Below are 144,179 nucleotides of genomic sequence, written 5' to 3' on the forward strand. Positions count from 1 at the left end.
ACATTCTGCCAAGGTCTGGCAGAATGTGAGCCACCCTGCTCTGCTGAACAAGCACCGAGACCTCTCCTGGATGGTGGCCCATGAGATCCTCCCTGTCAGAGCCGTCATGCACTCCCGGAGACTGGCGACAACATCCAGGTGCCCACGGCCGACTTGTGGCAGAGAAGAGACCTTGAGGCACCTGCTCTGGGAGTGCAGTGCCGCCCGGGACCTGTGGATCCTAGCGGGGGCCCCTGTTGAACCCGTGCCTGCCAGCAGGGGAGGTCCTTAATGCACAGCTGGTGCTCTACGGGGTGAGCCAGAGAACCATGAGATCTGGACAATTCCGCCAACTCTAGCTCACCCTGACATGCTTCAAAGAAGCCCTCTGGACCTCCAGAAACCTGCTGGCGGGGAAGCGTGTGGAGCTGTCCACCCTGGCAGCGGCGGAACTGGCTGCAGGAACCCTCGGGTGATACATCCCACGTGCCATACGGAAGGGGCACCCACGTGAAGTGGTCCGGGCGGCAGCGGCCTGGCTGCCTTGGTCGAGGATCTCCGCTGGGCTCCGTAGGAGGGGTGGCTCGGGGCTTGTTCAGCGGGGCAGGTAGAGGCAAACCAGACAGACTCACCCCGGTCCTGCACAACAGTAGAACAGAACTTTTAAAGGGGCGATTGATTGCAAAACCGATTTTACCTTGTCATAGTTGAAAAATGAGTTTGGTGTGTAAAATAGACATACAGTGAACCTCAAAGTCCATTGACGACTCTTTCCTATATAAATCTCACAATTTAATTAACTGATGCTGTGAAACGATATCTTTCAAAAACATTCCCCGCTGTGACGTCCCAACGGGGCTCCACCTTTTTTGGCTCTGTCACGCCCCAACATTTACCTTCAGACCAGCCCACCGGTGTTCTGGCCCAGGAACATTACTGGAGCTCACGTAGATCTCAGACAATAGTTTATCGGCGCGCTGCTCTGTAGCCTACTTCCACGGGAATTGAAAAAATAAACTTTTTCTAAGGATATTGAAAATGGACCACGGTCGTAAATGCAGTGTTCCAGGCTGTACAGGGAATGCTGACAGTCATAGTCTTCCCACGGAACCGGGCATGGCTGATGTTTGTCTACGAGAAGATCCCTGTGAAGTTCGACCCTCGGTTCTTCATTTGCTCGAACCATTTCACTAACGACAGTTTTGAAAACCTAGGACAATTTAGAGCAGGATTTGCAAAGAAGCTGTTGCTGAAAAGAGGTGCTGTTCCGACCGTATGCTCATCGCAACCGCAAGCTGTAAGTATGATGTTTTCGCGAACAGTTATTAGCAATGCTAACGTCTCCTGTATCTACTACTATAGGTAGAAACTGGTTTTGTTCAGTGAAGGTGTGACATGAGCAATGGCCTGGAGACATCAGGCCTAATTGCCGGCCATCAAAATGCAAATGCATTCAGTTTTAGGCTGCTCTAACTGAAAGGCACTGGTTAGAGTGCAGTTTACAGTTTTAGCAACAGCTTTTGCTATGAGTTTACAGGAATAATTTGCTTGGTGTGTGCATACAAAACTGACTCACAATTATTTTACAAAATTTCTGTTGTTGTTCTGTTTAGGTTGTACCTTGCAGCCATGCACTTCAATGAGAATGCCGAGCGCCCACAACGGAAGACAGCCAAGGGGAAACTAATGTACAGACTTGTGTTCCCAAAGGCCAAAAGGGGAGGTTACACAGTCAAACAATTGAAGACAGAGCCAACTGTGTACGTTTTAAAAATATATATTTTTATTATAAACAACCAATCAAAATGTGCAACGGCATAGGCGCTAAAAAATTACTTGTATTCACATCTATTCACACAAAACAGGCTATGTCTTCAACCTGATGCAACTGGTGTTGGAAGAGATCATCCATGACCCCCGTCCTTGTGGCTGCCATCCAGCTGATTCCTGTGCCCCAGTCCCTGTGTCTTCAGCTCGACAGGCTTTCCATGGAGGATGCTGTTGCTCAACATTTGTCACGGTTCAGTCAAGGGGGGGTCTGAACCCAACGTACTGCCCTGAAGCATCCAGAAACTCCCTCCGTATGCGAAGCACCACACAAGAGGGGATGACAACACGGACACTTCTTCCAAGGGAACTCCAGCACCAGCTCACAAAAGTCCTGTAGGACAAGTGTCTGCATTGCCTGCAAACAGAACAGGGTGGAAGAGCACACTTTTTTTTACTATTTGTTTTATCATTAGTATTTATTTTACATTTCAGAGTATAACACTGGATGATTGTGTTGACACAAAATAAAGTTTGTCATTCTGTTGTCTTGATCAAACTGTGTTTTTTGTAATATGCTCAACTAATAATGAATGCTTATCGGTTATAAACACTTTATTTATATACTGTATCAGATTGGCCTCACCTTTCCATCCCTCTTATTCTTAACCGGCCATGGTCAATCCTGTAAATATTCATTGCATTTAGCAAAGAATACATATTGAAGCACACCGGATCGAGGCCAGGATGGTCAGTCATACAGGTTATTGCTTCAGAAACCTGGTCCATTCTTCTCATGACCTGTAAAAAAAAAAATATGATGACCATGCTGTTATTTCACAATTTTGAATGAGCAGAAAGCAGCATGTAGCTTGTAAATGTATCTCCAGTTTTAGTTACCTGAGGTATTTCCCGACAACATATATTTTCTATATCCTGGGGCATGTGTGCACAGTTCCCACAAGTACACCTGGTAAGGACAGATGATTGTAAGATCACATATAACTACATGGAAAGAAAGTACTCTCATAATCAGGTGGCCTAATCAGCAGGGGAGAGTATGGTAACAATATTACTATACTGACGTATACTTTCGTTGCAATCAGTGCTATGAATTGCCCAATACAGACTGGCTGCGAACTTTTTAGCTAACAGGACGTCTTGACAAAAAAATACCAAGAGGGTACAAGTTATAAAACAGTGCAAATTAATACGATTTTGCTTACAATGCTAAAACAAACCTAATACAAAGTTGTGCTTAGGCTAGGACATTGAAGTGCGAGTATTAGCCTACACTAGGAGCTAGGCTCCTAGTGTAGGCAACATATAAGGTTGAACACCTAATGTCTGCATGGTATCTCCACCTTGGATGTTTTAGTGCAGTGGTTCTCAGCCCTGGTCCTCAAGTACCCCCTGTCCTGCATGTTTTAGATATTTCCCTGTTCCAACACACTTGATTCAAATGAATGGTCGTTAACAGGCTTCTGCATAACTAGATAAGACCCATTCATTTGAATCAGATGTGTTGGAGCAGGGAAACATCTAAAACATGCAGGACAGGGGGTACTTGAGGACCAAGGTTGAGAACCACTGTTTTAGTGAGTGCATGTCACGTCTTTGCTCGCAGCTTCGCTTGTTGTAAACCAACCAATCAGCGCGCAGCTCATCTAAATATTAATGAGCATACCATAAAAGGAGAAAACCTAGCGTTTGGCCATAAGTCCTGGCCATGGTTCGGGCCCAGAGGGCAGTGGCACCCCTGGCTTCCTACGAGGTGTTGGATCTGGACCGGCAACATTTTAGAGTGGTGACCGTCCATTTGTTTAATGGAAATGTGCCAGACTAGGCGGTGGCCGCGTTCCTGGGCAGCTATGGGGAAATTCAGTCAGGGGCCCGGTATGTCCGGGACTCGTTGGGGTACTGAACGGGGCAGCGCCAGTACCAAATGCTGCTGGGCGAGGACGAGGCGGGGATGGATGGGCTGCAGCAACCCCCGGCCTATTTCAACATCGGGGGTTACAGGGGCTACTTATTCTACACTCGCCAGCCCCATTGCTGCAGGAGGTGTCGCCGAGTGGGGCACACAGAGGCGACATGTGGAGGGCCCCGCTGAGGGGTTTGTGGTGTGGAGGGGCACGTGGCAAAAAAACTGCCTCGTGCCAAAGAGCTGCCACTACTGTGGTGTGGTGGGGCACCTCCTGAAGTGCCCAGAGCGGGGGAGGAGCTATGCCGGAGCAGCAGCAAGGGAGGCGGTGCCCCTGTCACCCTAGGTGTCGCCCCTGACGTGGTCCCAGACGCCCCGGACGAGGCCCCTGACGCCCTGGAGGGGGCCCCGGTCATTCCGGCCACGGCGGTGGAAAGGGAGGAGGCGGCGGAGGTGGGAGGCTCTCCTGCCGAAGAGTTGGATATGGACGGGTTGCGGCACCTGAAGCTGGAGGAGTTGACGGCGCAGGCGGAGGAGGCCCTGGGTTCTGGGAGGCCAGGGCTCGGAGGCACGGTGGGCACGTTAGAGAGGACTGGAGGTGGCGGGGCAGCTGGCGGTGGGGAGGGGTCGAGGAACCCCCGCCGGAAGGCCATCACACAGCCGGGGTGTATCTGGAGGGGATGGGAATAAGAGGGGTAGGGGGGAAGAAGGGTAGAAGAGGGGAGGGGATAGGGGGGACTCTGCCCGCTTCACTGCCTAGTACCCCGGTGGAGTTTGGGGGGGGGGGGGGGGGTTATGGAGGTCCGGGAGGGGGAGCCAAACCCGTGTCCGGCCTCCTGGGCAGAGAAGATGGAGACGGAGGGTAGTGGGGCTGGTGAGGATTTGTATGGGTGAAATGTGTGGTTGTTGTTTATTTTTCATATTTGTCATGTCTTTCACAGTATGTACATTTAATTTGCGGGGATTGAGGGACAGGGTGAAGAGGGCGGCTGTTTTTTCTTACTTGGGAGGGTTGAATTTCACGGTGTGTTTTGTTCAGGAGGTGCATTTGAGGGATGGTGGGGATGTGGTGGGTTTTACAAGGGAGTGGGGTAGGGGAGGGTCTGTGTGGAGTGCACTCATCCGGAGTGGGGATACTGTTCGGGGTGGGGGGGGTTCTTTTGTGGTTTGTCAGGGCAGGGCCATGGGGGCTGATATTTGTGTGGGGGATTTGAAATTGAAGTTGATTTGTGTGTATGGGCCACAGGGGAGGGTGGCGAGAGGAGAATTGGTGGAGAGTGTGGCCCCTCACTGCGCCACTAACAGGGTCTTGGTGATAGGCGGTGATTTAAATGTAGGTTTAGGGGGCACGGGTGAAGTTAGCGTAGAAGCGTGGAGGGTTTTGTTTAGCGGACATAGTTTGGTGGATGGGAGGGAGGAGCACTTCCAGAAGCGTTTAGACTACGTCTTTTTGCCTCAGTCTTTGGGACCGGTGTCAGGCCAGGTGCTACCTGTGTTCTTCTCGGACCATGATGGGGTCCTCCTGACAGTGAGGGCCCAGGTGCCGGTTCTACAGATAGAACTACAGTTAGTGGTGGACTGGATAAGGAGTAACACATTGATTCTCAATGTATCTAAAACTACTTGTTTAGTGGTTGGAACTCCTTTTTCTTTATGTTCCAAACCAAAACTTGACCTCAGCATAGAGAAAAATTCTGTAAAGCAAAGAGAAGAGGATAAACTTTTGGGAGTGACGATTGATCATAGATTGTGTTGGGATAGACGTTCAAAAACTGGTAACTAAAATGGGCAATACTTTGTCTGTTATTAAAAAGTGTGCAAAACACTTTACACCACAGACCGTCAAACAAGTAATTCATGCTTACTTTTTTTCACACCTTGATTATTGCTCTGTTGTTTGGTCCAGCACCTCAAAAATGTATATAAGAAAACTACAATTGATGCAGAATAAAGCGGCACGTGTAGCTCTCATGTGGGTTTAGATCAAATGTGGATAAAATGCATGAAAGCCTCTCATGGTTTACAGTTAACAACAGATTTTGGTATTCACTAATGTTTTTTTTACACAATGTTATAACAAACAAAACACCTTTATTGTATATTCAAAACTATCATTTAGTAATGATATACATCATTATCCAACCAGGCATGCAGTAGGAGGTAGTTTTATTTGACCTAAAGTGAGAACCAAATCAATTCAACATTCAGTCAGGTATAGAGCAATGTGTGAATGAAACTCTCTTCCAAATACCATCAAACAACAAAACACTCAGTATGGTTTTAAAAAATCACTTAAGAACTATTACCTTCAAAGACATTTCAATATTTAATGTAGCAGCCCTTGGCTTTCTTAATGACGGCAGAGTCTCAACGGGTGCAATAGCTCTTTATTCTCGAACCAGCATGAGCACCGTGAAAACTAAAAGTTAACACACAAAATAGCTGATTGATTAATCTTACAAGTAAAATACCTAAAACAAAGATGCGCTCACTTAAACATACACACAGTTAACAAGTTGCAGTAATAGTCAAATAGACAATCTATGAACTTAATTTTAGCTAACATTTATACACACCTCGCTCCGCTAGCCAAAGGGTGCAAGGTTTGGACTTGCTGCTTCTAATTGGCGTGAGGGTCTCTTTACTAAACAGTACACAAATGTGGATGTAAACAAATCGACTAAACAAAACATAAAGCAAACAGCATTACATTGAACTAATATGCTAAAACAAAGGATTCCATCATCTCGGTTACCTCACACGTGTCCTTCTATGGAAATCATCAATCAGTGTATACCCGTCGAATATACAGGTTCCTGGGCTCACAGCCTCAACACCTGGCACATGAATAACCTGACACTTGGACGCAGTACCTCTAACGGCCTCTAGTGGCCACTTACACTCCCACCAATCATGTTATGATAAATGAACTCAGCATGAAAAACAAAACAGTTACTCATACATGATTGCTATACTATAATAACTGACCAAGCATAGAACATATAGGTGTGCAGGTCACAATAACATAGGTGGACACCTTAATTAAACTATTAAACTAGCATGTCTGATGTGAGCGTACTTAAGACTGACTGATCATTATTCACTTTCAAGGAGAAGCACCAGTTTTTGGATTGGTCGTTCGATAACTGAAGACTTGCATCGATGGTTCTGTTTCTGCGCTAGTTTCCGCTCCCCAACTTGTACCTTCACCCGTCGAACTAAACCATCTGACACTTCTGTAGTTTCCCCACTCGTCCTAGTTGCCACTGATTCCTAGGGAGTGTATCTTCCTTTATGATGACTATGTCGTCCACCTTCAAATTGCGCCGTCTCACATGCCACCGTTGCCTCATGATGATATTCAGGAGATATTCTTTCTTCCACCGGCTCCAGAACTGTTTGGTTAAATATTGTACTCTGCGCCATCGTTTTGCGGCGTACAAATCTTCCTTTACAAACTTTCCTGGAGGTGGTAAGGCAACTTTAGCTTTCATCAGGATAAGGTGATTTGGAGTCAGGGGCTCCGGTGCCATAGGATCATTGATTCCATCTACATTTAATGGGCGACTGTTGACGATTGCCATGGCTTCGTAGAACAGCGTTCTAAGAGATGCATCATCTAGTCTACCGGAACTCTGAGCGATTGTAACATTCAGCACGTTGCGGATGGTCCGAATTTGTCGCTCCCACACACCGCCTGTGTGACTTGCTGAAGGAGCATTGAGAATGAACTTGCACTGTTTATCCGCCAGAAAGGCTTCCAGTGCCCCTGTATCACATTGCTTGAGAGCTTCCTTAAACTCATTCTTCGCACCCACAAAGTTCGTACCCTGATCACAGCGGAGTTGGCAAACAGCTCCTCTAAGGCTAATAAAACACCTTAGAGCGTTAATGAAGGAGTCTGTGGACATGTCTTCAAGCATTTCAAGATGAACTGCTCGGGAAGACAGGCAAGTGAAAATTAGACCATATCTTTTATTCTCTTTGCGACCTCGCTTAGTAACAAATGGGCCGAAGCAATCCATACCGCAAAACATGAAAGGAGCTGAGACTTCCCAGCGTTCTCTGGGGAGTTCAGACATTTGTTGCTCCTCAACTGGTCGTCGGAGCTTCCGGCATTGTCAAGTTATCAGGGGATTCTTAGTTTCTGCCCAAACTTGAAAAGGGCCTTGGTCATCAACAGGGTTAAAAATGGAACAACTCAGGCGGTTTCTTCATTCTTCTTCTATTTATTTAAATGAGCCATTGGTGTAAGCACTTATTTTCAGTGCGCCACACCTTTTCAGGTTGAAAACCTTTACAAGAAACAAACACAACAGATACAGCACTCATAAGCCTCACGAGATGGTTTCACCAAACAACACACTTCAAACAAACACTACTCCCACTCTACAATAAACATGCCATTACATGAACTAACGAGCACACAGCAGTCAGATATCAATTACTAACTTAACCCACCTAAGCACACTTTCACAATAGATCACCATTAAAAAGATCAACAGATAACATTATCAACCCATTGTCCTACCAGTAGCATCCCTGGAAATGCCCAGCAAGCCAAGTCCCCAATTCACCAACCATTAGCAGTCACCGTGTGCTTTACCAACCTCACACACACACTACCTGTGTTTAAGTAACCCTGCACTTCCTATTTCCTGGCATGAGGACCACTTCCTGTTTCAGAATAAAAGTTGTAGAACAAAAGTCCCTTCCCAGTTACGATCTGACAGCACACCTCCCACTTGAGCTCCTGGTGCCAGAACCCAAGGAGGTCACGTCACTCTTCTCTGGAGCGCGCCGATCTTCTCTTCATTGCTCCTCCACTGGAATCAACACAACAAGATGCCTGACGTCTCCGTGTAGGATTGCAAGCAAGCATCTAAGGTAAAGAACAGCTCCGTTGAAACTTTACTTGTCCCAGCTGCGCATACTCTTCAAACAGCTTGATGGCCTCCTCTCTGAGGCCATCGGACAGTGGTTTGTCCCAGGTATTTTGGGCCGGATTTCCGCTCGCAGTCTCCTGGAATGCTTCCTAATGAGTATGGCACCTTTCTGCTTCAGTGGTGTGACGAGTCCAATAGGGTCATAGAGCCCAGCAACCTGACTTGGCAGTAATCTTCTGGTGAGAGGATCAGGTGTTTTTGATCTCACCTCCTCCATCAATAGGTCTTGGCCTGTTCTCATCTTTCCTCTCCGTCTGGAGAAATTGATCGAAGCCATCAGGTAGAGCTTGTCCTCCTCTACTACATATCCAATACCTAACGCCTTATTGTCCTCATCTTTCAACTGATTCGGCAGGACAAATGTTTTGTGCGTTTCAGAGGACGTCCTCGTTGTGGGATCTGCTACTCCCCTTTCCTGCCTCCCACTTTCCATAGACTGGACCCATGGCTTCAGAGAAAATCCACCTGCTTGCAGAATTTCCTCAACCTCCTTGGTCACTTCGCTCAGTCTGTTTGCATTATTGTGGGATGCTAGGACATCATCCATGTAGCTGCCTTCCTCCAGTACCCTTCGTGCCTCCTCCAGGTGAGAAAACTTGGTGAGCCTTGCAGTTTCTCGCATAGCCAGCTGTGCTATGCATCCAGCAGGCATCCAGCAGGCCTGTCACCTCCCTCCACCCTGACAGCAGACGACTTCTCCTCCTTCTTTGAGAAAAAAGTCGCCGACATTAGCAGTCGGTTCCCTAAACCCACCTTTCCTACCCTCTCACCCTCCATGACTGACCCAACTAAATGTCTAAACTCTTTTTCTCCCCTGTCTGAGGCAGAGATCTCTGACCTCATTCTCTCTCATCGCCCCACCTCCTGTCCCCTTGATCCTATACCCTCCCCTCTCTTTCAAACCATCTCCCCCTCCATCATAACTTTTCTTCTCCATGTCCTAAACTCCTCTCTCACCTCTGGAACCTTCCCCTCTGCCTTCAAACAGGCTAGAGTTACCCCTCTACTCAAAAAACCCTCCCTTAACCCTGCCGTTCTCCAGAACTACAGACCGGTATCACTGTTACCCTTCCTTTCAAAAACAATTGAACGTGCTGTATCTAACCAACTGTCTAACTTTCTCTCTCAGAACAACCTGCTTGACCCCAACCAATCGGGCTTCAAGACTGGCCACTCCACAGAGACTGCCCTCCTTTCAGTCACCACTGCCCTCCAGTCTGCCAGAGCGGCTTCCAGGTCATCCGTTATCATTCTGCTGGGCCTTTCTGCAGCGTTTGATACGGTTAACCACCAGATCCTGCTCGCCAGACTTTCTGAGATGGGCATCACTGGCACTGCACTCCAGTGGATCTCATCCTACCTGTCGGGAAGATCCTACCAGGTTTCCTGGGGAGGCAAACTGTCAGGCCCTCGCCAGCTCTCCACTGGTGTCCCACAGGGCTCCGTCCTTGGACCCCTCCTCTTCTCTCTGTACACCACCTCACTTGGACCAATCATCACCTCCCATGGCTTCTCCTACCACTGCTACGCTGACGACACGCAGCTGTACCTGTCGTTCCCCCCGGCCGATCCGGGGATCTCAGCTAGGATTGAGGCCTGCCTCACAGACATCTCCGCCTGGATGACCGAGCACCACCTCCAGCTGAACCTCGCCAAAACAGAACTTCTCATCATCCCCGCTAAACCCTCCATCTCCCACGATCTCTCAATCACCCTGGGATCTGCGACGGTGACCCCTTCATCCTCTGCCAGGAACCTTGGGGTTACCATGGACGACGAGCTCTCCCTCACGGCCCACATTGCTGCGGTCTCCCGGTCGTGTAGATTCACCCTCTACAACATCCGGAAGATCAGGAGATACCTGTCTGAGCACTCCACCCAGCTGCTAGTCCAAGCACTTGTCCTCTCCAAGTTGGACTATTGCAACTCGCTGCTCGCTGGTCTCCCAGCATGTGCAACCCGCCCTCTTCAGAGGATTCAGAACGCGGCGGCCCGCCTGGTCTACAATCTACCCAGACGCTCCCATGTTACCCCGCTCCTCATCTCTCTCCACTGGCTACCTATCATGGCCCGTATCAGATTCAAGACCCTGGTATTGACCTTCCGAGCAGTGAACGGGACTGCACCCGTCTACATCAAGTCTCTCCTGCAGCCTTACACCCCCACCCGTCACCTACGGTCTTCTTCAGACAACCGCCTGGTGGTCCCACCGCTCAAGACCGCCCGGTCCCAACACAAGCTCTTCTCCTGTCTGGCCCCCCAGTGGTGGAATCAACTCCCCACCTCCATCAGAGACACTGACTGTCTCTCCACCTTCAAGAAAAGGCTCAAGACGCACTTGTTCCGGGAGTACAACGGTACTTAGGAACGGTTCGCTTGACCCGATGTTAGTTTCCTCAAGGATCACAATGACTCTTGCTTAGAGACTTGTTGCTCTTGTGGTTAGTGGTAACTGATTTACATTTTTGTTCTCGCTGTGATATATTGTTTTATTACTGTTGCTTGCTTTTTTCCACAGGTACACTTGCACTTATAGCTGTTCATGTTGTTTAATTGTAACTTGTTTAACTACATGCTCTTATGGTTCTTCCCTTTGGCACTTACTTTGGTTGTTCACAATGTGTGCTTCATGTTTTGGCTACTCGCGATGTTTTTTGGCTATCTTGTTGTTATGATCAGTGACCTATGCACTTTGTAAAGCTCTCTCTTGGAAGTCGCTTTGGATAAAAGCGTCTGCTAAATGAATAAATGTAAATGTAAACTTTTCCAGACTTGTGTCTAACAATCTCAAATATACACCAGATTATTCTAATAATGTCTGACCTACTTCCACACCCTTTACTTTTTCAATTATGTTTTTAAAAGAATGATAGAATATCCCTAATCTCTGAAAATAGCATGAAATCCTCGCTAATCACAATATCTTTTTCAAACTTGTGTCTAAAAATCTCAAATATACACCAGATTATTCTAATAATGTCTGGCCTACTTCCACACCCTTTACTTTTTCAATAAAACTTTAAAAAAAATGATAGAAAATCGCTAATCTCTGAAAATAGTATGAAATCCTTGCTAATCTCTCTTTTTAAAATTTGTGTCAAAAAATCTCAAATATACACCAGATTATTCTAATAATGCCTGGCCTACTTTCACACCCTTTACTTTTTCAATAATAAAATTCCAATTAATCGCTAATCTATGAAAATAGCATGAAATCCTCGCTAATTAGCTCTCTCTTGGAAGTCGCTTTGGATAAAAGCGTCTGCTAAATGAATAAATGTAAATGAATACATTTAATTATATAGAAGACGAGTAATCATTTCATACAAGAAGACAGGATCACATCCACCACAACGGTTCCATTGACAGTCTCAGCTGTCAAGTCTTAGGTAAAACACTTTATATTTAAGGAATATTTTGAATCCAGTCAATACTGAGAGAGAGAGGTGTATGTGTAAGATTACTCTGATGTAACCCCTCGACACACCCCATCACATGGAGTGTCGGCCTGTCAGAAAAATTGAAGATGTAACTTTTTTATTCTGTTTAAAATGATACTGTGTTCAGCATTCCTTGTGTGCAAAGAGAGGCCTACCCCCAAATCTGAACTCTGGGTACACACACAAGACCCTTATCTTGGGGCTGAGGACTAAGGGGGGTGACCATTTGCTTGACACCTGAACCAGAGATTCAACTAGGGTTGATGACGCAAACACACACGCGTGCACCAGGTCTATGCAAGGGAGCCAATGAAAGAAGAGTGTGGAAGAAATTGTCAAGGGAGTCAAGTGGCTGAGCAGTTAGGGAATCGGGCTAGTAATCAGAATGTTGCTGGTTCGATTCCCGGCTGTGCCAAATGACGTTGTGTCCTTGGGCAAGGCACTTCACCCTACTTGCCTCGGGGGAATGGCCCTGTACTCACTGTAAGTCGCTCTGGATAAGAGCGTCTGCTAAATGACTAAATGTATGTCTCCACTGGAACTGCATGACTATCAGTTTAGTCTAGAAATGTGTAACTACAAAGCAACCAGATGATTGGAGAGTCTCTACATACTTTAAAAACAATAAAGACCAGGCTAAACAGTGAGAATGGCAACATATCTCCCTCTGGCATGAAGGTCAGACTACAGTATTACAAATTGCATAGTCCCTTGCATAGCTTGTAATGAGAAAGTATAACTAGTCTTTTGAAATTGGATGATGTTAATCCCATAGTAATGAACAGTTTTGCTATGTCTTAAACACAGTTTTTATTCAGTGAATAGTGTTTGGAATAATCCTTTGACGTCTGAATGAACAACAATTGCTACTCTCATTAATACTCTTCTACTTGACATTATATAGAATGCATGCTCTGAATGCATGAGGTGGTCATGCAGAGTGCTTGGACTTGACCCACAGAGAGTTCAACGCCGCAAGAAAAGAAACAGACTGGAAATGCCTTGCCTGCAACAGACGGAGAGTCTGAAAATGTCCTGTTTTAATAAATGACTAATACCACAGTAATAAAGACTTGAGTTATGATGTTTAGCGTGGATTTCATGCTATTTTCAGAGATTAGCGATTTTCTATCATTCTTTTAAAAACATAATTGAAAAAGTAAAGGGTGTGGAAGTAGGCCAGACATTATTAGAATAATATGGTGTATATTTGAGATTTTTAGACACAAGTTTGAAAAAGATATTGTGATTAGCGAGGATTTCATGCTATTTTCAGAGATTAGGGATATTCTATCATTCTTTTAAAAACATAATTGAAAAAGTAAAGGGTGTGGAAGTAGGTCAGACATTATTAGAATAATCTGGTGTATATTTGAGATTGTTAGACACAAGTCTGGAAAAGTTTACATTTACATTTATTCATTTAGCAGACGCTTTTATCCAAAGCGACTTCCAAGAGAGAGCTTTACAAAGTGCATAGGTCACTGATCATAACAACAAGATAGCCAAAAAACATCGCGAGTAGCCAAAACATGAAGCACACATGCATGCTCTGAATGCATGAGGTGGTCATGCAGAGTGCTTGGACTTGACCCACAGAGAGTTCAACGCCGCAAGAAAAGAAACAGACTGGAAATGCCTTGCCTGCAACAGACGGAGAGTCTGAAAATGTCCTGTTTTAATAAATGACTAATACCACAGTAATAAAGACTTGAGTTATGATGTTTAGCGTGGATTTCATGCTATTTTCAGAGATTAGCGATTTTCTATCATTCTTTTAAAAACATAATTGAAAAAGTAAAGGGTGTGGAAGTAGGCCAGACATTATTAGAATAATATGGTGTATATTTGAGATTTATTGACACAAATTTGAAAAAGATATTGAGTTTAGCAAGGATTTCATGCTATTTTCAGAGATTAGCGATTGTCTATCATTTAAAAAAAAGTTTTATTGAAAAGGTAAAGGGTGTGGAAGTAGGCCAGACATTATTAGAATAATCTGGTGTATATTTGAGATTTATTGACACAAATTTGAAAAAGATATTGAGATTAGTGAAGATTTCATGCTATTTTCAGAGATTAGCGATTTTCTATCATTATTTAAAAAACATTATTGAAAAATTAAAGGCTGTGGAAGTATACCAGACATTGTTGGAATACTCTGCTATTTGTTTGAGGTTTTATAGTCATAAAATCATTATAAAAGTCATCATTTTTCAAAATTGTATGGGTAATTTTCACCCGGTCCCTAACTCGACGCTGCAAAGTAGCGTCTTCTGAATGTGAGACGAATGTCGATCTAGACTGTAGGCATGTAAACTAGTTTAGCTTGATAACGCAAGAGCATAGGTAGAATGTGTGATGATTTAGTTTATTGGCAATGGGGCTAACGCGTTATTTAATGTTCCTGACTGTGTTTCATTCGAATAAATAACCCGTGTGACATGTAAATCTACAATTCACGATGCATGTTTATCCAAATCTTTGTCAGGTTATTTTTCAGCTAGATATCTAGAGCTAGCTAACTGAAGCTGAGTTGCATCAAGATATAGTTTGGTTGCTAAGCTGTAACGTTCTACCCACTTACGTCGATCCAGTTTGCTTCAACAACAGAAGTGGAAACAACTAAAGTAATCATTTCAAATGATATCTCGTCAATCTGTTGAAAACTGTGTTGTGTAGACACAATAGATTTATTTGTACGTTTTTATTTCAAGTCTCCACCTTCCTTGTTTCGGTGAGTGTTGGCCGTGTTGCGTCTTTGCTCCACAGTTTCACTCGTTGTAAACCAACCAATCAGCGCGCAGCTCATCTATATATTCATGAGCATACCATAAAAGGAGAAAACCTAGCGTTTTTTTCCAGGAAAATTTCAGAGGATGTATCAGGGGGCATAGAACTGCACCCGGGCCATTTTCAGCCCAACCAATGTTACATACCCTATTCGGAGACCTTAAGGAACAGTGTGAAATACCCCCCAAAAAAGCCAGGGAATCTATTATTGACAGCAAATATAATTTGCCATTAGTAACAAATGGGCAGGCCGTCAGCCCTTGTCATTACCCTTACCTTCCAACAATGTTGAAACCAATACATCTGCTTGACAATTTCCTATCTGAAAGACTGATTAATCTTGAGGATGATCTTTACTGCAGCTATTCTGTCCATAGACTTATACAGCTTTTGCTTGTGATCAGAACAGAACTTGGTCAATAACTTCCAGTCATCCGTCCGTCAAACTCCTGAAGTTTGCGGACGACACCACCCTTATTGGGCTCATCTCTGGTGGAGACGAGTCTCATTATAGGTGGGAAGCGGCCAACCTGGTGACCTGGTGCAGCCAGAACAACTTAGAGCTCAATGCTCTTAAGACAGTGGAGATGGTTGTGGACTTCAGGAGGAACACAGCCCCACTCACCCCCATCACCCTGTGTGACTCCCCAGTCAACACTGTGGAGTCCTTCCGCTTCCTGGGCACTATCCTCTCCCAGGACCTCAAGTGGGAACTGAACATCAGCTCCCTCATCAAGAAAGCACAACAGAGGATGTACTTCCTTCGGCAGCTGAAGAAGTTCAACCTGCCAAAGACAATGATGGTGCACTTCTACTCAGCCATCATTGAGTCCATCCTCACCTCCTCCATCACCGTCTGGTACGCTGCTGCCACTGCCAAGGACAAGAGCAGACTGCAGCGTATCATCCGTACTGCTGAGAAGGTGATTGGCTGCAATCTGCCTACCCTCGAGGACCTGCACACCTCGAGGACCCTGAGGCGAGCGAGGAAGATTGTGGCCGACTCCTCCCACCCTGGACACTCCCTGTTTCAGTCACTCCCCTCCGGCAGAAGGCTGCGGTCCATCAGGACCAATACCTCACGCCACAAAAACAGTTTCTTCCCTTCCGCTGTTGGCCTCTTCAACAAGGCCAAGGGACCACACTGACTCAAATGACTTATTGCTTAAAACACACTGCTTTTGCACTGCACCACAACATGGTATCTTGTACATTTGTATTTTTTGTAATATTTGTATTTTTATATTGTAATTTACGGCAACTTATATTTATCCCACTTAGTACTGCTAGTTTATGTACCCTTAGTATACTTAGTCCACATATTTAAATTTTAGGTATATGTTTATTGTATGCACCTTCCTGCCAAAGCAAATTCCTTGTCTGTGCAAACTTTCATGGCGAATAAATCCCTTTCTGATTCTTTCTGATTCTGATTCTGATAACATTAATGCATTTCTTACCCCATTTATGATACTTGTAAGACTTCAGATGATCCTGCAAACAAGCACAAACTGGAATAAGGTTGTATTTTAATTTAATTAGCCATACTTAGATTCCTTCAACTTTGAGTAGTTTTTTTATTAAATTTAGCTTACATTATATGTATCAATTGCATTGATACCATTGTGCTTGTCATCAGTCCAAAGAAAGATATATTTTTCTGAAAACAAGGTGGCCTGACCCACTGCATCCCATCGATGGGGACCAAACCATATAGTTTGACATATCAATCCTTATATTAATAGTAACCAGATAACTAAAGTGAAACATAGGCTACCTCTTTTAATTTAAATATTATTTTGCATGTGAATGTATTAAAATCACATTTAGCATACTTCTTGAGACTGCCCTCACATGACACAAATGGAGCATATTCAGTATCATCAATTTTATTCAGTAAAGCATTTGCCTATGATTCAACAGCACAGAAACAGAGCGATTGTCAATCATCATACAAACAAAAGTGGCTAACATTTCCAATCATGCAACAAGACAGAATTGCAATTGCATCATACTTCTTCTGCAACATACAAGGACCAGGGTTCTTTCTAAACCCTTGACTTTTCGAGTGAGAGAACTATCCACCATTACAATTACCGACCCACAAAGGAGAGGGAGATCAATATGATCTGAACAACAGACGAGGCCTGTCTGTTTTCTGTCAATTTTCCCTTAATGGCATAGACATGTCATCTGACCTATCCATGCTTGTGTAATGCTTTCGAAACAAATGAAATCCCACTCACAGAAAAGTAGTGAGGTGGAAAAACTACATTGATCAAGTTTAAATAGCTAGTAGTAAAAATTTAGTTTTTGTTTTTAAGAAAAATTATTACTTACACTAATGAAGATTCAGTCACCTTGCCCATAAATTTTTATTTATTTCAATTGTTCACATTGGGTATGACTTGTTCTTGTCTGCACAAGTACTGCCTAATTAGCAGCCTGCTCAACATGTCAGCAAAACATCAGAGACACTCTTCATGTATTACATAAATTTTCAATGGAACATTTTGTGTGTGATATCACAGCAGTTCAACATTGAATGCCAAGTTATGAGGTGTGGAAAAGGTATGGAATGAAAATGTTGATGGGACAAAAAAGGGAACATGCATGCAATAGTGAAACCTTTTACAGTATATTTCAACATACGGCCATTGTATTTTAAATGTTATCATTTACAGACATTAACTGGAGCAGAAACCCTCATCAGCACATTTCAACAGCACAGCTACGGAATGTAGAGGGAGGGTAATGTTACACTGGTTAGTGCTAAAGGCACACAAGTAGTTGGGTGTGAGATTGTTCAGTATGGAGTTAAAAGGGAGAGGGTCCTATTTGAATGCTTTCTTTCTGCACCATTCCACTTTACAGCCTTGCTGAGGTGATAACCTAACAAAGGGGTGACAACCCTAGTCTATATTTTCCTCTACTACCAGATCAGTGACTTCTCCAAGGATGGGAGGATGTATTTAAAGACCCATTTACTTGGAGGTGGGATTACCACAATTGATTATGTGGTCTTAAAGAGCAAGGTCAGAATAATATGTTTAAACTTTGTTTATGTTTAATATGTATGTGTGCTGTAGAAACATCCTGGCAAATATTAATAATAGTCATGTAGACAAATACGAAAATGTATTCTATTGAAACAAATGGCCATGAAATAAATTACAATCTATATATTGACACTTCACATACAGAAGTTATATTGTTGGTGATCCAAAATGACCAGTAAGGGGTGAAACGTACACTGTAATAATGAGACGAATTACCTGGTTTCTGAAAAGCTTAACAAAGACATGACAAAACAGTATTAAGGCAAGATGCAAAAAATTACAAGTTATTTGTGTAAAAAACTAAACACACAACAAAAACAAGTGACGCCAAAGGACAGTGGAATGGAAATGATATTGCATTGTAATGTTCATTTCTCTGATGACTATATAGTTTCCCTTAATTGGCGTATTACAGTGCAACTTAAAAATGCACCTCGTATTCTACCTTGTTCTGTGAAAAGCTACAGTAAGTGAATGGAAAATTTGATATGGATGTACAGAAAAAGGTGCCAACACTAACAAAGATCAGAAATAGATTAGTCAGTGCTTTGTGCTTAAAGGCAAATCAAAATGATATACTATACTACAGTCCACGCAGCAATGTCGTGGGGTTAACAACCAAAAACATGAAGTCTGGATATCATTGACAGAACAAATGTCAATTTGTATTTCGCCAATACATTGACAAAATAAATCAACATAAAACACGTAAATCAACAGCTTACTTGTTACCTGTGGAGCACTTTTTGTTGTACACAGGTAATCATTACAGAATAGGCTATCCTCAATTGCACCACCGACACCCCCGCACAACAAAACATGACACAGGATCTTATCCATCAGAAGAGATTACATTAAAACATGAAAATGTACAACTGGAATTGTGCTCAACAAAAATAGATGTAGAGTTCCTCAAAGGCCTATCAACAGCATACACGCAACTATCAATTGGATATTTCTTCATACTTCATGACCTCATAGAATTCAACCCTAAAACAAACCCTTACAAAGACGAAAAAAGAATAATGTTGCAAGCTGAGAAAAGCATATCAATTACCGTAACTGATTATTTTCCCCCCTTTGGTGCAACCAATTCTAAATGACCTTACCCAGCAACCACACGGAAGTCAGTATGTAACCTTCAGGTGCAATAAAGAGCTGTGTTTGGACACTTTTGGCCTCTAGGGTGCAGTGAGTCTTATTTTTATCTAAGAGACCTAAAGCCTGCTTCATGGTCTTCAGCAAACATGTTAAACCACTTAGGAACACAAAAGATGAATCTCAAGAAAAAGGCCAATCATTCTTATTCGTTTTCAGTGTAACGACAAAGGGGAAACCCAAGGCTCATTTTCCCCCTTCACACTCCAAATGGCATACGTGAGGGTCTATTATGGGTTAAAAACCATGACATCAAGGTGACTATGAGGAAGGGCAGTTCCTTTATGTCAGGTAAATCTTGCTAAACTGATATTGCTTAACCAAAAACAAAACTGCTGAATGTACTGACTTCAAAAGTTCCTACAAATATTTACACAGTAGATACAGGCACTTATGTCTTTTGTTGGAGTGACCCAACATTGCAAGAGAAGTTTTGCACCACATATTTTCTTTCATGGTTCAGTAGGCAACTGTTAAGTGTTTATGTCTTCTGCTCTCTTTTCCAGCTATAGTTCTGTACTGATGTGGATCCTTTGGTACTTCTTATGCCTCTGACAAGACCACCTGGGGTGAAAAGAGAAACAGGAAAGAAAAATGAAAAGAAACATATACAGCTGCAGCATTGCAAACAAACTGATGCTTCATTAGTTACCAGCAGTGTTGGGGGTAACACGTTACATAATGTTATTACTTAAGTGAGTAATATGGAGTCAGGTGGCTGAGCGGTTAGGGAAGCGGGCTAGTAATCTGAAGGTTGCCAGTTCGATTCCCCGGCTGTGCAAAATGACGTTGTGTCCTTGGGCAAGGCACTTCACCCTACTTGCCTCGGGGAGAATGTCCCTGTACTTAATGTAAGTCGCTCTGGATAAGAGCGTCTGCTAAATGACTAAATGTAATATAACGCGTTATTTCTTGACATTGAGTAATATTATTACAGTTACTTAAGTAACTTGCGTTAATTGTCCAAGTTACTGCATGAATTCAACAAAGGACTAAAATAGCCTTATAAATACAGATTGTTGCTTAAACGACACTTCCTGGGCGCAGTAGCCTGGTTTGCCTTTGATTCACGCTGCAGGCAAACACAACAGCAATCATGGCCGCAGAACGTGTTACGTTTTCGGGTGGAAATATTCACACTATTTTGCTTTCATTGAAGAAGGAAAAAACATTGAAGTGAACTGCAAACTGCGCCCCAACAAAATACTATCTACTCCTCGAAAGTGTCCACAGAGAAATTAAGCTGGATGCTAGCGAAAAATCCACTTTAAACCTTGAGAGATGGCGACACGGTTCCACAAGTGGCTGCTAACAGGATAATTTATTCACACAAATATTTTATTATTTTGGAATTTATAAGCCTTTTTGATGTTTAGGATTATTTTAAATAAACGTTCTTCTTTAAAGAAACACTATTTAGCATCTGTAGCCTATGTTCTTGCAAATTTTTTACAAAGTCAAACTCGCTACTATTAAAGGTAATAGTATAAGTAATATAATATGGAATAATCTTACTTTGTACAGAAAGTAATAATGTAACTTAATCACACTACTCTTACTGAAAAATAATAAGTAATAACTAATATATTACTTTTTTGAGTAACTTCCCCCAACACTGGTTACCAGTGAGAACAGACAAATACCATGGCCCTGTGATTTCTACAATGCAGAAAACATGGGCAGACTGCATGATCTAGACATTTTAAAACAGAAATCTGGTATAAACACAAAACACTGAATTTAGATAATTTGAATACAATGATCCAAAATGAACGTGAATATTAGCCATTACTAAAAAACATGTATTAACCAGATGGATGTCAAGCAATACACTCATACATATGGTTGGGGGTGGAGTTAACCAGCTATTGTTCCCACCCATTACCTGCTTGTAGAAAGTATGAAAAAGTTTGATATATCTTTCAAGGAGATTTTCTTCGAAAGCTGATTTAAGAGGTACAAATATTCACATATTCACATTTCTCTTTAAATAGTAGGGAGTCAGGTGGCTGAGCGGTTAGAGAATTGGGCTAGTAATCAGAAGGTCGCTGGTTCGATTCCTGGACGTGTCAAATGACGTTGTGTCCTTGGGCAAGACACTTCACCCTACTTGCCTTGGGGGAAATGTCCCTGTACTTACTGTAAGTCGCTCTGGATAAGAGCATCTGCTAAAATGACTAAATGTAAATATTTTCAAATTTCAATGTATGATACATAATTTGAAAGTTTACAATCTGCAGTTGATCTGTAAAATAATTACTATGAGGACTAAAATACCAACGTCCGTCACAGATATGTTGTCTGAGAAAGCATGACTGAAAAAGCATGAGTTTAAGATTTTATTATTTTATCTTATCCGATTTCATGGTAAAAAATGAAAATAGTGACAACTCTAAAACAGGAGGGACTGCATTAAATAAAGCTCAGGCATTTCAGAATTGCACGGCATGGCGCTGCCGTCACTCGACACCTGGATTTTCTTGTTTTCATACAAAGACAAAGACAAAAACAGGCTAGATGAAGTCTGCGAGACCCAGCTAGAATATATTTTCTATCTGAGGAATTGTTTCTATCTGTTATGACAATAAAGGCCACTGGGTGTCTGTGCATCATGTTGTACCTTTTCAGGGCAGAAGTCGGGGTTGCTCAGTCGTACTTTGCCTGGCCGTCCCTTGATGACTGCATAGCAGAACATTGTGATGACCATCACGAACAGGAAGTAGCTTGTGTGCATCAGATGCAGATTGATAAGAGAGCGGTCGTCCTGAAAGCAAGTCAGTGACTTGATTTTAGACTCTATTTCAAGATGAAACCAATCCTTTCCCATGCTGAAATACTCTCATCACCTACTGAGATACAGAATATGGTTTAGGGGAAAAGCCTTTTTCTCATGTGTCCGATCACTCGCAGAGACAAACCCGATTCATGTTCAATTAATTAAAATAAGAGCAATAAAGCTTTAAGCATTGAGTCACTTGGTTTGGATGTACAATTGGGGGAATAAGTTTAATTGGAAATGTTCAGCAGAATTGATGTTGAAAGATACCAACTACAATGTAACACCCTGCCTGCCCAGAGCACTAGGCTCATGTTTGTTGTGCTCCTGTGTCTTGTTAATTGTTTCAGTTTGGTCTTTGTTGTAATTAGTTGGCCGTTGTCACCTGTATCTTGTTTGGTTTAGTATTAAAGGTCTGTTTTGTGTCCAGTCTTTGTTGGTTGCTGTATCAGTATACAGTGCATCTGTAAAGTATTCACAGAGCTTCAATTTTTCCACGTTGTTATATTACAGCCGTATTCTAAAATAGATTTTAACTTTTTGAGAAATCTATTAAAAACAAAAATATCACATGTACATAAGTCTTCATTTGCCATGACACTCAAAATTGAGCTCAGATGCATCCTGTTTCCACTGATTATCCTTGAGGTGTTTCAACAACCTGATCGAGAGAGTCGATTTGTGGTAAATTCAATTGTTTGGACATGATTTGACTGTCTCTGGGGGAAAGGATACCTCTCTGAATTGCTCCTCAAGGTTTCTTCAATTTTTTCTCTGAGTTTTTTGGAGAGTTTTTCCTTGTCTTCCTTGAGGGTTTAGGTTGGTTGAGGGGCAGTTCTATGGTGTATGTGAAGCCCTCTGTGACATTGCTTGTAAAAAGGGTTATACAAATACATTTGACTTGGAAAGGCACACACCTGTCTATATTAAGGTCCCACAGTTAACAGCATGTCAGAGCACAAACCAAGCCATGAAGTCCAAGGAATTGTCTGTAGACCTCCGAGACAGGATTGTATCGATCTGGGTAAGGGTACAGAAAAATGTCTGCAGCATTGAAAGTCCCAATGAGCACAGTGGCTTTCCATCATCCCTAAACGGAATAAGTTCGTAACCAACAAAACTCTTCCTAGAGTTGGCCGCCCAGCCAAACTGAGCTATCGGGGGAGAAGGGCCTTAGTCAGGAAGGTGACCAAACACCTGATGGTCACACTGACACAGCTCCAGCGTTGCTCTGTGAAGAGAGGAGAACCTTCCAGAAGGACAACCATCTCTGCAGCCCTCCACCAATCAGGCCTGTATGGTAGAGTGGCCAAACAGAAACCACTCCTCAGTAAAAGGCACATGACAGCCCGCCTAAAGTTTGCAAAAGGCACCTGAAGGACTCTCAAACCATGAGAAAAACTTTTATCTGATCTGATGAAACAAAGATTGAACTCTTTGGCCTGAATGCCAAGCATCATGTCTGGAGGAAACCAGGCACCGCTCATCACCTGGCCAATACCATCCCTACAGTGAAGCATGGTGGTGGCAGCATTATGCTGTGGGGGTGTTTTTTAGCGGAAAGGAACTGGGAGAATAGTCAGGATCGATGGGCAGTGGCGGTCCTAGCACATTTGGCGCCCTGGGCAAGGTTTACCATGTTGCCTATAGCAAGGACCGGCACTGTTTGGGCGAAGGTTCATCTTCCAACAGGACAATGACCCTAAGCACACAGCCAAGATAACAAAGGAGTGGCTTTGGGACAACTCTGTGAATGTCCTTAAGTGGCCCAGCCAGAGCCATGACTTGAACCTGACTGAACATCTCTGGAGAGATCTGAAAATGGCTGTGCACAGACACTCCCCATCCAACCTTGAAAATAGGAGAAACTGCTCATAAATAGGTGTGCCAAGCTCAAAAAGACTTGAGGCTGTAACTGCTGCCAAAGGTGCTTCAACAAAGTATTGAGCAAAGGCTGTGAATACTTATGTACGTATGATCATTTATTTAGCTAAAAATAAAAATATTGAATACATTTTGGAATAAGGTTGTAACATAACAAAATTTGGAAAAAGTGAAACACTAAATACTTTCCAGATGCAATGTATATGTTTGTGAGTACCCCTGCCGTGATCTTGTTTTGCCAAGTCCTTGCTATCACAATCCTGCTTTGTCTCCTCTGCTTTTGGATCCACCCTCCTACACTGACCGTTACATACAAGATAAAATAACTAATTTGTGAAGTGCAGGAATACTTCATAATAATTTTACTTGATGGGGATGACTAAAAGTTAAGATAAAATTACATAACATACAACCAAGACAATGTAGACAATACATTTTCGACAATATGCTAGTGTATGCACACACACAAAGGAGAACTTACATCGGGGACGATAACAGTGAGCTTGGGGTTGAGGGTGTGGTACACCTTCCCTATGGCACCTTTGTAACACCAGAAGGGGTTGTAGTCCTGGCTGTATCTGGTGTCGGAGTCCCTTGCCGTGGTGAAGAGCTTGTACCAGGATGTGGCATTTGTATACGTTTCTGGGACACAGTGTGGTGGTTGCCTGCACACATGGGTAAACACACATTGAGGTACACGGTTAATAAATGTGGGTCGCCTATAATTAACACTTGTCATTGTTAGATGTCAGTAGTTGCAAATGTACTGATTTTACTCATAGAGCTAGCACAGAAGTATAAAACTAAATTTTCTCCACTCACACTGTGACGGGAAAGACATTGCTGGCAGCTGTGATAGTCATACAGGTGCAGAACACCACCTGTTCACAGTGACCATGCAGCACACAGTCATCAGAATTCCACGACACTGGCAAGGTGAACGTGATGTTCATTTCCTCATGGGCCTCCCTACCTAGGACACACACACACCTCAGCGCTCAAACAGAATGTTTAGGACAGCCAAAAGTTGGGTTGCTTCTCTTTTACACAAGTACATATGACCTTGAAACACATTCTATCAGCTTACTCTCATGTCTGCCTCCATCACACACACACAAATACAAATATTAAGCTATTATTACGTTGCATCCAGAAAGTATTCATAGCGCTTCACTTTTTCCACATTTTATTATGTTACAGACTTTTTCCAAAATGTATTCAATTCATTTTTCCCCAAAAACTTCTACACACAATACCCCTTTATGACAAAGTGAAAAAAGTTTGTTTCATATTTTTAATAGATTTGCAAAAATTAAGAACGAAAATATAAACTGTACATAAGCATTATAGGCCTTTGCTCAATACTTTGTTGAAGCACATTTGGCAGATATTACGGCCAAGACTTTTTGAGTATGATGCTACAAGCTTGGCACACCTATTTTTGGGCAGTTTCTCCCATTCTTCTTTGCAGGACCTCTCAAGCTCCTTCTGGTTGAATGGGGAGCATCGGTTCACAGCCATTTACAGATCTCTCCAGAGATGTTCAAGTTTGGGCTCTGGCTGGCCTACTCAAGAACATTCACAGAGTTGTCCTGAAGCCACTCCTTTGTTATCTTGGCTTGTGCTTAGGGTCGTTGTCCTGTTGGAAGATGAACCTTCACCCAAGTCTGAGGTCCAGAGAGATCTGGACCAGGTTTTCATCAAGGATGTCTCTGTACATTGCTGCATTCATCTTTCCCTCGATCCTGACTAGTCTCCCAGTTCCTGCCGCTGAAAAACATCCCCACAGCATGATACTGCCACCACAATGCTTCACTGTAGGGATGGTATTGGCCAGGGCTGCATTTCCCGAAAGTATTGTAAGCCTAAATTGATCGTAGAATCCATCGTACGATTGATCTTAGTTTTACGGGACGTTTCCCAAAGCCATCGTAGCTAAAGGGGCTCTTGAAAATGCTCATAGATTAACGAGAGCTCCAGATCAGTCGTAGATCGCTGAGTGCATCTTAACCCTTGTGCTGCCTTCGGGTCACATGACCCAAAGGTTCATAACAAACCACCGTTGTGTTTACCCAATTTTACCAAATACAAAAACAAATAAAAATAATTTTCTTTTAACCATTGCAATGTGGGGGGTCTGAGACAGCCCGACAGCCCGCTCTGGATAAGAGCGTCTGCTAAATGACTAAATGTTAAAAGAAAATGCTTCACTTTGTTTTTGTAGGAGGTAAATTTGTCGCAATACGACGGTGGGTCACAATGACTGATGGGTCAGAATGACCCGAAGATAACACAAGGGTTAAGCAAAGAGACTCAGTGGAGACACCAGTAGGCTGACCCTAAAAACAAGGCTACATGGATGCGAAATTAAAAAAAGATAACTCTTTATATACAGGGCTCGACAATAACGATGGCCCGGGGCCAGTAAAAAGTAACGTCGGGACAGTTAAACTAGCAACTCCCTGGCCCGATCGGGCAACTGCAAATTATTGATTGAAAAAAAAATTTGCATTGTAAAAGTTAACACCCTTCATATGTTTTGCTATCTGCTAAATGCATAAATAACTTTGCAGCTCGTGGGGTGCACAGTTGGCAAATCAAGAGTTGAGTAGTGAGTGACGAGTGGTTGTCAAATTGTAATTCTCTAATCTCGATACATTTTTTAACAACTGTCGTATGTTCCCGTCTAAAGCAGACAAAAGTGGATCTTTTTACACAGGCACCGACCAATTTTCGAAAACAATCCCTGACCAGCCATGCTCGCAGACAGCACCTGGTTTGCGTGACAGCTTGCGTTAAGCGGATGGTTGACAATCCATCTTCCAGGCCGTTGACCATGCTGGTCAGGAATTTAAATGTAGATGCCCATCGTGTTATTGCACGACTTATAACAACGGCATATCACGTAAATAAGACGGGCCGGCCGTTCGCCTCGTTCCCCCAGGCTATTGAACTGCAGCAGAAAAATGGTGTCGACTTGGGTACTTAGTATCATACTGATGAAATGCTATGGAAGCTTTTATATATTAGCATTGAGGGACCAGAGGTTTCAGTTTCAGCCGGACAGAGTTGTGCTGAGATGGCTGTCAGCAGGGAAGAGAGCACGTCATGTTTGAGGTTAAAAGTCAATTGTTTTGCTGACTATTACCTTTTAATTTTTTATCACTAGAAATGTGATTTCATTTTTGTTCTTTTTATATCCAGGATGTGTTTAATAAATGGTTAAACATGTTAACAGAATAACACAACTTATAAGTCTTTGGTTTTGTTGTAACAATGATAAATTACAACTTTTGGAGGGCGGGCCAGTAAAAATTGTCTTGGGGCCCGCAAAAAATGTTAATTTTGAGCCCTGATATATATTTATATTATTTTCTATTATTTTTACAGAAGTTAAACTGAAACTGGGATATTTTTCAATGAACTAAACTACACATGCCTTTAATCAAATGGTTGCGAATTACGTAAGCATTAAAAAAATGCATCCTGCTGATTGTATATTCATGACACCTGCTAGGCAAATGTGCAAATCATGGCTATTTTTAACCACCTACGATATAAATTAAAGACGATCATAATTATTTAGTATATGTACAACGTTTTCTGTAACGACAGTAAATAACAATTATTGCTTACTGTGATTACTCAATTCTTTATTGAACAAGTCTTGAAGTTGAGACGGAACAATCACATTTCCGCATCCGGGAACCGTCTTAAATAGTTCTTAAGAGACACGTACGAGGGACCGTCCGCAAAGTCTTGTCTGGCTCTGTAACATGGCGAATTCTAACTGAAAAGTGCCGAAACTCACCCAACATTACAAAATAAAGTAGTTACTGTCATACATCTATGACGTTGACTATTCAAAAACATAAAAATAAAAGTTTGATCATTAATGTGGATTATCACATCAAAATGCCAAAACGGGAAATGCTATACTGTTTAATCCACCACCACTTCTGTTAAACTTGAGGGTGTCAAACGAACAACAAAATCACTCAGGAAATGCATGTCACGCTAACCCTACAGCTGCCATGCTGTTACGATGCGCCACCACTCGTTTCTTAATTTCAAGTTTTACATTTGACCATTTCTTCTTAATTTCTGGCCATGGTCCGGTTCTCCGAACCCACAGCATTTACGGCCCTATAATAAAAATAAATATAGCTGCAAGCAGCGATGCGGGTTCCTCCGCAAAATGGCTAAATATTATAAACATGTACACTGTAGAAGATCGAGAGTTTGACAACAAGAGAGCAAAACTACTTCATGTTTGGCCAACAATAGGCTGAATGGAGATTTGAACTCATGAGCATAAGGTTACAAGTCAGTCTCTCTATCCTGTCTGCTACACACCAACTGTTGAGACTGTATGAATAGAAAGGGCAGAGTATTAGCTTTGGTCAGCTTTGGGACAAAGGTTAAGAAACGGTTGACATTTCAAGGTGAAATTGCATGAAATTGTGCATGGTATTTCAGAATGATGTCATCCTGTTTAACTAAACAGATAATCAAAATTATGACAGGCCAACAGATAATGGTAGATTCCAACCTACTACCTTATACTTTACAGGTCACCATCCCAGCCCATTGAGCTATTCTCAGTGTTGAATAGTGTCATGTTCAGCAACTGTATAAAAAAAGTAAGCTGTTTCTCCTGTTGTAAGCGTTGTTGAACAGCTGTTATTCAGTCATATTTGACATATCAAGGTGAAACTTTGCATGGTACTTCAGGGGCATGTCACCTTAAAGCCTATTAGGTTTGAACCATCCTTCAAAAATACATTTGATTTAGTGACACAAACATATTGAGGCAATGTGGACATTTACATAAATACACCCCTTTCAGCCATTTTGTATTTGATTCAATTGTCTTAAGTAACGTTTTCCAATACGTCAATGATACATATCTGTACAACATTTCAAGTCAATTAGAGCTTTGGTTCAAGAGAAGAGGAATTTTTAAGGTTTTCCAAAATTATCACTGTACAGGAAAATCCATCATGGACCTTATGGGTCCTTGATGCTTTTTTGTTCCTCATGAAAAATGAGGCATGCACACCCAGTTTCAGAAGAATTGGAGCTATGGGGTGGAAATGCCATCACTTTGAAAATTTGACTTTTGGGCGTGGCCTGTGGCGCCCCCTATGGTCCGATGTGGCCCGTATTTGGTGTGGGGGTACCCACTTGCATGTAGTATCAATGTGCCAAATTAGAAAATGTATGACCAGGGACTTTTTGAGATATTGGGGCACAAGTAGAAGAAAAAAATGATAATAATAATAATAAGAATACTAACAAAAACAATAGGTTCCTTCCTTCCGGAGGAACCCTAAATATAGCTGCAAGCAGCGATGCGGGTTCCTCCGCAAAATGGCAAAATATTATAAACATGTACACTGTAGAAGATCGAGACTTGGACAACATGAGAGCAAAACAACTTCATGTTTGGCCAACAACAATAGGCTGAATGGGGATTTGAACTCATGAGCATAAGGTTACAAGTCAGTCTCTCTACCCTCTTTGCTACACACCAACTGTTGAGATTTTATGAATAGAAAGGGTAGAGTATTAGCTTTTTAGAGGATATTGAAACTCTTCTTGAGTTAAAGATCCTGTAAAGTGGACCTGGAAACGAGTTTTAAGTTCGCCACACCACAGAATAATGTGTTATTAACTACCCATCCAAATTCGAATGAAAAAATAAGTATGTTAAATTAGGCTTTGAAATCGTGAAAAAATCAGTAGTCTTCTCTGCTTGAGACTGGGGGGGCGTGTTGCCTGAAGGAGCTGAAGCTCCGCCCCTCGCTGCCTAGTGCCTACCTCCGACCCAGATAATGGACGCTATGTCAAGACGAACAAAACCGTATAGAATTAGAATTTATTTGTTCAATGAGTGAAACATACAGATGCATATAAATGAAATGTTCCCCTGAGCTGTAACAGTAAAAATGGACACCAGAGACAGCAGACAGTGAGCTCTCCAACTAGGCTACTTCTAACACATTAGCTACCATTTCACCAAAATACCATCATTCTACACCGAGTAGCCTAATATCAATTTAGCGGTTTGCACTAACTCATAGCAGAGATACCTCTGGAAAAGTTATCTAGTATAATTATAACAAGCACACAGAACTGAATGATGAACTGCTGGCGGCGGTGGATGGTCGAGGTGCGACCGGAGGATGAACGACCGGAGGGGCGATGCTCGGTACGGCTCCGCGCTGCAAGAGAAGCCGTGTGTTGGTGAACCCCGTCTGTCTCCGGTCCATGTTAAAACTGTCCGCCGTGAAATGGTCAGTGCAGAGGCGGCTGTTGGAGTTTATCCGAAGCTTTCCATGAGCGTGGCTCTTCACAAAATCTATCCACCTATTTTTCCTTTCATTATCAATAGGGAACTTAAATGGCGTTGCAGCGCAGCTGGAGTTCTTGCATCCAGGGAATATCCAGTTGCGGGTGGTGGGAGACATCCTGAAGCTAGCTAGCTAGCTGATGTAGGCTACAATAACAGTACAGCAGGAGGAGCCATTCAGTGATCTGACCTAGATAGGGCGAAATGACGTAGATGGGGCATTTTTTGGCTCCGCCCATTAAAACCTGATTTGAAAACGGAAGAGTAACTGTTCTTTGGTTTAACTCCACATTTAAGTGTGACAAAGTTTTAGCGCTTTGCACATGCTTTCAGGAACTCATTTCACACGTATATAATGTACTTAGAAGCAAAACATGGAATTTACTTTACAGGATCTTTAATCTCTTTCCAGAATCTCAGTCAATGCACAATTGCTAACTCCTTTATAAACTACACACCAGCTAGAACACTGCGATCATCAAATGCAGGCCTATTAGAGGTCACCAGAAGCAGTCATAAGAAGATTGGTGATTCGGCCTTTGTCAATTACGCCCCAAAACTATGGAACAAATTATCCATAAATATTAGGGAAGCTAACACTCTAGACATTTTTAAAAGACAGCTTAAAACCTACCTTTTTACCGAAGCATTTAAGTAATTTTATCTCAAAAGGGTTTTCCTACTTTTTAAAGTTGTTTTCTCTCTTGAACAGAGATCTTATTGGGATTTTTATTATTGTTTGAATTATTTATCACTTGTATTATTGTTTTTATTGATTTTATGTAAAGCACCTTGAGCTACAATTCCTGTATGAAATGTGCTATATAAATAAAGTCTTACTTACTTACAATTAACAATAGTGATGTGGGCAACGGGGCTAGGCAAAGCTCATGTTCAGCTGCTTGCGAGAATAGCTTGTGATAGTACAGCAGCCGACTCTCTGGTCCCATTAAACTACACAACATGCACAATCAGGGTGACCAACAAGATTATATTAACTAACAAACAATAACATTACAAACATCTAACTGAACGACACAACAACTGAAATCCCTCGCACGGCTGTTGTAACCAAACAATTTTCCACAAGTCTTTGCGTTTTTTGACATGCCGCACTGCATGCTGGGTACACAAGGGTGCTGACGCTGATTATCTATCTGTGCTCCGACTGCGTGATATGAGTATTAGCTTTGGTCAGCTTTGGGACAAAGGTTAAGAAACGGTTGACATTTCAAGGTGAAATTGCATGAAATTGCAATTACACGCCGCCCTCAAATAAACACCGCCCTAGAATAAACGGCACACCAAAAATGAACATTGTGTAATAAACTCTGCCCTCTGATTACAGTTTTTTAATTGGCTAAATTAAAACACAGTATTTATTACACAAGTAAATCACAAGTTTACTATAATACCCTCAAAGCACTGTCAGACACAAGTGGCTTTCTTGCAACAGGTTTATTTGAAGCTTCTCCAAATCGACCGTGAAAACTAAACCCACAGTATAACGAGAAAATAAAGACATTAACTTAATATGAACATACAATGACATGTGCAGCATGTAAATAACGTTCACCAAAGTTAAATACAGACACAAAACAACATACCTCATTGGCTGCATGCTTCACACAAGGGAATAGAGGATTCCTTAGATCGCTAACATTCGCTATAACAACCATAAACTTTTATCGGAGTGTAGCCGGTGTGTATCGGTTAAACTCACTCCTCAGGTATGTAACAGGCCACCCGCGTCAACGAATTGCTAGCTTTTTGTTGGGGTAGTTGGTAGTTGTGGCCCTTGGGAAGTCAGGGGTGGTAAGTTCGATCCCAGTGCGGGGTGAACATTTGCCCGATACCTCTGACGGAGCTTGCAAGATCACGTCTGTTACACTGGTGCCGTGACCCGGATCATTAGGTCAGCTACAGCTGACCTGCCGAGTGAATTTGAGGGGTGAATGTAGCCGGTGTGTATCGGTGAAACTCACTCCTCAGGTATGTAACAGGTCACCCACGTCAACAAATTGCTAGCTTTTTGATGGCGTAGTTGGTAGTGGTGGCGCTTGGGAAGTCAGGGGTGGTAAGTTCGAACCCAGTGCGGGGTCAACATTAAATTGTCCGTGCTTCGCTTGCTGTTAGCTTGTCGCCTCTCACTCACTAGCGTCCTAAAAGGCCTTCAAAATAAAGGCACTTTACTCTTACCAAATCAAGTCACTTAATAATACTGAATCCAATTATATAATTTTAAATTATGACATTGGTTGAAAACATATTATACATCATTATAATGTAATTGTGACAATTACATGTACAATAAAGAGAGGTAGCTGACTTCACCACTCGCAAATTCGCCTTTGATCAACCCCAAGTTTGCGTGCTACAGATCTGTTGCTGCAAGTGAGTGCTTTCTGCACAACTTTCTGTTTGAAAGCTTAAGTGTAAGAACGTTTTGGCATGCTGCTTCAGATGTCTACACAATGTAGACACATGAACGGCTTCAATTTTACACTAGGCTTTGTGTTTGACCTTGTCTATTCTTTGTTTGTCTATGGCCGCACTGCAGCTACAATTCACTAAATCTCTCTTACTAATTTAACGCCGCCCTCGAATAAACGCCGCACCAAAAAATTATCATTGTGCAATAATAAAGAATATATTGTGCTTATTAAAGTTATGCATTGTGCTTATTAAAGTTATGAACTTAGAAGTGTGCTCAGGCTTAAACATTGGGTCTCACACTGAGTGTGGGAAGCAGGCGGTTATTTGTGTCTCTATCTCTTCATTTTCAGAAACAACCTTGAATCTGGGTGGAGATGGCACCCGAGCCGGTGGGACGCGTAGGCAAGAACAACTCCCTGACGCACGAGAGAACAAGCTCAACCCTTTTTTGATACTTGTGTTTTCAATTGCATTGTATATGATATGCTGGGGAAGGGAAAGATAGCCAGTTGGACTTCGTGAACCAGCCCAAACTCTGTTGCGGGTAGGGATCCAAGATGGCGCCGATGATGGCTGCCTCGGTCGTTAGGTGCGCTCTTTTTTGTCTTGTTTTGTCTGTTAATTCAGTGTTCTGCCAAGATTTCCGGGGTTCTCTAACTAGAGAAGTACTTCTAAACATCAGGACTACAACTCCTGTGGATTTATTTCCCACTTTTCTGCTTCCAGCGGCGGAATTAGTGGGAATTATAGTCAAAGCCACCCTCGGCTTTGTCCTAGCAGCGAAGCGCCGTAGGAGAGGCAAACGAGCCGGTGCTCTGGTGCGACTCCGTCGGCGTGGGGCACGCACAGCGTTACCGGGGATATTTCTCTCCAACGTGCGTTCACTGAGCAACAAACTGGATGAACTTCAGCTACTGGTGTGGAAAAACAGAGACTTTCATTCATCTTCCGTTTTGTGCTTTACGGAGACATGGCTGAGTGAACTGATCCCAGACTCTGCGCTACAGCTAGCAGGTTTCAAACTGCTGAGAGCGGATCGTAACCCTGTGCTCTCTGGCAAAACGAAAGGCGGTGGTATTTGTTTTTACATTAACAGTGGCTGGTGTGAAGATGTGACAGTGATTCTGCAGCACTGTTCTCCTGATCTGGAATCATTTTTTATTAACTGTAGATCTTTTTACTCGCCACGAGAGTTTGCATCATTCATTCTGGTTGGCGTCTACATGCCTCCGCAGGCTAGCGTTAACGAGGCTCAACGTGTGCTCGCCAGCCAGATACTGAGTGTGGAGCATGAAAATCCGGATTCCTTGGTTATTGTGCTAGGCGACTTTAACAAAGGCAATCTCACTCAAGAACTCCCAAAATATAGACAATTCATCAAATGCCCTACCAGAGAAGGAAACACCCTGGATCACTGCTACTCTACAATCAGCAAAGCATACCATGCGGTCCCCCGAGCAGCACTGGGTCACTCTGACCACGCCATGGTCCACCTGATTCCTGCATACAGGCAGAAGCTAAAGCGCTGTAAGCCTGCTGTGAGGACATCAAAACAGTGGACCAGTGAAGCTATGGAGGATCTGCGGGCGTGCTTGGACTGCACTGACTGGGACATGTTCACGACTGCTACCAATAGTCTGGATGAGCTCACAGAGGCTGTGACATCATACATCAGCTTCTGTGAGGACTGCTGTATACCAACACGCACCAGGGTAAGCTACAACAACGACAAACCCTGGTTTACAGCTAAACTCAGAAGGTTGAGGTCAGAGAAAGAGGCCGCGTTTAGGAGTGGGGACAAAGACAGTTTCAAGGAGTCAAAGAACAGGTTTAGCAAGGCGGTGAGGGAGGCTAAACGACTGTACTCAGAGAGGCTAAAACACCAATTCTCTGCAAACGACTCTGCTTCTGTCTGGAGAGGGCTCAGGCAAATTACCAACTACAAGCCCAGAGCCCCCCACTCCACTAACGACTCCCGCCTGGCCAACGACCTGAATGAGTTCTACTGCAGATTTGAAAGACAATTGGACAGTCTTGAACTACCCCTTCCCACCCAGGAGGCCTCCCACCTCCCCCCCTCTACAGTGACAACTCTCTCCATTCAGGAGGGTGAAGTTAACAGACTTTTCAAGAGGCAGAACCCCCGCAAAGCAGCTGGGCCGGACTCTGTCTCTCCAGCCACCCTCAAGCACTGCGCTGACCAGCTGTCTCCGGTGTTTACCCACATCTTTAACACCTCCCTTGAGACATGCCATGTGCCAGCCTGTCTCAAGTCCTCCACCATCATCCCTGTGCCCAAAAAGCCAAGGCCAACAGGACATAATGACTACAGACCCGTCGCCCTGACCTCTGTGGTAATGAAGTCTTTCGAGCGCCTGGTGCTGGCACACCTTAAATCCATCACTGACCCTCTACTGGACCCCCTGCAGTTTGCCTACAGAGCCAACAGGTCTGTGGACGATGCAGTTAACATGGCCCTCCACTTCACCCTACAGCACCTGGACTCCCCAGCATCCTATGCCAGGATCCTGTTTGTGGACTTCAGCTCTGCCTTCAACACCATCATCCCCGCCCTGCTTCAGGACAAGCTCTCCCAGCTGAACGTGCCTGATTCCACCTGCAGGTGGATCACAGACTTCCTGTCTGACAGGAAGCAGTGCGTTAAGCTGGGAACACAAGTCTCTGACTCCCGGTCCATCAGCACCGGATCACCTCAGGGCTGCGTCCTTTCTCCTCTGCTCTTCTCCCTGTACACCAACAGTTGCACCTCCAGTCATCCGTCCGTCAAACTCCTGAAGTTTGCGGACGACACCACCCTTATTGGGCTCATCTCTGGTGGAGACGAGTCTGATTATAGGTGGGAAGCGGCCAACCTGGTGACCTGGTGCAGCCAGAACAACTTAGAGCTCAATGCTCTTAAGACAGTGGAGATGGTTGTGGACTTCAGGAGGAACACAGCCCCACTCACCCCCATCACCCTGTGTGACTCCCCAGTCAACACTGTGGAGTCCTTCCGCTTCCTGGGCACTATCCTCTCCCAGGACCTCAAGTGGGAACTGAACATCAGCTCCCTCATCAAGAAAGCACAACAGAGGATGTACTTCCTTCGGCAGCTGAAGAAGTTCAACCTGCCAAAGACAATGATGGTGCACTTCTACTCAGCCATCATTGAGTCCATCCTCACCTCCTCCATCACCGTCTGGTACGCTGCTGCCACTGCCAAGGACAAGAGCAGACTGCAGCGTATCATCCGTACTGCTGAGAAGGTGATTGGCTGCAATCTGCCTACCCTCGAGGACCTGCACACCTCGAGGACCCTGAGGCGAGCGAGGAAGATTGTGGCCGACTCCTCCCACCCTGGACACTCCCTGTTTCAGTCACTCCCCTCCGGCAGAAGGCTGCGGTCCATCAGGACCAATACCTCACGCCACAAAAACAGTTTCTTCCCTTCCGCTGTTGGCCTCTTCAACAAGGCCAAGGGACCACACTGACTCAAATGACTTATTGCTTAAAACACACTGCTTTTGCACTGCACCACAACATGGTATCTTGTACATTTGTATTTTTTGTAATATTTGTATTTTTGTATTTTTATATTGTAATTTACGGCAACTTATATTTATCCCACTTAGTACTGCTAGTTTATGTACCCTTAGTATAGTTAGTCCACATATTTAAATTTTAGGTATATGTTTATTGTATGCACCTTCCTGCCAAAGCAAATTCCTTGTCTGTGCAAACTTTCATGGCGAATAAATCCCTTTCTGATTTCTGATTTCTGATTTCGAAACGTAGACAGCCCCAGAGCTCTGTACTTGTTGATTTCCAACTGCTGCATTAAAGCTGATATTATCGGACCTCTGCGACTCCAGACCACTCTTTCTAGAACACAGATTTGTGTCATTGAATACCATCATTACATATTGGAATAGACACAAAGATTTTGAATCCTTCAACTGGTGACCCCGACGCTGAAAAGAGGGAGTCCAGAGGGTTCCGGCCCGACCGACAGATCGGGGGAGAGACCCATACACCGGTGCGAGGAGACAGACGTAATCGTCAGAGGCCTCAACATAAAAAAAGGTAAGCAGACACCTGTTAATTGAAAGTACTGCTATTCGGAACTGAGAACCAAATTTAGACGATTACTATGTTTCATCGTACCTAATCAGACCAACAGTGGTGGGAAATCAACCGTGTTTACTCGTTGACTTTGTCCAAGGGGAGGTTAGAGTCCTCTCCAGGGTTTAGAGTCCCTAAACTCGTTGTCTTTGTCCAAGGGGAGGTTAGAGTCCTCTCCAGGGGTTAGAGTCCCTAAACTCGTTGTCCTTGTCCAAGGGGAGATTAGAGTCCTCTCCAGGGGTTAGAGTCCCTAAACTCGTTGTCTTTGTCCAAGGGGAGGTTAGAGTCCTCTCCAGGGGTTAGAGTCCCTAAACTCGTTGTCTTTGTCCAAGGGGAGGTTAGAGTCCTCTCCAGGGGTTAGAGTCCCTAAACTCGTTGTCCTTGTCCAAGGGGAGGTTAGAGTCCTCTCCAGGGGTTAGAGTCCCTAAACTCGTAGTCTTTGTCCAAGGGGAGGTTAGAGTCCTCTCCAAGGGTTAGAGTCCCTGAACTCGTTGTCTTTGTCCAGAGGGAGGTTAGAGTCCTGTCCAAGGGTTAGAATCCCTGAACATTGTCTATTTGTGTGGAGTCAGATTGAGTTTAATAAAAATAGAGAGGAGTGTGTTTTTTCCTTTGACCAAGAAGTTAAAGAAATCCTGAGGAGAGTTGGAGAAAGGTGGGGGCTAAAAGAGTCAGTTACATTGAGATCTTACAAAGGTTATCCCAGAGGGTATACCCCTGGTTTATAAATTGGTTCTAATACAATTGGAAGAGTTATACTAGAGCAAAATTAAGTGAATAGACGGTAAACGCTAAACAGCTGTGTTGGTCAAAGAATGGTTTGAGGAAATGTATGTGAAAAAGTATGAGGAAGCAATTGGAAAGTTACATAAAGGATTGGTTTAGAGAGGATCATGGAAGGTTATGAAATAAAACAAGAACGTTTTGTGGATGTGAAGAGATGATTGGTTTAAACACTGATGTTTTGAAGAGGAAACTATGAATATACTTTGAAGGTATATGGGATAACATTTTAAGTCAAAATAGTAAAATCTAGGGTTTTTAAGAGTTTTGATAAAGGTATTAGATGTAATTTGGTTAAAAATGAGAAAGAGAAAATAACTAAATGTACTTTTATTTGGAGTTTAATTATAATTTGGTTTTAAGTTTTATTTGAGAGTTTTATCAGAGCCTGGCATACTGTTTGGGATAAACAGTTAGGCTGTGATAATGTTGTATTATGAAGAGGGTTATTATATATATATTATAAGAAATTAGACTAACAGTTGATTTTCTAAAGAAGGGAACAAAGAAACAGATTGTCATTTCTAGGCATGACTAATAGGAGTTGACTATCAAATGATGATGTATGGTCTTATTAGATGCTGTTACATGTGTTTGCTCAACAATAAGAAAACTAAAGGGTCAATACTGCCTGGTAATTATAGATACAGTATGTTTACTATGTGAATTGAAGTCTTTCCCAGTCCTATACCAGATGCATAACACCATTTGAATTGATTTATTGGAGATCATATGTAATACCACAACTTAAACCTTTCACATAGCATGATGAAGAGGCGAATCAAATGGTTAACCAATTTTATAAAAAATGCTAACTAGAAAAGAGATGTCTTCTGCTAAATTCTGTTCCAGTTGAAGCAGTAAACCAAAGAGTGGAGGAGTCAAACGAGGAGATTGGGTATTGATTAAAGTTATCAATGAAAGGAGGGATCTTATGAAAACTTTAAAATATCCTGTCTAATTTCTGTTTTTTCTATTTGTTTCGAATTTAGTTTATTTTATTACAATTCTAAAAGCTTGGCTGAAGTTGTATGTATGTGGTGAAGGGGGCCTGTGAGTATGTCCAGGTCTGCCGTGGATACATGGATGTCGAATGTCCACTCTGAAGTGACGGTGGGTTTTCCCCTATAACATCATTAGGGTTTCCAACTGCTGCATTAAAGCTGATATTATCGGACCTCTGCGACTCCAGACCACTCTTTCTAGAACACAGATTTGTGTCATTGAATACCATCATTACATATTGGAATAGACACAAAGATTTTGAATCCTTCAATAAGCACTGAGGCGTTTAATCAAAGAAATACTGTACTTACTATTTATAAAGATTGCATGAATTTAAAAGCATACAAAACTAGAGAGGGTACAATTTCTGGCGAAATTGTAGGGTGTGCCTGCTTGCGTCGGTTGCAGATGGGTCCGTTTATTAACTAATTTTTACAACAGATTTTTCTGTGTATTTTATGTAAAAATGTCTACTTATTATTTATGAAGATTGCATAGATTTTAAAGCATACAATTGTTGCTGCTCATTTACAATTCAAAATACAAAAAGTGAATTGTAGAATAAAACGGTTGTCTTCTCATTTCCCCTGCAAGAGGGAATAGTGAGTGATAAGCTATATACTAGCAGCCTCAGTTAAAAAACTATCAAATGAAGATATTGGGCTATCCAGTGTAAAAATGGTCTTAACCTCTATGACTTACACGTCACCTTAAGTTTTCCCGTCCTAGTAATATTTTCAAGCATTTAGCCCACTCATGTTGCATTCATTCATTCTGAACCCCCTTGAAACAAGTTATTCTAAGTAACAACGTTGTCACCGGCAGTATTATTAGATGGAATCGCGATTGAAACAGTACCATCTGCTAACTGAAAATATGCCCCAAAAATACTTTAAAAAGCTTGACATTTATTTAGGGGGAAATGGCTAATTCAAAAGAAGTTTGCTGGAAGTGATCATTGTCAGTAACAATGCCAAATACAACCATTTGATCTCAGTCTAGAGCCTCTGTAAATTGTGCTACAGCAAGCTAGCCTAGCTGCTGTTGCTAGCCAAACTTCACTTAGGGGACTGTTTGAATGCGCCAGCAATGAAAAATGTTTATTTTGACATCAAGTTTAGGATGTGGCATTGAAGACAGCGACACACCACACAAGCTTGAGTTTAAATACATTATTTAATGTGACATTACTTACTGTACATGCAAGTCTTGAATTGCTTAAATGTATGATGCTGCCAGTACTGTGCGCAACAGTCTTACTAGTACATCTATCGGGAGTCAGGTGGCTGAGCGGTGAGGGAAGCGGGATAGTAATCCGAAGGTTGCCAGTTCGATTCCCGGTCATGCCAACTGACGTTGTGTCCTTGGGCAAGGCACTTCACGCTACTTGCCTCGGGGGAATGTCCCTGTACTTTTACTGTAAGTCGCTATGGATAAGAGCGTCTGCTAAATGACTAAATGTAAATCTATGCACGTCGTATTTATGCGTCGTTGCTAATGTCACAGGCCAGGAATAATCGTAGATAATTGTTGATTAGATACACCTGTGGCGAATTAGATAGGGAGCGTTGGATTGGCTGTGTTATATATAATACTGCAGTGGTTGTTTGTGAGGGAGGTGTGGTTCGCCAGGCATGCTGACTGACGTGTGTTTATTCTTTCCCTGGGGATCGGCGTGAGAATCGTGCCTTTTTAGCGCTGCTTGAAAATAGACACAATGGAGTTGGACATTCTACCACGCTCCCCGTAAAACGTCTGAGACTGTGAAAGACGGACAACACGCCCGACGTTCTCGACTGCAAGCTGTCAGCGCCTGTTGGCGTAGCTTTGGGCAGCGTCGCTGCTCGGGACTGAGTGCCATTCCGTGGACCGGACTCTTTGGGAAAATGCCAGGCTGGTATCGTTGCTAATTAAGGAAAGACTCTACTTTGTGTTGGGCGGTTGTTATTTGGGGAATAATTGGGTGTGCTTTGCCTTCGGCAAAGGCACAACCTTTGTTATCTCACATACAGTATATATTTATTATTATTATTTATTTTTGCCCCCCTAAGTCTCAGTCAATATTTGGACTACATAGACAACCTAGGTGTCAAAAGTTTCGTCTTGGTAGCGATTGAGTTGCTTGTATTTGTATTTACCCTCTGTTGCATGGTTTAGGCTCAAGTTAAGTTTTTGTGGCGAAAAGTGAAGCTAATGGTGGCTAATTTGCTAGCCACAGTCACTGACGTTACTAACGTCACTACGTCACGAAAACACGCGTGACTAACTGTAGCAGAACATTCGTTTTGCATCTGTTAACTTGGGGGATAGCTAGGCTAACTATAGCTTTACTGCAAGGCAGCTGCAGAAACGCCACAAGCAAAGAGGCCAGGGTGATAACTATTTACTCATTTTACTTTGTGATGTGAAACACAATTGTGAAATGTAATGTACAATATTAGCTGATATTATTAAGGAAGTAGGCCCACATCTACTCTCGGAAACGGTACTCTACTATTTCACTACTATTTAAGCAAAGACGCCAGGGTGATAACTATTTACTCATTTTACTTTGTGATATGAAACAGAATTGTGAAGTGTAATGTACAATATAAGCTGATATCATTATGGAAGTACATCTACTTTCGGAAACAGTAGTCTAGTCTATTTCACTGAAGCATTAGCAACATGACATTAGCCTCTGTTGCCCGGGCAACACATACTACAGCGGTCTATGATGCATCTGTTTTCAATCGTTAAAATAAACATTCCTCACAAATACATTTTCGTTGTAGTATTTATTATAACATTAGATTACAAGTAAACGATTTGTTGGTGAAATTATCATTACCTGTGGTTTCAAACCAGTGTAGCTCACCGCAACGCTGTAACCTACGCAAGACACACTAGTAACTAACAAAAACATCTCTACAGCTGTTTAGGAAGTCAAACGGTGACAGAACATGTTCGGCACTCCCCTTACTCTTTCAATGGTGAAACTGACTACTAACCTGAACTTCATTGCCACAGCCTAAACTTTGTCAATCTGTTCATGAAAATAATTAATTTCAGCCTAAACCGTACAACGGAACGTTCTAATTCAACCAACGCAATCGCTACCAAGACGAACACAGCAGTAGTCTAGTACTGTACTAGTACCGGGGCAACTTCTCCACACAGGGCTATATCGCGTTTTGCGTTGTTACTGACAATGATTGCTACCAGTGAGCTTTTTATGAATTTCCCCCCCCCAAAAAAGACAAGCTTACTTACGTTTTTGAGGCATATTTTCAGTTAGCAGATGGTACTGTTTAAAATCGCGATTCCATCTGAGCTACTGCCGGTAACGTCGTTGTTAGAATAATCTTCGAAGGGGGTTCTTTATTATTGAATTAATGCAATATGAGTAGGCTAAATGCCTGAAAATATCACGAGAAGGGAAAAACTTAAAAGGACGTTTAAGTCATAGAGATTAGGCCAATTTTTACACCGGTCTGACAAATGTATTCGTTTTGATGAAACTATGAGGCTGCTATATAGCCGATAAACATTCCCTCTTGCAGGGGAAATGAGAAGACAACTATTTAATTCTACACTTCACTCTTAGTAATTTGAGTTGTAAATGAGCAGCACAGAAATTATGCTTTTAAATCTATGTAATCTTTATAAATAATAAGTATGCATTTTTATATAAAATATACAGAAATATCAGTTGTAAAAATGTCATTAAAAAACGGACCCCTCTGCAACCAACGCAAGCAAGCACACCCTACAATTTCCCCAGAAATTGTACCCTCTAGTTTAAAATGTTGTTCAAAATATTGTGATACGTATTGTATCTTGATACGTATTGTATCGTGAGCTGAGTGTATCGTTACACCCTTATTAGATTATGATTGTAAAACGCATAAAAATATAAATAAATGTATGTACCCTTTTTTTTGTAACTATGGTATAAGCGGGATAATGCTCTTTGAGGTGTCCATTTTTAGAAAATAACAGGACTTGAAATAAACTTTTTTATTTAGTAGCACTGGTGCTCCCAACTAAATGATTTTGCACCAGCAAAAACTTAGTAGCACGCACTGAAAATTGTCATGTTTTTTCAGCTCAGCGTTTCCCTGTTTACCAATGTTTTAGAGGGGCAGCCCCCAAAACAACCTCTCGCCCCCAATGACAAAATAAAAATAATTAGACTATATTATTATATTCAAATATTATATTATATTCAAAAAAAGACACAAGATAAAGCTGTTTTCACACATACAGGCTTGTCGTCTTCCTCTTCGCCTCAAAAGTTCAATTATTTTGTGACTAGTTTGCGCAACATTGCCCTTGTTTTTTAGGCTGCCAATCCACAGTCAGTGACTATATTAGCTTGAATTAGCAACCTTTAACTTGACAGTTTTATAGCTACTGTATGCTAGCTCTAGCAGTACTTTTTGTTCAAACTGACAATACAGGGTGCTGATTTCAAAGGAAAGCATATCAAGCTACAGTAGCTACATATGATACATAATCACCCTGGCTTGTGCCATTTTAGTTCTGTAACTAGCTAAACCACTGGCTAACTAGCTAGCTATCTCCCAGAAGCTAACTAGCTATACTTATATACTAGAAATATGTGCAACAAACAGCACAACTTCACGGATGTAGCCAGATTTGTTTCCTGCGACATGAACGTAAAATTATTTTGTTGCTGCTCAACAATGAAAGCGGAGATTGCCATAGTAACAGAAAGTCGACAGATTTGTTGCTAAATTGGCAACACTGGTTGTACAGGCCTTGTTACGAACGTGTGCGTAATTGTGACATTTGTGACTGGTTAGCAAGTTACCTACTGCTAGCAGCACTTTTCGCCACAAAAACGTAATTATTATCTCTTAAACTAATGCCTTTGGGATTGAGACCCACATGTTGATACTGTTCTTGCTTCCATTGCAGATGGGTCAGTTTTTTAAGTAAAATTTCTGTTTAATTAAACAAGTATGCATACTTATTATTTATGAAGATTGCATAGATTAAAAAGCTTACATTTGTTGCTGCTAATATACACTCACAAATTATAAGAGTGAAGTGTAGAATGAGTGTTCTCTTCTAATTTCCCTGACATTCTTTATACCCTGCAAGAGGGAATGGTGAATGGTTATGTGGTAGCCTCACATAGTTTGAAAGTTTGGTTTATTTCAGACAAACAACTTGGTTTCACACAATTGAGTTGGCAAACAAAAGCATATTTACAGCAGTCTGAAACAGGTGTAGGCTGAAGCTAATGCTTATAATGCCTACCCTTTATGAATACATCTCATATCTTAATAAAATAAATAGAAATAATTATTGTCTTACATCATTATTATGTTGACAATCAGATCTGAACAGAATACAAAAAAATAATATTTCTTATGCAATAAAGTTGCACAGTCCAAATACAACAAAATCAGCTTGTTCATCTATCACTCTTTAAATTGTTTCATATAATTTAATTGCATTATTTTTAAATAGTTTCTTTAACTTACTAAAGGTCCCACACATTTTTTGTTCCGCATGACAGCTATTCCATAAATTTACACCTTTAACAGAAATACAATGGTATTTAGCATTGGTCCTCACTTGGTTCTTTTTGAATATACAAGATCCCCTTAAGTCATGTTGGCATTCTCTTTCTGTGAACAACCCTTGGATACTTTCTGCCAACTGATGTTTTTTTGATTTGTAATGTTTTTAGTTCTACAAATTCTTTAAATTTTAGAGCCGTTAATTCAATAAAAAGGGAGTTTGTTGGCTCCCTATAGGTGGTATTCTTTACTATTCGTATGTCTCTCTTTTGAAGCATAAAAATGTGATTGGTGTATGTGTTTCCCCATACTTCCACACAATAAGTAATGTATGGTAGCACAAGGGAACAATACAGAGTGTATAATGACTTTTCATTTAAGAAATCTTTAACCTTGTATAATATTGCAGTTGATTTGGAAATCTTGTTCTTAGTATAAGATATATGGGGCTTCCAATTTAAGTTATCTATAATTACTCCAAGAAATGTAATAGCTGACACCCTTTCTACTTCAACTTCGTTAATCATGAATTTACCTATTGTATTCGATGAACGATTACCAAATACAATAAATTTAGTTTTACTTATATTTAATGTTAGTTTATTCGAATAAAACTAATTTTTTAGTATTACCATTTCTTTTTCCATTGTATCCAAAAGTTGTTTCAGATTTTCACCAGAACAAAATAAGTTTGTATCATCTGCAAATAATATTAAATTTAATGTTTTGGAAACCTCACATATATCATTAATGTACAACAGAAAAAGCAATGGGCCCAGCACAGAGCCTTGGGGAACCCCACATGTTACCTGCACCAATTGTGACTTGCAATTATCTATTTGGACATATTGTTGCCTTTTCTCTAAGTAATTACTTATCCAAGAGTGATCTACCCCTCTTATGCCATAATGTTTCAGTTTTTCTAGTAAGATGTCATGGTCAACAGTGTCAAATGCTTTTTTTAAATCTAAAAATACCACAACTGTATATTGTTTATTTTCTATTGCGTTAGATATTTTCTCTACAAATTCTATTAATGCATGTGAGGTTGTTCTATTACTTCTAAACCCATACTGTTTTTCACTAAATATGTTGTATTTTATAACAAAATCATTTCATCTAGATTTGAAAGACAATTGGACAGTCCTGAACTACCCCTTCCCACCCAGGAGGCCTCCCACCTCCCCCCCTCTACAGCGACGACTCTCTCCATTCAGGAGGGTGAAGTTAACAATTTTCAAGAGGCAGAATCCCCGAAAAGCAGCTGGGCCGGACTCTGTCTCTCCAGCCCTGCGCTGACCAGCTGTCTCCGGTGTTTACCTACATCTTTAACACCTCCCTTGAGACATGCCATGTGCCAGCCTGTCTCAAGTCCTCCACCATCATCCCTGTGCCCAAAAAGCCAAGGCCAACAGGACTCAATGACTACAGACCCGTCGCCCTGACCTCTGTGGTAATGAAGTCTTTCGAGCGCCTGGTGCTGGCACACCTTAAATCCATCACAGACCCTCTGCTGGACCCCCTGCAGTTTGCCTACAGAGCCAACAGGTCTGTGGACGATGCAGTTAACATGGCCCTCCACTTCACCCTACAGCACCTGGACTACCCAGCATCCTATGCCAGGATCCTGTTTGTGGACATCAGCTCTGCCTTCAATACCATCATCCCCGCCCTGCTTCAGGACAAGCTCTCCCAGCTGAACGTGCCTGATTCCACCTGCAGGTGGATCACAGACTTCCTGTCTGACAGGAAGCAGTGCGTTAAGCTGGGAACACAAGTCTGTGACTCCCGGTCCATCAGCACTGGATCACCCCAGGGCTGCGTCCTTTCTCCTCTGCTCTTCTCCCTGTACACCAACAGCTGCACCTCCAGTCATCCGTCCTGAAACTCCTGAAGTTTGAGGACGACACCACCATCATTGGGCTCATCTCTGGTGGAGACGAGTCTGATTATAGGTGGGAAGTGGCCAACCTGGTGACCTGGTGCAGCCAGAACAACCTAGAGCTCAATGCTCTTAAGACAGTGGATATGGTTGTGGACTTCAGGAAGAATACAGCCCCACTCACCCCCATCACCCTGTGTGACTCCCCAGTCAACACTGTTGAGTCCTTCCGCTTCCTGGGCACTATCCTCTCCCAGGACCTCAAGTGGGAACTGAACATCAGCTCCCTCACCAAGAAAGCACAACAGAGGATGTACTTCCTACGGCAGCTGAAGAAATTCAACCTGCCAAAGACAATGATGGTGCACTTCTACACAGCCATCATTGAGTCCATCCTCATCTCCTCCATCACCATCTGGTACACTGCTGCCACTGCCAAGGACAAGAGCAGGCTGCAGCGTATCATCCGCACTGCTGAGAAGGTGAATGGCTGCAATCTGCCTACCCTCGAGGACCTGCACACCTCGAGGACCCTGAGGCGTGCAAGGAAGATTGTGGCCGACTCCTCCTCCCACCCTGGTCACTCCCTGTTTCAGTCACTCCCCTCCGGCAGAAGGCTGCGATCCATCAGGACCAATACCACACGCCACAAAAACAGTTTCTTCCCTTCCGCTGTTGGCCTCTTCAACAAGGCCAAGGGTTCACACTGACTTCATGACTTAATGCCCTTAACCCTTGTGTTATCTTCGGGTCATTCCGACCCATCAGTCATTGTGACCCACCGTCGTATTGCGACAAATTTACCTCATTCAAAAACAAAGTGAAGCATTTTCTTTTAACTGTTGGGCTGTCTCAGACCCCCCACATTGCAAAGGTTAAAATAAAATTATTTGTATTTGTTTTGTATTGGGTAAAATTGGGTAAACACAACGATGGTTCGTTATGAACCTTTGGGTCATGTGACCCGAAGGCAGCACAAGGGTTAAAACAACACTGCTTTTTGCACTGGACAATACAATCCTGTACCATTTGTATTTTTTGTAATATTTGTATTTTTATATTGTAAATTACTGCAACTTATATTTTATTTTATATTTTATTGTGTAGTTTATTTTAATCTAATTCCATTGCTACATATGTACCCTTAGTTTGCTAGTTATGTACCCTTAGTATAGTTAGTCCTCACATTAATTTTTTTTATTCCATTAGTATGTTTAATGTTTGCACCTTCCTGCCAAAGCAAATTCCTTGTCTGTGCAAACTTTCATGGCGAATAAATCCCATTCTGATTCTGATGGCTCCGGCCGGGGAGGAGGTCTCGCGATGATCTACCGCGAGAACTGGAAAGTCTCACCGGTGTCTGTGCCTGTCTCCAGCTCATTTGAATCTGATATTGCAAGTTGTCTGGTCCCTCTCCAACCATCATTGTTACTGTCTACCGCCAGGGCTGGACTGGGACCGAAAATCGGCCCTGGCATTTTTGGGTTAAGGCGGCCCCCCAAATGCCCGGTATGCCAGATGGCCAGTCCAGCCCTGTCTACCGCCCCCCTAAACCGAATAGTGAATTTTTAAATGACTTTGCTGTTTTGCATTTATCCTCTCTCTCACCAAACATAATACTGGTGGGTAATTTCAATATCCACATGGACAATATCAATCTGCCTCTCACCAAAGACTTCACCTCCAGCTTAGAGAGTTTTGGATGTCGCCAACATACCACTCTCCCCACACACTCCAAAAGACATATTCTTGACTTAATCTGCTGCTCTGTCGTCACCCCTTCTAACCTTACAGCTGACGAACTCCCCATAACTGACCACTTTCTCCTGTCATTTGCAGTGAAACTCACTCTCCATCACTAAAATATCATGCATTATTTCCTTTCGGAATATAAAGAATATCAACCCCAGGTGGCTCAGGTGGAGTCAGGTGGCTGAGCGGTGAGGGAGTCGGACTAGTAATCCGAAGGTTGCCAGTTCGATTCCCGGTCATGCCAACTGACGTTGTGTCCTTGGGCAAGACACTTCACCCTACTTGCCTCGGGGGAATGTCCCTGTACTTACTGTAAGTCGCTCTGGATAAGAGCGTCTGCTAAATGACTAAATGTAAATGTAACCCCGCCACAACTTCCTTCTGCAACTCCATCATGTCCTTTTTCAATGAAAAAATCTATAACATGGGGAGTCAGGTGGCTGAGCGGTTAGGGAATCGGGCTAGTAATCAGAAGGTTGCCGGTTCAATTCCCTGCCGTGGAAAATGACGTTGTGCCCTTGGGCAAGGCACTTCACCCTACTTGCCTCTGGGGAATGTCCCTGTACTTACTGTAAGTCGCTCTGGATAAGAGCGTCTGCTAAATGAATAAATGTAAATGTAAACATCCACCAGTACCTTGGATCAATCCCTCAGCTCAGCTTCTCAACAGACTACCACCCATCTACAGACTCATTCTCCTCCTTCCAGCTCCCCGCTCTTTCAGATATCACTGAACTCATCCTGAAATCAAAGCCATCCACTTGCCAACTTGACCCCCTCCCCACACAATTTGTTAAAGCCCGCCTTCGCTCCCTGGTCCCCCTCATTTCTGCTATCATCCACTCAATTCTGAAAAAAACCTGGTGCCGACCCCTCCAACTTCAATAACTTCCGTCCTATATCCAATCTACCTTTCATCTCCAAAAACTTTTATACTATATTTTTGTATTACACATGTCATTTAAATGTCTGGTTGTTGTATTGTATATAAGCCATCATATAAAACGCATTATTGCGATATTTAGAATTGTAGTTTAACTTTTATTTGATTTGCTATTTTCGTTTGACCTTGAAGCACATACATGTGCACATACAAGGTCAAACGGAGTGTATTTTGTCTAAGCGGACCACATTCATGCCGATGCTAATTAATTATATATTTGATGACCCATTCTGCAGGTAACCAATTCGATTTGTTGTTCAAGTTTTATGTCTCCTGCTGTAAAATTATTGTTGTAAAATTACTAGTGGTGGGCCTTTAACGCGCTGCGACACTTATCGGCGATAAAAGAAATATCGCCGTTAATCTATTCTCAAAGTTGGGTTGGGAGCTGGGTCTATACAACGCAAGCTATGATGATTTTCACCTTGATATTTTAGCGCGGATGTATACCTAGCCGAATTGCACTGTAGGGGGCGAGAACGAGTCTTTGAACCTGTGTGTATGCCTTGTGTATGAAATTATTACATCAAACGTGACGTGGTAACATGGATGCAGCTATGAAGCCGCCTGGTTTGCTTCAGGGAGAATGTATTTTTAAGAAGCTTTCCAATGGAAACCTCGACAAGACTAAGGTTGTTTGCACCTTGTGCTATGCGGAATTAGTTTACTGTAGGAGTTCTTCCAGTCTCAAATACCACCTAAACGCAAAGCATCCCTTAGCTAATGCGGAAGATGCCGAGCCAAGCACTGATGTAGTGCAGGGGAAGAGTCGTCGTCAAACTACGATGTTTGAGTGCGACCGAGGCAAGCCCGTCAGCACAGCTCTATCAGCCAAACTAACTAATCTAATAAACAGTTAATAAGCACAAGTAAATCTTATTGAACATAATTTATTATCATCACCAATTATCATAGTAGAACAGCTTTCTCAAGCAGTTTGTGATGCATTTTGGAAACGGGAGATGAGCTCCTGGTGTAATGCGCCACCTGGCTTGAGAAACCCGTTCTCAAAGACTTACTTTTAGTCCTTATTTGCGTAGCACACATATTCTGAATGCCTTCGGCGGAATTCAAATGAGCCATTTTAATGTAGATTAATCTAGATTAAAGCCAAGATTACAGTGAGATTAATCTAGATTAAAAAAAAAATATCTATGCACACCACTAAAAATTACACTGGTGGCGTTGCTAGCATTCTTGATCAAGGATGACTAGTGAAAGCTACTTAATAACTGAGAGTGAGGTCATGCCGGGAAATATCAAACTGAGGCTTTAACATATTGACCGAGCTTTCACGAGGTTGATATGTTTGAGCTCTCCCTCACAGCCCACATTGGTGCGGTCTCCCGGTCATGTAGATTCAACATCCGGAAGATCAGGAGATACCTATCTGAGCATTCCACCCAGCTGCTAGTCCAAGCACTTGTCCTCTCAAAGTTGGACTACTGCAACTCGCTGCTCGCCGGTCTCCCAGCATGCGCAACCCGCCCTCTCCAGAGGATTCAGAACGCGGCGATCTACCCAGACGCTCTCATGTTACCCCACTCCTCATCTCCCTCGACTGGCTTCCCATCACAGCCCGTATCAGATTCAAGACTGGTACTGACCTTCTGAGCGGTGAACGGGACTGCACCCGACTACATCAAGTCTCTCCTCCAGCCTTACAGCCCCCCCCCCGCCACCTACGGTCTTCTTCTGACAACCGTCTGGTGGTCCCACCGCTCAAGAGCGCCCGGTCCCAACACAAGCTCTTCTCCTGTCTGGCCCCCCAATGGTGGAATCAACTCCCCACCTCCATCAGGGACACTGACTGTCTCCCCACCTTCAAGAAAAGGCTCAAGACGCACTTGTTCCGGGAGTACAACGGCACTTAGGAATGCTTGGCTGGACCTGATGTTAGTTTCCTCCAGGATCACAATGACTCGGATTGAGAGACTTGTTGCTCTTGTTGGTTAGTTGTAACGGTTTCAAATTCTTGTACTCGCTGTGAAATATTTTACTGTTGATTGTTTTTTCTACAGGTACACTCTTGCACTCTTGTGGGGAGTTTCATGTTGTTCAATTGTAACTTGTTTAACTGCATTCTCTTATGGTTCTTCCCTTTGGCACTTATTTGGTTTTCCACAATGTATGCTTCATGTTTTGGCTGCTCGCAATGTTTGGGGCTATCTCATTGTTATGATCAGTGACCTATGCTCTTTTGTAAAGCTCTCTCTTGGAAGTCGCTTTGGATAAAAGAGTCTGATAAATGCATAAATGTAATGTAATGATATGCCAAAACCGAAGTTAGATATGGATAGTAAAACTCAGACTGATCGCTTTCGCTTATTTTGAAATTTCCGTCGGAGGGCATTACGGATCAGAATTGAGCTGTGAGTAGGTCACCACTCGGATGGCATGACTGCGCATCAGCCAATCGGAACGCTCGTACTCGTAACTTTTTTGAGTCTTTTATTTTTAACTCAAGTGTTGTCTCATGTGAGGCAGTTGTTTTTGTTTGTAATAAATAATCGAGTGTGATGATGAAGTATGGTATGGTTATTTTGTACCATTTCTTAATTGAATTTACAGAACAATTACTATACCGTGATATATACCGTAACCGTGATATAAAATGACTCATACCGTGATAGAAGATTTTGGCCATATTGCCCACCCCTACTCTGTACGGTGTCCTTGAGTGCAGAGAAAGGCGCCTTGGAAAATAAAATGTATTATATTATTATGAAGAAAATGCATTGTACCATGCCATAAGACATTTTCTGTAAAGGATGATTAACGATGATTATTAGTGGTATCTTGCTTCCAACTCTTTTTTTAGACAATCCATTCATTTAGAGCAGATAAACATCTAAAAACATGCAAGCTAGTAGGCCCTTTTGGATTGAGAGAGGGTGATGTAGAGGGAGTATAAGAGAAGCTGACAAAGTTGAATGAGTATTTCATTTGTCTGATGTGCTAGGCAACTAAACACCTCTCTATGGGAACATTTTAAAATAAAACCCAACATTATGGAGATCCAAAATTACTGAAGAGCTCTGGCAGTAGTGCAATCATTTTGATAATGGTTTACTACATCAGAACTTGATGACTAACTCGTTGTATTAATTGGATTGAGTAAATGGATTGAGTAAATAAAGAAGCCAATGACAAAAGGCTCGCACAAACAAGCTAGCAATGGATAGTAGCTTACTTTCCAATCAGTATCTAGTTTTAATTGCTGTTACCGAGACTTGTCCTGTTTAAAAAGCATCAAACTCCAGTCTGCTGTTTTTATACCTTGGTTCTATGAGAAGCAATTCATTGTTGACATTCTCCTTAGAAGTTGAGGCAAACTGATCATCCACATCCTCAAACACCTGAATGGCATCCATGGGCTCATAACTGCTCATCTGTACATGTAAACACCACTGTGATTTCCCACAATGACAATAAGACCTACATTTGTCTAACACAAGTCTTACAATAACTTTGATCAGTGCATTAGTAAGCATCTTATTGACAGTGTGGGAAATCTACACAGTACCGTTTACATGTACACAGGGTGTAATGTATTGTGCTATAACATGTATAGTACATAATGATAACAACAAGAAGACAGAGGACAGTTTCATGGTTTGCAGATGAGCAGTCAGGGTTTTTCCTGGGTCAAATGGGTCTTTGGTGCAAAAAAAAAAAGTGTTACCGTGTCACCTTATTAGCAGACATCTATGTATTTTTTTACCATTTCATAAATAATGGAGGCTCTACTGGAGGAAATCATTTTGCTTCCACTTTAGATTAAAATAGATAGGCTAATAGATTGACAATAATCCAAGCCCCATGGTGCTATCATGTATGGTTCAAAGATTATCAAGGTTTACCTCTTTACATATGCAAACTACTGAAATGTATATCAATACAATATAGAACTAACCAGTGGTCAGAAATGGAACACACAAATTATGAAATTCAAGTTTATCTAACCGTTTATTTAACTATCTAACCACCAACTGATGAAGTCAGGATTCCGCAGGTTGATAATTGGGTGCTTGCTTAGAAGCAAGCTATTGTTCGCGCACATCACAGTTGCGTCTTGATCAGACAAGACACACTCGATCTTTCTATCAACGCGATTACTATTGATCAAAACAGAACGAGGGTTCGGCTGTACCTACTAAACATATTCACGGACATGCACTGCACGAGTGATTAATTGCGATGACGGCTCCAATAGAAGTCATAGCGAGCACATAGAACTTTATATATATTTTCTAATCAATGTATTTATTCCCAGGTGTTTTGCAATTTCCTTTTATTTTCTTTGTGCCTACACTATATATTATCATTCCAGGTTAAGAATAGCCTACCAATGGAGGCTGCGTTGGAAATCGTTAATCAAACTTTTGTCAGCATTTTGAGTGGAAATTTCATTTGCATTTGTACAGGTGTATTCGTGCACGTCGGGCTGGCCCTCGAAGCGGAACAACAGATTACTGGCCGCTCAGTCCATTCGCGCACCTCACAGTTGCGTATTGATCAGACAAGACACGCTTATCAACTCGATTACTATTGATCAAAACAGAACGAGGGTTCGGCTGTAACCTCCTTGAAACATACTATTGAGAACATATTCGCTGACATGCATTGCACGCATGATGAACACAGTTTCACAGTAGGGATGGGCGTGTTAGTATTCGAATACTTTTTTCGAATACTTATGAGCATAGTGTAATGAAAGTTTTTTTGAATGAAAAACCGTTGTGGTGTGAATTCTAATAGTTGTGACGTTGAAGTGATGAAAACCATCAAAAAAGGTATGCTACGTGACCCTGCGTTCTGCTGCGAGTCTCCTTTCATTTCATTTGGCGCTACAAGAAGCTGAGTTTCCTGGCTAAGCAGTAGGTACCTTGCAGCAACCTGAGTTCCTGCAGAGTTGTTTCTACGCCGGCCTGCTCGTATATCGACTCCGTACTCGCCTCTCCCCTGAGCATGTTTATATGCTCATTTTCCTGAATAAAATGCCTATGGCTAATGCAGTTCTGGCTTCTTTTTTTTTTTTTTTACCAGTAGCCATGTAGAGCTAGCATAATCGGCTATTTATGTTTGCATTGTGTGGTGGAGCACCGTATCCTATAGGATTCCGGTTCCAAGTTAATATCCAAGTTAATATTCAATATTTCTCCATGTGTGTCTTTCGTTTTTATCGAGGATAGCCTACCCAATGTGTTTAATTTCGTCCAATGTATTTTTTTAAACTTTTTATTACACATAATAATAGGCTCAGCGCTATTCCGGCAATTTAAGAGCCTATACGTCTGAAGACGCAGCGTTTTTTCAAGTTCATTATCTTTTCGTCATGTTGATAAATTGATCTTTCATTTGTTTTCTTTATTCAACCCTTATTTAATCTAATATCTTAACAGTCCCAATTATTGCCAGAATGTGTGGTGGTTCATGTGTTTACTGTATGCTTTGCCGCATGTCAGGCTAATTACATAACGGAACCGCATTAATAAAAATAGATTATCCGGATATTCGAAAATATTTTCGGATACTATTCGAATAGTGAAATCTGTTCAAATCTCCATCCCTACTTAACAGCTTCTTTTTTTTATTGCTGACTTTTTTTCCCCATAGGTGCTCGGGATCTGTCATAGGCACTCGGGAAAACAGCTTGGGTGCACGCCTACATTTTCTCTATGCAGGAAAAACGCTGGCAGTAGTGAGTCTACAAATGTTGTTCAGATGTATGAGGATGTAGTTGATAGGTTTGCGTCGAAGAACGACAACTCAACAATGACTGTGACCTAATCTAATCAACACAATAAAGTAGTCTTGTTTTGTCTTTGGCTAATGCATGGACACTGTCAATAAGATGCTTGCATTTGCCTTACTGCACTGATCCAAGTGATCAAATATTAGCAGCAGAATAATGGCTCTGAGCCCAAATCTCAATCAACCTCCTCCCTTGATGTATCATACTCACACATCATGTCTTTGCTTTAGTAAATATTTCTCAAAAGATTGCTACCAATGCTGTAGATGTTGACAACCCCTTTCTTGTGTCTTACAAGAGATACATTACAGCTTAGCAACCATGGCAACCAAGGAAAACAGCTGGCAGCCAGGCAAGTGCAAATATAAGGCACTCAAATACAAACTACTCAAACCATTGCCACCTCATTGTAAGGCATACCTAAGTTGTTCTGATCGTGGGGGAAACATTTGTCAAAACAACAAATGTTGTCATACTAATGCTTTGTATACCCCATTCAGCTGTACCATCTTGGGCAAAGACCATTCAAGGTAAAATTTGTTATTTACATCAATGTTACAGCTAATCTAGAAGAACCACAGTGTATGCCAATCATGCAAACTCTTGTAAACTTGTCCGTAATTACAGACACATTACAGGTTATGCTCCGGAAGATGGAGAAATTGGAGGAGAACCAGCGAGAGGCTCTCCTATTCAGGCGACTACAGGGCAGACACACTGAAGAGGTGCCAGTGATGGACCTACAGGTGGCCCAAACTAGGGTTCTTGCAGGTTTCAGTAAGTCAAATTTAAGACCTTTTTAAGACATTTTAAGACCATAAAGATTGAAATTTAAGACCTACACAACGCATTACCCCCAAAAATATTCAAATCAAAGAAATTCTGAAAAAATAAACATTTTATTTCAATGAATTCAGTCATTGAAAAATCATAAATTTAATTTACAGATAAAACAATCACATTAGTAATTTTTGAATATTTTTTGGGCAAAGTTTGCAGCGAGCCTTGTACCTGGAGCTGGGTACCGCTTGTAACCAACAGCGGAAATCGCTATGATCTAGCCATGTCTCGTTGAAAGTACACTTTCCCATTTTCCACACGTAGCCGAACTGTAACAAACTCTGAGGAAGCGCAGACGTATTTCGCGGGCAGGTATTGCATTTATAACAGGATTTGTAGTTTTATCACTGTGTACATACCAACACCAATATCCCCCAGAAAGAACTACAACACAACGAACCAACGTTCTGAGGGCAGCGTTCTGCTGGTTTCGTTTGTAGAGCTCCGCTTTGTAGGCTGCGACTCAATACTTTTTTGCTACTTTGTCATAACTTTCTGCGGCCAGCGGTTCTGGAAATGAAAACCTTTTTTAGACCTGACTAAATGAAATTTAAGACCTCAGATGAAAATCTGGCCGTTTTTAAGACGTTTTAAGTCCTTAAATTTAATGTTCTGAATTTTAGACTTTTTAAGGCCCCGCGGGAACCCTGCCAAACACAGGCTGAACTCCAAGACCTTGAGGAGCGCCTTAAGGTGCTGGAGTTCCGAAAGAGAGTGGTAGGTGTTTGGAGATGCCATGAACTATGGCTTATACGCAGCGTTCAAATTGGTGCTGACAATAAGTTCATGACTTCTAATTGCAGACGCTGTGATGAAGTGGAAGACGGTACTGGGAGAGAAGGCTGTGGAGCTCGTCATAGCGGAGACACTCAAACACGCCCCGGCAGCCCATTCAAAACAAGCAAGGTGAATGAATCATGATTGCAGCTTCCATATCCAACCTTTCACATGGCTGTGACTAAACTAGAATCCTATAATATTTTTTTGATGATGTATATTATTTTAGATGTGATTTTTTATGACTTGTATAGCCCATTTCACACATGCAATTATGTTGATAGGACACTAACTTATTTTGTGCTTCATTGTCAGGGCCAACAGACAGGACCTGTAGCGGGGACTGGCAGAAGATTTTAATTCACTGTTTGGCACTTTGTTTGAAATAAAATGACTGTTACATGGTAATGCTGCCTCGTTTATGATTAGCTTGAGATAGGCTACACATCACACAAACATAGTCCTCCTAAAGTTGGCTACCATGTAGCCTATTATACAAGAACAAGTAGCATTTGGGGCAAATGAGGTCTGCATATGAACCGCCCCAATATAAGCAGTAGAATTGAGAAATATAGGTTACTTAATTAACGTCGAAGTTACGGACTGGCAACGTCACAAAATTACGTTGCTAGGAGGTCGCGGTTACGGACTGGCAACGTCAGAACATTACGTTGCTAGGAGGTTGCGGTTACGGACTGGCAACGTCACAAAAATTACGTGGCCAGGACGTCGCGGTCACGGACTGGCAAGTCACAAGATTACGTTGCGGTTACCTTCTGGCGTCCCACAGATGCACGGTCCCGCAACGTCACCAAAGACGTTGCAGCAACGTATCTTTGGTCATTGAGTGGCAACGTAAGGGCAACGTAACTGTGTTAGCTGGGAGGCGTCCTGATCAGATGTTAATGAGTTCCCATTGTATTTAAGATGAAATATTTTACAAACTATTAAAACTTATTTCAGGAAAAACGCTCAAACGGGTTTGTCATCCTACTACTAACTAGTCTAGCACTAGACTAGCTACTGTGTACAGGGTTGTTAGTCTATCTAGCCTTCTTTCATTCATGGTTTACAGTCTAACAGCTAAAACATTGCTATGTTTGACAAATACATCACCACGGTCAACTGAATCTTACAGACAATAAATAAGTTACTTACAATTGTCCAGTTGACGGTGGTTACTGTTGGAAAGACAAGCCGATATAGCTAAGACTTGTTTGTTTGACTGGTGACTGAGTAACAAAACGGAACCTTTACACATGAAGCAATAAATCTGATACGTTGGCTAGATTATCAAAAACTTGCCTACAAACCACTTCATATGTGGTTCTTTTGTGTACTTAGATTGCCTCAGAGTAAAATATTATTTATGACTAGCCCTTCAGCTATAGTGGGTAGCACTACTAGACTAGCTGTGTAGCTACCTGGCTAGCTAGCCTAGAGCTAATTGTTCTTTCATTTAGTGGCTTGCAGTCTGGCAAAACTGATGATCGGAGTGTTGTGAAATAAACTTAACAGCTAAAAGATTGCTATTTTTGACAAATACATCAACTGAATCTCTAAGTTACTTACAATTTTCCAGTTGACGCTGTTTACAGTTGGACAGACAAGCCGATATAGCTTAGGCTTGTTTGACTACAGCTAGGCTAACTCTATAGTAGCCTAGCACAAGTGTACTTGGCTAGCTAGTCAATGAACCGTTCTATCACATTTCGTGGCTTACCATCTGGCGAAATAGATGATCGGAGTGTTGTGAAATAAACACAATAGATAGAACATTGCTATGCAGTGTTGCCACGGTTAATTTGAAAAAGTAATCTGATTACTGATTACTCCTTTAAAAAGTAATTTAGTTACTTTACAGATTACTTGATTTTAAAAGTAACTAAATTAGATTACAAGTTACTTTCAGCAGCTGCAGACAACACCCCCGCCGCCTCAACATAAAAATGACAACCGGTTTTGCCAACACTCACTTTATTAGAAGTGCATTTTTAGCAATAATGTACACAACAACAATGAATGTGTACAACGAACCTTGATATTTCCATCTTTAGCTGAAAAATACTTAGTGATTGTATTTCCAACAAAAAAATGTGCATCTCTCTCCTCCTCCATTGTTGTTTGTGTCGCTGCGCCTACTTCAATTGTCTCCAAACATCTCCACTGTAACTTAGCCCATGGGAGGCAAGACACAAGTGTAATGTTGATTTATATACAAGTTTCTTTTGAAATGTCGACCTAAGAACGAACTTGAAAAAAAAAATATATTAAAAAACGGCCCGAGCTCATTTGCAAACCATTACTTTTCGAAAAAACATGGATTTAGTTGCGGTTCGTTGCATTTGTTCATGTAATACTTTATTGGTGGCCAAGCCGCGAAACCACTTAACCTCTTCAGAATCCTGTTAAATTTGCCTGAAAACGCCTAAACAGCATACCCAAAGTAAATTGGAAGCTGTTCTTGAACCATTTGGAGTACATGCATGTAAATGATCTCTTTTGAAAGCTGACACTCTGAAGTTATGTCCCCTGTTGTCAGGACCCCTGTCAGTCCTACTAGTGTTGAGTAATAGAAGCTTGAACACAAGGAAAGTGAAAATTTCTATTTCCGTCTAGATTTTGTTTTGAAAACAGAGGCCTGAAGAGGCCTAGAGGTGGTAGGTATTAGCTGGAAGACTAAATTGGACCACAGGTTGAAACCTTACCCAATTCAAATCAAAATTCAAACATAATACCACAATATATTCATATTTGACACATGTTTTTATAAGAGTACATCCATTCATTTTCTAAAAGGGCCTTTTGGAGACTCCAAAATGACCCTTTGTAACCAAGGTCAAATACTCAGGATAAAAGGTATTATTTTTCATAATTGTTATCTCTAATGAAAGGTGGTACTTAGAACTATCATATATAATAGCTAAATCCCTAATTAGTATTACTGAAACACAAAAATTGAAGCATGAACACATTGGAGTGCTTTATCTGATTCCCAGGATTGGCGCACAAAGAAAACTGATTGCGCAATACCATATTGCGCAATCGACTTTTATTTTGACGGCTCCACAGACACATACAAATGAGGTATTGGCATTTTCAGCTAGCTTTCAGCTACAAGGCTAACGAGCTCATTTCAGAGCCAGTCGAAGCCAGTTCGAGAAATTTGTTTAGAAAGAGTGTGGGGGGGGGGGGGGCGGGGGGGGGCAGGACGCACAGACCTAATTGGCTTTAGAGGGCTGTCAACGGGGCATGGAAGCTCCTATTGGGTCAAACAAGGTGTCAATCAAAAGGGGAGGGTTCAACGGACATTTTGATCCCTCCATATCGTATTTTCTCCGTTTCTAACCGGAGGAATGTGCACTTTTATTTGAACAAGTTGTTTCTTCCGTCGGCTAACTTGCATAATGAAACAAAGGATAATGGCTATTCATGAACGTAAAACATTGTATTTGGAGAATTACTTTACATGGTTAGATACTTTGAACCCTTGGGAATGTACGCAGATCAAGTTTTGGTGTGTTGTTTGCATACCTGGACGACACAGAACCTTTGAGGGTAAGTAGAGACGTTTGGCTTTGTAAACATCACCAAAGTGGTGACTGGACAAAGACGTTGACTAAACTTGTTGTTGTGACTCGATCTTGAAATGGTTTACATATCTACAAGCACAAGAATCGTAGCTTTCCAATGATGTATAACATGTGTAGCGTCTAAAAAATATATTTGTTAGAATTTAGTGCGTCGTAACTGAGGAAGGGGGGGGCAGCATTTTTGTAACGCGGGCGGTACAGGAACGTCAACAGTGTTTCTACCTTTTCTTCTTCTTATTATTAATCATCTTCCTCTCCCATTGGAGTCTATGGCAGCCCCTAGAATCGTATGGTAAAAAGTTGTGAAATTTGGCACACTCTTTGAGGGCAGTCCGCTCTTTATTTTCACCAAGTTTCATGTCTCCCATTCGAGCACTCTAGCGCCACCAACGGGTCAAAGTTGGACTTGTGTTTACACACGTAACTTTTGAACCGTATGACCGATTTTCAAATATGAGGTACCGTTGGATTCCCTGGATCAAGACGAGTTCAACACACCCTATGACGTCAATTTCCGGTTATATAGATTTCCCGCCATTTTGAATTTTAAGGGAAAACGTTTTTTCGCTTCTCCTCCTTCAATTTTTGTCAAATCTTGCCCAGAATTGGCACACATTATCGTCACAGCAACCCTCACTAAAAAATTCTAAAGGATTTTTGATTTTCAAAACCGTTTGTCCGGTACAGCCAATCAAAATCGGCAGCAAAGACACCAAACAGGAAGTTAGGTCATATCTCAGCCAATCCTTGAGAAATCAACACCAAACTTGGTATGATGACTCAGAACCCTCATCTGAGGATGTCCAAACAATTTGGTGTCATGTGACCACTGGGCATGGCCGCAGGATGCAAAAATTTGTTTTGGCCAATAACTGTTGATTCGTTTGCCTTTATTAAGTGATTCCTTTGTCTCATGATATCTTGGGACATCCCGTGTGTGACACATGATAACTCTCGATAACAGCCGAATTAATGCAGCCGCCATTTTGAATTACTGAAAAAACTTTTTTTCTTTACTCCTCCTACAAATGTTTTCCAATCTTAACCATCTTAAATTTGGCAGAGATCATCTTCAGACCAAGCCTCACATAAGCCATCATATGTTTTTTTGGATTTTCAAAACCGTTTGCCCGGTACGGCCAATCAAAATGTGCCGTTAAGCCAGCAAACAGGAAGTTGGGTCGTATCTCAGCAAATCTTCGATGGATTCACACCAAACTTGTTGCGTGTACTCGTAACCCTCTTCTGAGGATGTCTAACATGTTTTATGGGTCATTCGACTGCTTGGCCACCTCATTGCTGCTTGCAGCTATATTTAATCTTATTTGTCTTTCTTATTTGTCACATATAATCAAATCGAGATGGCACCAACCCAAAATGCCTGAAAAGTAGCCCGATATTTGTTGGGTGTACAACAGAGGAGTTACCACATTTATCCAATAGATGCCTCCATAGTTCAAATGTAAAAATGACTGGTGGATTAATATTTTCCTTGTTTTCTGCTATCCTCACGTTTCATTGGTTCATTACAACAAATTATTTAATCATGCGTGTAATGAGATGTGACTTACTCCATTGAGTTCAAGATTGTAATGCTTTAATGAAAACAATAATATCCTGTACAGCAGGGGTGTCAAACTCATTTTAGGTAAGGGGCCACATACTGCCCACTTTGATCTCAAGTGGGCCAAACCAGAGGCCTGTTCCATAAAGCGAGTTTACCGAATAAGCCAGACTTATGTCAGTTAGTCGGACTCATTTGTAGTTCATTCGGTTCCATAAAGCTAGCTCAAAGTAGTTCGAACTCGGTTACTATGGCAACTTAGGCTGCGAAACAGGGCCGGATCCAGGGGGGGGCTGGGGCCCCCCCAGATTTCTGCCGCGCCCCCCCCCCCAAGCTCCTTCTGACTTCAGCCAAAATGGTTACATGTTGAAGCTATGACAAAGTCTGTTAGTCCTTTCAGTAATATGCTTTTTTTTCAACCAATCTTTTTAAAAGATTCCCCAGTGATTGTCTGTTTGATATTGGGCAACGTAAGTTAGAGCTCCGCATCCACGTTTACCGATAAAAGTGAAACCAACCTCGAATCTCTTGCCACTCACTCACTTGTTCTCGAAGTTATTGTATATCGGTCTTTTGTGGAGGGCTTTTGACGAATAGTAAAGTGTAGCATTGGTGTTTAATGTTAGACCCTGGAATTTCATACTTCTGTTTCAGTTGTAATCTTTATTTGTTTTCATAGAAGATACACGGGTTAAAGACGTTAACAGCAGTCTTTTAGCTTCGTTAGCCATCGATTGCTCTTTGCGTGCGTGTTTGTACTTACAAAGAAAAACCTTTTATCATGCATCTATTTCTGATCCCCAAACCGTCTACTACTGCCCCTGCGACAAGGGATATTAAACTCATACTCCAGAGCAGGCAGAGCGTGCTGGGCCTAGTGGAAGCACTTTCCTGTCTCTCGGTACCAACATTACCGCTGCTGCCTGTGGGTGAAGGCGAGCATGGTTTGAATGACAACAATCCAATGCAGCCTGTTCTGCAAACGTACCCCATGCGCATTTTCAGCGAAGGTCCTAGGGCATCGCTCTCAAACTTGGTTAGAGTACTCAGCCAAGCTACATGCATGTTTCTGCTTCCCCTGTCGACAATTTGGAGCCAGAAATGATATATACATCACCTTCACTAGAAAAGGTTTTTACCAATTGGAAAACGGCGGCGGTTTATTTTATATAGCAGGGAGTCAGTTGGCTGAGCGGTGAGGGAGTCGGGCTAGTAATCCGAAGGTTGCCAGTTCGATTCCCGGTCATGCCAACTGACGTTGTGTCCTTGGGCAAGGCACTTCACCCTACTTGCCTCGGGGGGAATGTCCCTATACTTACTGTAAGTCGCTCTGGATAAGAGTGTCTGCTAAATGACTAAATGTAAATGTAAATATAGAGCTCAAAAAACTATTTTGCGCTTGAATGCCCAAACATTTCACGCGCCCCTGTGGAGGATCCTATCCAGCATCGCATCAAACTCAGGATATGTCATGGGTTTGGGTTAAGCCCCGAATGTGTATAACGTCTGGCTCCGTGCCTGATTAACACTCGGATCGTTAAGCAGACTCAAAAATGATAACATAATGGTTATATAAAAAATTATACGACCCCCTTCCGTAATCATGATGCCCCCCCTGAAATGTTCACTGCCCCCCCAGTCAAAGCAGGCTGCATCCGGCCCTGCTGCGAAACTAGTCTGGTCCGGGGCAGGCTAACTGTCAGGCTTAGCGTGACTTGGTGCTTAACCAGACCTTCCTGTAACACTGACCCAAAGGGAAAACGATGATTTACCACGGATATTCTCATTTTCTTATTCTCATCAGTTCAATATGTTCAACATTGATAGAAAATCAACTTAAATAGCCTACATAGGCTAACAACATTACACATACATTTAGCCTAATGCATTAAACGATGATGAACAATGATTTGATACACACCATGTTAAACGTAGCCTATGGCTAGCCTACAGTAGATTGTGATTTCAAATGTTTAGGCTTCAACAAGGCCAAGGGACCACACTGACTCAAATGACTTATTGCTTAAAACACACTGCTTTTGCACTGCACCACAACATGGTATCTTGTACATTTGTATTTTTTGTAATATTTGTATTTTTGTATTTTTATATTGTAATTTACGGCAACTTATATTTATCCCACTTAGTACTGCTAGTTTATGTACCCTTAGTATAGTTAGTCCACATATTTAAATTTTAGGTATATGTTTATTGTATGCACCTTCCTGCCAAAGCAAATTCCTTGTCTGTGCAAACTTTCATGGCGAATAAATCCCTTTCTGATTCTGATTCTGATTCTGATTCTGATCAGGCATAGGCCTATCTCAATCTAAATTATCCGAGTATAATTATCATAGCTATATGAAGCTTGCGCAAGTTCAGTCAGGCAAGACCGATCTCTGCACTCGGGCTTAATCGTAGTGTACACTTCTCACTCCCCCCGCTAAGAACGCCCTACCTTCCCCCCGTTCCCTGGTCGGGCGGTCACTAGGCTTCAGGTCGATTAGCGCTCCCGCTATCAATTAATGGTGTCACATGATCCGTGCCTTTAAATATGATTCTCTCCCTGTGTAGTTTGTCCATGCTATCAAGTGCGCGATTGCTATTGATGTGTCGTGTGGCTGGACCTTCCCTTGTCTTGTTTTTTGGAGGCTATGTCGGATTTCGAGCTGGAGTTGTTCGAGGAGGTCGTCCCGGTTCCGGGTTCCGCCTCCCCTGCTGCTCGACGCAGTTCCCGGCTCGCGGCTCGTCGGGGCTCCGACGGGTCTGCGTTAGAGGCGGGTCTGCGCGCCGTGGGTGTCCTCCCAGCGCCCGGGTTGGGGCTTTCCCAGCTCCGCGCCCTGGCCGTCGGGGTGGACTGCGTGTCTCCTTGCCGAGTCCCGTCGCCCGAGGCTCCCCGTCTCCTCCGCTGCTCAAGGGAGAAACCTGTTCTACCAGTACCACAAAGAGTTTTCAAGCAAGGCTGCTCTCTACGTTTCCCGCTCGAACGTGTTGCTGGACTGGTCCGTGCTGGATACCGAGCTGTTGGTAATGCTGGTCGGGGGCTCCCAGGCCGTGTCTTGCGGCACGTGCGGCGGCTTGGGGCATGCTGCTCCTCTCTGTCCACTGGTTCCGTTTCTCCCGGGGGATCCCGGGGCCCAGCATCGCGCTCGCGGGCTTGGTGCTGCCATCGGAAAGGCGAACGTGGACGTTCGTGGCCGCAAGGTGCACGTTGCTTCCAGGAGGGTCATCTGCAATAATTTCAATGAGAGTGTGTGCTCCTACGGCAATTGTAATTTCCTTCATGTTTGCAGCGGCTGTCAGGAAGCCCATCCGTGGTCTGTGTGTCCACGTCGGGGCCGCCCTCAGCGAGGGCGTCGTGGTGGTCCGAACTAACGGCGGAGCACCCATCCACTCCAATAAATGTGTCTGCACTGGCTTTCGAACTCTCGTCCCATCCCGATTCCGTGTTCGTTGATCATCTACTCACGGGGCTGACTCAAGGATTCAGGGTGGGGGTTTCATGTCCATTGTCGTCTTCACTTGTTTTGAGCAATCTCCAGTCAGCGGTGCGGGAGCCAGCTGTCGTTTCCCAGCTGCTGGCCAGAGAGTGCGGTAAACCCTACGTGATAGGCCTGTTCGACTCGTCCCCTTTTCCACTGTTTCGCTGTAGTCCCCTCGGCGTCGCTACGCGGAAGTATTCCGGTAAGAAACGTCTTATCCTGGACCTGTCTGCTCCGCGCTCCGGTCCGATTCCCGGCATTAACGGGCTTATTCCCCTCGAGCCTTTTTCGCTTCACTATGCCACCGTGGACCACGCCATTAAGCTCATAAAGCTGGCGGGGTCCGGTGCCTGGCTTTCCAAAGCAGACATCACTGACGCGTTCAAGATCGTCCCCGTTCACCCGTCCCAGTCGCACTTGCTCGGGATGAAATGGGATAACCGGTTCTATTTCGCCGTGCGTCTCCCGTTCGGGAGCAGGAGCAGCCCCTCCATTTTCAACCGGGTTTCCGAGGCCCTTTGTTGGATCCTGTTAAACCGGGTCCGGGTCCCCGCGTTGCTCCACCTCTTAGACGATTTTCTCTTGGTAGATCCTCCGTCCGATGCGTCCGGCGCTTCCCTGCTGCTGTTAAAAAATCTGTTCCGCGGACTGGGCATTCCCCTTTCTGAAGAGAAAACTCTCGGGCCGGCCACTCGCCTGGAGTTTCTGGGCATCACGCTGGACACGGTAGAGATGAAAGCTTCCCTGCCGGTTGAGAAGCTCGAGCGAGCCTGCAGCATGGCCCGGTCGCTCGTGGCGTCTTCAGTCATGTCCAAGCGGCAGCTGCTGTCTCTCCTTGGGCACTTCAATTTCGCCATGCGCGTGATTCCCCAGGGCCGCTCGTTCATCTCCCGGTTGCTCATTCTGGCGTCTTCCGTGTCTGGTCTGCTCGATCCAGTGTGCTTGGACGAAGGTTGCCGGTCCGACTTATCGTTCTGGTTGCAATTGCTCGAGGGTTGGAACGGCGTGTCGTTCTTTTACGACGACGTTGTTCGGTCTTCGGACTCTCTGCGGTTTTTCACCGACGCCGCGCCGTCCGTTGGTTTTGGGTGGTTCTATCAGGAGCAGTGGTTCGCCAGCCCGTGGCCCCATGACTTCGCTGCGCCGGTGCCTCTTCCGCCCTGTATGAAATCTACCCTGTAGTGGTCGCTTGTTACCTGTGGGGCCCAGTCGTGGCGTCGTAAGCGCATAGCTGTGTTGTGCGACAATCAGGCCGTGGTGAGCATCATAAATGAGGGGCGCTCTAACTGCCCACACATAATGTCATTCATGAGACGCATCACTTGGCTCTCCGTTACTCATAATTTCATCCTCACAGCACGTCACGTGCCGGGCCACGATAATGTTATAGCTGATTCCCTGTCCCGTTTCAATTTTCAGGTGTTCAGGGATCTGTGCCCGTACGCCAGCCAGTGGCCCTTGGCCGCCCCCCCCTCGCATCACTGGTCCTAGATTAGAAGAGCACTCCTTGCAGGCATATTTAGAGGTAGCCAAGGGTTATATGAGGAAGGGGTTGGCTGCTTCTACCCTTAGATCGTACGATTTCGCCTGGAGAACGTACGCTATGTTCTGTCTGTCTTTGTCTGTCCCGCTGGTACCCGTGTGTGTTAACGTGGTGTGTGCTTTTGTGTGTCACTGCACTGATGTTCGCCACTTCCAGCCACGCTATATTAAAGGTCTGGTTGCGGGTATTCAATTCAATGCCAGATGCCATGATCCTTCGTTCCCAAGCCTTTTCACTAATCCAGCAGTCAAACTCCTGTTCAAAGGCATAGGCAAAGCTTTCCCCGCTAAGGTGGACGATAGACTCCCATTCACTCTGTCTATTCTGCACACCATGCTCTCAATGCTCAGACGCGGTTGCTTTTCCCCCTACATCGATTCCCTCTTGGATTGCACGTTTTTAATGGCTTTCTATGGATTCTTACGGTGCGGGGAATTCACAACTCGGGCAAACGTGTTCAATCCTGCCACTGATGTGTGTTTTTCTGACTTAAAGTTTCACCCTGATTTCTTCATTCTGCTTCTCAAACATTCCAAAACCGGAGGCTCTTGCTCAATCATCATTGCTAACACGGGTGGTCCTTTCTGTCCTTAAAGACCTTAAAACCCTATTTTAAGGTCTTTCTACAATACACTAGAAACATAAAGACGAAAAACTCATCAGCCCACTTTTTATCTGCCTGGGCTCTCCTCTGCTGATTCTCTTGCTTTGTGACGCGTCACAAAGCAAGCAGCGAGCACTGCTGCCTGTGGCAATAAGCGCTTCTGCCTCCGGAGCAGACATTGCATTTACGCTGTTTTTGAAGCAATTACTGGATCTGAAAATTACTAAAAGTTTCTACTCATAAACTTGGATATTCTTAATAGACATTTGGATTCGGAATAGCAGTTACTTTTATAGAAATGTCTTTCTGTAATTTTCAAACTTAGCAAAGACATCCAACGGGCCAAGCTGGACTACCTGTACAGCAGGGGTTTGACACCCCTGCTGTACAGCAAACTACCAGTCTGTGAACATACATTATATATGACAGCGCCCTCTTGTGTCTTGGGGATCTTATATAATTACAATGTGGTTCCCTATCACCACCGAACAGAGACAGGGAGTAACAATAACTTTATGAATGCGAGGATACACTTTACTAAAGGAAGTGTGTGTAGGTTATGAACTACTACTGCTTGCTCTGCCCACAAACTTTCCCCATCCATGCTGTTTTCCTCTCCCAGCACAGGTCACGCCAAGGCAGAAATGTGGCGACCGCATAAGGTTTAGAAGTAGCCCAAAAACATGCCACCAGCAATCAATACATTATACCGCAACACTAGTTGTCAAAAATGCTTGACATCCACGGATATTGAAACCCTTCTTGAGTTGATCTCTTTCTAGCATCTCAGTTAATTCACAATTGCCAAAACTCATGTGGGCAATTGTGCTTGGGCAGAGCTCATGCACAACCATTAGCGAGTGTAACTTGAGAATGTGCAGCAGACTCTCTGGTCCCATTAATCTACACAACATGCACAATCAGGGTGACCAACAGAATAATCTTAACTAACAAACAATAAGATTACACACATTTAACTGAACGAGCACAACAACTACCACTGCCTAAACTGACATGCAGAGCAATGCGCTTCAACAACCATTAGCACATTTACTCTCTATGTTTTGACTATACTCTTAATGCAAGACTATGTTTAAGTTATTGTCTGAAATTCTCTGTCACCAACTGTCTATGGAGGAACCCTCCCTCACCAAATTGCTTTGGTCATGCTTTCTTAAAAGTCTTAGTTTAATTGTGCCAAAGAAGACGATAAGATGACCAAGCTGTGTTTGGTTGATTCAACTTTATAGTTCTGAAGAAGAAGACCTTCTGTTTCTTTAACAGTAGAATTAGCTGTGGCCAAATTAGCCACAGAACGGCTACCAGTCTAGAATGGCTACTAGGCCAAGGAGTGAAGGTGGGTGCTTGGTCAGCCCACCCTTTACAAAAACCCTCAAATGTGTGTGCGTCTCCCCAAGCTTGCGAGTGTCAAGGGCTCTGGCTCCTTGTGTGTGTGAGAATTTGGAGCATGCGTGGTGAGGAGCAGAGGGAGAGAGGATTTGGGGGGAAAAGCCCTAGCAATTAGCCAAGCATGCATACTTTAAATATTGACAATAAATCTACTTTTCATCTTACATTCAACTTTTTATCAGATTTGTGTATTAAACATTCTCAAGAGTCTTCATATGAACTTGTGATTGAATCAGAGTATCACTTTTTGACCGGCGGATGTGTAAAGCATTAATTTAGCGTTAACGATAAATTAATGCTTTACATTTGGTAATTTGGAAATATATTCCTTATTGCTTCCCAAACTATAGAAAGACATGTATCCTACACGCGTAGGGTTCAGAATCGAGTCGATCGGATTTACGGTTCATTTGTAGACAAATCTTTATTGTACAGAAAAATCCAATATGGCGGCCGTTATAGGTTCTCGAGGCTTTTTTGTTCCTCATGAGCTGTAAGCATATATACTACATTTTTGAATTTTGGGACTTATGGCCTGCAAATGGCATCACTTTGAAAATGGACATATTGGGGCGTGGCCTGTAGCGCCACCTATTGTCTCATGTGGTCCATGTTTGGTATGGTAGTTACTAATGGTCTGCAGTTTAAACATGCCAAATTTCACAACTTTACTGGTCTATGGGGTGCCATTGTAGCCTGGCTCTGCCCTCCTACGTACTTCCGCTCAATTTTGATTTTGCTTCTGTACTAGGTCTGGCCATGAGGTATGCAAGTCATATGTCTCCGGTTAATTTTCTACCGGCCAATCAGCGAACAGAGGGAGTGGCTGAGAACGATGACGTTGATGTCGTGCGCTAGTTTGTGTTGTAGTTCCGTAATGGCGGCGGAGAAAGATGCGAGCGAAGCCATTTCGGTCCGTTGTAGCAACGCTGCCGAATATCCATAAGCTAAAGCCGGAGCCGGAGTTTGTTGGTGGCCATGATGTTGTGGCCCTCCTCCCCACGGGGTTCGGGAACAGTTTGATTTTCCAGCTACGGCAGCTAGCTCTGTTACAGTAGTGGTGAAGGAATTGGCTAAGGCGAATGCTAGCGATTGGTTATGGCAGATCAGAGTGGCTCTGGGCAGATCCAATAGTTTTAAACTTCAACAGAGTACCCGCCTACAAGGAAGTCAACGCTTGTCAATGGAGCGAGGCCAGACTCTGTACAAATGAAATGTACGAGAGTCTGGTTAGGACCAGGCTACTGCCATTGACTCCCAGAGAAAAACATAATACCATCAATAATAGTTAATAATAATACTAACAATAACAATAGAATCCTAATAATATCAGCGTACATCGTATTGTACATTACACAATTGTGTTTCTTATCACAACGTTAAATGAGCAAATAGTTATCACCCTGGCTTGTTCTGAGGCATTTCTGCAGCTGTCTTGCAGTTTTAGGTAGCTAGCTATCTCCCAGACGTTGACAAGTGCATGGGTTTGCAGGGTTTCCCGCAGAAAATGTGTTAGTTAAGGTGGCAGGGTGGGGTTTGCCGTCAGACCGGGGGGGTGGGCTAGTTTGTGCGATAGACTAATGTGGGAAGGGGGGACATTCTGCAGAGAAGGGAGACTAGCATTTTGGAATGGAAGGGACAAAAAACAGGACCGAGTAACTTGGCAGATATTACTATTATAAAATTACAAAAAAAAAGAATTACGACGTAGTTAAGGCGGCAGGCGTGTGTTGCTTAGGTGGCCACCTTAACTGAAAAGTGCTGCGGGAAACCCTGGTTTGTGACGTTGTGACATCAGTGATGTTTGTGACTGTGGCTAGCTAGTTAGTCACCGTTAGCTTAACTTTTAGCCACAAAAACTTAAACTAAAGGGTACAATTTCTGGGGACTGGTTAGCTTCTGCGATTCCAACACAACTGAAATGTAGTAGTTAGCTAGCTATACAATTTACCGGGGCTAGGTCTGAATCTAGGAAGTGCTAAATAACTATTTAGCTGGTCGGCTCCATGACGCCGGGTAAGTAGGGCTCATGACTGCTCACCAAAAGAACGAAGGGGAACCCACTTGTCTAGCAGAGCTTGTAGTGAGACATCAAAAGTATGGTTTGGAGTCTGTTAGCACGAACAGTTTAACTTATTTTTTTAAATAAAAGTTTATAGCCTGTTCTCCTATTCTAAAATGGCCACGGGGCAGTTACACGACAGTAAACAAAAGCTGCAAGACACCCAATGCAACAGCCACGAGACACTTGCATGCCACTATCAACAGAACAGTAACTGTCATGTACCAGTGGAGGCTCTGTCACGTACCACTAGCTAGTACTGTCATGTACCAGCGGAGGCACTGGCATGTACCACTAGCTACTGTCACGTACCAGTGGAGGCACTGGCACGCCACTAGCCACTGTCACGTGCCAGTGGAGGCACTGGCATGTACCACTAGCTACTGTCACGTACCACTCGCTCCACTGGCACGTACCACTCGCTCCACTGGCATGTACCACTAGCTACAGTACAGTACAGTTTCGGTTCTGCCTCTCACCCAATTATTAGATATGTGAGATAACAATAGGTGATCTTGCTGAGAGCAAGCACACCTAATAACAATAGTATATAATAAGTTATATTATATATAATATATTGTTAATATTAATTAACAATAATAATGCAGGATAGAACAAAATGCAGTTGCTAGGGGAGTACAGTTCATGGCCCGAGTTGGGGGCTATGTTTGTCTGTCTTTTTATGTGTTCGATTCCCAACCCCTAATAAAAAATCTGCACAAAAGCAATGGCTTCAGCCCCTAAAAGGGCATGAACCCCTAAAAAGACAGACATCAATACCCCCCAACTCAAGCCATGAACAACAGCATTTAGTTCTATCCTGCAATTTACAACCTACAGAGTACACACAATAGATCCCACAGAAAATCCTGTATAAGTGGTCACTTGGCTATACAGTACTAGCACTGTCAGCTCCCTGGGCTACAACTAATCAAGGAAGATAAATCAAAACCAATAGATCCATGAACAACATTGCAACATCAAAAGGAAATGACTTACCTGAACACACAAATGGTTACCTTGCATTTAGTAGGTTTTACAGAGTTAGCAGAGCAGGTAGCAATAAGTGACTTTAGATAATTTAAAATAGATAAGGATATATTCTTTCATGCAGGTGTAGATAAATGTATACCACTCATACAACCAAAGTCTATGTTTGCCCATTTAGTAGGCAAACACAACACCAAACCTACTTGTCAAGCCAACTTGCTGGCCCAGCACAGTGGCATATAAGTGGGTGATATTGCGGGAGTAGCCCCCAAAAGGCCGCAGAGGGTCCAGGGTGAGGGTAATGGGCACTGAGATGTTGATGGTTCCCGAGTCGTCCAACAGTGGCGGGGCGTGAGTGCTAGAGCGTGCCTGCCCACTGGTCACCACTGTGCTTTCTGACGTAGTGGACTCATTCAGACCATGCTTGAGCGTCTCGTTCTCCGACACGCACAAATCCAGCTCATTGAAGCGTAGAAGGAAGGTGTTCCAGTCCTGGAAGTGGAAAAGTGCGTCATGCCAAGTATCTCAGGATATAATGATCAAAATACATCAAGAAGACACACACGCTCAATGATGCTGTCCATCTATAGTTCTGGTTATACATATCACATTGTGAAAAAACTCATATTTGTGCTGAGTTTACTATTTTGCACTGAGGCAAGGTCGGTAGTGCATCCTTTCTCCCTACCTCAGTCATCTCAGGGGATTTGATCTCCTTAATTTTGAAGAAGTAGCCGATAGTTAGGAAGGCGATGGCCACAGCACTCACACTGACCATAAAGATGACCAGCGGTGGGCGGTTATTTATGTAGTTCCTCAGATTCTCCAGGGGATTTAACAAGTACACCTGCGCGCACACACACACCATTGATGTAAGAATCTCTCACATGACCTGCTCTATCTCATGTACAAATCTCAACCAGACGTTTGTCCCTACATATTAACAGGGACAATGATTAGAATTACTCAGAGGTAGGGCTAGACAATATGATGATATTGTTTGACAATAGAAAAACTTTCCTATTATGCTATATTGTTTAGGCTATATAGTCAAATCCCACTCGTTACGAAGTGCAGTGGAAGGAAGTGATTGACGGCTAATATTAACCATCTAATCTAAAATCTGCATTAAAGTTAAGAATCTAAAGATGACGTATAATTAGGTATGTAACATTGGATAGAACGGTGGACTTGGAAAGACGTCAGGTCGGCAAACATCTCCCTCTCTGTAGCTAGCTAGCTAGCCACAACGTAACAGAACTCACTGTGCCCTTAGAAGGTGCAGTGTCCATTTGAACCTGTCCAGTGAATTATGTAAAAGTAGTCTGCTACACTCCCAAATATATTTTGAGGTCACACAGATTACATTTTGGGAGCATATGCGACCAAAATGGTTGCAATTTTTAGCCTTCAAAAAGCAAAAAATCTAATATGAGTGAGTACTTTTTATTTGTTGAGTATATAATTAAAACAATTATAAGAAAATGGCATTTCCATGTGGTAATTTTATATAAACTATTCATTGAATTAACAGAAAACATGCCATATTGTGGTATCAGTATATGAGATTTTTGTCAAATTGCACAGCCCTACTCAGAGGCATTTTGCTAAGGCTAACTGGAGAAGATAGTGAGCTCTAGACTATGGAGGACCAAACCTGCCATTTTTACAAATGAATAAATAAATGTCCACATCCATGCATTTAGACAGAAATAAATGAATGACTGTATTAATTAATGCACAATTGTCAATCAATAGTTACTTATAATTTACATGTATTTATTTATTTGTGTATTCATTTATTTATTCATTCATTTATTTATTTATTAATTCCTGTATTTCTTTATCTAAATGTTAATGAGTTGTTTCAATCAAGAATAGGTAGGCGGTATTTGACACACCATTGGCTAATCATTTTCAACGCGTTGTATTCGATTATGTTAGCCTTACATCAGGGCTCAACATTAAAAAAAAATGCCACTGGCCCCACCGGGCCAGTAGGTTTGAAACTTACTGGCCCCAAGACAATTTTTCCTGGCCCCCCCTCCAAAAGTTGTAATTTATCATTGTTACAACAAAACCAAAGACTTATAAGTTATGTTATTCTGCTAACATGTTTAACCATTTATTAAACACATCCTGGATATAAAAAGAACAAAAAAGAAAATCACATTTCTAGTGATAAAAAATAAAAAGGTAATAGTCAGCAAAACAATTGACTTTTAATCTCAAACATGACGTGCTCTCTTCCTTGCTGACAGTCATCTATGCACAACTCTGTCTGGTTGAAACTGAAACCTTTGGTCCCTCAAAGCTAATATATAAAAGCTTCCATAGCATTTCATCAGTATGATACTAAGAACCCAAGTCGACACCATTCTTCTGCTGCAGTTCAATATCCCGGGGGAACGAGGCGAACGGCTGGCCCGTCTTAATTACGTGATATGCCGTTGTTATAAGTCGTGCAATAACACGATGGGCATCTGCATTGAAATTCCTGACCAGCATGGTCAACGGCCTGGAAGATGGATTGTCAACCATCCGCTTAGCTGTCCCGCAAACCAGGTGCTGTCTGCTAGCATGGCTGGTCAGGGATTGTTTTCGAAAATTCTCGGTGCCTGTGTAAGAAGATCCACTTTTGTCTGCTTTACACGGGAACATACGACAGACGACACAGCGCATCTTAGTTCCATAAAAAAGTAGCTTCCGTTTGAGCTCGTAGCTCTACTTTGCTGCCATCTTCACTTTATTGTCTCGCGCCAGTTTGTAAAAAATGTATAGAGATTAGAGAATTACAATTTGACAACCACTAGTCACTCACTACTCAACTCTTGATTTGCCAACTGTGCGCCCCACGAGCTGCAAAGTTATTTATGCATTTAGCAGATAAACATATGAAGGATGTTAACTTTTATAATGCAATTTTTTTTTCAATCAATAATTTGCAGTGGCCCGATCAGGCCAGTGAGTTGCTAGTTTAACTGTACCAAAGTTACTTTTTACTGGCCCCAGGCCATCGTTATTGTCGAGCCTTGCATGAACACAGGGTGTAATGTATTGTGCTATAACATGTATAGTACATACTGATGTAATTAGTATGTGGATACAATAAAGTATGTATGTGGTACATAATAAGATGGCTCAATAAAATAAGTCAAGTTCTGTGACCATCCTTGTCGTCTGGCCCATAGAAACAACAAGAAGACAGGGGACAGTTTCATGGTTTGCAGCAGTACTGAGTCAACAAATATTGTTCAGATGTATGAGGATGTAGTTGATCGGTTTGCCTCGAAGAACGACAACTCAACAATGACTGACTAGTTTTCGTTTTTAAAGGCTTCTCACAGAACAATGACAACAGCAACAAAAATAGAGACTCCTGGGGCCCGTTCTCCGTACGTCGCTTATTACATCCGAGATCAAATGCCACATCCAAGATGACATCATCTTGCTTATCATGATCTGGCTAATTCGGTTCTTCGAACACACTTGTTGTTGTTTATGATTAGTATAGCTGGATTGAGTTATACGTTGGTCTAAAAGGGGGTATGTATCGATAGTAGAAACCTTGATCAGCAACGCTGCTATTGGCTGCTCACATAAGTCTATGGCTGCTCACCGTGGCCAAAATGAGCGCCCAGTTTTTTCCGCAACAGAGCCAACAGAGCAACAGCTTGCTCGAAGGTTACTCCGAATTTGAACATTTTATCAGAACGCCAGGGAACACCTCAAAGTCTGAAAATCCAAGAAAGAGGGCTGACAAAAAGTAGCAGACCAAATTAAATGTAGAGGAGTGACCACACGTTTTATCGCTTATTACAGTAAGCTAGGCCTATGTTTTTTTTATTTTCACACTTTCATATATCATCTTTAATGTCATATGATGTGGTTTCAACAAATTTATTATGTAAATGACACCCTCACAAAAAAACGATAGGCTATCCTCTCAAAAAGTATAGGCTAGCATATCGCGCTGTGCTTAAGGAGCCTATCTATCACGCAATGAGCAATTAATTCGGTTTCATGTTAAATTCTGCTAATTATTCTTGCACCTTCTGCAACAGGTTCCTGTAGTAAAAACGGACAAGACATGTTTGTGACAGACTTCCTGTATCACCTCTGCTTGTAAAGCCTCAATCTAATCGTGTTTACATAAAATAAACCTGCTCCCGAGCAGGTTTAAGTTTACGGACATGTTGCTATGACAGCAAGTCCAGGATGAGCTTCGAAGAACCGAACAATCCAAGATAATGACAAATCGTCAACAAACAAATCCAGCTAACTGAGTAAGCGACGGACGGAGAACGGGCCCCTGGAGGGTTAGATGCTTTTCAAGCAGGACCAGTCTTGGTATTGTCATCAGAACTAGACACTGACTGGAAACCACAAGTATGGTACTATAACTAGAGCTTGCTTGTGGGAGCAGAGATCGCTGTGTCCTTTATTAATTTAACCTAATCAACACAATTAAGTAGTCTTGTTTTGTCCTTGACTAATGCATGGACACTGGATACCTTACACCTTAGACATGTGTACTGTAGCTACCATCACTGCAGTTACAAATTCAAACGTATATTTCCATAGTTGTTTAGGAAGCTACCCATGAAAAACTAGAGATAGCTTATTAACAATGGCAGTATCCTACAAGTTCTGAAATAACAATAGTGGCGGGGGGGGGGGGGGGGAGGGTGGCGGTATGAGGAGAAGCCACCTCACGGAAATGAGTCAGCAGGTTGGGATGTCTGAAACACAGAGGAAAATAGCTGGAGCTAGCAACTTCAAAATTGGTTAAATAGACGTAATGAGTGGAACTGCACATTTACATTTACATTACATTTAGTCATTTAGCAGACGCTCTTATCCAGAGCGACTTACAGTAAGTACAGGGACATTCCCCCCGAAGCAAGTAGGGTGAAGTGCCTTGCCCAAGGACACAACGTCATTTGGCACGGCTGGGAATCGAACTGGCAACCTTCAGATTACTAGCCCGACTCCCTCACCGCTCAGCCATCTGACTCCCTTTTGCACATAACGTTAAGGAACATGTTTGAGGTATAACTTGTCCAGTAGGGCAAGTACATTTCTCTTCCACTTGCCCTACAAAATAATCCACTTGTCCCGGATGAGATCCACAAGTGGATGAGATGTGTCGAGCCCTGAGATGTGTTTATACTCATTGGAAGAACATGAAGGGAAAGGAAACGAGCCTACAGAAGATTTACAGAAGATCTATGACTCCAACTATGATTATGCTATCCATTATAACAATAGTAGGAGAATTAGCCTTTAGTCTTTTGGTATAGAATGAAATACCAGTCCGGGGTTCCTCTTTTGGCTGCAATTAACGACATATTGCAGGCATGACTGAGACCCGTTTACACCAAAGAAAATTTTAATGCGATTTGGCCTTTCATTTACACGAAAACAGAGGTTTTATCATGGAAAACGATCATTTCTAAAAACTCCGGCCAGAGTGGAGATTTCTGCAAACTGTTTTTGTGTTTGCGTGTGCACTAGTAGGTGATGGGCCGAAGCTCAAAATCGTGCATTTGAACAATCCCTGGCAATGGAGGAGCTGGATTTTTCTGTATCGCTTTAAAACTTTTCTACAACCCTTAAAAAATGTGTTGGTATGTCCAGTTCTTTATTGACACAGGCATGTTTTAACTATGGTCCGCATCCAATAAGAGCTCATATACATGACACCTTCATAAAATCCACCAATCGTATACCCCGATATTCAAGGCGAGTAAAGTAGGAAGTAAACATTCACATCTGCATTTTGGTGAGCCGGTATATTGTCAGTGGGTGAATGGGCTTTAAATGTATTGAAAAAAGTCTAACAAATAGCTTCTCTAAAGAAACATTGCAACATTCCACTTCAACTAGCATATTTGTTATATAATTGCGCTGCTATTAGTCATCAGAGAAAGTAACAGTTAAGTGATAATGAAATGTGCAGAACATTGTTCAAATAGGGGGTCAGATGGCTGAGCGGTTAGGGAGTCAGGCTATTAATCAGAAGGTTGTTGGTTCGAATCCCGGCTGTGCAAAACGACGTTGTGTCCTTGGGCAAGGCACTTCGCCCTACTTGCCTCGGGGGAAATGTCCCTGTACTTACTGTAAGTCGCTCTGGATAAGAGCGTCTGCTAAATGACTAAATGTAAATGTAAACTAGAGAGGGTACAATTTCTGGGGAAATTGTAGGGTGTGCTTGCTTGCGTCGGTTGCACAGGGGTCCGTTTTTGAATGACATTTTTACAACTGATTTATGTATATTTTATATGAAAATGCATACTTATTATTTATAAAGATTAAATAGATTTAAAGGCATTTTTTTTTGCTGCTCATTTACAACTGAAAATACGAGTGAAGTGTAGAATGAAATAGATGTCTTCTCATTTCCCCTGCAAGAGGCAGCCTCATCGTTGAATCAAAACGAATAAATTTGGCAGACCGGTGTAAAAATGGACCTAATCTCTATGACTTAAACGTCATTTTAAGTTTTTCCCTTCTCGTGATATTTTCAGGCATGTAGCCTACTCATTGCATTCATTCATTAATAAAGAACCCCCTTTGAAGATTATTCTACGACGTTACCCGGCAGTAGAAGATGGAATCGCGATTCAGACAGTCCCATCTGCTAACTGAAAATATGCCCCCCAAAACGTAAATAAGCTTGACATTTATTTAGTGGAAAATCGATCATTCATAAAAAGCTCACTGGCAGCGATCATTGTCAGTAACAACGCAAAATGCGATATAGCCCTGTGTGGAGAAGCTGCCCCGGTAAATTGTACTACTACGGTACAGTACTAGTAGACTACTGCTGTGTTCGTCTTGGTAGCGATTGCGTTGGTTGAATTGGATTTAACGTTCCGTTGTACGGTTTAGGCTGAAATTAATTATTTTCATGAACAGATTGGCAACGTTTAGGCTGTGGCAATGACGTTCAGGTTAGTAGTTAGATAGACTTTTGATTAAGTAAGGGGAGTTCCGAACATGTTCTGTCGCCGTTTGACTTCCTACAGCTGTGTAGATGTTTTTGTAGTGTCTCGCGTAGGCTACAGCATTGCAGTGAGCAACACTGGTTTGAAACCACGGGTAATGATAATTTCACCCACAAATTGTTTACTTGTAATGTAATGTCATAATAAATCCTACAACAAAAATGTATTTGTGAGGAATGTTTATTTTAAAGATTGAAAACAGATGCATCATAGACCACTGTAGTATGTGTTGCCCGGGCAACAGAGGCTAATGTCATGATGCTAATGCTTCAGTGAAATAGTAGACTACCGTTTCCAAAAGTAGATGTTCAGCTAATATTGTACATTACATTTCACAATTGTGTTTCACATCACAAAGTAAAATGAGTAAATAGTTATCACCCTGGCCTCTTTGCTTGTGGCGTTCCTGCAGCTGCCTTGCAGTAAAGCTATAGTTAGCCTAGCTATCCCCCAAGTTAACAGATGTGAAACGCATGTTCTGCTACAGGTAGTCACGCGTGTTTTCGTGACGTTAGTGACGTACTGACGTTAGTAACGTCAGTGACTGTGGCTAGCAAATTAGCCACCGTTAGCATCACTTTTCACCACAAAAACGCAATTTCTACTTAAACCATGCAACGGACGTAAATAAAAATACAACCAACGCAATCGTTACCAAGACGAACCTTTTGACACCACCGTTGTGTATGTAGTCCAAATATTGACTGATCCTTAGGGGGGCGAAAATAAATAATAATAAATAAATAAATAAATAAATAAATATATATGTGAGAGAACAAAGGTTGTGCTCTCGCTGAAGGCTTGAGCACACCCAATAAATGTACAGTATTGTTTTAAGTGTGTGTCTCCTAAACATATAATAATGACATGAATCAATGACATACGTAATTATAATGAGCCAAGAGTAGGTATACCACATCAGTAACACTTATCAATACATATTGACATCTCTGTACACGTGGCAAGTTGGAAAACAAACCTCATTAGCATAATACACGCATGTGCACAATAATTGTATTGTTAGCAGTGTATTCAAGGCCACATGCAGTTGCAATCATGCTGTATGCATAGCAAACAAAAATATTTAATCTACCCATTTACTGAAGCTAGTTGGTCCAAGTTTGTTCAGAGTTCAATGCAATTGGAACATTTTGACAGCAAGAAAAGCATTCTTGGAGAAAAAGCAGTGGAAAGATTCAACTTATATTCAGCACCTAAGAACCTTATGCTAAGTAATGCTGGATTTCATAAGGGTGTTACAGTAACTTCACCAACACAACAAATATAGCTAAAGCACGTAAGAGGCGTGAAAATGCAGCTCTGGAGAAGGTTTTCCAAACAGAAGGTGCAGGGCTCGACAATAACGATGGCCCGATGGCCAGTAAACGTCGGGATAGTTAAACTAGCAACTCATTGGCCCGATCAGGCCACTGCAAATTATTGATTGAAAAAAAAAATTGCATTGTAAAAGTTAACATCCTTCATATGTTTTGCAATCTGCTAAATGCAGAAATAACTTTGCAGCTCGTGGGGCGCACAGTTGGCAAATCAAGAGTTGAGTAGTGAGTGACGACTGGTTGTCAAATTGTAATTCTCTCATCTCTATACATTTTTTAACAACTGGCGCGAGACTGGCGCAAGACAATAAAGTGAAGATGGCAGCAAAGTAGAGCTACGAGCTCAAACGGAAGCAACTTTTTTTATGGAACGAAGATGCACTGTGTTGTCTATCGTATGGTACCGTCCAGGGCTCTAGAGTGCGACCAATTTGGTCGCATATGCGACCAAAATTTGTACGGGTGCGACTAAAATTTTTACTAGGTCGCACCGGTGCACCTAACCTCCTCGCATCCGCTGCCTCTCCAGGAACGAAGCGTTTGTTTCTTCTCCGACCTGAGCACCAGAGAATCAGTTATGGCACACCTGGGCATTGTACGCCCGCAGGGCCACAACCGGCCCACAGGCTGTTCCAATCCGGCCCGCGTGAGGTAAATCTAAAATTAAAAATAAATAAATGTGTTGAGCGGTTGTAAATATGTAGTCCTGAAACACTAGTGATCAGGCAATTTACATATGTGCGCTTGCGCAACCTTACCGACAGGAGAGTTAGGTGGTTAGCCCTCAAAAATGAAAAGGTTGATACAGAATGTAGAGTTTTTAACAAGACATGGACTTCTAAGTATCTGTTTACTGAGGTCAAAGTCAAAGCTGTGTTCTTAGTTTTGGAGAACAGGTCGCTGTGTTGAAGGATTACAATTTGAATCGGCACTAAGGGACTCAAGAAAAAAACTACCGCAGACATAATAAGAACTTGACTGATTCAGTGGGCGCGGGCTGATGGTTTGCTAGTTAAATTGCACACTCGGATCATCACCTGTCAGCTGTCCTTCGCATATCCACCTCAGACATTCAGCCAGATTTCGATGCACTTGTTCAAGCCCACTGGATTCCTCTCACATAACAAAATGAACTGCAAAAAAGTATAGCTTTTTGTATAAAGTTGATCAATTGCATATCTTTAACATACTGCAAAACAACTTTTCAGTGTTGGTGAAGATTAACTAGTTACAAATAAAATGAAACACTGATGTAATGACTATTTTAGTTTTTACTGTTACTTCGATTGTTTTTTCCTAGTTGACCAACATGTAAAATATTTATATACATATTTACAGAATATCCTTATTCTTCTGATAACCAGTAGCAGCTAATCAAAATATATACTTTACTGCTTTTTACAATGGGGGGAAATGAATAGTGAGCAGAATTAAGTTCAAGTTATCGTTGATGCGGCCCTCCAACACATTTCAGGTTTCTCATGTGGCACCTTGTCATATATCTAAATATATACTTTACTGCTTTTTACAATGGGGGAAAATGAATAGTGAGCAGAATTAAGTTCAAGTTATCGTTGATGCGGCCCTCCAACACATTTCAGGTTTCTCATGTGGCATCTTGTCAAAATTAATTGCCCACCCCTGAGTTACGGAGCTGGGCCATGGAGCTAACCCATGGAGCTAGGATGTTGATGCTAGGGAGAGTGTGGAAAGCTGGTTTAGCCAAGGCCAAAGGGCAAGAAAGCCAAATTACAGGTGTTGGCCATCTGAAGGGCATGCGACAGCAAGGGGGGACCCGCTATAAGACTTTGAGCCATGAAATGTTAGGTCTCAGTTCAGGGAAGCACTTTTAAACAGTAGCACTTTCTATTTTAAAATGTTTTATTTTGCTTGCAATGTTTTAGTTTGGCAGCTCAGTGAAGCACTTAAAATATTTTTATATACAGTTTAATTGTGCATCAAATAAAACCAATATTTACCTACACCTTATTCTTGTTTAAGGTCATTTACATAATATATATGAATGTATATGGAGCGTGATAAAAAGGTGACCTTGAAATTGTGGCAATGCAAGGAAAATTTTGGGTGCACCTAAATTTTGTGCTGGTGCACCTAAATAAAAAAGTTAGGCGCACCAGTGCAACCAAGGGAAAAAGTTCGTCTGGAGCCCTGCCGTCTAAAGCAGACAAAAGTGGATATTTTTACAGAGGTACCGACAATGTTCGAAAACAATACCTGACCAGCCATGCTAGCAGACAGCACCTGGTTTGCGGGACAGCTAAGCGGATGGTTGACAATCCATCTTCGAGGTCGTTGACCATGCTGGTCAGGAATTTAAATGTAGATGCCCATTGTGTTATTGCACAACTTATAACAACGGCATATCACGTAATTAAGACGGACTAGCCGTTCGTCTCGTTCCCCCAGGCTATTGAACTGCAGCAGAAGAATGGTGTCGACTTGTGTACTTCGCCTCCTGAACTCTGGGGCCAAGTCAACTGACGAGTGTTAAGCAAACACACGTAGCCTACTGTAAAGGGAAGTTTGATTTGTTGTTTTTTTCTCCTCCCGATATGCAGATCGCAGTAATGCAAGTAACGCAAGACATTTTTGTATTAGTAACTATAATGCAATTACTGAAGTTATCAACAGTAATGCGTTACATTACTGCTTAACACCCAACTTCACTACGCTGACCGGCCAACCATGTGTTTACCCCGCTAAAAATGATATTCGATCAATTCTCAAAATGTAAACATTTTAAAATAAAAAATTCTGATTGTTGATTGCGTTGATTGTCAAGCCAACATATGTGTCCATTGTTTCTAAACAGTGTGTTTAAGAGCGAGATAGACGATCTGTCATAGCCCCCAATCAAGCAGAAGAGAAATTTCGGAAGATTGACGACACAAAGTTAATCATCGAAGATGAGAAGTAGCTTAGTCCTACATGGAGTTGTATGCTCCACAGCACGTATTTTACAAAGACTACGGCAACAAAAAGCCAAATGTTGCCACATTATGTTGGAAATGGGATGCTGTTGCAACGGTAGTTGGAGCAACAAGTTTCCTAAATATAGCCTATGTCATGTTTATGTACCATGTCAGCTTTACATGTAAAAAAGGAAAGCTCAGAGAAGGTGAAAGGCTTGGTGACCAGCGTGGAGAAATGCGCGTCTAGTGTGAACAGCATCGCGCTATTCGTAGCCGATTGTGGTGCTTCGCGGCGCTTCAGGGCGCTTCGCAGCCAGTGTGTCCCAGACATGAGCTAGATTGAATCTATGGCTCTGGATTGATTGTAATGTCTGAACGTCAGTTTCCACGCCTACTGGCCTCCTCTCATTATCATATTGGGAACAATGTATTATTGAATGAATGAATGAATAAATGAATGAATAAATGAATAAATAAATGAATACACAAATGTATTCATTCATTCATTTGTAAATATGGCAGCTTTGGTCCTCCATACTAGACACTGCCAGGAGATTAATAGGAAGCAACATGGTTGACTGACTCCACAGGGACACAGTGAATGCATGTACACCACACGGAAAAGGCTCTTATACTACCATGGCTGGAGAATTGCCTAGTAGTTGGAAGTGGTTTAACCCTTCGGGTCATTGTGAACCTTCGGGTCATTGTGAACCTTAGGGTCATTGTGAACCTTCGGGTCATTGTGGACCCACCGTCATGTTGCGACAATTTTACCTAATTCAAAAATAAAGTGAAGCATTTTCTTTTAACCATTGCGCTGTGGGGGGTCTGAGACAGCGCGAAGGTCAAAAGAAAATGCTTCACTTTATTTTTGAATTAGGTAAAATTGTCGCAACAGGACGGTGGGTCACAATGAGTGAAGGATCACAATGACCCAAAGGTAACACAAGGTAAAGGCATGAAGTAATTGGAGCCTCTGCTTACCTTTTTCATCAAAGAGATGAACACACATCTGGTATAGCTCCATAGTGCAGTAGTGCGTGAGTACATCACTGAGCCTTTAATGCGGCTGCCAAAAGAATATACACGTTCCCAGACAAAATAGCTCTTTGTTTTCCTTTCTCTTTGCATACAAGGAAATTAATTGCTTTTAGCTATGGCCTCCAAGCTCACTGTACTTGCACTACAGCAATGGGACCTGCATAGTGACTTCACCATCTGTGAAATTAAATACTTGACATACAAGGGGTTGTAGAGTACTGTTGACTATCCTGTAGCAAACTGAACGAACGCTCAATTGCTATCCAAACTACTTAGGCTACTAGTTTGACTGGATAACTTAGCTTGCTAAAACAGCATAATTGTTTTGTAAAAGTAGATCACCACCTATAATTTCATTCTCACTAGCTGAGTAACTGAACCCTGACTTTCTTGCTAAATTCTCTACCTCTAGCTCGTCTTTCTTACCTTTTCACGCTAACGCGTCCAAGCTCTAAACTACAGTAGCTAGTTACCTAGACTACCAGTTTAACTAGTCTCTTGACTAGCTAAATTCGCTAGCTAACAAGCCTACACGGTTAGCTAACAACGTCAACACAACAGGAGAAAAAGTCGTTTGTTAGTGATTATAACACTGGTATTAACAGCCGGGTAGAGGCGAGGATAAAAATGAGATTCGTCATCGTTCATAAAATGAAGCGAATTAAACTCACCATCTTCTCTATGCATACGAGTCGACGAAACCGGTTGTTTTGATGTATCCTGTCACGGGCTACTCTAATGTGTTAGCCAGCTAGCTAGCTAGCAAGCACCACACCAGTCAGTCGCACTACCGGTAAGGAAAGGTACGTTAAAGGCCGGGGCTCGGGGACAGTTAGAGTTTCTACTTTAAATGAACTACTGATACTGCTTCCCATTATTTTAGTGCCATAGAGCAACCTGAATGTTAAAACATCTAAGAATTTAAACTCTTCACATCAATAGCTTTTTCTCCAGTTGTCAGTTCACCCGAATTGCCAATACATAATCAGTATAGCGCCAAGCGGGTCCGTGTACTGTACCTTGTGGTTCCCTGTACCTTGTGGCCATTGGTTTTTCTATTTTGCAACCCGTGTTGACAAACGTAAAATAGGGCCGTAATATCGTTGTCATTTTAGTAACTCAAACACACATTCTATGGAACGCCGAGTTAGTCAAAATTAAATAAATAAATAAATAGGTAAATAAATAGATAAATAGATAAATACATAAATAAATATGGCTATGAAATAAATTCTGAAATTAAAAAAAGATGGCAATACATATATAAATATAGCATTATATAATTATATAGCTGAATCAATTTACCGACATCAATAAATACATTTATTTATTTCAAAATGACGTTTTTGTAAAGACAACATTTATTTATTTCATGGGACATTTATTTCCTAATGCCACATTTTTTTTTTTTTTTAGACTTTTCCACACCACATTTATTTCCACATATATTTCCACACCACATTTATTTCCACACCACATTTATTTTTGTGCTGTATTTATTTCCGATATCACATGCAAACGAGAGGGCCGTGGTTATCTTCACACCAACGCAGCTGCACACAAGATCGAAGGCAGATAGGGACACCTAGATTCGGTAGATGATGGAAGACATTAGTCGTGTCAGAGATCGCATGCTGACCTTATAGATCAAATTGATCAACAAGGCTTGTCAGGATGTATTATTTTGGCAAACATTGTAGATTTTGTAGAGGTAGGTTACTTGGGCGGATAAGTGCTCTACAGAACATAGATATTGAAGTCTTAAATACCACCTAGGAAGACGTAGTGGTGGCAGTGATTGTTAGCTTTGCAGACGAGTTACACGTCACACGAGCTAAAGCAATGTTTACAAAAGTAACTTCAGCGCTCTGTCGCAGCTATCAAAGACCAAGGCTGTGTCTACTACCGCACACTTGTGCACTTCGAGCACTGACTTTCAGTGCTTAGGGCGCTTACACTGACAGAACCAGCAGAATTCAGTGCACTGAAAGTACCCGGATGACGCACTGCAAACAGTAAAAAAATGCAGTGTACAACGATGGACACTACTCGCCCTAAACGGGCGCCATATTGGCTACGTAGCGGAAGAGGAGGAGCCCTTTTGGCAGCTTTTCATTTCATTTCTAAAATAATGGCGGACGAAATGACTCGCGAGCAGATTCACCTTAGTTTCGCAGGTGTCACAATCAGATTTGCGTCCGTCACTTTCCGCCAAGTGGTTAACTTAAGTGTTCCATTTGAGACAGCACTACTCAGCGACGGAGTGCACTACAGATGTAAGTGCACTGTATTGCAGTACACTGCATTGCAGTGTACTTAGTAAAGTGCGCGGTAGTAGACACAGCCCAAGTCCGTAGGTCACCGCCATCACTCCCATTGGGAAACAATGATAAAAAGGCAGAGACGACACAGACATTGTGGGCAAAGCTTGTCTACATTGTATGCTTTTCGGCAGTGCGATGCCACTGTCACCCCAGGTAGCTCTAAAGCTATCCCCTTAGCACAGGTGCTGGACACCCGCAGTGTTATCGCCCTGGTTTCCAGACTACCTGGTTTCTGTAAGCATGCGAGCTGTGCGTTCACCTAACAGCAGCAGCTGCCGTTGGCCTCTATCACCAGATTCGTCACAAATTCACACAATATTCAACATGATTGGCAAATTTCAAGTCGCATCTCATATCGCATCTCAAGGGGCTGGACTCTCTTCCACTCTGGAGTTGCCCACGGTGAGCGGCGTCGAGCTGGGGTGGGAATACTTGTTTCCCCTCGGTTCGGCGCCTGTACGTTGGGGTTCACCCCGGTGGATGAGAGGGTAGCCTCCCTCCGCCTTCGGGTGGGGGGACGGGTCCTCACTGTTGTTTGTGCTTATGCACCAAACGGCAGCGCAGAGTACCCACCCTTTTTGGAGTCTCTGGGAGGGGTGCTGGAAAGCGCTCCTCCCGGAGATGCCCTCGTCCTCCTGGGGGACTTCAATGCTCATGTGGGCAATGACAGTGAGACCTGGAGAGGCGTGATTAGGATGAACGGCCCCCACGATCTGAACCCGAGTTTTGTTGTTGGACTTCTGTGCTAGACACGGTGTCATGTTCAAACATAAGGGTGTCCATGTGTGCACTTGGCACCAGGACACCCGAGGTCTCAGTTCGATGATAGACTTTGTAGTCGTGTCGTCGGATCTGAGGCTGAATGTCTTGGACACTCGGGTGAGGAGAGGGGCGGAGCTGTCAACTGATCACCACCTGGTGGTGAGTTGGCTACGATGGTGGGGGAAGACGCCGGTCAGGCCTGGCAGAACCAAACGTAATGTGAGGGTCTGGTGGTTGAAAAGCTCCGCGGTGGCAGGGCCCCTGGGGTGGATGAGGTCCGCCCGGAGTTCCTTAAGGCTCTGGATGTTGTAGGGCTGTCTTGGTTGACACGGCTCTGCAACATCGCGTGGACATCGGGGACAGTGCCTCTGGACTGGCAGACCGGGGTGGTGGTTCCCCTCTTTAAAAAGGGGGACCGAAGGGGGGATCTTTAGGGGGATCACACTCCTCAGCCTCCCTGGGAAAGTCTATTCAGGGGTTCTGGAGAGGAGGGTCCGTCGGATTGTCGAACCTCGGATTCAGGAGGAGCAATGTGGTTTTCGTCCTGGCCGTGGAACTGTGGACCAGCTCTATACCCTCGGCAGGGTTCTGGAGGGTGCATGGGAGTTCGCCCAATCAGTCTACACATGTTTTGTGGATTTGGAAAAGGCGTTCGACCGTGTCCCTCGGGGGCTCATGTGGGGGGTGCTCCGGGAGTACGGGGTACTGGACTCCCTGATCGGGGCTGTTCGGTCCCTGTACGACCGGTGCCAGAGTTTGGTCCGCATTGCCGGTAGTAAGTCGAACTTATTCCCTGTCAGGGTTGGACTCCGCCAGGGCTGCCCTTTGTCACCGATTCTGTTCATAACTTATATGGACAGAATTTCTAGGCGCAGCCAGGGCGTTGAGGGGGTCCGGTTCGGTGACCTCAGGATCGGCTCGCTGCGTTTTGCAGATGATGTGGTCCTGTTGGCTTCATCGGGCCGTGACCTTCAGCTCTCACTGCAGTGGTTCGCAACCGAATGCGAAGCGGCTGGGATGGGATTGGTTATCGACCGGAAAAGAGTGGAGTGCAATCACCGGGTCGGGGAGGAGATCTTGTCCCAAGCGGAGGAGTTCAAGTATCTCGGGGTCTTGTTCACGAGTGAGGGAAGGATGGAGCGCGAGATCGACAGGCGGATCGGTGCGGCGTCCGCAGTGATGCGGGCTTTGCATCGGTCCGTTGTGGTGAAGAAGGAGCTGAGTCGAAAGGCGAAGCTCTCTATTTACCAGTCGATCTACGTTCCTACCCTCACCTATGGTCACGAACTGTGGGTAGTGACCGAAAGAACGAGATCGCGAATACAAGCGGCCGAAATAAGTTTTCTCCGCAGGGTGTCCGGGCTCTCCCTTAGAGATAGGGTGAGAAGCTCGGTCATCCGGGAGGGGCTCAGAGTAGAACCGCTGCTCCTCCGCGTCGAGAGGGGCCAGTTGAGGTGGCTCGGGCATCTGATAAGGATGCCTCCTGGATGCCTCCCTGGTGAGGTGTTCTGGGCACGTCCCACTGGGAAGAGTCCCCGGGGAAGACCCAGGACACGCTGGAGGGACTAGAATCAGAATCAGAAACTGAGACTATGTCTCTCGGCTGGCCTGGGAACGCCTCGGGGTCCCCCAGGAAGAGCTGGTGGAAGTGGCCGGGGAGAGGGAAGTCTGGGCCTCCCTGCTTAGGTTGATGCCCCCGCGACCCGACCCCCGGATAAGCGGAAGATGATGGGATGGGATGAGATCTCATATCGCATCTCTAGTCGCTGCTGTAGGCTAAGAAAATAAAACAGTTTCAAGCTGGCATGAAGTGGGATTCGATCGCACTAGAGCAAAAATACATGATTGTTGGTCCGTTGAAGCTATTCAGGCTCATGGATGAAAGGAGCTTGTAGTCACAAATGTATTGGCATTTAAGCAACATTTTGTATGGCCTGGGTTCATCGAAAACAGCAGGTTATCGTGGGCACACCAGAAAATACCCGAATGTGTAGGCTAATCGCGTAGGCCTATTTGGGGTTGTCTTGAGGCAATAACCACATTTCCCACGATACCACAGCCCCTTTTGAAACTACATCTTACAAATTAGCCTACTTAAATCGTCACTGTGAAGCCAGACAATAGGTTAAGATCAAAATACTATAAACCCTAAAGGAAGATTCTTGTTGTGGCTTTCTACACTTGCCATCTTGCACACAAACACGGTGTTTGATAAGTCTCAAACCATTTAAGACTTAGCACTTATCCGCCCAAGTACCTCTACAAAATCTACAATGTGTACCAAAATAATACATCCTGACAAGCCATGCTGATCAATTTGATCTATAAGGCCAGCATGCGATCTCTTACACGACTAATGTCTTCCATCATCTACCGAATCTAGGTGTCCCTAACTGCCTTCGATCTTGTGTGGAGCTGCGTTGGTCCGAAGATAATCACGCCCCTCTCGTTTGCATGTGAGATCGGAAATAAATACAGCACAGAAATAAATGTGGTGTGGAAATAAATGTGGTGTGGAAATATATGTGGAAATAAATGTGGTGTGGAAAAGTCTCAAAAAATAAATAAATGTGGTATTAGGAAATAAAAGTCCCATGAAATAAATAAATGTTGTCTTTCCAAAATGTCATTTTGAAATAAATAAATGTATTTATTTATTGATGTCGGTAAATGGATTCAGCTATATAATTATATAATGCTATATTTATATATTTATTGCCATCTTTTTTTAATTTCAGAATTTTTTTCATAGCCATATTTATTTATGTATGTATAGCTATTTATTTATCAATTTATTTATTTAATTTTGACTAACTCGGCGTTCCATACATTTAATCTGGCAAACCAAAAACGAAATAACGAATCAATATTTTGTTTTTCTGTATGTACAAAAAATTGAAAACTGACGTTTGTTTCATTGCTTTCAGCTCGAAACAGGAAATATAATAAACAAGGAAACCTAAACGAAATAATGGATCAAATTAAGTTTTCTGTTTTTTTTTCTTTATTTGTTGTAAGTAGGTCTAACCATTTCCCACGGTGCCGTTCCGCTTGCTTTGCGCATGCGCAGAGGATAGTTTCAAAGGAGTAGGTCGCTGAGCGCCATAAGCGAAGGGTCTGGTCCCAGTTGGTCAAACTTTCCAGTTCAAATGGCACTCGAACCATACATGTCTTTTATTGAGGACATGTTTATGAATGGAATGCCATATCATGAGATCTCAGTAAAGATGCGAGAAATGGATGTCCAGCGTGGAAGCTCTGAGATCAGCATTCGGAGACTACTTGCCAAGCATAATATGCGGAGAAAAGGACACACTTCTGATTCATTCCTTGACATTGCTGTCTCTCGAGCAATAAATGAGGTAATGTTACGTGATATAAAAAAGTAAAACATGTAGCATACTAGACCAGTGGTGTAGTCTACGCAGGGCCGGTCCTTCCTACAGGCGACATAGGCAGCCGCCTAGGGCGGCATGAAGAGGGGGGCGGCATTTTCCCAAGTGCATGTGCATCCATTAATTAACCCTTCTGCACAACCAGCTGAGGGCGCCAACCGCACCATGTCATATCTCCGTGTTGCGTTTGGGGTGACGGCCCGGGAGGGGGGGGGGGGGGGGGCGGCACTATGATTTGCGCTCCGGGGGGGGGGTTCTGTTGATACATTTCACCTAGGGCACCAGATGTGCTAGGACCAGTACTGAGTCTACGTGATACGCCGGTAGCCTATATGCTGTATACCCACTAGGAATGGTCAAAGATTTCCGTATACCCACTTAAAACAGCAAGATGATACGTAACAACATAGTTTTGTGACAGAACTTTCACGCGTTCATTCTTAAATTCACCCCGTCTGTGTTGCGAAGCACTGAACTGACGTTTTCGGCTTCCATGGCCTGTGAGTTTGTGTGTGTGTGCAGTTGTAGAAATAACAGTTCCTGGATGCTTGCTCATGCATTTCAGCTGATACAGTAGCTACATACCCTCAGTTTGACAATGGTTTTGGACGATAAGTGTGCTTGAGATGATGTGGACACTTTTTGTGTCCTCACCGTTAATAATATTCTGCCCCTCCGGCAGAAGGCTGCGGTCTATCAGGACCAATACCTCACGCCACAAAAACAGTTTCTTCCCTTCCGCTGTTGGCCTCTTCAACAAGGCCAAGGGACCACACTGACTCAAATGACTCATTGCCTAAATCACTCTGCTTTTGCACTGCACCATAACATGGTATCTTGTACATTTGTATTTTTTGTAATATTTGTATTTTTTTATTTTATATTGTAATTTACGGCAACTTATATTTATCCCACTTAGTACTGCTAGTTTATGTACCCTTAGTATAGTTAGTCCACATATTTAAATTTTAGGTATATGTTTATTGTATGCACCTTCCTGCCAAAGCAAATTCCTTGTCTGTGCAAACTTTCATGGCGAATAAATCCCTTTCTGATTCTGATTCTAATGAATGAGTGTTGGTGATAGAACTGCACATAGGCCTATGTTCATTTTTATTACTGCTACTGATAAGCCTCTGCTTTCAATTATTGTTAATAGGCTAATATGTATGTGTATATATGTATAAGTTGCAACTTATACATATACTACATACTAAATGTGCATTGAAAATTGCCAGCTAATAAAACCTGTGCTCCAGGGACCAGATTCATATGACATCTAAGGCTTCATGTAGCTCCTAACTGGTTGAGTTAAATGGTGATTAACACTAAACTTTAGAAAATCAAGGAAAATCAAAAGTCTATTCGCCCCACCTGCATAGGCATGTCCCCACCACTTTTTCTGTTTTTTTCTCCCAAATGTTCTGAAAAAAACAAGAAATGTTAAATAACAAATGTAAGTGCTATGAGAGTTTTTTTTTGGCGCAATAAGAAAACATGCAATACAATGTAAATATATAGAGAAAACACATCTGCATTGTCCAAATTACTTAAGCTAAAAGAAAACTATTTACTGATTACTGCATTATATTCAATTATATTTTTATATTCTGAATTGTCACCTGCCACCTGAATTTTGTGTTTCCCTTTATATAAATAAAGACATTTCCACCATAAATTGGTGCAGAAAATGTCTCCAGAATGCAGGAAATTAAGTGTTTAATGCTCAAAATATTCTGGTCTTGTTCTTGTGACCCCAATATTCAGGATTGTAACGTAGCCTATCATATTCTGTGTTTTGTCACACCTCTAATCTGAGCCGTTAAATGTCCCCACCACTGTTCAACACAAAGCCCTTGCCCACCTGTAACTGTCATTGACTGTTAAAGTCTTTGCAGTGTTGATAACACACAGCCTAAGCAGTCCTTCAGAATGCTCTATATTACATGTACATGCATACTGTATGTATTAGTGACTGTAGTGGTGCTTATGGGACGTCGCTCTGGGACAGGGTGTATGAAGTTGGGAGGGAAAAATCACAGTATACTCACTACAAAAAACTAGACTACACTACTGTACTAGACCTAGGCTATTTGATGGTAGACAAACAATTGTGTGCCTGTGTATGTGTGTGTTTTAAAAGACTGGATCAACATATGGTCGTAAAAATGACAGGCTACCTGTCCTCAGTTGGGGTACATGCAGGGGAATGCCGCATTGGAAGCGTTCTGAGAGCAGCCCATACCCCTTACCATGAAGAACGGCGTCAAGTATGTCTTAAATAGGCTAGTCCTGAATTTAATATTTTTATAATAGACAGGGTTTTGCCCAATAGGGTCTGACTCCAGACCTCCTATGTTGAGCTCAGGCAATCTGGGTGTCATCTTATCTGTCAGGATGTAAATGTCGAGGTTTTATGGCAAGCCCTTCTACCATTTATTCTTTAAAACTTACCAGTTTCTATTTAAATACTACTAGTACTTACTTATTAGTTGCTATTAACTATTCCATTAACTACTAATACGTATTCCCGTTTTACTAGTACATTTACATTTAGTCATTTAGCAGACGCTCTTATCCAGAGCGACTTACAGTAAAGGCCGCAATATGCTTCTGCGTCTCCGTTTACGGATGGGCGGGCGCACGTATACGCTCGGATACGGACGGATAGACTGCGTTTATGGTTCTCCGTAGGCTGTGGGTGCTGAAAACAATTCACCGCCAGAAGAGTAGGTGGCACAACGTTTTTTTGTAAATCGTCGTGGAGTGTTTATTTACCTAGGTTATCGAGAAGTCGGAGCAAATTTACAAATTAGCCGTTTCATCAATAAAATACGCACATTTTCAGCAACTACACTGCCCATTTCTCGTCACATTTTAATTCAGATGCTGATTTACATGTACTGTTTAGCTAAAATATGAATTGTGAAAACTTACAGCAATGGCGGTCAAAGGATTCTGTTCGTCCTGTTTATCCCGGCAACCCCGCCCCCGACGCAAGCGATTCTTAATACTGACCAATCACAGCCAAGGGGGTCTCCGTAGCTCTCCGTCGCTCACGACGGATAGTTAGAAAATTCAGAAGGTGGACGTCGAGCTCTCCGGGGCTCTCCGAGGGCTGACGGAGAGCTCGTAGAGGGCGTTCCTCGGAGAAGAGGGCGTTCCCATGTGTCCGTTTTTCGAAAAACGCAGAAGCATATATAAGCCTTAAGTACAGGGACATTCCCCCGAGGCAAGTAGGGTGAAGTGACTTGCCCAAGGACACAACGTCAATTGGCACGGCTGGGAATCGAACTGGCAACCTTCAGATTACTAGCCCGACTCCCTCACCGCTCAGCCATCTGACTCCCTATAGTAACAATTGATTAGATACTAGCACGTTTTAGTTACTAGTAGGCTAACTATTCCATTAGTTACTAGTTACTAATTGCACATTTTGACATTGCAATCTATGGGGCTCTGTAGAGATCACCTTTTCATTAGTTACTAGTAACTATTCGAATAGTTATAGAATAGAATAGAAAAAATGTGCAATTAGTGACTAGTAACTAAAAATAATTACTAGTAACTAATGGAATAGTCACTAGTAACCAAAAATTAAGTACTAGTATGTAATCAATTGTTACTAGTAAAACGGGGATAGTTACTCGTAGCTATAAATAAGTACTAGTAGTTTTTAAATAGCGACTAGTACGTTTTAAGGAATAAATGTGTAAATTTTAAATCACATCCTATATCAACATATTCTGAATCACAGTCAACCAGTCGTGAAATCTATGGAATTAGTCTTTGTGTTTTGTGGACTTTTAACCGTGCACATCCAGATAATATATTTCAATTAATTCTGTGCATTATTGATTCAACTTAAATATTTGACATGAACTGTTTATGTATTACGGTGGTTACCTTTAGTTTAAAGAGTTGTGGGTGATTCTGATGTAATTTCCATCCTGACAGATGGGATGAGTCCCACAGAGGTCTGCTGGCAGACCCTTCTGGCCATGTAGCCTATAACATGCACATGTATACCTAATAATACCTAGCCTATATCTAATGCTGACTAATATATTTATATTTCTTGCTTGCATAGGGTTCCCGTAACTTTAACCCAATCCCATATAATGCTGAGTATATGGGACACAAGATGCACTTTACTTGAGCATATCCATGTCCTGCTACTTTATACTCCACTACATAATGAGTAATCTAATAATTTCAAATATATCCTGGGCCAATTGTCAAGAGTGGTTACAATCAATACTTCACATAATACTTATTCTAGGATTTTGAATACAGAACTTTTTCTTATGACGTTTTCAACATTGTGTGGTCTTGGGGATTTTACACAACAAGGTTATTCTTAGTCTATTCACTACATTTACATTACATTATGTCATTTAGCAGACGCTCTTATCCAGAGCGACTTACAGTAAGTACAGGGACATTCCCCTGAGGCAAGTAGGGTGAAGAGCCTTGCCCAGACACAACGTCAGTTGGCATGACCGGGAATCGAACTGGCAACCTTCAGATTACTAGCCCGATTCCCTCACCGCTCAGCCACCGTCACTAGTTCCCAACTGTTAATAACATAGAAACACATTAACAGACCTCTATCATCTCCTTTATAAAAAAAATAATACAGAATCACACAGTGGAAAGGATGTGGCCAGAAATTAACAACAGAGTGAATTATCCACGAAAGGAGGCCCTCATCCAGCTACAAGATCAGGAAGCAATAGATATGGAGGACGGTCTGACAAGGTTCTGCACATCTAATCTGACCTGCCAGATGTGCCAGATTGGCATAAACAGATTTGTGCAATCATGGAATGCTCACAGGATTCCAGGTATGTCACATTTCCCTTACAAGTTACTCAGTTTAAGTGTTTTGTCATTGAACATCACAATAAACATTTCTTGTGTTGTTAAAGAGAGAGGGATACCAAATCGCCTAGCAGGGACTGGAACACCAAGAAAAATCACAACCGATCTCCTACCAGATGCCACAGTTGCAGCTGACATGTATGACAGGGACATGGGATCCTCCCTCACCAGAGTATCTTCATTCGGAAGTGAACCCTTTTCTGTCTGAGGCAGACAAAGTGAGAGCAGAGCAGCACTTCGCACATTATTACCCTGACCTTTCAGTTGTTTTTGACAGTGCTGTCAATTACAACTATGGGTTAGGGTAGATCAAGGCCTCTTCAAAGAGGCCTTGATCTACCCTCATTGATGTAACCAAGACTTGTTCCTAATTTCATGTGCACTGGATTGTGAGGAGCCTTGTAACGGATTGCTGGACATTTGTGTCTGTGGACACCATTATGAAGTTACTACTAGTTTTACTTTACATGTGTATATAAGTGTCACTATAAAAATGTCAACTGCCTATTTTGTTACCATTAATAAATAATTTTACTGTCATTGTATCCATATTAGACATTATTCACAGGGTTGTTTTATGGAGAAAAAAATATATTTATTTTGTACAGAAAGAATAATCAGAGACACATAAATTGTGTAAACAAAGTAAATCCAGCTTTGCAAATCTCCACAGAAGAGCCTGTCACAACATCTTGCCACATTTAGGCCTACTAACTCTTATAAAATCACTGTGGGCTGAGAACAATAATATAGCATAAAAACATCTTGCCACATTTAGGCCTACTAACTCTTATAAAATCCCTGTGGGCTGAGAACAATAATGTAGCATAAAAACATCTTGCCACATTTAGGCCTACTAGCTCTTATAAAATCACTGGGGAGGTGGGAACAATGATGAAACATCAAACATTGTTACATTTTCTAGCTCTTAAAACTCCATAGCTAAGAACATCGATGCAACATAAAAACATCAATCCTCAATATCAAAAGTATTTATAACATGATATACATTTACATTTATTCATTTAGCAGACGCTTTTATCCAAAGCGACTTCGATATAACACTGAAAAGTAAGGATTGATGGCAAGCAGAAAAGCAGCATTTAATCTTCGCGTGCCAGCTCTCTCATGACATTTACTACACCAGAAAGGCTAATGACTGTGAATGTTGATATAAAAATCATCTGTTCTGCACTTCAAACACATTGAGGAATTCTGAAGCCACACAGTAGTGCAGGTTCTGCATCCGACCAAACTTCCACAGCATGCTGCAAATACTGGATCTTCCATGATTCCTGCCAGTGTAATAAAAAAATATTAGAGGTCTGAAAACACAATACAAGATATACTAGATGAAGAATGAAAAATGTTTTCCAATTGAATGTCAGACAGCGTTTCAAAAAGCATCCTTTATGTAACTGAGTCTATGTATGGCATAAGTTCAGTGAGAATTAACAAATTCCTTTCTCTGTCTACAGATGCTCCAAGCACACCCCGTACCACTTAACATCACAGATGTAAATTCCTGAAGTATGCTTAAGGAATGGCTCTGTTTTTACGGATTGGTTCTTAATCTCCATTGGCTATACAAAGAACCCCAGGAGCAGGACACTTAAGCTTTTAAATGACCACTACATCATAAATTCCACCAAACAACAACAATATGTTTGTCAGGGTGAATACATTATTTTTTTGTCTTCCTAAGGACAAGACTTACCTCTGTAAACCAGACAAGTGAATGTATCCCTAACATTCCTGGACTCTTCTTCAGTCAGTACCAATGTTGTGTTCCTCTTTCGATGGACCAGGTCAAAGAGTCCCTGAATAGCAGTTGTCACCTCAGACAAACCCTGAGCAGCCAGGACAAGCTCCTCGATCTTCTCGAACACACTGTCCAGTCCACCCTCATCATCTCTGCGTCTGTGAAAGAGAAACGCCACATGTATATATTAAATAATTAAAAACTGTTAATGTATGCAAATTATGTGACATGACATTACATTCAGATTGATTATGGACACAGAAACGATTGCTTTTGTGCCAATCAAATATTGCATAAAGTGTCCATTGACTGAAGATGTCCGATTGTAGGAGATATAGTTGTATCAAAGAAAATACTCAGATAAACATGGCAGTGTTTCTGGACAGACTGACGGAGAAATGTGCCATTATTTTAGGTGCTTTCATTTAGTCTCTTTGAATATGTTGTATCAGACCAGCTCTGCTCTTTAATTCAGGCCATGCTTAGCCTTTTACAGTGCTTGGAAATCAACCTCTGGTACAGCCATGATTTTTCGCGAGTTCTGCTTCCAATAAAAGGTGCCTAGTTGAGTTCAAAATATACAGTATGTCTCAATAAGAGCTCACTCTTGAAGACGGACATGTGAATGCATATTCATTTAGTTTTGATCTGAAATGGCAAAGGTTTGACATTGTTTATGGCTCCAGTTTAAAATGTAAGACTTTATAAATGTTGACGTGACAATTAATAGCCAAATATATTTGCCACTTAGCTGTGAAGCAACTTCAAGTTCATGCTATTGTCACAGTACATTTTCAAGACACAGGGTTACCTGCACTATAATTGTCCATTGTGGTCTGTCAGGATGAGTTGTTCATTGCTTCCTAAGGCATCTTTTACTTTGGCAATGGATGGGACACTGGCCTCCTGCTCAGTAAATCTTTCAACCACCATTCTGCTGTTCACAAGCTTTCCACTCTGTACCTCTCCCAGAGACTGACAGTCCTGGAATTCAGAACTACATTTAGGTTCATTCAAAATTTTGAACATACAAGAGAACATTTATATTTATATTCTATTGACAAGGGCATGGAAATTGAAAATAAATGTGCCCTACCTTGTAAAGTATTTCAGGGATTGAGCCCTGAGTGGCACTGAGGGGCTTGCCGAGCTAGCCGACTTGGAGAAGCGAAACTGGTCGCTCTAGGAAGGAGTAGGTAGTGGCCCCGCAGCAATGTTAACACCTGCATCCAGCACAGCCCCGACCCGTGTACTTCGTAATGGGCCTTGTCCCTGAGGTCGAATGAACCGAAGTGGCCCTCTGCTCCAGGGAAAACTGCCACATTGGTATCGTCAGTGAGGTACAGGCTCTGTCTGGTTACCTAAAAAGAAGTAAGATTTAGGCAAGATCCTGGTAATGGAATTCAATAACCGTATCCACTATAGTTAGGTGCATAAATCCAGCACTACTATCGGTTGCTAGGTTATTAAGTTCACCTAACGTAAGCTCAAATGAATGTAATCCAATACAACAGTCCTGCAAAAAAAGCATGTACAGTTATTACAATGCAAAAGTTATAATGTCATAAAGTTATAAATTTTTGTTGAAACTGTTTTAGAGAGGCATTCCATCAACTGTATGATCATTTTAGAGGATGGAGTTTGTGGTGAATACAGAAAGTTACAGGTGATACAGAAACACCAAACTTAACTTATATGTCATTGAGCCTATCCTAATTGACACGATTACGGGTTGGAAAAATAACAGAAACGCCTCTCTGTACAACACAATACTTCAACATCACCACTAACTAACACCTATGCGGCTGCCAACTAAGTTAGCTGTCACAGTTACTTACAGTTACAGTTCACCCAATGTCACACATTCAAAACATAATGCTAGCAAACTAGCATTCATTAACTTTAGTTAGCTAGCTAATGTTACGTATCTTTGGGAGATACTGTGTGAGAACAATAAGCAACGTTCGATGGCCATACCTGAAATATTTTAGAAATCTTTTCCACTGTCATGTCCTCCTCTCTAAGCGTCACTCTTTTGGCGGCGCTGAAAAGCACAAACGATGGATCCATAATGTAGCACCACTGAGGGACACTGCTTTGTAGGCTTGTTACCTGTTCCACGCATTGGAGATTATCCACTGCGCATGCGCCAAACAGAATTGATGGCACCGTGGGAAATGGGAAAACAAATAAAGAAAAATAAAAACTACGTAAATTCAACCCATTATTGTTGGAATGCTGCTTCAGCATTCCAAGTACTGTTCTTTGAATCTTTATTCAACTTCTTAACATTATTCTATTTCTTCCGCGACACCTTTCAGCGCCTTCAAATCTTCAGCTATTAAAACCGTTCAGCTATCAGAAAATTCAGCAGTTTCAGGCCATGGGTGCTATGACTTTTCAGCTTTGTAGCTCTTATGCTTGAATTCATATAAATCAATATTCATAATATTTTTAACATGGGTTTCCAATGGAGTTTTCTTTCAAATCCTCTCAAACTTCTTTAAACTTCTTCAACTTCCAAATCCTTCTTCTTCCTCAATCTTTCAGCTAGAGCCACCATTTAAACTTTAAAATGTTGACAAAACCCTAAACTACTTTTAAATAATTCAGCTTTTTGATATCTATTCAACTTTTTTCAATATCACTGATTATGTTTCATGACTTTTTCAAGCCGTTTCTGAGATTTACATGGGTGTGTACGTGAAACCCTAGAGTGCAGACTGAAACGCTTAGAGTGGAGGGCAGCTTCGGATGTTGTTGAAAAAATATTTCTTAGTAGTTTATTTCTTAGTTTGCCAGCATTGCCACAATTTTCGCTCTTCATGCTTCATTTTTTGATCAATAGATAGCTAATTTTGTGCTGGTCGTAGACAGTTGTCTGTTGAATCCAACAGACGTACACATTTGTTCAGAGCCCCACGAAAGCGAGACAAAGTCCAACTCTGGCCCCATAGAGACCAATGCAAATCTGGTGACAAAATCGTCAGAGAAAGCAAAAAGAACAAGATTTTGAAACTGCCGGTAGAGTCGTATTTCTGACCGCACAGAAATATAAAGGACATCTCTGGTTTCGGCAGAGTCTTGGGTCTCGGAAAATATCCTTATTTTTTGGATTGGACGTAAAGTTTTGCGTCTAGGTTAACTTGTTTGAGGTGTGGATTCTAGCTACATTTCTGTTATTCTCTGCCCTCAGGGCATTAGCAATCATAGCTGCACCATCACCATGGCAACGACAGACACGCACCACTCAGTCTCTCACACAGGTGATTTGTATTAGCTGATTAGTGGAGTCACAAGACAGAGCTATTCAGTCAACTCGTCTCATTAAAAGACTAAGAGCACCATAATTTCAGCTACTAAAACGAATATACCACTTATACTACTGCTACAGTTTAACAGTTCAGCTTTCAGCTTCTCCCGCATTGTAGGCTATTTAAGCTCTTAGCTTTGTTAGATGATGCAGGTCAGCTTCCACACTGCCTCTTGAAATTCTACTATTTCTTCGATTGCTTCACAACGTTCAAACGTATTCTCCCGCATTGTATTTAAGCACTTAGCTTTGTTAGATGATGCAGTTTAGCTTACCCAGCTAACACAGTTACGTTGCCGCAACGTTACTCGATGACCAAACATACGTTGCCGCAACGTCTTTGGCGACGTTGCGGGACCGTGCATCTGTGGGACGCCAGAAGGTAACCGCAACGTAACTTGTGACGTTGCCAGTCAGTAACCGCGACGTCGTGGCAATGTTATTTTCCGACGTTGCCAGTCTGTAACCGCGATCTCCTAGCAACGTCATTTTCCAACGTTGCCCGTCCGTAACCGCGACCTCCTAGCAACGTCATTTTGTGACGTTGCCAGTCCGTAACTGCAACGTTAACTAAGTAACCTATATTTCTCAATTCTACTGCTTATATTGGGGCGGTTCATATGCAGACCTCATTTGCCCAAAATGCTACTTGTTCTTGTATAATAGGCTACATGGTAGCCAACTTTAGTAGGACTTTGTTTGTGTGATGTGTAGCCTAACTCCAGCTAATCATAAACAAGGCAGCATTTCCATGTAACATTGTCATTTTATTTCAAACAAAGTGCCAAACAGTGAATTAAAATCTTCTGCCAGTCCCCGCTACAGGTCCTGTCTGTTGGCCCTGACAATGAAGCACAAAATAAGTTAATGTTCTATCAACATAATTGCACGTGTAAAAAGGGGCTATACAAGTCATAAAAAAATCACATCTAAAATAATATACATCATCAAATAATATGTGATTCTAGATTTTTGTCACATAGCCATGTGAAAGGTTGGATATGGAAGCTGCAATCATGATTTATTCACCTGGCTTGTTTTGAATGGGCTGCCGGGGTGTGTTTGAGTGTCTCCTCTATGAGGAGCTCCACAGCTTTCTCTCACAGTCCCGTCTTCCACTTCATCACAGGGTCTGGAATTAGAAGTCATGAACTTATTGTCAACACCAATGTGAACGTTGAACGCTGCATGTAAGCCATAGTTCATGGCATCTCCAAACACTTACCACTCTCTTTCGCAACTCCAGCACCTTAAGGCGCTCCTCAAGGTCTTGGAGTTCAGCCTGTGTTTGGGCCACCTGTAGGTCCATCACTGGCACCTCTTCAGTGTGTCTGCCCTGTAGTCGCCTGAATAGGAGAGCCTCTCGCTGGTTCTCCTCAAATGTCTCCATCTTCCGGAGCATAACCTGTAATGTGTCTGTCATTAAAGACAAGTAAAACAAGTTTACAAGAGTTAGCATGATTGGCATACACTGTGGTTCTTCTAGATTAGCTGTAACATTGATGTAAATAACAAATGTTACCTTGAATGGTTGTATACAAAGCATTAATATGACAACATTTGTTGTTTTGACAAATATGTATCCCCCCGCCACGATCAGAACAACTTAGGTATGCCTTACAATGAGTTGGCAATGCTATTGAGAAGCTTTGAGTATTTTTTTGAGTGTCTTATATTTGCACTTGCCTGGCTGCCAGCTGTTTTCCTGGGCCCCCAATGGGTTCACCTCCACCAGACCAGAGTTGACATCTAGGGGTATGGCATCTGGTGATGCAAAGGTTTTAAGTCATGCTTTTGCTTCAAAACATAGCCTTTAGGGTTGCCATGGCTCATACAATTATTGTCACTGTTATAAACGGTCATTCATTACTTTACCATCATTTCCCAGGGACACAGTGCTAGGTCGTGTGACGGTGGTAGGATAATCTGTACAGAAATGAAAGTGGAATGTAGTTTATGTACATAGTTTTAGCATATTGATATTAAAGGAGTAGCTTTGCACATATGTGATCGTTCGAAAGCAGGGCCCCACAGCATACGCTGAACATTCCAACCGACTATTTTCCGATAGACAAAAACTACATGACAAACGCTATAGTATGGCTTCAAAATTTACAATTAGTAGGCTAACAAGTAACACTAGCAGGTAGTAGCATTGCTACAATTTTTATGCTAGGTTGCTAGGTAACGGAAGCTAATTACAGCTACCTAGCTGCCGTTTTGGAAAAATAACTGGTGGAAGCGTCGGAAATATTTAGAACTCACGCATCTAAAGGTTAAAACGAATAAACTTATCCAAAAACAGATGTCATGTACAAATTGGAAAAATTAGTGACATGATACTAGGGAGGACAAACCCGTTTGAGCGTTTTTCCTGAAATACGTTTTAATAGTTATTCCTGGGGAAATTATGGAATTAAATTACATATTAACTATACTGAAATACGTGTGCACAATAATATCAACAATATTTGCTCAATTTAGACGTTTTTAAAGGTTTTTAATTTTACCTCGAAGCTACTTCCGTTAATCAGCTGTTTGTGAAAAAGAGGCTAGTTTTACGACAGTGACTTTGGATGTAGCCTACTTTAACATGCTAGCTGATTAGCCAGTACGAGTGAGATATGTAAACAGCTACGTTAACAAACATCTTGTTTGTAAAATATGTAGTCTTAAATACGATGGGAACACATCACATAAACAACTCTAAAACGTCCGACACGCCAAATGTTGTCATTTTTTGACAAGCGTCCCTGAAGCTCAAATTCCGAGTCAGAGTTCCATGAAGCTTTTCATTGCAGTGAATGGGGCGGAGAAGCGTTTCTTCTCTTATCTGTACTCTTGTATTGTCCAGTCGATTTATAATAACATTTTATCAAAAGTGGACCTCTAAATTACTTTTTGTTGTCTTTATTCAAATGAATGTAATTTTAATTAAGTTATTCCATTGAAACATAATACATGTAATATAATAATGACACGACTTAAATTTGTTCAAGAACAACAATGTTTAATATGCATATTTAATAGGAAACCTAACTCATTTTCCAGAGGGAATCAAAAAACCAGTTAACCCATTTTAGCCAATATGGGATACTGGAAAATTATTCCCCGACCCCTAGCAAAAAGGCGATCGAGCAAGCTCCTGGAAAATGTGTAGCTAATTGAAGGCACGTTCATCTGAAAAAGAGAGAGAAAAAAGTGCACATTTGTAACATACTTATTGACAATAAGTTACTTATAAACATATTTATGAAAACTTCATTTTACTATACAACCTCACTGCAAACGGAATGTGCTGCTACTGTTTCATTTTCTCTTCATACCTGAAATTAGAAATACATAAATTATTAAATATCAATATCAAACCTGATCAACAGCCTTACTAGAGTAAAACTGCCAATATTTAGCTATATAAACATCCTATAAGAGATAAGAATATATGCAGAGGGAACTATTTACATCAGAAATCTTACATGAAAGAAAAAGATTATATTAGATACACAATAGTTACAAATAATTATACAGCTAACTTCAACCTAAAAGAAAAGATTAATATTAGAAGATACACAATAACTACAAATTATAGCCAATGCCCTACTCTATACTGTTGGCTTTTAAAGCCCGCTCAACAGTCTAACTGCCAATGCCCTACTCTATACTGTTGGCTTTTAAATCCCGCTCAACAGTCTGCCAATGCCCTACTCTATACTGCTGGCTTTTAAATCCCGCTCAACAGTCTGCCAATGCCCTACTCTATACTGTTGGCTTTTAAATCCCGCTCAACAGCCTTGCTTTACAACCTATGTAAATCTGACTTCATGATTTAAATAATCATCTAAAAGAGGACATTCGTAAACCCCCTCCTCTTCGTCCTCACCCTCGTACTCTACAACAAGTAAACTACCTGTGCTACAGCCCACTACTCTACCTGGATACCAGCACTCCAACCCATCATCACTATCTATGTACATGTGCTTTATTTTCCTGCCTATCATGTCTGCAGCACTGACAGACAACAACTCCACATACCCCTCCTGAAAATCGGACCATAAATCAAACCACCACAGTCTCTTTTCCCCATCATATCTTACATGGGAAATGGTCTTACCATTTACCTCCTTTTCCCCTATAACTGTGGCTCTGTACCAGACTTTAGTCCCATCTTCATCAAACCCATGTCTGATGATTTTACCAAGGAGCTGGTCTGCCGACTGCACATCAGGTACTATGACCTTTGAGAGCCCCCCCCTCTTCCTACCTGAATCCCGAACAAGTGCCTGCTGCTTCTCAGCAAGGCGTATAAATTCAGCCTTTGCCTCTGCAAAAACATGTGCTGATGCACACCCATACTGCCTATCCTCAGTGTCCTCCAACTCTAGAGGTGCCTGAACTACACTCCTAAGATTCCTAGTAAGAGTCTCTAAAGGCAATCTTCTCCTGTCCTTACTTAGATTGAAGACACCATTCTCATTTTTCATCCCTAGTACCACCCGTCTAAACCTCAACTGTGCTGATACAGCTAACAGTTTGGATCTCTCACCTAAACTCTCTAGTTGCTCATCTATTTCATCTAAAGTTGTCCACAAGCCCCCATACTTACCGATCTCCAATGTCAGCTTTTGCTTTGTGGCAACATCCCTAACTTCCCTCTCTCTCTCTTTGACCCTAGACGCCTGCAAAATTCTAAGTCTCTCATCCCTAATGGCTTGAGCACGCTCACAGAAAACGGCTCTCTGTTCTTGCACTGATGCTCTAGCTACAGACAACACCTGTGCCTTCCTGTCTCTATCTAACCCTGACAGCCATTCCCAAGACCGATTCTGCTTGAAAAGCATCATGCCCTCTAGTGTGTTGACCTTTGCCCTAGCTTCAAAAACCAAAGTCGCGCTCACAACTGACATTGGTTTTAGGTGCTGAGGCAAGTTGGGCAACCAATTCCTCAGACACATCTGCATAGCGTCCATGCACTAAGTGGTCCGCTAGCATGCTGCTACACACCTTAACCAGGCTGGCTAAAACTATCTCGACAGCCTGCACTGTCAAACCATCAAAATCTATGTCAGTCTTTCTAGTCAAACACTTTAAAACAGGACTATCATGAACAGCTATGTCCTCAAAGAGAGTCACTTCCCCTGTAAGAAGTGAAGCTCCATCCACCTGCCACTCTCTAAGCTTTCTGACAAGCTCCTGATACCTGCCATTCATTACCAGCACATTTTCCTTCCTAGAAAGTGCCTCCCACACAGGATCAACAACTAACTTCCCTACAAGCCTCAAGGCCCGACAACCTGCAAGGAAATGAGGAACATTAAGATCCTCATACACAGCCTCTACTAACCTATTGTCACTTCTATTGGCACAAGAGAAATCCAAAATATCCCTACTCAAAAAATACAAACCTGCTGAGTTGTAAAAGGTGACATTTGCCCTGTTTCCCTTAAAAGGAGCAAGGGGAACGAAATCCGTTCCGTTCCTGTCCATCAAAAATGTTCGAAATTGAACCGGCTTGCCACTCTTTTCACAGCCACGCTCTTGAATGAGCTTACACACTATTCTCAAAAGGTGTACAGCTCCGCTTTCACCACAACTCTTCTGGAAACCGGGGTGCCTAGAGCTTCCAATCTCTGCACTGCCAAAAACCATGTCTTCCCAGGTAGACAAGGCAGTGTTTGCTTGATGGGCCAGACCATCAATGAGATGCAAACCACAGAACAGCTCATTCACCACACAGAGTCTTGCTTTCTCTACCTCACTGCACTGATCAAAGTCCTCAACTATGTCAGGCAGGATACTGGCTCTGTTCTGAGCTAGTATTTCATTGAACCTCTTCTCTGTGCTAGCCCTGTCACTCATCAGGTTCTTAATTTTGGAGAAAATGTCTTTCTCACAAAAATCACTAACTTCTTCACCACCACTGCTAACAACATCATGAATCATCTCCCGCACAGTATCAAACGTGCACTGGGCAGAACCGGATGCCTGCTCTCTCACACCTAAATGGAGTCTGGTACCATCCTGTATACAAAATACAAAACTGTTTAATAGACATAAACATTGACATATGAAAGTATGCTAATCTGTCAATACGATAGGGAGTTCCAGCCGGGCTAGCTAGCTACTGTAGTTACCACAAACGAAGTTACGTAATGTGACTAGACTGAATTTGAAAGTACAAGCACCAACAACTTCGGCAACCTTGCGCCATGCATCGTTTTTTATTATCGTACAGGACTGGGTAAGCAGCCACACAAACGATTAGTTTCTCCTCCACCTTGAAACCTAGCAAGCTAGAAATGTTCACCATGGTTGCTACTTTACGAGAAACAAGAAAACACTCCGATTGGCCATCGCTAGCGAAAATCGCTCCTCATTTGCATCAAGTTGAGAAAATCTCAACTCGGTCGCGTCGCTAACCACAATGCACCACGCAAGCGATTCGCCTTGCTCCATTGAAAATGAATGGAAAACATGTTAGAGTGGAGGGCAGCTTCGGATGTCGTTGAAAAAATATTTCTAGTTTGCCAGCATTGCCACAATTTTCACTCTTCATGCTTCATTTTTGGATCAATAGATAGCTAATTTTGTGCTGGTCGTAGACAGTTGTCTGTGGAATCCAACAGATGTACACATTTGTTCAGAGCCACACGAAAGCGAGACAAAGTCCAACTCTTGCCCCATAGAGACCAATGCAAATCTGGTGACACATTTCTCAGAGAAAGCAGAAGTTAGACGTTTTTGAAACTGCCGGTAGAGTAGTATTTCTGACCGCACAGACATATAAAGGATATCTTTGGTTTCGTCAAAGTCTTGGGTCTCTGAAAATATCCTTATTTTTTGGATTGGACGTACAGTTTTGCGTCTAGGTTAAATTGTTTGAGATGTGGATTCTAGCTACATTTCTGTTATTCTCTGCCCTTAGCGCGTTAGCAATCATAGCTGCACCATCACCGTGGCAACGACAGACACGCACCACTCAAGGCCGATATATGCTTCTGCGTTTTTCGAAAAACGGACACATGGGAACGCCCTCGTCTCTGTGGAACGCCCTCTACGAGCTCTCCGTCAGCCCTCGGAGAGCCCCGGAGAGCTCGACGTGCACCTCCTGAATTTTCTAACTATCCGTCGTAATTTCGGAGAGCTACGGAGACCCCCTTGGCTGTGATTGGTCAGTATTAAGAACCGCTTGCGTCAGGGGCGGGGTTGTCGTGATAAACAGGACGAACAGAATCCTTTGACCGCCATTGCTGTAAGTTTTTACAATTCATATTTCAGCTAAACAGTACATGTAAATCAGCATCTGAATTAAAATGTGACGAGAAATGGGCAGTGTAGTTGCTAAAAATGTGCGTATTTTAGTGATGAAACGGCAAATTTGTAAATTTGCTCCAACTTCTCGATAACCTAGGTAAATAAACACTCCACGACGACTTACAAAAAACCGTTGCGCCACCTACTCTTCTGGCGGTGAATTCTTTTCAGCACCCACAGCCTACGGAGAACCATAAACGAAGTCTATCCGTCCGTATCCGTGCGCCCGCCCATCCGTAAACGCAGAAGCATATTTCTGCCTTCAGTCTCTCACACAGGTGATTGGTGCGTGTACTTGACCATGAGAAACCCGATTACTAGCAATTGTCGGTTTATGCCAATAATACGATTACTCCGTTTACATGTGTAATTAGTTATGCGATTACTCAATAAACGCGTCTACATGATTCTTTTTTGTTAATCGTTGTATGCTCCACGGACAAAACTTGCACCATCATCCTTCTGCAACAAAGTGTCGCCGTGTCTTTCTGTATCGGCCCTACTGCTGTATGTTTCATTCCATCAACAAATTGAATCCTACTAAGAAAGCCGAGTAAACACACTCAATGGTATGCTACGTCTGCTACTGCTATTACTATCCCAACTATAATTTCAGCTGTTAAAACGATAATATTCTTTTTACGACTAGCTAGCCTACTTATTCTGTTTAACAGTTCAGCTTTCAGCTTCTCCCGCATTGTAGTCTATTTTAGCTCTTAGCTGTTAGATGATGCAGTTCAGCTTCCACACTGCCTCTTTTGTGTGACTCACACATTTTTGAAATTCTTTTAAAATATTAAGGTTTTTGTGCAAATTATTATCCCTTTAAAAGTAATGGTAAATCCTTTCAAACCATTGTTGGAATGCTGCTCCAGCCCCTTTCAAAAATACCTTTCGGTTGCTTTGAAGCTTCAGCTTATAACTTGCTACTATATTTTCACTACTTTCAGCTTTTTTAGCATGGTCAGCTATCCTCATTCAGGTTTTAAGCATTCTTTTTCAGATATTTTTTTGCCCCCCTAAGCCTCAGTCAATATTTGGACTACATAGACAACCTAGGTGTCAAAAGTTTCGTCTTGGTAGCGATTGAGTTGCTTGTATTTTTATTTACGTTCCGTTGCGTGGTTTAAGTAGAAATGGGGTTTTTGTGCCAAAAAGTGCCTTCTGTCAACGAAGGGTACTCACTGCTAGCCTACGTCACTACGTCAGCACACGTTAGCAACGACGCATGGTTACAACGTGATAAGAGACGTTCTAGCACGCAAATTGGAGCTTGGATTATGAGTGAAAAATGCCAACTCCCAAAATTACCAACCATTGGGCTTTGTTGAGAAAGCAATTTCGAGTGGAACTGCCATCTCGGATTTCTGATTTAGGTCGTGAAAGTCTTTGTAATTTGAGCGAGTGCGGGTCGCCCGTGAGACTACCTAGGCGGCAGCCATGCAAGCGCCATAGTAGTCTAGTATTTTCGTAATTTTATAGTTCGGTCAATTCTACACCAAAAAACAGAAGGACGGAAATGATATGACAATATGATTATTGTGAAGACAGCCAGATGGTGAGATTGTAATGTAGGTTGCTGTAAAAACGTTGGTTTGCTACGTGAGAGCCCCGTCAGCCTCCGTTGACGATTGCGTCAGCTGTTGTCGATCTCTGATGAGTATTTTCTTAATTTCATACCAGGGTCAATACTACATCAAAAATCAGAAGGAGGGCAGAGTTTTAAAGATATGGCGATTGTGAAGACAGCCAGCGGGTCAGCATATTTTTGTGATTTGTGTAAAACTTGGAATTTGAGTGACACCGCGGCTTTTGATGTTAGCCTCAGTCAGACTCGGCTCACCCACTGGCAGTGTAGTACTGTCTTCATTGCCACAGCTAAGCTTTATGTCAAAAGAAACGTTCTCATTTCCGGCGCTTTCAAACAATCAGTGAAATGTGGAGCAACGGCAACTAGCTTGCCTCTAGCAAACTTATTTTGAATTAGCCATTTCCCCCTACATTAATGTCAAACTTCTTTACGTTTTGGGGGGCATATTTTCAGTTAACAGACGGTACTGTTTGAATCGCGATTCCATCTGAAATATAGGCTACTGCCAGTGACAACGTTGTTACAGTAGCTTGTTTCAAAGGGGGTTCACAGCTGTTTCAAAGGGTGTTCTTAATGAAATATGCAATATGAGTCGGCTAAATGCTTGAAAATATCACTAGAAGGGAAAAACTTAGAGGACAGACCCACCTGCAACCGACGCAAGCAAGCACACCCTACAATTTCCCCAGAAATTGTACCCTCTCTAGTAGGGTGTGCTTTGCCTTCGGCATGGGCACAACCTTTGTTCTCTCACATATACATTTACATTTATTCATTTAGCAGACGCTTTTCTCCAAAGCGACTTCCAAGAGAGAGCTTTACAAAGTAAATAATAACAACAAGATAGCCACAAAAACATTGCGAGTAGCCAAAACATGAAGCACACATTGTGAACAACCAAAGTAAGTGCCAAAGGGAAGAACCATAAGAGCATGTAGTTAAACAAGTTACAATTAAACAACATGAACCGCTATAAGTGCAAGTGTACCTGTGAAAAAAAAAGCAACAATAATAAAAACAATATATCACAGTGAGTATTTTTTTTTAAAATCAGTTACCACTAACCACAAGAGCAACAAGTCTCTAAGCAAGAGTCATTGTGATCCTTGAGGAAACTAACATCGGGTCAAGCGAACCATTCCTAAGTACCGTTGTACTCCCGGAAAAAGTGCGTCTTGAGCCTTTTCTTGAAGGTGGAGAGACAGTCAGTGTCTCTGATGGAGGTGGGGAGTTGATTCCACCACTGGGGGGCCAGACAGGAGAAGAGCTTGTGTTGGGACTGGGCGGTCTTGAGCGGTGGGACCACCAGGCGGTTGTCTGAAGAAGACCGTAGGTGACGGGTGGGGGTGTAAGGCTGCAGGAGAGACTTGATGTAGACGGGTGCAGTCCCGTTCACTGCTCGGAAGGTCAGTACCAGGCTCTTGAATCTGATACGGGCCATGATAGGTAGCCAGTGGAGAGAGATGAGGAGCGGGGTAACATGGGAGCGTCTGGGTAGATTGTAGACCAGGCGGGCCACTGCGTTCTGAATCCTCTGAAGAGGGCGGGTTGCACATGCTGGGAGACCAGCGAGCAGCGAGTTGCAATAGTCCAACTTGGAGAGGACAAGTGCTTGGACTAGCAGCTTGGTGGAGTGCTCAGACAGGTATCTCCTGATCTTCTGGATGTTGTAGAGGGTGAATCTACACGACCGGGAGACCGCAGCAATGTGGGCCGTGAGGGAGAGCTCGTCGTCCATGGTAACCCCAAGGTTCCTGGCAGAGGATGAAGGGGTCACCGTCGCAGATCCCAGGGTGATTGAGAGATCGTGGGAGATGGAGGGTTTAGCCGGGATGATGAGAAGTTCTGTTTTGGCGAGGTTCAGCTGGAGGGGGTGCTCGGTAATCCAGGTGGAGATGTCTGTGAGGCAGGCCTCAATCCTTGCTGAGATCCCCGGATCGGTCGGGGGGAACGACAGGTACAGCTGCGTGTCGTCAGCGTAGCAGTGGTAGGAGAAGCCATGGGAGGTGATGATTGGTCCAAGTGAGGTGGTGTACAGAGAGAAGAGGAGGGGTCCAAGGACGGAGCCCTGTGGGACACCAGTGGAGAGCTGGCGAGGGCCTGACAGTTTGCCTCCCCAAGAGACCTGGTAGGATCTTCCCGACAGGTAGGATGAGATCCACTGGAGTGCAGTGCCAGTGATGCCCATCTCAGAAAGTCTGGAGAGCAGGATCTGGTGGTTAACCGTATCAAACGCTGCAGAAAGGTCCAGCAGAATGATGACGGATGACCTGGAAGCCGCTCTGGCAGACTGGAGGGCAGTGGTGACTGAAAGTAGGGAAGTCTCTGTAGAGTGGCCAGTCTTGAAGCCCGATTGGTTGGGGTCAAGCAGGTTGTTCTGAGAGAGAAAGTTTGACATTTGGTTAGATACAGCACATTCAATTGTTTTTTAAAAGAAGGGTAACAGTGATACCGGTCTGTAGTTCTGGAGGACGGCAGGGTTTTTTGAGTAGAGGGGTAACTCTAGCCTGTTTGAAGGCAGAGGGGAAGGTGCCAGAGGTAAGAGAGGAGTTTAGGGCATGGAGAAGAAAAGTTATGATGGAGGGGGAGATGGTTTGAAAGAGAGGGGAGGGGATAGGATCAAGGGGACAGGAGGTGGGGCGATGAGAGAGAATGAGGTCAGAGATCTCTGCCTCAGACAGGGGAGAAAAAGAGTTTAGACATTTAGTTGGGTCAGTCATGGAGGGTGAGAGGGTAGGAAAGGTGGGTTTAGGGAAACGACTGCTAATGTCGGCGACTTTTTTCTCAAAGACGGAGGAGAAGTCGTCTGCTGTCAGGGTGGAGGGAGGGGGTGGGGGAGGTGGGTTAAGAAGGGTGGAGAGGGTAGAAAAAAGTTTGTGGGGGTTTGAAGCGGAGATAATTTTGTTCAGAAAGTAGAGGGTTTTAGCACCAGTTATGTGAGAAGAGAAGGATTTGAGGAGGGAGTGATACTTATCAAGGTCCAGACCGCCTTTGGACTTGCGCCATCTCCTCTCAGCTGCCCGAAGGGTGGACCGTTCTTCACGAATAACATCTGTAAGCCACGGGCAGGAGGGAGAAGATCGTGCAGGCCTGGTTGACAGGGGACAGAGAGAGTCAAGTGATGTAGTTAAAGTGGTTAACAAGGTGTCGGTGGCAGTGTTAGTGGGGTGGGACGAGAACTCGTCAATGGGGGGGAGGGAGGATGTTACAATAGAGGAGAAATGGGAGGGGGATAGGGAGCGGAGGTTGCGCCGGAAAGTTACAAGGGGAGGGGAGGTAGGGGGAGTTGGAGGGAGAGAGACAGAGAATTGGATAAAGTAGTGATCAGAAATATGCAGTGGGGTTACAGAGGTTAAGTCAGTGATACAGTTACGTGTCAGGATGAGGTCTAGCTGTTTGCCTGCCTTGTGGGTCGCCGGTGTGCTCAGCAGCGTCAGGTCGAAGGAGATCAGGAGAGACAAGAAGTCGACGGCCTGTGTTCCTTGGAGGTGGATGTTGAAGTCCCCAAGGACTATCAGGGGGGTTCCATCATCCGGGAGGACGCTGAGGAGCATGTCCAGCTCCTCCACAAAGTCGGCTAGCGGGCCTGGTGGGCGATAAAGAACAATTAAGCATGCTTTGATAGGATCAGTTAGCATCACATAATGGTGTTCAAATGATTTGGCAGTAACAGGGAGTGGTGTGGATGTGTATTTAATATGTGGGGAAAGAAGCAACCCGGTCCCACCACCCCGCCCGGTTGAGCGGGGTGAGTGGGTGAAGGAGTTGTTGACGGAGAGAACAGCTGGAGTTGCAGTGTTCTCAGGGCGGATCCATGTCTCTGTCAGCGCCAGGGCATGAAGAGAAGCATGAGATGCAAACGCTGGGATGAAGTCTGCCTTGTTCACAGCAGACTGGCAGTTCCAGAGCCCTATAGAAAGAGAGAGGGCAGGTGGAGAAGATCTGGATAGGTAGTGAAGGTTAGAAGTTGACCGTATATACTTTGTGATATATCTACGTCTACGAGTAGTGTAATGAACGGTAATGCTGAAGAAACACATGCTAGCTATGAATATGTTCTAGGTGGATTAGAATACAAATAGGGTGATACTTATCAGAAGAGGTGATCCACCTCGTCGGCCATCCTCGGCGGACTCACGCAGGTAAGTAAGTAAGTAAGACTTTATTTATATAGCACTTTTCATACAAGAATTGCAGCTCAAAGTGCTTTACATAAAATCAACAAAAACAATAATACAAGTGTTGATCTAAAACGTTTAGATTAGACTCACCTCACGGGAGTCAGGTGAGGGAGTCGGACTAGTAATCCGAAGGTTGCCAGTTCGATTCCCGGTCATGCCAACTGACGTTGTGTCCTTGGGCAAGGCACTTCACCCTACTTGCCTCGGGGGAATGTCCCTGTACTTACTGTAAGTCGCTCTGGATAAGAGCGTCTGCTAAATGACTAAATGTAAATGTAATGTAAATGTTTAACAAACCAAACTAGCCGCACTCTATCTGCGGTCTCTCGAATCCATCTTAGATCCGAGCTGCCACTTGCAGTTTCTAATACACAAACATGACAAGGGGGTAGACAGGACGAGCATAACATGAGGAGAGAGGAGGAGAGAAAAAGGTAACACCCAGACAATGCTCCTAGAGGAGTACAGTGTGGGAACAGACAAAAACCTCAGCTCATAAGCACAACAACATTTACAAAAACACGTGACTTGCAACGGGCAGTGGGGGGGTAGACAAGCAGCATCTGGACCTGCAGCCATGGTAGGCGCTGAACACAGACCCGCCAGCCACCCTGGGGAAACAAGCAGGCGAAGGCGTTGGATGGGGGTGGTGATATCTGTAGTAGGTGAAAGTTAATGTGTGAGTAGGTCTGGGTTGGCGCCCTCGACCTAGGCCACAATCAGTCCGATTCTCCCTATGCAGATTGTGTTGGCCAGGAGACATCCTTGGTCATGACCCGGGCAGAGACCAAGCCACAGATGTCGGTGGGGGGGGGGGGGGGGGAGGAGCAAGATAGTCTCGCTTCAGCGCTCTCCAGGGGAGTTGTTTTCCAGCGACGGCCTTGGCCAAGGCCTGTGTTGGTTACGGGGCCGAAAGTGGATGAGATTGGGGTAGTTGTTTTGACGAGTAGCCGCAACTCAATTTTCACGTCCACCCTTCAGGAAGGTCTCCATGTCCTCCATCTTCCTTTGCAGAGCCGCAAACTTATCCCTGTTGTAATCAATGCTGCGTTAGTTCACAGTCTGAGCTCTAACAACTCTGCCCACCGCATCAATCATATCGGGCAGCCTAACGGGGCTTTTGATGGCTGCAGCCGTTTCCTTAATTTTCCGATATACAAAGCCAGCGCCTATTCCAAACAGCAGAAAGCCTGTAATCATGGTTCCGAATATGAAGATGTCTTCAACGTCCTCCACAGAAAGCGCCGCTAGACACACGACACGCCAATTCTCCCACGCGTCCATCGTGTAGCCAGCTGCGAACGTCCCGTCCGGACAGTTGGGTTCCCCCGAACCCGAGCTTCTCTTCGAGAAGATGGTGTCAATAGCATTGAGAGACCAGCTAATTAATTCCATGCTTCTAGTTTCGGAGAGCGATGATGAGAGAGTATCTTGAGACAAGACAAGACACAAGACACAGCCAAGCAGGTAAGGTCGGGGAGGGGAGGAGAGAAAAATGCGACCGCCTTCATCGAGAGCCAAAGAGAAAGACAGTTAGACTCCCTGTCTTTGTTCGACCAAGTCTTCGTGCACCGAGGCTGCCTCTGCAGTGCTAATCGCCTAAATATGCTAAAGGCGCAGCTGACAATGGCCCTAATTATGTAAACAAAGCCAGGGTCTCACTCTGCGGCAAGAACCCTGAAACTCGATCTCTAGCTAGCTACCTATTGACCAATTTAGCTGCTATACCCTTACCCTCTGTCCTTGAGGCAAAGTTTTAGCCAAACACAAATGAATGAAACAAACTCTGGTTACTTACAGTCAGATGGCAGTCACGAAGTACACTCAGTAAGACACTATTCGCTCTGAATCTGATTACAGAAGTCAGGGCTGATTTAACCAAATTCTACAATGGCCCTAATTATGTACACAAAGCCAGGGTCTCACTCGGCGGCAAGTACCCTGAAACTCGATCTCTAGCTAGCTACTTACTAAGACACTATTCGCTGTTCTAGTTCCATGGGAGTCAATGGCAGCCCCTAGAACCCTTCGATAAATTTGGCACACTCATTAAGGACAGTTCCTTCTATACCTACACCAAGTTTCATGTATCCCATTAGACCACTCTAGCGCCACCAATGGGTCAAAGTTTGACTTGTGTTTACACTCGCAACTTTTGAACCGTATGACTGATTTTCCAAAATTTGGTACCATTGTATTCCCTGGATCAAGACGAGTCCAACGCACTATATGATGTCATACCCAGTTATATAGATTCTCCGCCATTTTGAATGTTAAGGAAAAACGTTTTTTCGTAACTCCTCCTACAATTTTTGTTGAATCTTCTTCAAAATTGCCACAGATGATTTTCAGACCAAGCCTCACAAAAGTTATCATATGGATTTTAGATTTTGGAAATTGTTTGTTAGTTACAGCCAATCAAATTGATGTGGCCGAATTGATGTGGCCGCCATTTTGATTGAATGAATATAACATTTTTTCTCTACCCCTCCTATAAAGTTTGTCCAATCTTCACCAATTTTGGCACAGATCAGACCAAGCCTCACAAGAGACATCATGTTTTTTTGATTTTCTAAACCTTTTGACTGGAACAGCCAATCAAAGTCGTCAACCAAGCCACCATAAAAGAAGTGAGGTCATATCTCAGCACCTCTTTACTCAGGCCCGTAACGGAAACACATGAGGCCCCCCCGCAGAATAAGCCTGAGAGGACCCCCCCCCCCACCACATATGTAACGGATAATGTAATACAAATACCGACGGGACGAACAGGACCCCGGCGCGATAAACTGAACTTTTTGGAACATTCTGAAGAGCCGTGTAATAAATGCAAAACTCAAGCTTGTCTTGTGAGGGAAATGTATTCAATAAGAAAAAAACATATCAAAAAACCGTTTTTTTTTATACACGTGCGCGTCTTTTAGCAAATCTGTGTGCAAAGTCTTTTACCACACTCTTTACATCTAAACTGCGCGCACATTCATTTTCTATGCTAAGGATGGCCAGACCTGACAGCCTCTCTTGTGACATGGAGCTTCTGAGATATGTTTTGATCAATTTCAGCTTGGAAAATGACCTTTCAGCGCTTGCGACAGTCACGGGTATTGTCAGAAATAATTTGATGGCCGTGGCTACATCAGGCACACCTGATAGTATGGAGTTGTGTTTTATTATTAGCGTGTTCGCCAAATCATAAATGGAGCCATTTTTTGTCGTGTGAATCTTGTAGAAAGCAATGACTGTACGTTTTACACGATCATAATATGTATATAACTGAAATACAATGACTTATTGTAACTTTGATTATGTTTTTTGTATGTTTAAATAGTCAAACGCAATCGCTGCAACTGCACAATACTACTGTCGCATAGCGTTACGTTATCATGTTTGCTAATAATGTCAGTTATGTAATATATTTTATAATTAAGCACTTTTTCTACTTTCTCTTTTTTTTGTAGTTTCACTCCATTTCAATGTTGTCAGCTTGATAGGAAGTCAATAAAGGAGCAAGGCAAATTTTCCTGGCTCTTGGAAAGGAGGCTCTGTTAACGCTAGGAAGCACAACACAGACAGAGCAGTACAGCTGTCAAAGTATAGGCTAACGTTAGCTACGTGGTACAGTAATGTTAGCTATAGCAAACAGTACAATACCTGTCTCTTCTGGCAGATGAGTGCATCCTTCACCGGTCGAAAAAGACATTTGTAATTTTTGGAAGTTTGGCATTTAATTCAGAAATGTTCTGTTTTGAATGCCGCTTTTGGGCACATTTTTCCTACGCTACGCTACAGTTAGCTACCTATTTGCAGCGGGCTCGCCGGTCTGTGTGACCATCTGACCTACTTCGTCATGTCACTTACCTAGCTAACAAAGAAAGCACAATTAAATATACTTTCCTTTATTTTTATATCAACTCTGGAAACACAGACAAGACAATAACGAGATGTCTGAGCGGTTAGGGAGTCGGGCTATTAATCAGAAGGTTGTCGGTTCGATTCCCGTCCGTGCCAAATGACGTTGTGTCCTTGGGCAAGGCACTTCACTCTACTTGCCTCGGGGGAATGTCCCTGTACTTACTGTAAGTCGCTCTGGATAAGAGCGTCTGCTAAATGACTAAATTTAATGTAAATAAGACATCCCATGTAAGTCAAATTGGATATTTTTTTTTTACAAAAACGGGGGGCCTGCCACGCAAGGCCCCCCATCCCTGCGAGGCCCCCCCGCGGTGCGGGGGCTGCGGGGGTAATCTTTACGGGCCTGTCTTTACTGCATTGACACCAAATTTGGTATAAGGACTAGGGACCCTCTTCTAAAGAGGTCCAATAGGTCATGCCATTTCACCTCTAGGTGGCGCTGCAATAAGCAAAAATCTGGCACCAATTATCTTCAGATCAAGCCTCACAAACGTTTTCACATTGTTTTTGATGTTTAAAACTGTTTTTCCGGTAAAGCTGATCAAAGTCAGCGATGAAGCCACCAAAACAGGAAGTGAGATCATATCTCAGGAAATATTTGCTGAATTTACATCAAACTTGGTACAGGTGCTCGGGACCCTGTTCCAAAGAGGACCACAAAAGGTTGTGTCATCTAACCGCTAGGGGGCGATCCCTTGTCTGACACATGTTAACTTGTTATACCAGATGAATTGATGCGGCCGCCATTTTACGTTTTCTAAAAGGTTTTTGCCCTATTCCTCCAACAAAATGTTCCAATATTCACCAAATTTGGCACAGATTATCTTCAGACCACAATCACATTGACATGTCAAAATAGAACTGAATTACAGCTGTTTAAACTTGGGCCAAATCTGACAACTGCTTGCCAGTTGAAAAACTGCTTGTATTTTTACAGTTACTGAACACAGTAATTTCCAGCACTGAGAATAGCTCAATAAGATAAATTGGTGTCCTGGCAAGGGCAACGTAAGAAGTTCAAATCCATCCAAAGCCAACGAGCCTGCCATGTCACTGGTTTTCTGTTTAGCGAGACTGTAAGCCACTGCAAAGGAAGCCAGGTACAACTAGGGATGGGTATCGAGAACGTTCCAAGTGAACCGATTCCTTGGAATCATCAGCCAAATTCTTTAACGATTCTGCTAACGGTTCTCTGTGCCGTTGCGCATGCGCAAACTTTTATAGTTTATTCAGACTGCAGCAAACATGGTAACTAGGCAGAAGCATTCTAAAGTTTGATTGTATTTCACACAACAAAATGACTACAACGCCACTTGTAACGCGTGTAAAAAGTCTATTTCGTCGAACGGAGGAAATGCCACAAATACGAAAAAGCATTTACACACACAGCATGGAATGAAGTTACTGGAATGTCATGTGTTCGATGCACGCAGCAGCGCAGCTAACGTTCGCGCTTCATCTCTAACTATCCAAGGTGAGCTAAACTCCTCAAAAGTGATCACAACCACTTGTCACTGTGAGAAGCAATTTGCCTTTATTGTGTGTAGTCGATCAAGTTATCTTCTGTCTCGTCGTTTGAAGCATACATTTTTGCTCCGACATTCATCTCCCATTATTGATCACTTCACGTTAATTATCGGAGGGCGTGTGTTATCAGCAAACGTTCGCGTTGTCGTGTTAACCCAATATTAAACTGAGCGACACTGTCATATTATATGATTTGAACTTGGCTGAAAATGGAAGATTCTATAGCTAAGCTAGCGTAGCTATAACTGACATAGCTTAGCTATAGAATCTTCCATTTTCAGCCAAGGTCAAATAGAAGTGTAGAAGAAGAGCAACGACAAAATGTAAATGTGTATGTATACATACTGTATATGGTGTGTAGCATTATAGAAAATTATATAAAAGAAAATGTATGTAAATAAACCCGTTTGTGCTCTCTTTTCCCCCCTTGCCCAATCAGAATCGATAAGAGAATCGATAAGGAATCGAATCGATAAGCATGAATTGATAAGGAATCATAATTGTTAAAATCTTATCAATACTCATTCCTAGGTACAACGCAGTCGCTAGCTACCTGTAGTCTAGCTGTATATAGTCATGGCAATCCTCACACAAACTATCAAAATTATTTTTGATTTTCGAAACGGTTTGATCGGTACAGCCAATCAAAATCTGCGGCAAAGCCGGCAAACAGGAAGTTGGGTCGTATCTCAGCAAATCTTTGATGGATTAAAAGCTGCATTTACTCAGAAGACTGTTCTGAGGATGTCTAAAATGTTTTACCGGTTTGGCCACCTCATTGCTGCTTGCAGCTATATTCTCAAATTGTAGTTTTTTAGTCTAAACTGAATGTGCTGTGTCAGAATACTAGAACTGGCTTCTATAAAGTATGAACACATATTATGAGAAAGCAATTTGTACTTTATTTATCAAATTGTAAGAAAACAAGTAGTAAAGTCAAATTGAGAAGTCATGGGGGTTTTTTTCAGGTAAAAGAATGTTGAGTGCCATGTGGTTATTCTGCTTTCTGCTTCTTTTCTGCAATGTAAATTAGCCTGTAAATTTGGTTTTCATATGGATGTGTTATTAATTAATACTTAATTAATAAAGTATTAATAGACTGAACATCATGTTTCACAAGGTTATACTCTAATATCAACTAGAGAGGATACAATTTCTGGGGAAATTGTAGGGTGTGCTTGCTTGCGTCGGTTGCACAGGGGTCTGTATATTTTATATAAAAATGCATCGGGCCTACTTATTATTTATAAAGATTACATAGATTTAAAAGCATCTTTTTTGTGCTGCTCATTTACAACTCAAAATACGAGTGAAGTGTAGAATGAAATATGATGTCTTCTCATTTCCCCTGCAAGAGGCAGCTGACAGGCTGAATCAAAACGAATATATTTGGCAGACCGGTGTAAAAATGGACCTAATCTCTATGACTTAAACGTCCTTTTAAGTTGTGCCTTCTCGTGATATTTTCAGGCATTTAGCCTACTCATATTGCATTCATTCATTAATAAAGAACCCCCTTTGAAGATTATTCTACGACTTTACCGGCAGAAGATAGAATCGCGATTCAAACAGTACCATCTGCTAACTGAAAATATGCCCCCAAAAACGTAAATAAGCTTGACATTTATTTAGTGGAAAATCGCTCATTCATAAAAAGCTCACTGGTAGCGATCATTGTCAGTAACAACGCAAAATGCGATATAGCCCTGTGTGGAGAAGCTGCCCCGGTAAATTCTACTACTACAGTACAGTACTAGAGTCTAGACTACTGCTGTGTTCGTCTTGGTAGCGATTGCGTTGGTTGAATTCGATTTAACGTTCCGTTGTACGGTTTAGGCTGAAATTAATTATTTTCATCAACAGATTGACCAAGTTTAGGCTGTGGCAATGAAGTTCAGGTTAGTAGTCAGATTGTTTCAACTATTGAAAGACTTTTGAGTAAGGGGAGTGCCGAACATGTTCTGTCGCCGTTTGACTTAAACAGCTGAGGAGTTTTTGTTAGCTACTCACACTAGTGTCTCGGGTAGGCTACAGCGTTGCAGTGAGCTACACTGGTTTGAAACCACAGGTAATGGTAATTTCACCAACAAATCGTTTACTAATGTCAGAATAAATCCTACAACGAAAATGTATATGTGAGGAATGTTTATTTTAACGATTGAAAACAGATACATCATAGACCACTGTAGTATGTGTTGCCCGGGCAACACAGGCTAATGTCATGATGCTAATATTTCAGTGAAATAGTAGACTACTGTTTCCGAAAGTAGATGTACTTCCTTAATAATATCAGCTGATATTGTACATTACACATCACAATTGTGTGTCATATCACAAAGTAAAATGAGTAAATAGTTATCACCCTGGCCTCTTTGCTTGTGGCGTTTCTGCAGCTGCCTTGCAGTAAAGCTATAGTTAGCCTAGCTATCCCCCAAGTTAACAGATGCGAAACGAATGTTCTGCCAAAGGTAGTCACGCGTGTTTTCGTGACGTTAGTGACGTAGTGACGTTAGTAACATCAGTGACTGTGGCTAGCAAATTAGCCACCGTTAGCTTCACTTTTCGCCACAAAAACTTAACTTAAGCCCAAACCATGCAACGGAACGTAAATTCCAATAGAAGCAACTCAATCGCTACCAAGACGAAACTATTGACACCTACGTTGTCTATGTAGGCCAAATATTGACTGAGTTTTAGGGGGGCAAAAAGAATAAAAATAATAATAATAATAATAATAATATATATGTGAGAGAACAAAGGTTGTGCCCTTGCCAAAGGCAAAGCACACCCAATTATACTTTCTCCTACCGGTAAAGATTTCCAGTAGTACACTGGAACTGTACTACATAATTACTGTTGAAGTTAAACTTAGGTTCAACATAAATTAATCGATAAAGGTATTCTTTTTATCTTGTATGCTTGCTCAATAACTCCAAGCCTAATGGATTAATGTTCAATGAAGGCTGCATCATGTAGACAACCATGGCATAAACCATACTGTATGTCCACTCATGAATATCCTGGTTAAAGATTTACCTGTTTAGTTAATGAATCAGTGTTTCGTTAGTTTAAACAGGGTTTTGACATGGGCTCGCACACTCTAAGACATGAACACACACACATAAACACACTACAATCACATATTGGCAAACAGTCATGCACACAGATACTTGTGCCTCAAAAGACCATTTGCAATGGGACCTGCCACAGTGCTCCTGATCCTTCAATGGATTTTGTCTCTAGCCAACCCAAAAGGTAACCTTTATTGAGCAGAACTATCTGTTTTATAAATGCATTGTGTGATTACTGTAATTATACTATATAGAATACTGGACACTCAATCAGGATGTCAATATGAGCACATTGATATATTTCAATATGTTGTTATTAGAATAACAGAAAATATATCTTTGGGAGGCTTAAAAATAGAACAAAAACTAAAAGTGTACAAACAAATAAATTGCATAAGAACAGTGGAATATAAAGGCAATGAATGGGACACATTCAATTTAACAATGGCATGTAATCCTGAGCTAACACTAAAAGTGATGTCTCTTACCTATATTGATATTTCTGTTTGGTTTTGGTGTTAACCTCATAGCCATTTCCCCCAGAAACCTTTGTTACCTGTCTCTTCCAAGAAGACTGCATGCTACCATGTAATTTTAGACCCATTGGTGCAGTGGTCATCCACTGGTACAAGCAACAGATTCCCGTTCACAGCTACTACTACCACAAGGATCAGTTTGGACTGCAGAACAAAAACTTCAATGGAAGGACTGGCTTGTTTAAGGCTCAGATCACTCATGGCAATGCCTCACTGCTCTTAAGGAGGGTCAAAATTCAGGACAAGGGAAAGTACAAGTGCTATACCAGTACCAGGAAGGGCAACCAGGAGACCTTTGTAAACTTGGAAGTGAAAGGTCAGAAACTCAAATGTACAGCATCTTTAACCTTTGCATCAAGTGTTATAAGGGATGAGTACAGATCAATAGTATTTGACTGCGGAATAAGATGTCCCAGGTTCTAACATCCCCTGTTTGTTGCTTTGGATAAAGGCACCTATAAATTATTCTACTATATTCTAAAATTAAACAATACAAATCAACCACAAACATCTGCTTTTATTTCAAATTATACAAATACATACAATGAATAAAAGTCCTTGATTTTACCCCTTTATCCATTGGGTCCAGTCATGTTCTTTACACACACCATGTATGGTTTAGGTATAGACATCTATTTGCTAAAACTAAAAGCATTCTTTTCTCAGAGAAAGTCTGAATTAATGGAAGACAATTTTGGTAAGAGTGACATATCTGCAGCTTTGTGTACATGTTCTTGCTTGTGACAACCACTTTCCTTGCGTTTAATGCTGTATTATTTCCAAGAGTTCTTCATTTATTTGTCACCTTTACTGAAATACACTGAGCATATAATATAAACCATGGAAATGTGTTAAAAACTAGTGAAACAGTAGCAAGTATAGTTAAGTAATGGTGTATGTCTGTAACCCAAGCTCTCTAATGTCTTGCAGCTCCTATCCATTCAGTGAAAATAGAAATAACCAACAGGACTGTCTTCTGCTCATCTAAGAACATCTACCCTGCCCCACAGGTGGGGTGGTCTACAGACCCTCCTTCCTCACCTGAAATGCTCTATAACTCTACTGTCAAGAAACCTGACTCAAGAGGTCTTTATACAGTGGAGAGTACAGTAAAAATTGTGGGTAATCTTTCTGATCATACATACTTGTGCTCCATCATCTCAGCTGACCAGGCCCAGGTGTGGAGAGTTTCTTTAAGGAGCCAAGGTAGGGTATGATCTGTTTAAATGATTAGTTGGAATAATGGGTAGAGTGTAATAAGAGTGATGGAATGTTTTTCATGTGAATCCATAAATTAGAACATAATACATTTATTTTAATGGACTTATTTACTTATATTAACCTTTTAACTCAGTACATTGTTTGATATTACATGTTCCATTTATATCTTTGTTAAAAAATATTGTATTTGATCAACTATAATCAAATAAAAAACAATTAAACATTTGGTTTCATGAAAAACCTCGGAACAACAAGATTTGTAGGCCTATGCTTGTTGAGCTACAATATTGTGTTTATATATGATGCATTGAGTCTAACAAGAAAAAATCAAAAAAATATATTTCAGATGGATTGTCTGGAGTGGAGGGGAAAGACCTTTACATCCCTTGTATGGCTCCTCAGAACTTCCAAAACTTTTCCCTCACCTGGACCTTCACCAGAGCCAACAAGCCAACTATAGTTATCTTACACTATGACAGCAGAACCAATCAAACCTTAAACCCCTGGAAGGGCTGGGCTGGACTGGAAAAGGACAATATATTGAAAGGAAATGGATCCCTCCTCCTTCAAGACCCAGAGAGTCTTGAACATACCGGAATCTACATGTGTACATTCTCTGGTCTCCAGAGCAGACACATGGTCCAGACCCTGGTCAACATTGTAGACAGTCCACCAGGTAAGAACACAGTACATTGAATGGTTAAAAAGAATAATGTATTCCCTGTCTTTTATGTTATATGTATGGTTACGTTCTCTATACTATAACCCCCCCAAAAGTTTAAGATTATTGAACAGGAACATTTTGCAGATGAGGATGTGCTTCGAGTAGAGAGGTCCTGGTGGGGCACAGCAGTGTCTGTAGCCTTCTTTGCCTTCACCGTTTGTTACATTGTTCACCAATGTATCAGACATCAAGGTCAGAACTATAAAGCAGATATAAAGTATTTTTATTAACCCTTATAACACTAGAACAAAAGTAATTCCAAATATTAACTGTACCTGTACATCTTTCCCTAAAATGAGCTCAACCTTAATAAATGTAAAGATGGACGATCGTTGCCAGTGAAGGAATCTTCTCCTACAGGTATTGTTGAGTTAACTGACAATGAGAAAATTAGTTCAATTTCAGAAAGGTGGACTATGCTTAATAAATGTATGCATTTTTATGTTATAGATACAGCAATAACAGGAGTCAGGTGGCTGAGCGGTTAGGGAATCGGGCTAGTAATCTGAAGGTTGCTAGTTCGATTCCCGGTCATGCCAACTGACATTGTGTCCTTGGGCAAGGCACTTCACCCTACTTGCCTCGGGGGAATGTCCCTGTACTTACTGTAAGTCGCTCTGGATAAGAGCGTCTGCTAAATGACTAAATGTAAAATGTAAATGTAATAACAGAGATTAATTCTGACCTACCTGTACCAAATAGAGGTGGTCTGAATGAAACAAACACTGGTGGGCACGTCAAATATTCAGGCCTTACACAAATCGAGACCACAGACAGCAAAAAATTACATTTGTCAACTGCAAACTCAAGAGTCTGATGATCCAGAAAGTTATACATTAAGGCCAGAGGATTAATTTTCTGTACCAGAAGTGCAATCTAGTGAGGAACTGGAATTCATTAGAGTGTAAGGTCAACCAGGTTACAAGGCTTTACTGAGAACATATGATATAAACTTCAATGTCATTGATCAACACACTTACATATTCCCACAGAACAACCGGAATGCACAAAATCAAGATTTGTAAACTGGCAATGCTCCAACTCCCTATGAAATGAAAGACCAAGATTATGCAAACATTTCCTCAAAAGTCCTCTCAACTGATGTGACTTTGGTCCTATACAAATGTATCATTGTCACATGTCACAAGAAAACAATTAGATAATACAATTGGTTTGATATTGTTCAGTTTGTTCTTTGCATTGAGACCATGAATTTCTTTTATTTTTGACTTTTACTGGATATTATGAATTTTGGACTTTATTCTTTGTTAGAGAAATTAAGGATGTAACCTTTATACTGCATGAAAATAACACTGTGTGGAAATATTTCCTACCTAATAATGTGTTATGAAAACTGCTCTGGCGTGCAAAATAGATATGGAACACTCAAGGCCTTTCTCTTAGTTTCATCCACAACCCGTGATAAACAATGTTAGTTCATTGAACTAAATATCACCCTGTAGGAAGAATACTATCATCAGCTAGACAGTTGCTCTGCAGGGGAGAAGAATTCTCACAAATGTTGTATAAATTATCATGCACGAAGACTAGATTTTATACAACTCTGTACCGCCATAGACTTGTCTCCTTGCTGCAAGAATAAACTGTTGATCTACTTTGACTCCAGCGACTCTGTGCATTTCTTGAGGAATTATTCTAACATTCTTGTAAAACATTGGAAATAAAATGAAAAGTACATTTACATTACATTTATTCATTTAGCAGACGCTTTTATCCAAAGCGACTTCCAAGAGAGAGCTTTACAAAGTGCATAGGTCACTGATAATAACAACAAGATACCCCAAAAACATTGCGGGTAGCAAAAACATGAAGCACATATTGTAAACAACCAAAATAAGTGCCAAAGGGAAGAACCACAAGAGCATGTAGTTAAACAAGTTACAATTAAACAACATGAATAAGTGCAAATGTGTACCTGTAGAAAAGCAAGCAACAGTAAAAAATATTTCACAGCGAGTACAACAATTTAAATCAGTTACCACTAACCAACAAGAGCAGCAAGACTCTAAGCAAGAGTCATTGTGATCCTTGAGGAAACTAACATGGGGTCCAGCAAACCATTCCTAAGTACCGTTGTACTCCCGGAACAAGTGCGTCTTGAGCCTTTTCTTGAAGGTGGGGAGACAGTCAGTGTCTCTGATGGAGGTGGGGAGTTGGTTCCACCACTGGGGGGCCAGACAAGAGAAGAGCTTGTGTTGGGACCGGGCGCTCTTGAGCGGTGGGACCACCAGGCCGTTGTCTGAAGAAGACCGTAGGTGGCGGGTGGGGGTGTAAGGCTGCAGGAGAGACTTGATGTAGTTGGGTGCAGTCCCGTTCACTGCTCGGAAGGTCAGTACCAGGGTCTTGAATCTGATGCGGGCCGTGATGGGTAGCCAGTGGAGGGAGATGAGGAGCGGGGTAACATGGGAGCGTCTGGGTAGATTGTAGACCAGGCGGGCCGCTGCTTTCTGAATCCTCTGGAGAGGGCGGGTTGCGCATGCTGGGAGACCGGCGAGCAGCGAGTTGCAGTAGTCCAACTTCGAGAGGACAAGTGCTTGGACTAGCAGCTGGGTGGAGTGCTCAGACACCCGGTATCTCTAAACGACCGGGAGACTGCAGCAATGTGGGCTGTGAGGGAGAGCTCGTCATCCATGGTAACCCCAAGGTTCCTGGCAGAGGATGAAGGGGTCACCGTCGCCGATCCCAGGGTGATTGAGAGATCGTGGGAGATGGAGGGTTTGGCCGGGATGATGAGAAGCTCTGTTTTGGCGAGGTTCAGCTGGAGGTGGTGCTCGGTCACCCAGGCAGAGATGTCTGTGAGGCAGGCCTCAATCCTAGCTGAGATCCCCGGATCCGTCGGGGGGAACGACAGGTACAGCTGCGTGTCGTCAGCAGAGCAGTGGTAGGAGAAGCCATGGGAGGTGATGATTGGTCCAAGTGAGGTGGTGTACAGAGAGAAGAGGAGGAGTCCAAGGACGGAGCCCTGTGGGACACCAGTGGAGAGCTGGCAAGGGCCTGACAGTATGCCTCCCCAGGAGACCTGGTAGGATCTTCCCGACAGGTAGGATGAGATCCACTGGAGTGCAGTGCCAGTGATGCAGGTCTCAGAAAGTCTGGATAGCAGGATCTGGTGGTTAACTGTATCAAACGCTGCAGAAAGGGCCAGCAGAATGATGACGGATGACCTTGAAGCCGCTCTGGCAGACTGGAGGGCAGTGGTGACTGACAGCAGGGCAGTTTTCTGTGGAGTGGCCAGTCTTGAAGCCCAATTGGTTGGGGTCAAGCAGGTTGTACTGAGAGAGAAAGTTTGACAGTTGGTTAGATACAGCACGTTCAATTGTTTTGGAAAAGAAGGGTAACAGTGATACTGGTCTGTAGTTCCGGAGGACGGCAGGGTTAAGGGAGGGTTTTTTGAGTAGAGGGGTAACTCTGGCCTGTTTGAAGGCAGAGGGGAAGGTGCCGGAGGTAAGAGAGGAGTTTAGGACATGGAGAAGAAAAGTTATGATGGAGGGGGAGATGGTTTGAAAGAGAGGGGAGGGGACAGGATCAAGGGGACAGGAGGTGGGGCGATGAGAGAGAATGAGGTCAGAGATCTCTGCCTCGGTCAGGGGAGAGAAAGAGTTAAGACATTTAGTTGGGTCAGTCATGGAGGGTGAGAGGGTAGGAAACCGACTGCTAATGAAGGCGACTTTTTTCTCAAAGAAGGAGGAGAAGTCGTCTGCTGTCAGGGTGGAGGGGGGTGGGTTAAGAAGGGTGGAGAAGATAGAGAAAAGTTTGTGGGGGTTTGAAGCAGAGTTAATTTTGTTCAGAAAGTAGTGGGTTTTAGCACCAGTTATGTGAGAAGAGAAGGATTTAAGGAGGGAGTGATACTTATCAAGGTCCAGACCGTCTTTGGACTTGCGCCATCTCCTCTCAGCTGCCCGAAGGGTGGACTGTTCATCACGGATAACATCCGTAAGCCACGGGCAGGAGGGAGAATATCGTGCAGGCCTGGTTGACAGGGGACAGAGAGTCAAGTGATGCAGTTAAAGTGGTTAACAGGGTGTTGGTGGCAGTGTTAGTGGGGTGGGACGAGACCTCGTCAATGGGAGGGAGGGAGGCTGTTACAATAGACGAGAAATGGGAGGGGGATAGGGAGCGGAGGTTGCGCCGGAAAGTTACGAGGGGAGTGGAGGTAGGAGGAGTTGGAGGGAGAGAGACAGAGGGCCTGATCTTGCACCCAGCGCAATTGACTTTGTCAACGACGCAAGTATCCTTCCTAGTTTGCACTCGACGCAAAGCTGACTTCCACAGACGCACGTCGAAATGACCTTGCGCTCCCGTGGGCGGTTCAGCGAAAAAGGAGGCGTGTTCCGGCGCAAACGTTCCCTGGTGCTATTTTGCAGTTTCCGAAAAACAATTCCGCCACTGACCAGGAAAAACGTGGTCTAAAGTCAATGGCGCATTATTCAGATGCTATTTTAAGGGCGCAAGCTTGGTTCGTGCACACTGCTGGCGAGGCCAGGGTCTTTTTTCTGCGAGGCTACGTTACATTGTTTTGATTTATGGCGTGTTACATTTCTTCAATGATTATAAAAAGATTTTCATGAGAAATCTCTATGTATGTGAACATGATTTGTAACAATTGTGCCAATTTTCTCCCACGCCTGTTTAACTGAAGCTAATTTGGGTGGGTTTCTTCTCCCATCTCCATCAGAATCAGAATTCGGTTTATTTGCCATGTAGCCTATGTTACACAAACACGGAATTTACTGTGGCAGGAAGGTGCAAACAATAAACATATACGGGTCTTAAATTAAGCAAAAAAGTACAATAGTTAAACTAATTCCTAGAACCAAACAATTTAAAAAATAAAATATAGGGTAGGCTATATAAAAATAAGAATAAGAATTTGAATGAGCAGTATGATCGGGCAATTTAGTGCAATGACAAAACTGCTCTGCCTTTCCCATACAATGTAACTTGTCTATCTGTTACGGCCCTGACTAGAACATCGGTCTCCTTGGCTGTGAACCGCTCCTGGCGTGAGCCTGGCAAATCCGCCGTTATAATAGCAATCCGCCATGGAACAAGCGGTGCTCTTAAAGGGAATGTGAGATGATGCTCTGATTGGTTTATTGCACGTTACGCCCAAACCACACCCATTAGTAATGTAGCTACTTCCGACCTACCCATTTTAGATTTGCGCCAGGCGCAAAGTCATTTATCCCGCCGGCAAAATAGCAACCGAGCCGGAGTCCCGCCCACAAAGTTACCTGCGCTTTGCGGTTTGGTACTTGCGTTTCAGATCGTCAAAATAGGGGGGAGAGACTTGGATAAAGTAGCGATCAGAAATGTGCAGTGGGGTTACAGAGGTTAAGTCAGTGATACAGTTATGTGTCAGGATGAGGTCTAGCTGTTTGCCTGCCTTGTGGGTCGCCGGTGTGCTCAGCAGCATCAGGTCGAAGGAGGTCAGGAGAGACAAGAAGTCGACGGCCTGCGTTCCTTGGAGGTGGATGTTGAAGTCCCCAAGGATTATCAGCGGGGTTCCATCATCCGGGAGGACGCTGAGGAGCATGTCCAGCTCCTCCACAAAGTCGGCTAGCGGCCCAGGTGGGCGGTAGAGGACAACTAAAAATGCTTTGATAGGATCAGTTAGCATCATATAATGGTGTTCAAATGATTTGGCAGTAACAGGGAGTGGTGTGGATGTGTATTTAATATGTGGGGAAAGAAGCAACCCGGTCCCACCACCCCGCCCGGTTGAGCGGGGTGAGTGGGTGAAGGAGTTGTTGACGGAGAGAACAGCTGGAGTTGCAGTGTTCTCTGGGCGGATCCATGTCTCTGTCAGCACAAGGGCGTGAAGAGAAGCATGGGATGCAAACGCCGGGATGAACTCTGCCTTGTTCAGCAGGCAGACTGGCAGTTCCAGAGCCCTATAGAAAGAGAGAGGGTAGGTGGAGAAGATCTGGATAGGTAGCTAAGATTAGAAGTGGACCGTATATACTTTGTGACATGTCTACGTCTGCAAGTGTTGTAATGAGCGGGAATGCTGAAGAAACACATGCTAGCTATGAATATGTTCTAGGTAAATAGAATACAAATAGGGTGATACTTATCAGAAGAGGTGATCCGGCATCGTCGGCCATCCTCGGTGGACTCCCGCAGGTAGACCCTGTCTTTGTTTGAAATGAAAACAAAAAAGTACATTTTTTGTTTTCATTGAGTTATTCCTAAGACCACACATCACAAATATCACACTCACACAATGACCTAACCTTAGTTACCTATTCAAAAACAACGTTTCACATTTAATATGCTGATGATTTACGCAATGTAAAAGGATATATTGTGCTGTTTGGCTGGGACAAAGGTGCACCTTCACATTTCAGTAAAGCTGAAATGGGAAGTAAACCTGCATTTGTGTTGTCATTGGAACATCAATAGTATAATTGGGTGTAAAACCTTATTGTATTAATATGGTTTTTGGTTGCCTCCTACCATTAAAATTCTAAAATAATAATTTGTCTTTCAACACAGTTAAGTATGCCATACAGAGCCAACAGGTCTGTAAACGACGCAGTTAACATGGCCCTCCTCTTCACCCTCCAGCACCTGGACACACCAGCATCCTACGCCAGGATCCTGTTTGTGGACTTCAGCTCTGCCTTCAACATATCATCCCCGCTCTGCTTCAGGACAAGCTCTCCCAGCTGAACGTGCCTGACTCCATCTGCAGGTGGATCACAGACTTCCTGTCTTACAGGAAGCAGTGTCAGTTGGCTGAGCGGTGAGGGAGTCGGGTTAGTAATCCGAAGGTTGCCAGTTCGATTCCCGGTCATGCCAACTGACGTTGTGTCCTTGGGCAAGGCACTTCACCCTACTTGCCTCGGGGGAATGTCCCTGTACTTACTGTAAGTCGCTCTGGATAAGAGCGTCTGCTAAATGACTAAAATGACTAAATGTTGAGCTGGGAGCACACGTCCCTGACTCCCGGTCCATCAAGCACTGGATCCCCTCAGGGCTGCGTCCTTTCCCCTCTGCTCTTCTCCCTGTACACCAACAGCCTGCACCTCCAGTCATCCGTCCGTCAAACTCCTGAAGTTGGTGAACGACACCACCCTCATTGGGCTTAGAGCTCAATGCTCTCAAGACAGTGGAGATGGTTGTGGACTTCAGGAAGAATACAGCCCCACTCACCCCCATCACCCTGTGCGACTCCCCAGTCAACACTGTGGAGTCCTTCTGCTTCCTGTGCACCATCCTCTCCCAGGACCTCAAGTGGGAACTGAACATCAGCTCCCTCACCAAAAAAGCACAACAGAGGATGTACTTCCTACGGCAGCCAAAGAAATTCAACCTGCCAAAGACAATGATGGTGCACTTCTACACAGCCATCATTGAGTCCATCCTCACCTCTTCCATCACCATCTGGTACGCTGCTGCCACTGCCAAGGACAAGAGCAGACTGCAGCGTATCATCCGCACTGCTGAGAAGGTGATCGGCTGCAAACTGCCTAACCTCGAGGACCTGCACACCTCAAGGACCCTGAGGCGAGCGAGTAAGATTGTGGCCGACCCCTTCCACCCTGGCCTCTCCCTGTTCCAGCTACTCCCCTCCGGCAGGAGGCTGCGGTCCATCAGGACCAAAACCTCGCGCCATAAGAACAGTTTCTTTCCATCTGCTACTGGCCTCTTCAACAAGACCAAGGACTCCCACTGACATTCATTCATTTATTTAACTATTATAAGTCCATCTAATGGTAATTACACTATGCATAAGCCACCTTTATCTCAGTATCTGATTGCATGTTGACCACTCATGCTGCTCATTCTTATTTTTATAGATATTTAATATTTAAATTGTTTTATTGTTAGATTGTTAGTTCTTAGAAATAGTTAAACTTTTATACTTTTATAATTTTATAATTTAAGATACGTATATGATTATTGTTTGCACCTCCCTGCCACAGTAAATTCTGTGTTTGTATAACATACATGGCGAATAAACCGAATTCTGATTCTGATGTTCAGTTACTGTATAAAAAAGTAAGCTGTTTCTCCTGTGGTAAGCGTTGTTAGATTCAGCCAAAGTTTAATCTGCTCTAATTCAATCATATTTTGACATACCAAGGTGAAATTGTTTATGGTACTTTAAAGTTATGTCATCTTGAACCCTATTAGGTTTGAAAAACCATCAGTCAAAATTATATTTGATTTATTGACACAAAGAAATTGAGGCAATGTGGACATTTACATAAATACACCTCTTTCAGCCATTTTGTATTTGATTCAACTGTCTTAAGTAATGTTTTTAAATACATCAATGATACATATTTGTACAAAATTTCAAGTCAATTAGAACTTTTGTTTAAGAGGAGAATGATTTTGAAGGTTTTTGCAAAATGTCGCTGAAAATCCATCATGGCGGACCTTATGGGTCCTTGAGGCTTTTTTGTTCCCCATGAGAAATAAGGCAAGTATACCAATTTTCAGGCATTTTGGAGTAATTGGGCGCTGGGGAAATCCCGTAGAATTTGGGCGTGGCTTATAGCGCCACCTATGGGTGTACGTGGGCCACTAGCCGTCTGGGAGTAGTGAGTGACCTGTTGTATCATTGGACCAAATTTGAAAAGATCGGGTCGAAGACTTTTTGAGCTATTGGGCCAGGGCTATTATTATTGAGCTATTATTAGGGGTAGCTCAATATCGACCCGATTTTTTCAAATTATAGGAATTAAAATGATAATAATAGGAATACTAACAAAAACAATAGGTTCCATTCTACCGGAGGAACCCTAATAATAATACCAACAATTACAATAGGGTTCCTCCTGACGGAGGAATCCAAATAATAAAATACAAATAAATATAAATGTACAAATAATAACTCTAATAATGTATTAATTATTTAGGTGTAAGATCAACAGATAAGTCTTTAGATCCCTCTTGAAAGATCCAAAACTATCAAATGAACGCAGAACACTAGGCAACTCATATTATAGAATGCAAGCATTTTTTAAGAGGACTGTCTGCTAAATGACTAAATGTAATGTAATGTCTGCAGGGAATGTGTCTGACTAATCACGGTGGGTGTGGGCCGCCTGGGCCAAAAATGCCAGGGCCGATTTTTTGTCCTAGTCCAGCCCTACTCAGACAGTACTGAAGCTAAATGAAATTTGAGCGGAAGTACGTAGGAGTCCAGAGCCAGGCTAGTTACGTCTGGCCCTGAGAAATGACCTTTTTGGGAGGTACCAATGAACGTAGCCAATCGAAAAATGTTTCTATGTACAAGGGAGGAACGCAATTGGTTCAGTATGTTTTCAAAGTCCGGAACTGTGATTGCGCGGGGCCAGACCCACTGTACAAAATGAAAAATGAAGTAGGTGGGGCTGGTGACCAGGCTATCAGATAAGTACACAGAAGGAAGTTTAAGCAGAAATTTGTTTCTCTACTAGGGGTGGAACGGTACACTGAAATCACGGTTCGGTTCATACCGCGGCTCAGACATCACGGTTCGGAACGAGTTCGGTACAACGTAGGGAAAAAAACAAACCAGGTTCCTTTACGAGTGAATTTGGGCGCATTGAAGATGACATGTAAATTCCGATTGCGTCAGAATTTTTTTGGCCCTATTTGTATGTGTATCTAATGGCTGGTTAAGCACTGTAGGGAGAAGTTGGACAGTATTTTTGTCTCGTTCCAGTGATTGGCACACCTGGGTGATGGCGTCAGATATTTTTTGTCCTTTAGCACATGCCAGATGCGTTATATGCGTTAGCATAGATTTATTTCCACTCACATAGGCCTACCCCACAACCAGTGACGTGCGGTGATGTCAGTAAGAGGCCAGATTACCTAATTACCTAATTGTTTGAATAAAATCGAGCTTGGAGAAATTCCTCAACTCCGTGATATCGGCAGACACCGCTGCTGTCATTATGACTTGAATTACGCTTACAATGTAGCTGGTGTAATGACGTTGGCTGCGCAATAATGTCCAGTAATATCTCGATTTTAATTGGTCCATGTTTTATTAGGTGATTACTGGCATAGCATATTTACGTGCAAAGGCACAGCAGAGTTGTGCTTTTCAACGTACATGTTGAATAATACAGGATCGAAGTGCGCAAGTGAGTTTTTCGCTTGTCGTCCGCAGTGAACGGACAGTAAAAGCACTGCTTATTCTACAATTGTTTTTGTATTTGATAATGCGTAACTGCTACATTTGTCATCGTAACGTCTAAACAATTGGAATAACACATATTGCATATATAAATCACAAGAATCAAAATACAAATATAAGTTTATTAAATAAAATTATTTAATAAACATTTTTAAGTTTGAATTTTGGCAGGGTAGGCAGTGCCTATCTTGCCTACCCAGACTGCACGTCACTGCCCACAACTGCTGAACAACGCCGACACACAGTGCTTGTCTCATCCACCACTCTCTCGCCTGTACTACTGTAACTGAATGGGAAACCGAAGTTTTCACAAACTTGCAATCTTAAAAAGGCTGGCGGGTCCTCTATCTCTCGTGTGTCGCCACCACTCGCCATACTCGTCCTTAGTGCTGCTAGCTAGCCTATCTTTGACTCACGGCGGCGCCAATCAGAGCTACAGATTAGATGTCCCTAAAGCAGTGGTTCCCAACCCTGGTCCTCAGGGCACGCCTGTCCTGCATGTTTTAGATGTTTCCCTGCTCCAACCGGGCTCGTCAGCTGCTCCATCGCCGTGGCAACCAAACAAACACGCACCAGGAAAGCAAAAGGAACACGTTTTTGAAACTGCAGGTAGAGTCGTATTTCTGACTGCACAGACATATAAAGAATATCTCTGGTTTCGGCAGAGTCATGGGTCTCGGAAAATATCCTTATATTTTGGATTGGACGTACAGTTTTGCGTCTAGGTTATCTTGTTTGAGGTGTGGATTCTAGCTACATTTCTCTTATTCTCTGCCCTCAGCGCGTTAGCAATCATAGCTGCACCATCACCGTAACGACAGACACGCACCACTCAGTCTCTCACACAGGTGATTGGTACGTTTACTTGACCATGAGAAACCCGATTACTAGCAATTGTCGGTTTATACCAATAATACGATTACTCCGTTTACATGTGTAATTAGTTATGCGATACTCAATAAACGCGTCTACATGATTCTTTTTTATTAATCGTTATATGCTCCAAGGCCAAAACTTGCACCATCATCCTTCTGCAACAAAGTGTCGCCGTGTCTTCCTGTATCGGCTCTACTGCTGTATGTTTCATTCCATCAACACATTGAATCCTACTAAGAAAGCCGAGTAAACACTCAATGGTAGGCTACATCTGCTACTGCTATTACTATCCCAACTATAATTTCAGCTGTTAAAACGATAATATTCTTGTTACGACTAGCTAGCCTACTTCTTCTGTTTAACAGTTCAGCTTTCAACTTCTCCCGCATTGTAGGCTATTTTAGCTGTTAGCGTTGTTAGATGATGCAGTTCAGATTCCACACTGCCTCTTTTGTGTGACTCACACATTTTTGAAATTAATTTCAGCTTTCAGCTTGCGGGTATTTTCTCATTTATCACTTTTATACTTTTTTAAATATTAAGGTTTTTGTGCAAATTATTCTCCCTTTAAAAGTAATGGTAAATCCTTTCAAATCATTGTTGGAATGCTGCTCCAGCCCCTTTCAAAAATACCTTTCGGTTGCTTTGAAGCTTCAGCTTATAACTTTCTACTAAAGTTTCACAATTTTCCGCTCTTTTAGCATGGTCAGCTATCCCCATTCAGGTTTTCAGCATTCTCACTGCTGTTTCGCAGGAACAGCCGTTTCTAGTTATTATTATTGTTTCTCTTCAAACCCCTAAATCTTCGTCAATATTTGGCCTACATAGACAACCTGGGTGTCAAAAGTTTAGTCTTGGTAGCGATTGAGTTGCTTGTATTTTTATTTACGTTCCGTTGCATGGTTTAGGCTCAAGTTAAGTTTTTGTACCGAAAAGTGAAGCTAACGGTGGCTAATTTGTTAGCCACAGTCACTGACGTTACTAACGTCACTAACGTCACGAAAACACGCATGACTACCTGTAGCAGAACATTCGTTTCGCATCTGTTAACTTGGGGGATAGCTAGGCTAACTATAGCTTTACTGCAAGGCAGCTGCAGAAACGCCACAAGCAAAGAGGCCAGGGTGATAACTATTTACTCATTTTACATTGTGATGTGAAACACAATTGTGAAATGTAATGTACAATATTACCTGATATTATTAAGGAAGTAGGCCCACATCTACTTTCGGAAACGGTAGTCTACTATTTCACTGAAACATTAGCATGACATTAGCATCTGCACATACTACAGTGGTCTATGATGCATCTGTTTTCAATCGTTAAAATAAACATTCCTCACAACTACATTTTCGTTGTAGGATTTATTATGACATTACATTACAAGTAAAAGATTTGTTGGTGAAATTATCATTACCTGTGGTTTCAAACCAGTGTTGCTCACTGCAACGCTGTAGCCTACGCGAGACACACTACAAAAACATCTACACAGCTGTTTAGGAAGTCAAACGGCGACAGAACATGTTCGGCACTCCCCTTACTTAAATCAAAAGTCTTTCAATAGGTGAAACTATCTGACTACTAACTTGAACTTCATTGCCACAGCCTAAACTGTTCACGAAAATAATTAATTTCAGCCTAAACCGTACAACGGAACGTTAAATCGAATTCAACCAACGCAATCGCTACCAAGACGAGCACAGCAGTAGTCTAGTACTGTACTGTCTGTAGTAGTAGAATTTACCGGGACAGCTTCTCCACACAGGGCTATATCGCATTTTGCGTTGTTACTGAAAAATTATCGCTACCAGTGAGCTTTTTATGAATGAGCGATTTTCCACTAAATAAATGTCAAGCTTATTTACGTTTTTGGGGCATATGTTCAGTTAGCAGATGGTACTGTTTGAATCGCGATTCCATCTTCTACAACAGGTATTGGACCGAATCTCACTCCCCTGCAGAATCCCACTCCCCTACGCGTGATCGCACACTGCCTTCCTAGCGTATTGCTAGTTGTAGTTTGACGAACCGAGGCGATTTTTACAATGTTTAGCCTAGGTTCCCTCGTCTTAGGCTTTGAGGAAATTGTCAGTAGGCTATTTAATTCATGTTTCATCAAAATATAAGTTATGTTCTGCTGCACTTGAGAGCCTATACGATATGTCGTCCTACTCGTAAAATACGAATGATTGTCTCAAGAAAATAGACGTACTTTGGAGCTGCACTTGAAAAACTATGTTGATGTCGATGTTGTGCTACACTGTCCTATTATCGGAATGAGGGTAATATGTGAATTATGTAGTTGCTGTTATGTCACTGTCTGGTAAAAGCGAGCATCCTTTGTATTCATTTGTACGAATCACTTTTAGTAGAACTATTCATTTATTTTCTGATTCTTGATTACGTTGTACTTGCTGTTATAGGTATACTTACTAATTGCACTATATGCCAATTAATTGGCATATAATCGTCTGGTAAATGAGTATAGCTACATTATTTTACAAATGTAGGCTATATTAAAGGCCCCTGCTCACAGGTCCCTCCTACCAGAATTCAACTTATATTTCCCTCTCAGTAAACTTGCCACACAACTGTTTTGTGTTTACAATCATATCCATTTTATAGATCCTGCTTCCCACAGCCTAGATTGTGTCTTCTAACTTGCAATGTACAGTGCTTGGTTTTGTACCTGATAAGCCAAGCCTGGACCTTCCCTTTGTGAATGGCTAGTGAAAAACATCTAATAAATGATGACATTTTGATTGGTTCCATCACATTTATTTTAAACAAAAAACTATAATGATATATTCAACAAAAGGTAGAAAAAAAGAAAGAAAGTGATCATTTAAATAAGAGTTTTAACAAGTTTGAGGCTTGATCATGAAAACAGGTCAGGGATGTTTATGGCAGGCAGCACAGACATATTCCTCTCAGTTGGATTTTAGCACAACAGTGATGGAACCTTCTGAGGCAGCTGTCACAGCCAACCTGAGATTTTGGATAAACATTAATTAATTTGTGGAATGATAATGAATGATCAGACATTAGGAATGGCAAAAACTGTCACCTATATAATAACATTACCACTTATGCAAAGAAATACCAAAGCAAAGTATTGTATTCAATACCAGTTGACAAGCTATTACCCAGTTAGTGTCGCCATCCAGATTGTCCACATCCCGCTTAGTTGGGATGTGTCAGATCTTATAGCCCCAAGATATGGGGGGGGGGGGGGATTTATACCGGCAGGTATGAAAAACAGTTGCCAAAATCCTACTCCCCTTCCAACGTTTACATTTATACAACTAGTATCCAAAGCTTTTTATGGCACACTTGACAGGGCATGAGGAGCCACCAAAATAATTTTGGGGTGTGTCAAATTTTATTATCCCAAAATATGAGGGGGGGAGGATTTCGGCAGGTATAAAAAACACTGTTGCCAAAATCCTACTCCCCTTCCAACGTTTACATTTATGCAACTAGTATCAAAAGCTTTTTATGGCACACTCTACAGGGTCTGAGGAGCCACCAAAATCATTTGGGGGGGTGTCAGATCTTATAGTCCCAAGATATGGGGGGGGGAGGATTTCTGCAGGTATGAAAAACACTGTTGCCACAATCCTACTCCCCTTCCAACGTTTACATTTATGCAACTAGTATCAAAAGCTTTTTATGGCACACTCTACAGGGCCTGAGGAGCCACCAAAATCATTTGGGGGGGTGTCAGATCTGATAGTCCCAAGATATGGGGGGGGGAGGATTTCGGCAGGTATGAAAAACAGTGTTGCCAAAATCCTACTCCCCTTCTAACGTTTACATTTATACAACTAGTATCAAAAGCTTTTTATGGCACTCTACAGGGCATGAGGAGCCACCAAAATAATTTTGGGGTGTGTCAAATTTTATAATCCCAAAATATGATGGGGGGAGGATTTCGGCAGGTATGAAAAACAGTGTTGCCAAAATCCTACTCCCCTTCCAACGTTTACATTTATGCAACTAGTATCAAAAGCTTTTTATGGCACACTTGACAGGGCATGAGGAGCCACCAAAATAATTTTGGGGTGTGTCAAATTTTGTAATCCCAAAATATGAGGGGGGGAGGATTCCGGCAGGTATGAAAAACAGTGTTGCCAAAATCCTACTCCCCTTCTAACGTTTACATTTTTGCAACTAGTATCAAAAGCTTTTTATGGCACACTCTACAGGGCATGAGGAGCCACCAAAATCATTTGGGGGGGTGTCAGATCTTATAGTCCCAAGATATGTGTGGGGGGGGGGGGGGGGGGGATTTCGGCAGGTATGAAAAACAGTGTTGCCAAAATCCTACTCCCCTTCTAACGTTTACATTTTTGCAACTAGTATCAAAAGCTTTTTATGGCACACTCTACAGGGCATGAGGAGCCACCAAAATCATTTGGGGGGGGTGTCAGATCTTATAGTCCCAAGATATGTGGGGGGGGGGGGGGGGGGGATTTCGGCAGGTATGAAAAACAGTGTTGCCAAAATCCTACTCCGCTTCTAACGTTTACATTTTTGCAACTAGTATCAAAAGCTTTTTATGGCACACTACAGGGCATGAGGAGCCACGAAAATCATTTGGGGGGGTGTCAGATCTTATAGTCCCAAGATATGGGGGGGGGAGGATTTCGTCAGATATGAAAAACAGTGTTGCCAAAATCCTACTCCCCTTCTAACGTTTACATTTTTGCAACTAGTATCAAAAGCTTTTTATCACCAAAATCATTTGGGGGGGGGGTGTCAGATCTTACAGTCCCAAGATATGGGGGGGGGGGGGGGGATGTCGGCAGGTATGATGTTCAGGTGTTGCCAAAATCCTACTCCACCAGTAAGTCAAAAAGAAATACTGAATTGCTGCATCATTAAATAGTTGATTCAAGTAGCAGTTGGTTTTTAGGATTGTTTAACTGGTGAGGTAGTTTGCGAGATAAAGAGAACTCTTACACAGTAGCCTACTGCAATGCATACATGGTGAAAAATAATGAGGCATTTAGTTGTATTAAACATAGATAAACACAGCTCTATTTGAACATTTCAGGGATGAAGGAGGTGGAAGAAAATACATTTCCTATGTGCATATGCTGATCACAATAGCCATTTCCTTATCAACTGTTCATATAGCCTACACTGTTTTTCATACCTACCGAAATCCTCCCCCCCTCATATTTTAGGACTATAAGATCTGACACACTCAAGTTATTTGTGTGTCTCACAGATGTGTCACTAAATGATTGTACTTTAGTGGAAAAATGGACAATGCTCTGTTGTAGAAAAAACATCATACTGCTGTAATTATGAAGATGGGTAATGATTATGGATTTAATGAAACTTGTAATCACTTTTCTAGTACATGCTATATTATTGGAAACCAGATGCAAATCTGTTGACTGATTATTGTTATCCCTAAACAATGGTAGGAGACATGAAGCCCAAAATATAAGGTTTAAATAATTAAAGGATGAGTGGGGGAGAGGAGCATGTGTATGCTTTCATAAAGGACCAGGACGCACAGCTATGACTTATGAGACATATTTGTGGCCTTTCGCCCAGAAGCCTAATGCAGCTGGCTGTTCAAGGTCAGAAAGAGCCTAATTGGACGAAGTGTCTATGTAGGAAAGTACCTGTTTTGAATCCCCTGAGACAAGGGATCCGCTTTGTAAGATTACCTAATGTCTACGAAACCAACAAATATCGTACCATATTAACATACAATGGGGAGAAGACTATATTTACATTTACATTTATTCATTTAGCAGACGCTTTTATCCAAAGCGACTTCCAAGAGAGAGCTTTACAAAGTGCATAGGTCACTGATCATAACAACAAGATAGCCAAAAAACATCGCGAGTAGCCAAAACATGAAGCACACATTGTGAACAACCAAAGTAAGTGCCAAAGGGAAGAACCATAAGAGCATGTAGTTAAACAAGTTACAATTAAACAACATGAACCGCTATAAGTGCAAGTGTACCTGTGGAAAAAAAAGCAAGCAACAGTAATAAAAACAATATATCACAGCGAGAACATTTGTTTTTTAAACAGTTACCACTAACCACAAGAGCAACAAGTCTCTAAGCAAGTGTCATTGTGATCCTTGAGGAAACTCAAGGTTTCCTCCGTAAGGAGGAAACCTATTGTTATTGTTAGTTTTATTGGGTGTGCTCAAGCCTTCGGCGAGAGCACAACCTTTGTTCTCTCACATATATATTATTATTATTATTTCTTTTTGCCCCCCTAAAACTCAGTCAATATTTGGCCTACATAGACAACGTAGGTGTCAAAAGTTTCGTCTTGGTAGCGATTGAGTTGCTTCTATTGGAATTTACGTTCTGTTGCATGGTTTAGGCTTAAGTTAAGTTTTTGTGGCGAAAAGTGAAGCTAACGGTGGCTAATTTGATAGCCACAGTCACTGACGTTACTAACGTCACTGCGTCACTAACGTCACGAAAACACGTGTGACTACCTTTTCCAGAACATTCGTTTCGCATCTGTTAACTTGGGGGATAGCTAGGCTAACTATAGCTTTACTGCAAGGCAGCTGAAGGAACGCCACAAGAAAAGAGGCCAGGGTGATAACTATTTACTCATTTTACTTTGTGATGTGTAATGTACAATATAAGCTGATATTATTAAGGAAGTACATCTACTTTTGGAAACAGTAGTCTACTATTTCACTGAAGTATTAACATCATGACATTAGCCTGTGTTGCCCGGGCAACACATACTACAGTGGTCTATAATGTAGCGTTATCTGTTTTCAATCGTTAAAATAAACATTCCTCACATACATTTTCGTTGTAGGATTTATTCTGACATTAGTAAACGATTTGTTGGTGAAATTACCATTACCTGTGGTTTCAAACCAGTGTAGCTCACTGCAACGCTGTAGCTTACGCGAGACACACTACAAAAACATCTACACTACACAGCTGTTTAGGAAGTCAAACGGCGACAGAACATGTTCGGCACTTACTATCTACTAACCTGAACTTCATTGCCACAGCCTAAACGTTGTCAATCTGTTCATGAAAATAATTAATTTCAGCTTAAACCGTACAACGGAACGTTAAATCCAATTCAACCAACGCAATCGCTACCAAGACGAACATAGCAGTAGTCTAGTACTGTACCGTAGTAGTACAATTTACCGGGGCAACTTCTCCACACAGGGCTATATCGCATTTTGCGTTGTTACTGACAATGATCGCTACCAGTGAGCTTTTTATGAATGAACGATTTTCCACTAGTTAAATGTCAAGCTTATTTACGTTTTTGGGGGCATATTTTCAGTTAGCAGATGGTACTGTTTGAATCGCGATTCCATCTTCTACTGCCGGGTAACGTCGTAGAATAATCTTCAAAGGGGGATCTTTATTATGAATGAATGCAATGAGTAGGCTAAATGCCTGAAAATATCACGAGAATGGAAAACTTAAAAGGACGTTTAAATCATAGAGATTAGGTCAATTTTTACACCGGTCTGCCAAATGTATTCGTTTTGATTCAGCTATGAGGCTGCCTCTTGCAGGGGAAATGAGAAGACATCTATTTCATTCTACACTTCACTCGTATTTTGAGTTGTAAATGAGCAGCAAAAAAATATGCTTTTAAATCTATGTAATGTTTATAAATAATAAGTATGCATTTTTATATAAAATATACAGAAATATCAGTTGTAAACATTTCATAAAAAACGGACCCCCCCTGTGCAACCGACGCAAGCAAGCACACCCTACCATTTCCCCAGAAATTGTACCCTCTCTAGTTATTAGGATTCCTCCGTAAGGAGGAAACCTATTGTTATTGTTAGTTTTATTATTATTATTAGGATTCCTCCGTAAGGAGGAAACCTATTGTTATTGTTAGTTTTATTATTATTATTATTAGGATTCCTCCGTAAGGAGGAAACCTATTGTTATTGTTAGTTTTATTATTAGGATTCCTCCGTAAGGAGGAAACCTATTGTTATTGTTAGTTTTATTATTATTATTAGGATTCCTCCGTAAGGAGGAAACCTATTGTTATTGTTAGTTTTATTATTATTATTATTATTATTATTATTATTATTCTAGTTCCATGGGAGTCAATGGCAGCCCCTAGAACCCTTGGATAACTTTTTGTTAAATTTGGCACACTCATTAAGGACAGTTCCTTCTATACCTACACCAAGTTTCATGTATCCCATCAGACCACTCTAGCGCCACCAATGGGTCAAAGTTGGACTTGTGTTTACACACGCAACTTTTGAACCGTATGACTGATTTACAAAAATGAGGTACCATTGGATTCCCTGGATGAAGACGAGTTCAACGCACCCTATGACGTCAATTTCCGGTTGTATAGATTTTCCGCTATTTCCGGTTGTATCAAAAACCTTTGAAAGCCTACTCCTCCTACAATTATTGTCATATCTTCTTCAAAATGACCATAGATGATCTTCAGACCAAGCCTCACAAAAGTTATCCCATGGCGTTTTGATTTTCTAAACCGTTTGTCCGGCACAACCAATCAAAATCAGCAAAAAAGTAACCAAACAGGAACTTGGGTCAAATCTCAGCAAATCTTTGAGATATCAACACTAAACTTGGTATATCGGTGGACGACACTACAACATGTTACCATGTGCAAAGGCAACTTCATATCTCAAAAGATGATTGATATAAAGCAAATCGAATTTATCGCTAACGCTAAAATAATGCTTTACACATCCGCCGGTCAAAAACTGATACTTTGATTCAATCACAAGTTCATATGAAGACTCTTGAGAATGTTTAGTACACAAATCTGAGGAAAAGTTGACTGTAACATGAAAAGTCGATTTTATGTGAATATTTGAAACATGCATGCTTGGCTAATTGCTAACGACATTTTCAATGAAATGTCTCCCCTGCTCTTCAGCGCGCGCGTGCTCCACATTCTCACACACTCAGCCTTTCCCTTGACACACGCGCGGGCTTGGCGAGACGCATACACAACATTTCAGGCAATTGTGGGCTGACCAAGCCCCCACTCATTCCTTGGCTTGAAGTGAAGGCCCTTGTGGATCTTGATGGTAATGCATTTTAGAAAAAGTTCTCAAAATCCTGAAACATTGATAGTATAGGCCAGGAGTAACTACCAC

The 144,179-nt window shown here is 42.4% G+C and overlaps 1 protein-coding gene and 1 long non-coding RNA gene across 6 annotated transcripts; both read right to left on the minus strand.

Moving 5' to 3' along the window:
• Positions 1-16,732: 16,732 nt before the first annotated feature.
• On the minus strand, positions 16,733-84,304 carry tmem248 (transmembrane protein 248). 5 transcript variants are annotated; one of them, XM_067257646.1, is made up of 7 exons: positions 84,154-84,304; positions 71,847-72,005; positions 71,358-71,650; positions 24,549-24,695; positions 24,208-24,391; positions 21,687-21,830; positions 16,733-19,630 (listed from the first exon to the last, which is right to left on the minus strand). In XM_067257646.1, exons 1-7 carry the CDS (start codon positions 84,154-84,156, stop codon positions 19,610-19,612), a joined length of 951 nt encoding a protein of 316 aa, XP_067113747.1. In that variant the 5' UTR covers positions 84,157-84,304; the 3' UTR covers positions 16,733-19,609. The 5 variants fall into 5 exon arrangements, with proteins under 5 accessions (XP_067113747.1, XP_067113745.1, XP_067113744.1 ...); XM_067257644.1 differs by lacking the exon at positions 84,154-84,304 and adding an exon at positions 83,426-83,702 and having other exon boundaries at positions 24,549-24,699; positions 71,362-71,650; XM_067257643.1 differs by lacking the exon at positions 84,154-84,304 and adding an exon at positions 83,426-83,702.
• A 16,364-nt stretch (positions 84,305-100,668) lies between these two features.
• Positions 100,669-102,070, minus strand: LOC136963589 (uncharacterized). The gene is made up of 5 exons (XR_010878992.1): positions 101,798-102,070; positions 101,609-101,686; positions 101,148-101,338; positions 100,952-101,054; positions 100,669-100,763 (listed from the first exon to the last, which is right to left on the minus strand). It is a non-coding gene; the product is annotated as an uncharacterized lncRNA (long non-coding RNA).
• Positions 102,071-144,179: the final 42,109 nt, after the last annotated feature.

Source organism: Osmerus mordax, chromosome 19 (genome assembly GCF_038355195.1).
Source record: "Osmerus mordax isolate fOsmMor3 chromosome 19, fOsmMor3.pri, whole genome shotgun sequence".
NCBI classification, from domain to species: Eukaryota; Metazoa; Chordata; class Actinopteri; order Osmeriformes; family Osmeridae; genus Osmerus; species Osmerus mordax.

Bases quoted from the DNA above. Each gene is read 5' to 3' on its own strand.
- tmem248 (XM_067257644.1), bottom strand. From the start codon at position 83,572: ATGCAAAGAGAAAGGAAAACAAAGAGCTATTTTGTCTGGGAACGTGTA. The intron at 72,006-83,425 runs GTAAGCAGAGGC...GTGTGCGCGCAG, and splicing joins TCATCTCTTTGATGAAAAAG to GTGTACTTGTTAAATCCCCT. The intron at 24,392-24,548 runs GTGAGTGGAGAA...CCATGTGTGCAG, and splicing joins AATGTCTTTCCCGTCACAGT to GCAACCACCACACTGTGTCC.